At 44.4% G+C, this 144179-nt stretch overlaps 2 protein-coding genes across 4 annotated transcripts in view; one reads left to right on the top strand and one right to left on the bottom strand.

The window, feature by feature from the left end:
- Positions 1-45027: 45027 nt before the first annotated feature.
- On the top strand, positions 45028-110948 carry suclg2 (succinate-CoA ligase GDP-forming subunit beta). Its single transcript, XM_037489926.2, has 11 exons — positions 45028-45168; positions 59143-59284; positions 72242-72341; positions 73029-73119; positions 74448-74600; positions 75502-75591; positions 76944-77040; positions 80605-80766; positions 81830-81972; positions 104335-104455; positions 110234-110948. Exons 1-11 carry the CDS (start codon positions 45085-45087, stop codon positions 110344-110346), a joined length of 1296 nt encoding a protein of 431 aa, XP_037345823.1. The 5' UTR covers positions 45028-45084; the 3' UTR covers positions 110347-110948.
- A 28632-nt stretch (positions 110949-139580) lies between these two features.
- Positions 139581-144179, bottom strand: part of LOC119229814 (monocarboxylate transporter 2-like) — a 10004-nt gene continuing 5405 nt past the window's right edge. For 2 of the 3 annotated variants that reach the window (XM_037490550.2, XM_037490549.2), the window contains exons 4-5: positions 143461-144179; positions 139581-140701 (exon numbers count right to left, since the gene is read on the bottom strand). The exon at positions 143461-144179 is cut by the window's right edge and continues 100 nt beyond it. In XM_037490550.2, coding sequence (XP_037346447.1) covers positions 140505-140701; positions 143461-144179 — 916 coding nt within the window. In that variant the 3' untranslated portion in view covers positions 139581-140504. Of the gene's footprint in view, positions 140702-140837; positions 141553-143460 lie in introns of those variants that run through there. The other variant, XM_062564062.1, reaches the window with a different exon arrangement.

Here is a 144179-nt window from a genome sequence, read left to right as displayed (position 1 = left end):
CTGGGCGGAGTCTGCGTGGGTTCTATCCGGGCCCTCCGGCCCCAGGACATCCTCTGGGGAGTCGGTCAAATTGCCATTCTAAAATGCCTGTAAGTGTTTGGATGTGAGTGTGAATGGTTGTTTTTTCGTGTCGGCCCTGTGATTGACTGGCGCGCAATCCGGGGTGTCTCCCTGTCACTGGCTGGGATCGTCTTCAGCCCCCCCCCCCCCCCCCCCGCGACCCTTTTATGAAGGATAAGCGGCGTTGAAGATGACCGAGTCCCATGTCCACATTACACTAAATTTGACGCAGCAGTCCCCAGGAAATTCTGTGTGTGAAGCAAATTGATGAATGTTGATGAATGTTTGAAACACAAACATAATCCCATTGTATTTATTGATTTCGGGAAAATAATGCGTATTGTCCCCACATTCACATGGGCAAGCCATACTGCTTAACACCATGAAAGACGTAGACATATACACTGCATCAACAATTGCCAGGGGGGAAGACAAATTCACAAAGGACAAAGCATCAGAGGATTTTACCAAGCGGCTGCTGGATGTTCTACTAGCAGTGATTGATCTTGCACTTTTTAATTGTGCAATGGCCATCCCTTACATAGAACTCCCTGGATAGGGAGTAGTGAGTGAGGGAATTATTCTCTGTGTCTTACAATCGAAGAAGCAAAACAAGCAAAAGATGCAGGTTTGATCCCAAGACGACTTGTACAATGAGGCACGATCCCTTTCAGCACGACTTGCTCTTTACTCAAGTCGTCTTAAAAGACACGCACAGACGGATCCAATTTCCTGCACATGCGGTAATAGAATGTACGGCAGAATAGAGGCAAAAGTAGAGAGATAGAGAGAAGCTTGCGGCAGATAAGGTGAAACGGGGGGGGAAGCATTCACACTCAATCCCCATTCAAACATTCACATGTCTTCTCATGCCGCATTCATGCTGCAGAGCCAATTCCGCGCCGATAAGCCCGCCGTATGCTTCTCAAGGTGAGCGAGTGAATAGAGCCGTACAATCTTTAGCCGACGCTGAGGAGGGACAGCCGATGCGCGCTGACCTTCCTCACGCCAGCTTTACCTCAGTGGGAGGAGGAGTGTTTCATAAAGGGATTATTACGCTCACTCCCCTTTGACCTGTCTGGCGGTCTTCCATAACGGCTCAAGCTGCCCGTCCATCACTCAAAGAGAGGCAGAAAGAGAGGGTAGATAAGAGAGGAGATGGGTTCAACCTGTGGGAAGGGATTAAACCCTCTGTTGCTTTGCTGTGGAGAGATGGGGAGTTGTCAGCCGCTGTGCACCGGTGGCTCAGCAGGTCAGGGTAATATGGAGGAACTGAAGTGACTTTTCACGTCATTCATGAGACAGAGGGTGTCCAGCATTTTCTCTCCGCTGACAGTCATGATTTGTCAAATGTGGGGGTGAAGCCCTGAGGAAAAATTCAACCTCCGCCCGAATGCCAAACACTAAGAGTTCCACCCACCAAGGACTGTAGTTTCAATAGGATTTTGCGGAGTTGGAGAGGGACTTCATTGAGAGGTTATGAGGGATGACTCAGCCATACTTGAAGGGTATAGAGAGTACATCCGTTAGAGTAACTCCCCAAATCTCGATAATAACGACGGTGCTTGAATCCAGGAAAAGGACCACAAGAGCATACAAATCTGGTCTTTTTAGTCTCAAAAGGATATGAAAATCATGAATGAGACATCTCGGTAGCACTGTATGCAACAGATGAGTCATCACATGTTCAGTCACAAGTACACGAGTGCCGTGATAGAAGTGTGGTTTTTTGCCCTGAATGTTTTGAACTCTTAAGGGCCGAAGCTGGCGAGGGAGAGACAGCGGATGTTTTTGGATGACGAGGAGCCACTGAGCTGTAACAACTCACTCCAGGAAAAACAAAATCCCCCACAAGTCTCGAAGGAAAGCTCTGAGGAGGGAGGCATCCAATTCCACCTTCCTTTCAGCAATCGTCCGCCAGGCACGCAGGAGTGAAAGGGGCCCGATTCGAGAGGGCAAGAAAGCAAAGAACATTGAGACGTATGGAGAGGGGGGGGGGGGGGGGGGGTACAGGAAAAAATGAATGCATGAAGTAGCGTAAGTGGGAAGGCAGCGGGGAGGGAGCGAAGGGTGGCGCGGGTACAGGCAATTCTTTTTCTTTTTTTTGTGTCTTATTTTTCCCTCCACACTTGCACCCTTTCTCCCCTCTGGCAATGGAGCAGTTATTTACTGCGGCCTCTCTCCTCTCCCGGTGGAATGTGTGGGGGAAATGAGCTCTTAACTGGGTTTCCATACATCACCTCCTGACACTGATGCTGGTAGTTTTGGAATGCCTGATGTTTCTTTTTAAAATCAATTATTTACAGAGAATCTAAAGAGTCTCCCAATTCATCATAGCTAATTGCAGCGCATGCCCCGCCCCCCCCGGTCATCGATCTCTTTGTTGTTGAGGGGTGGGAGGAAAGGCAGTAAATGCTTCTGACAGTGGGGAGAAACCCCTGGATGGCACATGTTATCTTCCTTTGTCTTGTAACGTCTTTATTATGGCGCTGAAGGCCCTTTGAGGAGCTCTTTTGAGGAGTCTGTTTGCACCATTAGCCCACTGCATAAATTCAGTTAATTCAGCATTGAAACAAATTTCTCCTCTGAGAGAAAGACATCGACATTGGTTCGATTGATCCCTTTTTTGTCGTATTTTGCATGAAGCGTCGCTGTACGTTAAAGCCACATGTCAAACCCGCACTTGTGAATTGAGCACACATTTTTCTCCATCTCCAAACCATAGCGTCCCCGTATCGGTTCACATTTAGTGAAGCCAAGAACCGCACAAGCACACACTTGACAAACAAAGTGGATTACAAAAGCAACGATGAACAAGTGTACAAAATTGTTTCATTTGGTGAATAAACTTCCCCCTCAAGTGTACAAGTCTTGATCCTGAATCTCAAAGACTTCCAAATCCGCTCTACATTGGCCCCTACAAAAGGAGTGGAAAGTAAAAAGAACATAATACGCTTAGAGATCATGTCAACCTTTTCGCACCCAAGTTGAAGCACGTCCAATTAGCACGGACGCGTTTCACACCAGTTTTCGCTGCCTGGAGGGATTTTGCAGTATGTTAGCACCTCCCCGTCGTGCTTCATCAACTTTTACATGCATATGTGTCGTATCTGTTGTTTTGCCAAAACACACCTTTTCAGAGAGGAGGCCATGATCTCTCAGTAACCCTTATCCAAGTAGTGCGAACTACTCATAAAACCTCAGACATGGGGGCGACAGGTCGGAAATGCTTTTCGGTGCGGTGTGTCGACTTGTTTAGTAGCAAAGGTGCAGTCTTGTGGTGTTTGCATTTTTCACTGTGAATTCTTACACTGTGCGGCACGAATTAGCCTCGTGAAGAAGTCGCTCTGTGCACCTGCAGCCCCTCGGGGCAGATTACGCTTTCACCCAGTGTGGAACTACGCTCTTTCTGCCCCGTAGCAAGAGCTTTCACAGTCCAATTGCTTTTTTCATGAAGCTAATTAAATATTTCTGTATGATGAGGCAATCCCAAAAATGCATTAACCTTTCCAAATCGCCACATGCCATCTTCTAGGCAGTTTTCTCTAAATTGTTTGGATTTGGAAAAACAAAAATTATCTCCATCCATTCCGATTTAACGTCTGTTGTTCAATGAATCAGTTTACCTGCTGCTTCTGCTTTGCGAATGGAAATAATTGAGTAAATGTACAATGTAAAAAAATATTTTCATCTCACCATTATCCCGGAGGATGGTTCCTGGCGTTATTATCTAAAATGGCACAGACTTTCAGCACAATATTTAGAGCTCGTTTTACTGTGACTTGATGAATTTTGCACATACACAACTTTTTCTGCACTCCTTATTTTATTCAACCTGGATGAAATTCATGTCAATATCTCGGGAGTCTGGCAGGTAAAGCGGAAAATTGGGGCATATATATGAAAGGATATAAGGAGAGAGGAAAAGAGCAGTAAGAGCAAGGTAAATGATGGCGAGATGATCACAGGGAACGAGGTAAAGACAGCGGACGAAAGATGGGGCAGCATGCGGGGAGGGGGAGAGAAGTCTGATTGACAATTTGCATCCTCTTCAGAGGGTATCAGGGGACATGATTGAATCCAGTCAGGCTGAACCCATTAGGGGAGCGCTGCTGTCGGAGGCCGAGCAGAAAGCCATTCACCGGCACCCGGTCCCTGCTCTCCGCCCGTCTCCATTTATATTCATGCCAGGGCTGAGTTATTGAGGAAGAAGAGGCAGAGAGGGAGAGAAAGAGGCACTCGTCCAGCCATCCGTTTTCTATTTGTGAGCCGCGCGGAGTCCTCACCCGCTGCCAAGATCGCTCACTTAACGTAGGTGCGACTGATCCCATTTGCATGTGATTTTCATGGGTCAATATGTTTAAAAATTGGATTCAAATTGTAGACATGTAATGTCTCAAATCACTTAAAAGCACTGTGGGGAGTGGGGGGTGGGGTATTTAAAAGCTTTGGAGGGGGCGGGGGTGGGGGGGTGGGGGGGGGACTGCAAACGTCTTTTGCATGTTAATCGGCTCGCCGTGTCTCCTCTCATTAGCCAGCCTCGACAATGTCGCCGTAACCAAAACCTAACCGGAGCATTTTCTTGGGACGCCGCCATGTGAAAGATCTTGGTTTGGGCCGAGGCGATGTTTTTTTTTGCGGAAGGGTCTCCCTTTGTACTTCGCAGCAGATCCCTGGGCGAGATGAGAGCGGCGGAGAGATAACACTCTTGGGGGTGCGATAAGCCCGCGGTGGCCAAAAGGGCCGCCGGGGGGGGGGGGGGCGAAACGGTTCCTGACAGCCGCCCCACCCTCTTGTCTCCGTTCACCTCAGCCAGACAGCAGCGGATCCACAGAAGCCCCGGGAGTTTGACTAGGTGACAAAGGAGGTGGAGTGCTGTGAAGAGTCTTCCACATGTTGCCATTTATCTCAAAAACACAGCACGCGCGCCCAAAGCTACAGTACCGCAGCACGGTCTTGGTTTACAGCAGCCGACTGTCACGGCAAAGAAAGGCGGAAACCAAGCTGTCAGACTTTCTCTCCAGAGTAAAAAAAAAAAACAGGAGTTAGTAGCAAAGATCTGCTTCTTTTGTTTGCAAATGCCTGCGTTGGACCTTTTGTTATACTCTGCCTACTCTGTGCGTGACTCTGTATCTATGTAGCCAAAAAGGAACACCGTGGCCTTTGACGACAGTTAAATTAATATTTTAGTGCGTACCCGAAGGACTGCACTCGGTTGGACGCCAAATTGCCTATTAGGCTGTTTTCATAGAAGCTGCCATGGCGCCACTAATCCTTTTTTTTATACATTTGCTCCTTGCTTTGATGTAATTATCAAAGCACAAAATTTGATAAGCACATTCAGAGCATTTTTAAAATGCAGCTGAAGCTCTAATAATATTTAAACTCATAACTGTTCAAGGTCATTTGAAGGATAGGTAATTAGATGGCACTCTCCGGACTACTTTAGAGGAGACTGGCCACAGGGGCAACGTTACTTTTCGGGTTTTTTTCCCGTACACGTAACAATACATCAGTCCCTAAAATGTCTGTCTGTTTTTCCATCTCTTTTCTCTGTGTGCTTCTCTCTTTCTGTGTCTCGTCCCCCCCCCCCCTCTCTCTCTTGTCTCTCCTCCTGTTCCCTGAGGTTTGAAATAGTCACAGAGGGATCATGTTTGAGTAACGAATGTCCCAATTAGGCGGAGTTGGAGAGACAAGGTCTTGAAAGTGATAGTTAAGTGACTGGTGCAAAAACAGTGCCAGGCCATAGTTTTTATTTAGGCGGGCTTAATGCAGGCTATTGACTTCTCAGTGAGGATTAGGTCAAATATACTTCACTCACTAATGCATGCCTAATGGTTCTGCTATAGATTAGCCATAAAAGTGGATGATCATAAATACTGCTGGATTCTAAAACATTTATGAGTGAAATTCAATGCCTTGCTTACGAAATTGTGAGTCACTAAGCGGCGGCGCTAGATCCAGACGCATGCTTCATGCTGAGAAGAAGACATTCGGCAACTACATCAATTCCAGTTTCACTCTGGTATCTGTGTTGTTGTTTTGGTCGTCTTGAAGTTCAGTCCGTGGCTCATTCTCCAGCCGGCACACTGGGAGCGGTGTGATGGTGGAGGAGAAACGGTGCGTGTTTAGGCTTCCCGGAGCTGAAAATGTTCATGCTAGATGCCATGGTTACTTAGAAGGGCCTGCCTCACCTGGCACAAGCTCATCTGTCACCTTCAACCCCTGGCAGAAATATAAGCAAGGGGATTAATCTGTGAATTGACACTCACACACTGCCAATGCTGTATGAAGGGTGAAAGCTACACTACATGCCAGACATGCAGAGAGAATTTCCTACCTGCTGGGGTTTGACAAAGATCACTGGCTGGTGGTGGGATTTAAGGACAACCTTTTTCTAACCCCCCCCCCCCCCCCCACCGATGAAGGCTGAGGGTGCTCTCACGCCACCCGGACAGTCGGTATCTCTCCAAAGAGGGGTTTGTTTTTCATCGCGGCACACAGGAAAATCTGGTCTACCTTTGCTTAAATAGTGTAGTTAGTTCGTATTATTATTATTATTATTACACGACTTTGTGGAATCCAAACTGACCTTTGGAAGCACAAAAGTAACACATCGACACGAACAAACAAATTGATTGAGGTAGCAGCAAACCCCGATTGCAGAGTTGAAATTACAGAAATTACATTTTTTTTCAATGGGGACATGTGGCTTTGAAGGAAGCTTAGATGACTACAACGGCTAAAGTTCACCTTTGGAAGGGCTGTCTGAGGGAAAAGAAAAGCAGTGAAATTACCATTAATAAAGCACACGTCATTGTTGCATTTTTCTATATTGTATTGGGAGCGTGCCTTTTGGTTAGGTTGCTGGAACATGCTTTGCTCCATGGCAACACCTTGCTCCTGTACTTGTACCTCCTTCCTTCTTCTCCAAACTGAGCGTGTAGGTAACAGACTTCACAAAATCGGCATTATCCTGCAAGAATTTCCCCTCTTGCATCAGTGTTTGTCCTTTGTGAAACAAGTGAGACAACAACCACACAGTCACGTTACTTATGCAATATTACAGTATAAACTGCTTCTTCTTTTGTCGCTATTTATGAGATATACACGGCTCGTTGGAGCTCTTGACTAATAATGCGCATAAGCAGGCACTTTCCATAAAGCTTTGTGTAGAGAAGATCTTAGGTGCAGAAATGCACTTCATGACTTCTCTTTAAGTCCACAAAATTTGATCCCCGAGATTCCAATTTTTTTTGTCAAATCTTAGCGGCCCAATAATTCTACGTTTTTTTTTTCTTTCTGTGTGACCGTTGCATCTTTTGTAACAACTGGTAAAATAAAAGGCTACAGCTGTCCATGTGTCATTACACATGTCCAGCGCACACTTTGTCCTATTGTAGAACAACGATTAATCTGCTGACTTCCATTAAGCACATGCTCTGCTATCCGCACCAATCTTACCTCTTACTTTTCTGCTCCTGATTTCATCTTCCTGTTACCCATCCTGTTCATTATCCCTGCCACAGATAACGACATCTCTGCCTGTCTCCCTCTCTCTGTTTTACAGAGGAAAAAAAAAAGTTCTGCGAGATATGCCTTTGTTGGGGTGAGAAAGAGGTTGGCAGCAGATAGCGTGGATCCACTGGTCCACCTCTAATGAGTCAAATGACTGACTGGCCAATAAAAGAGAACAAGGATGCAATCGGCTCAAACCTCCCGACAAGAACGACTCGTCTGTTAAAGCGTGCCTGAGTGAAAATTGGACTTTGATGGGATGAATTTTGAGGGGCTCATGTTGGGGACTGAAATGTTGTTTGGCCTTTTCAGAGGACGCGGATAGTAACCGTAGGAGATATGTGGTGAGAAGATGCAGAGGCGTTGGACACTGTCTGACCGGATGACCTCCCCCTTCGCTGCATGGTGTCAGCAGTGGGGTTATCAGACGGAGCAGCGTGCGTTACATAGCTTTTAATTAATTACCTTCCCGTAGCCACTCAGTCAGTCCGCACCACTGCCCCCGAACTGTAAACCGGTAAATCCCTCCCGACAATCCGCTCCAGGCCGTCCTCTTCTGTTAACATTCATTTCCCTTCCCACATATCGCACGCAAGAAGTCCACCGGTGACGTCCTTAGGTCAGCCATGAATCCCCAAGTGTGATTTGGCTGGCCCTCCTCTGCACGTGAGGAGATCAGTGAGTTCACTGCAACTCCGCCGTGTTTTCACTGCTCAGTAGCAGCAGTTTACAAACCGGCCAAATGCCTTTTTACTCCCTATGTATTTATCCATTATCAAACTGCTGCACTGTATATTTAATGCAGTGCTCTGGGCAAGGCTGGACATCCTCTGCCGCTCTGACAATAATTTCTCAAATGAGAAGTCTGTGTAATTCAGAATAATTATCTCGATATGCATAATGTAACATGTGTTTAGCGGTGGCTTTCAGACCGTTTTCCCCCCACTTTCATCACCTCAAATACATTTGCAATATACAGTAACTGTTGTTTAGCTGTTTTGTGTGATCCATACCCAAGCTCTCTTCCTGCCGTTTTGTTTTGTCATCCAATTAATCCACAGAAAGTAGACGGGTGACAGCAAGGGAGAATGCAAGGGAAAATATTCAAAATTGTTCAAAACTTTTCATGACCGTGTCGTTGTGCCGCTCATTTCCCCCATCATGGAAAATCATAGAAACAATTGTGCAAGCATCAGCAAGCGGGAGCTCAAAAATCCAAACAAGGAATGTCTGGCACTCGGCTGTGTACCAGCTGCGACATTAGAAGTGAGTAAAACTTCCAAATAAAATATGTCTGCCCTGTTCCTCCGATATTTAACTGTGGCGGCGTTCTGTTCAGTGAGCATTGCTATAAAAGTGACTCCTTTTTAAAGCTGTGGATTGGACTCAGTAGGGGGGGAAAGAGAGGAAAGGCGCAGGCGGAGAGGCATCAGGCTCTGGGCTTCAGTCAATGTCCGCTGGCAACATGGAGCTGGATCCGGGGTGTTAGTTCGTTGTTGTTTTTTTTGGTTCAGCCTTGCTTTGTTTTTCGAATGATGCCCCCACAACAATGGAAGGTTGCTGCTGTGTTCTTGTCATTCGGTGACCTCTTTTAAAGATACAGTTTGCACGTATACAGTATATTCAGATTTAGTTTTTGGTACAAACAGCTTCTAATGCATCTTATTGAATATGTCAGGAGGCTGTGGACGTATGTATCATTATTGCAATAATCATAATTTAACAGTTCTTAAAACATCCCTCTATTTCTGAAACTGAGTTAATCATTCACGTTTAAATTGGTCAACAAAAGGGGGAAAGGAAAATGTATTTTAATTCTTAATTGGTTGTTTTTTTTGTATCTGTTACTTACTAAACTGAGGTCTGTTTTGATTGTAACGCGTGTGTATTTTGGGAGACATACAGTGGCAGAGATTAAATTCATGCTCCAACTCCAGTCTGTCCAAGCAGAAAAGTGGAGGCAAATATGGGAACGGAAAAAGAGAGCAGAAGAGCGGCGAAAACACAAAAGCAGACAGCGGGGAGACTGCACACAGAAATCTAATGAGAAAAAGCATGAGCAGAAATTGATGGACAAATATTTTGTATCTGTTTCATGTGTTATTTTGACTTAAAACAGAACAGATCAAAGTCTTTGATTTGACCAAATGCTTTAGTGCCAAAAAACTTACTGTGTACTTCTGTGTCAGCTCCGTTTGTACATCGTTTTGTACTAAAGGAAGACGTCAACTTTTTTTTTTTACACAAAAACACCTAGATTATATTCCTCTCAAAGCTATTTTGAAAGGCAACTTTGCTGAAAATACTTCAAAGCTCATTAGATAGAAGCTGATAATGATAAGATCACAAATTCTGTAATGGCCTCCGGAAAGATTCGACGGATTCATCTGTGTGTTTGTCCCCATCTTCAGCCTGCACAGGCCCGCTACACAACAAGCAAAGCCACACAGCAGAAACATCCACAACCTATTGAGCCTGTCTTTGTTGCACTTGTGTACCCCCCTGGATCCATCCATCTGTTACTCCGCATCCCTGGTGAGCTGTGCATCTCCGACCCAATAAAAACCTCCCGGAGCTCTGCTGACAGCTCTGTGCTGCGGAGGGCTCTGATCAGAAAAAGAGCTACAGCCATTCTAATAGCCACATCTCATTGCATTATATTTCACACAGTAAATATGGCATCAACCTGTCAAGGCCAAGCAAAATTTAGGACGTTGCGCTGGCAGCCCAATTTTAAACCCAGCCAAAGTGTTTCCATGTTAAAAAAAGAAAAAAAGAAAAAGGCCAGGGTGATAGATTCATGGTTGCAGACGCTCAGAATGACTCCTTAATGGCCTTCCCATGTAATCACGTTGAAGACACTCTTAGATGCCATAGTTTTAAAATCATTGTGTCCGACTAAATGCAGGATTTGGTTACAGTGCAATGAGGAGCATTTGTATCGTGTTCTGCTGCTGCCTTTGAGTAGTAAACACCAACCGTTTTGTTTTATTTCCAGAAGAGGGATTCAAACAAATTTGTCGGTACTCGGCCCGTAGCACCCACTCTTTAGCCTTCACTTAAGGGGCAGCCCAGATATCTGTATTTTTCTTGGGGTTTTTTTTTAAATCATTTTTGGGGCTGCACAGTCAGATATGAAGGACATAAGCAGATTATAATAACAATCCCACTTCAAGCTTCATCCGATGAGGAAGCACACAAAGGGTTCAATTGTCTTTGAGAGATTCGGCTCAGAAGGGGATCCAGCTGCTCCTCTGACAGCTCGGCTGACACAGCCTTCTGGTCTACGAGTTGGTGTTGCTGAGTTTGGTTTGATATGTACAGACAAAGACATCGCTCCCTTCAGAAACCTTAAGCCGGTCTAGCTTCAAGATGGTCGCCGTGGACGGCTCCCTCGGTGCGCATTGGTTTCTGTCGCTTTTTGCTTTTGTCTGTGTTATGGGGATTTTTCAGTGAAGGTTCCTCCTCTGTAAGCGGCAGTGAGGATCTGATGATTTCTAAGTAAAGCTGAAATTGGACTAAATATTCTCTTAATGGAAGCCATGAGGATCATCTTTCCCCATTAAGGTCTGGCTGGAAAGGGAAATGATGGAGAGCTCAGTCAGGTGTGCTGCACCCTCGGAGTGTGCTTTAAAGTACTTTAAATAGAAATCTTGTACCAAAATAAACAAGACAGTACAATATGAGACTTCGGCAGGAATGCCTCATTAATTAGATGATTGCTACATCTGCTATCTATTCATAGTCTGTTACATTGGGGGGGGGGGAAACAGTTGGATTCAAAAACAGCAACACAAATCTGAATTTTAGCTCCTTTGTCCTCATCATTTAGCTTTGTGCACATTATTTTAGTTTTTGTCTTTCCACTAAAGATGTAATATATAAGACAATGCCGTAGAGCCAACTGACTTGCATAGAGGATATGACCGGCCGAGGGAACGCCACTTTGGAATTCCCGCAGGTGCCCCGTGTTCTCCCGCCACGCACACCGATAGCTTAATGGAATCTGTGCACCTCTGGTTTTCTTATCAGTGGAGCTGAAATGTCAGCGGAGTAATATGGACATCCCCTCCTGACATGGAAGACTTAATTAGAGATCCTGGACACATCCCAGAGATTCCAGAGAGTCCCTGGGATGTGTCCCAGACAATAAGTTGAGGCGGTTGTTTAGCCTCTGGGATTGTGGCATGTTCTTCTGTCACATGGTGGTGGTAGTAGTAGATGGAGCATCATGCAGGAATAAAGAGCCAACATTGTGTCTCAACTTATGCTGGTCATCACCAAAAGATAGCACCCTCCTATCTGCAGAATAAACCATAAGCACCTGGTAGCAGTTGCCTTACCTGGTTTTGCATTAATTATCACGTTATTTCTGATGTTAAAATACCAAACTTTAAAGAAAATTTAAAGGACTACTGCTTGCTCAGTTTAAGTACTTTGTGAGAATTTCTGCAGGTTGCTGGGCAACAAGGTAAAGGCAGATTGTGTTATCCTCGGAAGGCTGTGTTTATGCTTTTAAGCTGATTCCAGACTTTTGTTTCACTTTTAGCTTTTAACAGTGTTCATATATGATGTTTGAATTCTCTCACCAAACTCACAGTAAGGATTTTTTTTTCTCCAAAATGACAAACCTTTCTTTGCAATGTGGCTTTCATTACATTATTCTCTGTGCTTTTCAGCACACAGAGAGACCTAAAAGTAGAAGACAACAATGTTTTCATGAACATAAACCTCAAAATGCACAAGCCGCCTCTCCATGCATTTGGTGCTCAACCTGGTCTTGGTTAACATTGTGGTCTGCAGCTCCAGATGATCATTTATACATTCAACCAATATCATACCATCCAATCCTTTTTTGTGTGTGTGTGTGTGTGTGTGTGTGTGTGTTTGGAAGATTAAATTGCTTCCTGATTTTTACGCTTTCCCCCTAATGCATGGATTTGAGATAATGTATTACTCAGCTAGCACCGAGTTGTTTAATATGATCTTTAAAGAGTAAATTAGCTAGCCTCTGGTATAAGAATGATGTCTCTGTCTCGGTCAGGCCTGGTGTTAAAGAACTGAATGGCTGACCAGGTCCTGCACTGCAGGAGTAGGCACCCCGAGGTTTGTGTACCAATAGTGCCAGTTAATGAATTTGCAGCTACAGCGTATACTGGAGCAGCTTTTAGCATATGGTGGGAGCCCAGGAATAGTTCTGACCTAGTTGGAACTTTTGTACTTCACCATCAAACTTCTATCTCCCAGGTACCGGAGCCAAAGATCTCCACTAATTTACCCTACAACTTTATGTATAGTTCTCCTCAATAAATATTCTTACTAGGTGTAGCTAAGCTCATGATATATTTGACCAATCAAAGCAGAACATTATAAGCAATTTCACTAGGAGCCATTTCTGCACAAAAAATTGTTTTTTTCTATACATCATTTTGACAGATTTTGACTACTTTTGAAAAAATAAAATGAAGTTAAACACGTTCTTTATTGCGAAACACAGATGTTACCATCATGCACTCCACAATAGAAATGTATAACATAAAGCCCATGCACTTAATACCGTTTTCCACTACTTTCTGATGTGGATCAAAAGATCCCCCATGCCGTTCTGACTATTGATTGACAAGCCGGGTGTTTTGAGAGCTTTGACAAACAGATATAAGTAGAAATAATCCATGCTGGCCTCACTGAGGGTAGTGTCCATTTATATATATGAAGGTCAGTCAATCAATAGTTTGGTGATGTTTTGTCAGATCAATGTGTGGGCAATCTATTGCTCTAACTCCACTCCAGGTTCTGACCTTTTCAGTTAAATTCTGGATCTCTGAGTGCCTTTTTTTTGTCCGTTTTATATTGTTAGCTAACATGAATTCAAATATTAAACTGAATGCATAAGATATTTGCAAAGCATATTTATCATGGCTAAACATTCACATTGAAACCCTTGGATAACAATACAGATCAACCTCCGTTACAACAAAGGTGATACATTATTCATGAACCTTCCATGTAGCTGAGGGAGGCAGTTTTATGAATATCATATAAACTAAAGTTCATCCTAGGTGTCGAAGATTGTGTCAGGGTTATCGTTTTAGCTGTCTATATTTTTGTTGCCAATGAGAGGGCCTGGGTGCATGATATTTCAGCACCACGCACGGCTCTGCGCCAGCTGCAATTGTATGTTGGAGTTCAGCACCCTGGACAGCTCTCGCTGCTCATACTGTCTTAACAGGACTGACAGTTCTCCCCATGGTCAAATACCATCACAAGATCTTTATATTCCTATCCTAGCTAGCCATTTGTATTATTAATGTAGTTATTAAACTGATTGTTATAACATAATAAGTATTGCTGTTATTGCTATTGTTTTCTAGTTGAATGAGACTGTTCCAAGGTAGGACTTGATGATAACATGAATAATGTCCTTGTATAAGCCTCCCCGCGTATTCAGAGCCGTTGTCCCTGCAGGTAATCTTTATTCCTAGGTAGGTCAGGCCTTCTTGACACACTTATTGTGATATACCAATGTGCGGGTCTTTCTCTACTTCTGCCACATAGAATTGCATCGAATACACATTCTTTTGTAAAGCATAAGCCTTGGCTCTCAATGGCTCTCAATCAAATGCTAATAGAGTTGTTTGGACGCCACGGCTGTAGTTGGGAGAAGCTTTGTGTTGTGGATACCTGACGTAAATAGCCAGTGAGTAACCTGGAAAGGGGAAACAAGACTTGGAGTTGACGTGAACCCCAGGTGTAATGCCTGCATTCTGGAGCGATAAGGCCCTGTTTGTTTTTCCCCTTGACTGCAGTAAGCTAAAAACTTGACAGGCACTATCTAAGCCTCTGGCGATTATCTGACGTGCCGGAGGGTTCATGCTGCAAAGACTAATTAGTTTCATTAACTTGCACTCAAGATAAAAAACAATTGCTTTCATGTAATTGAAATGCTGATTTTCCTTTCCCTCAGCTCTCCCCTCGCCGTCTCATTCTTCTCTGGATGCTATATCTGCTCTCCAGGCCCCCCTCCCCTCACTCTACCCTCCTTCTCCGCCTCTGTACTTTGGAGTGATTTCACCATCCCCTCTCTTGTTAGCTTTTTTGCTAATTCAATTTAAGATTTCATCGGCTTTATGAGCTCCTGGTGAAACCGCTCTGGTGTTTAACGGTTCGTTTTTGGGTGTCATATTCCTTTTGGGGATCATGCTCCATAAACAAGACTAGAAATGTGCAAATGAGCTAACTCTCATAGCCACAAATATGTGGATAAGCCAAGCACAGCGACAATCCCTTGGTCATGACCAGACTTGTATTAAATATAATATTTAATGTTACATTTTCGCATCACACCCTGGTGCTGGCAGCTAACACTAGCTACGGTGTTGATCTGTTATATTGTTTTTTAAAATCTTTTAATATTTTGAGAAAAATATGTAGGGTCAAATTTCGCTCTTATGCTGAAAGCTTGTCACTCCAACACGAGTTTGAGCAGAATCCGCTGTCGACTACTACTATTAATCAACAATAGCGCAGGGACCTCACCATTTCCTCCTACAAACATGTCACAGTTTGTCATTGACTTGTGCATGTTCAAATGTCATTATTTCCACCCATCACCTTGCTAGCTACCCACTCCATCACAAATCAGCCCCATTGTTCTCATCTCCATAATTAGCTGCAGCAATAAACTGCAACAGAACCCACCTGATAGCGTGTGTCAACAGCTGGCTGATCACTTTCCCTTCAAGAGGAAATCCCGATAATCTAGTCACACAGCTTTCCAAGCAGACAGCTCAAGTGTGTCTTGGACTTTAAATACACAGGGAACAAACAAATGTGAGAAAGTGCTTATCGACTGCTGTAAGTCAACGGAGTCGTGTTCAAGGTCGTTGAAATTGACACCATCTTCTCTTTTCATTCTGAAAAAGTAAGGCTGATTGTCACAAAGAACATCAATTTGACTCTCAGCTCTGCTCTTATACAGTTTCAGTACTCCGTGTTTTCTGACTCTTTCCATAATTCATCTTTTCATACGTGGCTCCAGCTCTAGTTTTTACCAAGTATGCATGGACATTGGGATTGAAATTACAACATCTAGTACAGACCCCCCCCTTTACTCTAAAGAATTTAAAGGATTGTTATGAAATTAGGTACATATATTCATGTTCCCCTCAGAATGAACTGTAATAACAATGATGATCCTGCAGCATCATCCGGTCTTTCTCAGTTGTATTGTGCATTTAGTGCTAATTAGCAATTGTTAGCATCTCATTAACATACCTCCTCTTTAACATCATTGTTGTTAGCAAAATCCTTTCGGGCATGTCAGCACCCCAAAGTTATCTTTCAGCGGTAAACACCACTGGGCCTCAGCACAGCCTCACAGAGCAGCTTTTATGGCTGTATGTGTTGTTTCACATTTGAATTACCCAAACTGCACACAGAAGATAGCACCAACCCACTCCCGCCTCCTCCCCTGACCTAACCTGCTGTCTTTCTCCGCTGCCTCTATTCAAACAGGAAGGGATATCGTCATTACACAGCCTGCTGAAACAAACGCCCCAAACTCCACTCACTCTGCATGCCATTTACCTCCAGGGATTCTGATCTTTTATAACTAAGTAGATGGGGGGACGACGTGACGCATGTCTGGCATTGTTTGGAGTACGCACGTCGGGCCTCGACAGAGGGGCGCAGCAGGGACCGGCTCAGCCGGGGTTTGCCCTATAAAGAGATATCGGCGTTTTGACCATAGGAGTCTGTGCCCATCATTAATGACCTTTTCAACCGCCCAGACGGAATACATTGTATTGTGGGTGCACTGTCAAACCCTTTGCTAGCCCGGGCGGCTTTATTCTCTGAAGTGTCAGAACTGCATAAATCAAAGATTTAAAGATTTTGATATCTTGCCTTTCAGCACTGAAATGACAGAAGTAAGCCTGAAGACATGAAGCTAAATATATAAACATATTTCTGTGAGTAGCTGGAAAGGAGATTAGAGAGACGCCCATTATTTATTAGGTGCTTCATTCAACCAACAATATATTTACAAGTTTATAGTCTCTAATAAATGACTTAATGGTATGCTGTAAACATGTTACAGGCTTTCTTTGAGGCCAACTCGAGGATGATTCAGGTCGCTATTTGGATCAAAAGAAAATTGTTCAGCCTGCTTTAGCTTTAGTCAAATTATAACCGTCCATTAAATGGGCAGCTAAGACGTCGTTCCTGTCAACAATTTCAATATTCTATGAGAGTTTGGGAAAGCTTGACAGGATGTAAAAATCTGCAAATAAAAAAATCTTTGCAAACGAAATCAAGTCTGGAGCTTACACAAAGATTTCAGAGGTGGAAAATACTGAAAGTGATTATGTGCCACGCGTGATTATGGATTAATGTGGACAGAAACTGACAGTAATAAAGCACCGCGGGATGAACAGACAGACTGACTGGCAGAGAGAGCAAGACACTTCCTCCCTCCTGAAACATTACTTCCCGAATTTCCATTTCAATCACCGGCAGCCCCCCCCCCCCCCCCCCCCAGTCACCCGCGGCCCCGGAGCCTGCATGGGTGGGAGGAGTCGAGCCCCCTCCATTGCCAACAGTGGTTAGCATTAAGCAGCGCAGCCTGACGACTCTGCCTCGTCCTCCTTCTGCTGTGGGAAAAACTATTTACAGTTCGCATGCTGCGAAACCCCCACACCGCCTTTCTCCATCTCCCAAATCTCTGCCCCTCTCTCTCAGCTGACACCTCCCTATCTTAAAGCAGCGCGATAGCACCAAACTTTCCTACTGCACTAGAAAAATAACTCTTGGCAGAAATAATTGAATGCCTCAGACTATAAGGACTTCTCGGAAGATTCTTGTCTGCCCCCCCTGGGGGGGAGGGGTGGGGAGGGGGGGGTGTTCTCGCCCAGCCTGGTCACGGGTCGTTTGAGTCGGTCGTTACACATTGGCGTCTTCTGGCCGCGGAAGCGGAGTCCCTGTATCGCGGTGTAATCTAGCCATGTAATCTGGGTTAAAAGGCGACAGCAGCTCCGTAAACAATGAGGCTTTCTCCCGTGACGCTCATTGCGTGGCCGGCCGTGCCGGGGAGTCAGAGCAGCTTTCTGTGTCTGTAAGTGGGATGCGCTGATGCTCACTGACATAAATAGGTCCTGCATATTTGGTTAACGCATTGCCTGGATATATTTGGAATGCGTCGCAATAAAACTTTCCATTTCCTCACTCGCTCCCTCTCTATCCCTCTCTCCGTTTTATATAAGACTGTAAAAATTTAAATGTTTTACCTCCGCACAAATGAATTGGAGTGCGTCAAACACAATGTGCTCCTGAAAACAGAAGTGATGGAGAAGACAGCGGGTAAAGAGATCGTGGACTAATGAAGGGGGAGTCAATGGTCCTCTGTCCCTTGTCTCATTCTCTCTCCTCCTGGTGATGTCTATGCTGTAAGTAAGATGAAAGGGCTGTTCAGGTGAAATACAATAAAGACTTTTCTGCCTCCTGCCCACTGTCTTCGGATCGATGGCCGCCAGGCATGTTTTCCAGTAACTAACATACGTGAATGACATTAGAAGATGGATCTGTAGTTAGTCAAGTTGATTATTCTCTCGTGATTTAATACCAGCCACGCACGAAGATAACGTTATTCTTGCTGTGTTGTGCTCCTTACGGTTACAGCTGGAGATGGAGGACTTCTGCTAAATGTTAGTCTAGTGTCTTAATGTTAGTTAAATGTCAGAGAAAAGATTCTTTACATAGACACACATTAAACTGGAGAATGAACACGCACAGATCAGCTCTATGAAAAAACATATTGATCTATCCATAACAGGCTAAATACAAGCTCATGGACTGGCAGTTATGCCCTCTGGCTAAATCCCTTCTCCAGGTATTTAAATAGTACTCTGGATATGACCTTTTATGTCTACTACAATATTTTAATGAATACATTTCCCTCCCCCGTTTTATAAATAACCACAGTGCTGACCGCATGCCACTATCAAGCATTAACTGGGATAAAGTAAACAAAAAGATTATAGAAAAAAACACCATGCTACAAAACAAGATTTCACACTTTGTCACTCTCTTCGGGAAAGGGCTGCTGTGCCAAATTTAGTTTTTCCTCAGAGTGAAATCAATACCCAGAGATGAAAGACACCTTGACCTATTAACGTTTAAAATTACTGTAAGATGAAAGAAAATGTGCATTCTTACAAAACATCGTTGTATTACAGAATGGTGTGTTTCACACCAGGTCATTGTTGTTGCTGTTTTTTTTTTGTTTTTTTGTTGCAATAGGCTTTTTCCCCTTGAGAAATAACTGTTAAACCAAAACAGTCCACTGAATTAGTTCATGTGTGAAAATCTCATAAATGAATGAAAAAATGTAGCAAAGCCAAAATGCTTTCATGCAAACTATAATTAAAAATGAAAGAATACATTTTACAAGAGGTTACATTTCCCTACCGGGTTTAAAGCATATTTTATACATGCTGAGAAATGAAGCGAATGAGGATTAGCCGAAAAACCTCCGTTCCTCAAATGGCCCCTTGAGGCGGATTTTGTATCCTGAAACCCAAACAGATCTCCACCGCTGGGGTTGTTGCATCAGTCAGTAGGCCGTATCCTCAGAGGGTCGCGTCGGGGGGGGGGGCCGTGGTCAATCCCAGGCAAAACACCAGAGGTGGGACAAAGTCATTGTTATGCAAGTCACAAGTAAGTCTCAAGTCGTTGCCCTCGAGTCCGGAGTCAAGTCGAGTCAAAGATGAGGCAAGTCCCAAGTCGAGTCAAAAGTCAAAGCCAACAAGTCTCAAGTCGAGTCCAAAGTCTTACCATTTTAGTTTTGAGTCATTTCAAGTCCTCTTATTATAGTGGGGACGGGGAACCCTGGGTGACGGTGCGCTGCCTCACAGACCTAGACTACGTAGGGAAGGGAAGGGTAATGGTGGATCGACTGTGACTGTGTTATAGTACTTTAAAACGGACGTTGACATAATGTTGGCGAGGATTTCCATCGGAGTCTGAATCCGGGTTCTAAAATCCCGATTTTTGTAACCATGAACGAGCTGTCTCGTTGATACGGTCAAATGGACTGCAGTGATTGGATGTCGTGCAGGCAGCGCGCGCTCTCTGCATACAGGTGGCGCACATTTTTTTGACAGATGCAGATAAACAGAGCGGCGCGGCCGTGTGAAAATGTTTTCCCCCAGTTTTAATGGGAAGCAGCAAGTCTTCTCGAGTCAAAAGGCTCGAGTCCAAGTGAAGTCACGAGTCATCGGTGTTAAAGTCCAAGTCGAGTTGCAAGTCTTTGTACGTTTCGTCGAGTCGAGTCTGAAGTCATCAAATTCATGACTCGAGTCCAAGTCGCATGACTCGAGCCCACACCTCTGCAAAACACACAGAGACACACAACCATTCGCACACCTACCGGCAACTTAGAGCGACACCAATTCATCGAACCCACAGAGAAAGCTTTTGGACTGTGGGAGGGAGACGGAGTAACCCGGGGAGAGAGATGCCGTCCCATGCGCGTCCACTTCAGAATACGCCGCTTGTCCGCCAATGACTCACATGCAGCGGAAGGTGAAATAAAAGGCTTTGCACAGTCACACGCAGATCTGCTAAAAAAGTTTCAAATACTGGCTTTTTTACCACATATTCAAGAAGAACAATAAACAAATGAGCCCTACGGAAAAGCTCTGTTGCCTGATTTATGTTTTTATCCTAAAACAGCTCCAGGCTATTGGCATCAGCGTCCATTCCAGCAGCAGTAGGTACATTTGAAGCTGAGATGGAATAACTTTGGCTTGATGTCCGTGTGAATATCTGGCATCAAAGCAAAATATTTGTTTGTCTTTTGTTGTTAAGTCTAACTCTTTGGGTTTGTGGTGCCCTCTTTATATGCATAATTCCCGAGCATAATCTTTTCCTGCTCTTGTGGATTCTCCATCGTCTCACTGATTTTTATGCTCGTTCTGTTTGCTCTCAAGACACATTTGCAGTTTTATTTACCTTACTGCTGGCGACAGAATACATCTCCAGATAGCGCATGGCTTTTAAATTAGCAGAGCATGTATTTGATGTGTAAATGTGTATTGCAATAGAACGCTATCAGATTCTCAGCCTGCGTCTGTCACAGTTGTTTCCTGTCACCTGTGTTCTTCCCTTTTCATCCATGCACACTTCTCTCTCATTTACTTTCTGCCTTAAAAAGGAAAAAAACTGGCAAGTGTGGCCTGAGGCAGAGCAAGTAAGCCTTTGTTCAAAAGGTTATACATCAGGGCTCATGCTGATAGAAAAGGTAGCGACGCAGCAGCTGTTTGAAATGGTTTCATCTGCAAAGTGATCACATAGGCGCCTCAACATAATAACGGGAAAAAAAAGACTAAAGTCCACAGTTCTCTCTTTTAATATCACTAAGGTCATCTAAATGGAAATGGTTTTAATGAAAATAAAGTGTATTCGTATATCTTTAGCCGATGCATATATTGTTGCAAGCATCTATGGCCATGAAACTGACATTCGACTGTATGTCAAATACACGGATTCACATCAAATGAGTTCAAACAGGACCTTAAAAGGAACTCTGTTCACATTTCACAGGTGGCTGTAAAAGGTTTTTTCCTCCTCATGGAGAATTGAAACTGGTCAGCTTGGATTCCTGACAGCTGCAACAAATGGCAATGTTTTCAGAGGGGAAAAAAGTACTGAAATTGCCAAAGCGGCCTCATTGCAATGCAGTTCTACTCCCCATCTGTGCATTTAATATGTGCCAAACAAAAAAAGGATACCACAGAGCAGCTCTCCTGACCAGTAAATGAATGAGATTGGCCAGAAATGCATAAACCAACAGACAATCTGCTTATCAGCTCCACATACTGGTGCGGCAGAGAGCGGGTGAATGGCGCTTAACGGGTAACACGAGAATTGTATGTAGATATTTTCCGCTTGTGTTGAAAATAATTAAATAATAAAAAATAAAAATTGAGATGTTCCAAAAGCATTTCTTTCTTTCACCACACTGAATCCAATACCTGAACCTGCAGATTGGCCGATGCAACGTGAATGATTTCCACTGCGGGTGTGCGTTTCCTAACAGAGACGAGATGGAGGTGTGATGGCTCACTCATTAACTGCTTTTATTGTCAACTTCGAACCCAGCTCAGCTCAGCTGTCTACTTTGAACCCAGCTTTGAACGCAGAACCCAGTTTTTTTTTTTTTTTGCTGGAGCTGATAGTGAATGGCAAAACAAGTGAGACTTTTTTACTCTGAGTGTTGCTATTGTCTTCTAATTATGGTTCCCGTACAATAGATTCATTATTCATAAATACTCACAGCTGTGCGAACGACTGCCGGAGTTACTTTAAGTCCAAGGAAATATTTAAAGAAGGAAAAAAAACATCTCATTTAATTCTTCATTTTGCCATCAGGCGGTCAGGATTATTTTAAAATATTTAAAATATTAAACACAAAAGGGTTTTTTGGCACACACACATGGTCAATGGACACTGCTGACATTTAAAAGAATAAGAGTGGAAGGACATTTTTTGTACAGTTAAGTTCCTATTATTTATTGGTATCTTTCTGCGCACACAACCTCAAAGCCGCCGGGCTGCAGTAAACTGGGGAAAGCTTAATGCATCCGCCATATATTTCCTCTGCATACCGATCGAATTTATCCTGAAAACTGAATGAATGCCCCTTTGATTCCCCCGTGACCCTGTGTGTACACTGCCTAAAGAACAGCATTAAAACATACATGTTATGTGCTCTTGTATTCCTGTCAACGCTATTAGTTATGAAACAGCCCTGGGAAACAGGCCCATGTGAGTGGAACCCGTTGGGCGATATGAAAACCACATTAAACCTCCCTCCAGAGTCACCACTGTGTGCTGATGTTGCTTACTTTATAGCGATAATGTTATAGATGATATTTATACAAAATACGTTTTTTTTTTTCATTTCATTCGTGGTGTGAGGAATCTGTTGGATAACTGCATCTCTTTTCCCGCTCTGGCTGCCATCTGATGGAATGGAAAAGTTGTTATTAACAAGGCAAATTCCAACTTGAAGGGAATTTACATGCCCACAGTGGATGGAAACTTGTCAGGACACACTAATCTGTAGCTGCTGTATATATGTGTGCAGTGATGTGTGTCCAAACTTGTGAAATGTACCATGCATTTTAACCAAGACATTAAAAACTGTATTAATGCAGCTTATAAATAGTTAGTAGATTGTCTGTGCGTTGGCATCTTAGGATGAATCCACTGAAGCTCATCATTTTCCAAAGCTCACTTAAACAGTCAAGAGCATTTTGTTTTCTAGACCACTTTTTTTTTTTTTTAATCTTCACAGACGGTTATTTTTAATAATTAAAATAAAACAAGCATATAAGTAGCTTCATGAGTAGAACAGAAACATTAAACGCCATTATGTACAGGATCACCAAAGTCATTATGATTCCTCCTCTGGGTACAATAGATGTTTGCCACATTCTGTCCATCCAATATTTGCACAGACATTTAATTAAAAAACACACATGTCAATGGCTGCATTGTTGACACCAGACAATAAAAAAAAAAAAAAGGTAATTACGATTCATCCTCTGGGGACCATGGGAGACTGGACTGAATTTCCAAAATGGCGAAAGAGAGAGAGAGAGAGAGATATTTCAGTGTTGATCACAGATTTCACACACCAGGCACCAAACTGTCATTTTAAAAGATGCCCCCTGCGGGAACAAAGCCTCTATCTTGTGCTAACAGAGACTAATATACGCTCAATCAATGTCTGACTTTTCTAATTGTCTGAAAAGCTTTTTCGCTTTCGCCGACTTGAGGGACGGGACCCCTGATTCTGACATCCACTCAAAGCAACGACATCCTCCTTTGTTCGTCATGTTGTTTTTTGGTGGCTTGCACGCGCCTCTCCTGAAAAGAAAAAGTTCCCAGGTCAATGGTCTAAGATCAAATGTTGAAGCATTAATAAAACAGTGGAGAGCAGGGAACTCTTACCACCTCCTTCTGCTGTGCCATCCATAATATATGAGCCGCTATCAAGGCCCATCACAGCTGAGAAAGACAGACTTTGTTCAGCTCGCCGGTCATTCCGGGTCGCAAATCCACTGATCTATATTTCAAGAGTCCCCTTGTTAAGGGTGAAGAACCTCTGTTGTTGATAAAGAGTTATAAAAGATTCCTTTTTTTGTTTTGCTCGATACTTTTTTAATCTTATTTTTAAGTGCCTCGTCAATCTTTCATGCAGCCGGCTACTTCCTGTCTTTCGTGTGATGGCTTTGATGTAAGCCTGCACTTCCCCCTTACCTGAGTCCCATGTATTTTTCAAGTCGCCTTGCATCCAGAATGCACTCCACATTTAGCTGTCAAAGGTATTAGTTTATGATAATGCGCCACTTCACAAAATACCTTGTGTTGTCTCCGAAGGTTCTTGTTGCGACTAAAGCGCCGATCGTACTGAGAATAAATGGGCAAATATTGCGGCTGTAAATTGTGTTCCATTAGTTCAGTTCAAGGATGGATGCGCGGAATCCACACAGTGCAACTCTCCGCTTGACGCTCAGGGCGCTCCGGCTGTTAGCTGCATGGCACAAAGTAGTGCACGGTCAGGTGGGGTGGGGGGGAGGGGGGTGTCGTTAATTAAAAGCATGTGCTCCACGGAAGCGTCTGCCTGCAATGCAATAAAACAAGTTTATGGTCCTCCGTTGCCCACATTCTTTTTTTTCTCCCTCTTTTCATCTCTTTTGACAAAATGCCCTCTCGCCGGTCACAGCATAACTCTCTGCTCCCTGACAGCTCCAGGATTACAACTCTGGGGATAGAGAGCGAGGTGAGGTACCTGCATGGCTCCTCAAAGTCATCCCGGCAGTATTCTCTCTCTCTCTCTCTCTCTCCCTCACTGTTCTTGGCAGGTGCACATGCATGCTGATCACTTTGTGGGAGAAGGACTAGGGACTAGGGATTGAGGAAGGACGGGATCGTATGGCCTGGGTCCTCCGAAGAACCGTCACCTGATCCCTCGGCGGCCGGTGTAGCCCAGGCGCCTCTCCCTCTGCCGCTCAATAGGTGGAGACGGGACGGCCTGGCGTGAGCGGAGGTATACGACTGGAGCCATAGGTGTCTTTTTCGGCTCTTTGTGTGTGGGTTCACACCTTGCTGTGAACATCGGGTCCCATCCTATCCGAGTTGTACAGTGTCAAAAGTCAATCAGCAGTTTGTGTCTGTAATATGTCTTTACTGAGGCTCCCCAAAGCCAAAAAAAAGCAACAAAATCCTCTTTTGCGTGTATCTTGACATCATTGCAAAGGTTTATATTTCAAAATAAAAGCCTTCTCGCATCGTTCTCTTGACGTCGACAGAATCACTTTGAAAACTGGAAATGTAGTTACCTGCACGGCTCTGTAAATCTATGAAGGCTTTTGATAGTGGAAAGTTATCCTTATTAACCTTACATTTGTTTCTACCTAATGTAAATACAAATGCTTTGTGTGTGGGGACACTACTATCGTGAGAGGAGCTGCAGGTCAGAGAGGCAGCTGTCACACCAGTGCGGCCCGTAGTGTAAGTAAGTCCTTGCTGAAGTGCAGTCACTACAAGGATTAGAGGACTTGTGTCTCAACCAGATTTGGAAAAACCTGTCCATGCATTTGTCTTCAGTAGAATCGCCTACTGTAACAGTGTTTTTTTACATGTCGATCAGAACGCTACAGCTGATCCAGAAGGCTGCAGCTCGAGGCCTCGCTAGTCCTCACCAGGAAAGTGGATCACGTCACTCCCGTTCTCAAGTCTTTACACTGGCTTCCTGTCAAACAAAGAATTTAGTTCCAAATCCTGCTGTTGTTTTGTAAAGCACTGAATGCTTTAGGGCCAAAGTAGATTTAAAAACCTTTAAAAACCCTTCGGTCATCTGGAACTGGTCTATTTTCTGTTCCCAGAGTTCAAACTAAAAGTAGCATTTAGGTTTTCTGCTCTACGTATCTGGAACAATGCCCCAGAAAGTAAGAGTGCCACAGCTCCTTTAAATCAAGATAAAAGACTTTCCTGTTCTCTGCTGCCTTTAAGTGACCACTTCAACATTTCAGAATTCTTAAAGACATTCCTAAATTACACTGCAAATTAAAAAACAAAAAAATCTTTATCCTTTAAATGACTTTTTCTTTTATGTTTCTTAACTGTTTGTAAATCGCCTGGGTTTGGATGTTTTTCATCGTTATATGTGAAGCGCTCTGAATTGCCTTGTTGTTGAAATGTGCTGTACACATAAAATTGCCCTGCCTTGTCACACGCAACACTTAGAGGATAAGTGTAGACTCGTGTAACGGCAGAGTCCAGAACAGGCATCAAGTCAGTTGACTAACCCAGTTATGTCACTTATGTTTCATGAAGTCAGAGACGTCCCATCTCAGTATAAATACTTGTAGGCCGTGTCCTGGGATAATGTTGCACTTGATGAACCTGTTTACGTTGTTTCATTTCTGATGAAGATGGCGAGCTGCTCATGATTGCACCAATCAGAACTCCACAGCGAGCATCCCTTGGGCCGGCCCCTCAAACCCGGTTTCAAAGTGGAACCCGTTCTGAATTTGTAAAAACACGGAGCATTTAATGTTATTGTAAACCTTATTATTTTAGTAGTCTAAGAAAGCTGACGAGTGGATTAGAAAATATGGCATTGGTGTAATTTATGATCACACACGGATCCTTCCTCTCTCTGGATCTCCTCTCTGGCCTGAGGGCGCGGGTGCTGAGCCTCCACCACTGGCTCGCACACAGACACACACACACACACACACACACACACACACACACAGCCTTACAAGGAGGCAGTGGCAGAGAGAATTGAAGGATAACATTTTGCACTTAAACAACTACTGTGAGTGCAGAAAAGCTTTCACGAATGCAAAGCAAATAAGCGTAATTTATCAAAACATCCGTAGCACGAGTAAAAAGGGATTTTTTTTTTTTAACCTCATTGGTCAGTGTATCTGCCCAGGCAGTAATCCCACCTCGAGATGTCGGTAAACAGGATGAATAATAAAGACTGATTGCTCTGATTACTTGACAGGTGTTTATGTGTCTCTCTGTCTGTCACCCAATGAAGACAATCTGTCACCACAATCCTTTGTTCTGAGACTCACACAAACAGTGTTCGATGTGCAAAACATATCAGCAGCTTCCGTCAAGCATGAAAATCATTCAGTCGCTAACTAACATTCATGCCAGGAATGGCATGAATTAGCTTTGGTAGTCTGTCCCCTCCGTCCAGTTTAAAATCGACCTGTGTTTAACGTCTCGTCACTGCGTCTCATGTTGGTTGCACATCTTTCCTAGCTGGCACTAGCTCTGTCGAGGAACTGCATGGACAGTAACATTATGTCACCTGTCAGGTGAATTATATACTTTTCTTTTCATCGTGACAGTCCTGTCCAGTTGCATGCCTGTCACATACATCACAGCCCAATTTTTCTGGGGTCCATAGGTTCTCACCACGGTAAAAAAAAAAAAAAATGGTACATGACATGTGGCTCTTTGCATCACATTGACATCAAATCTGTGCTACATTTGACATATGACCAAAATGATATAAATGTGCCACCATCTATCTGCTCCCTCTGTTGGCATGCCTCTTGCCTGTGCCTGTTATCATGTCCTCAATGTCTTTTTCTTCCTCGAATGGTCTCCTTCCCTGTCCCGTTCGAACCAATTCCCTCTCCTCCTGTGCCCTGTCCAACTCCTCTTCCCTACATCCCTCTCTCCTTCTCTCTTAACGCCATCATTTGTTCCCCTCAGAACCTGGCTCTCATCCCCGATGGATTAACATAAATTACACATTTCACAGCGGCTCTGTAATAAAACACTGTATTCGTTTCTGCGAGAGCGAAAAAAAACCAGGTTGTGCTTCTCCCCAAGGTCGGGACAGACCTGAATAGTCCACCTCGATTCGTTTCAGGGAGCTTTGGCGCGGCGGCCCAGGTGTTGCTTTTAGATTAGGCCGTGAGCGCACACGGGCAAGGAGAAGGTCTGTAATCAGGTTAGTAAATAAAGAGACACCACTTCTCTCCCTCTTCATGAAATTACAGCCATTTTGTCAACAACTCAAGACCATTTATCCCCCGAGGCTCTCTGACGAGCAACATGGAGCCGCGTCCGACTGTGAGAGTTTCAAGGTCGACATGACGGCGCCGCAGCCGGAGGTTGCACAGAGGTTGGGAGAGACGGGGGCCGCGGGGGCCGCCGCGTAGGTGAGAAAAAGCCAGCTGACTCACTATCACAACATGAGGAAAAAAAAAAAAACATACAATCAGACACTGTCTCACCCAGACCCCCTCTCCCACCCTTAGCCCCCCCCCCCTGTCTCGGAAAACAGTTGGCAGACAGCGGAGCATCTGCTATTAACTCAAAATTTAGTTAGGATTCCCTCGTTCCCCCTCCATCCCCGAATCATCTGTCTGCGTTATGCAAATCACCACAGACACACACACACACACACATTTAGTATATTACAAGTCATCGCGTTGCCTGTCTATCTATTAGGGACATCACTCAAACAAACTGGAGCAGTGCCATTTCACAACATGACCTCGCCACCCACGGCCTCATAATAATTGATAGTGTTGCGGGCGGACCGGGTGCACATCATTAACGCTCATCACCGGGTTTCTGACAATATCATGTGGAAACGTAAAAAAATCTCTCTCTCTCTCTCTCTCCCGGCCTTGGGAGAGTGGGGCATTTTAATTATTGATATTGGCACTTAGCTTGTGCTTACCATTAGAAAATGTGTCAAAGTTAAGTAACTAAATGTGTAATTTGAAAATAATTATTATAATAACAAACTAATGCATGCGGGCTATGATACCGGTAAGGGTGGAGCAAACATAAACCCTCTCACAGTCAAGCTTTAAAGTGCAATTTTTGCCAATTTCCGTCCTGTCTCGTTCGTCTTGTTCCTCGAGAGGCGATAGCGAGTCACTGTATTGGAATATGACGATTAGGAACTGCCCTGAAGGTTTCTTGGATTAAACTCTATTTGCTAGAATTTTGATCAAATAGATACACCTCCGAGGTTGCCCTGACTTACACGAAAATTAATAAATGACAACGCACAAAACATAATTTCAGAAATACTCTGTTCCATGATTTTTTGTGGATTACATTCATTCAAATGTCAATTGGTTTTCTGTCTCATTTCAACAGAGGTGAAATGGACATTATTAGTTTTTTCACTAAGACGGGACATTCTGTTAACTGTGATAAGAGTGAGACTGTGATTATTTTGGGTTTTTTTGGCACAAATCTCGTCAACACTTAATAACAAAATAAAAGTGCCACGCACACACACACACATCTTGGTGTTGTAAAGATGGGCTCCACAAGGCATCTTGTGTATGCGTCATCAAACACACACAAAGCACACAATCTTTAGGCAAACACCAAGCAGCTCAGTTTCCCCTCAAGTATTTATCCTCCCTGTGTCTTCAGTGACATAAAGTTATCAACTGACAACCAGACTGGATCAGGGATTTAAGATGAATAAGACAAAATCAGCTTATTCACAATAAACACAAAAGGGTCTGCCGAACACAGAGAGCCACTGTCAGCACTTTGAGAGGAAACCAGCTCCACTGACGTCATGCGCAGATCAGCTCATCAGCAGAATGGCACTGATGGATTTACATCGGGGGGTCAGAACGTTACCAGACAGACGTCGGGAGGATCAGTCGTTGAACATTCGAATTCTCCGTTCCACACAAGAAGCCGGGCCGTGAGGATCTTTCCCCCTTAGACTTCATTAAAGCAACAAGGTACGAGAGGCTGCACTTAATCGTCCAATCACGTGACGAGGCTGTAGTTGGGCCCGACGCGCAACATGCAATTTACCAGCGAAATTATATGAGTAAATAGCTGCCTTTCAGCGCAAGATAGTTGTAGACACCAAACGTTGTGTATCACATTTCGTCGGCCTAGAGGAAAAATTGTCCCCGTGCGTGCATGTAAACAGCATCGGGTCCCGCACCATCTCATTCATTCATGTACATTTTCGCACAATAATACACTCACCCGCATTGGTTGACTCGCTCTCAACCAATGAGAAGGCTGGAATTCATCTACCCGTGTTATAAAGCGTTATAACAGTGCCATATGTCCCCGTGTCTCCACAGGAGGCTTGTTGGTGACAATACTGCAACAGAGCCGGAAACATATCCGCAGATGAATCAAAGCAATGGTCTTCGTTCAGTGTTTCTGAAGTTTAACTTTTCTCCCTGTAATTATGTATAACAACAGATGTGCATTGCATTGTAAATATGTGCCCCGCAAAGTGGAAGGGGAACTTTGGAATGGTGAGTGGTGTGTGTGTGTGTGCGTGGTGCATGTGTGTGTGTGTGTGTGTGTGTGTGTGTGCGTGCGGCGAGGAGCGGATATCTGGCTCTAAGTCACAGAATACTTTCTCCTGCCCACACAAAGGTTTCTTACTTTTCCTCCCTGGCATGAATTACCTCTGCCTGCAGCCTTCTCTTTTGAAAGTCAAAAAGAGTCTTCATGTCACTTCCATAAACTCAAAAGTTCAAACTTCAAAAGAATTGCATTTCTCTTTTAAAATACAGTGTAAAGGCATTTGAGCTTTTGGCCTTTCATTGATTTTGTCGGGTATAGTTTCACACAGAGGATGTTGGCCGGTGATTAATGTTATTAATCTCCTTTAACTACTGTACTTCCACAACGTCACATTCAGGCACAGCTCAGTACTCAAACAACCACTGTCTTTAAATCAATTAGTTATTGATGACATCAAGTCACCTGTACCTGAGCCCAACATATAATATCATCCAATCGCCCAGAGTGAGTGAGTGTGTGTGTGTGTGTGTGTGTGTGTGTGTCCCGGTGTGCTTTGCCGCTGGCTGTGGTCCGGCTGCCACTCTGTAATTCTTTCCGGAGCAGCAGCAGCAGCCGCCTCCCGCTTTTCCGCTGAAAGCAAGTTAGTCCATACAAGGTCAAGTAAAGGTGAAGCACTAGTCTCTTCGGCCCGATGGGGAGTCTGCTCTACTACAGTGTGAGGAGTGTGTTCTGAGCTCTGCTCCCACTCCGCCGGACTAGAGCGAGTGTCACTCCCCCCCGAGAGGAGTAACGTCACGAGCAGGAAACGTGCGGCGAGAGAGGAAGGAGGCTCACTGCCGGCGGACGCACACGACTGAATGGGCGCAAAAAAACGCAATGCTTGTTAATTAAAAAGGTGTAGCTTCTTGCTTCAATAGATGCGATGCCATCACACATATGCACAAGATATCCTCCAAGACATTCAAACGTAGCTTGAAGGAGTGGCACGTTGCATGCAAGCATTGATGTGATGTTTGTCCCATCTGCTTGTTTCGCCTTTACTTTGTTGCTATGGTGTATGTTATGTGTGTTTTATGTGTGTTGGTTCTGACTGACGCGCGCATGCTGCAGCCTGCTGTGTCTGCTCTTCTCTAGCGTCTTATGTACACTTTGCTTCCGCTATGGGGGCATTGGTTTGGGGAGAGCATACTAGCAACTATATATATAAAATATATAATGTATAAAACTAGGCTCTTGGGCTAACTAGTTCACTTGCAGTTTGACTTGTTATCCACGTGCATGGCCCTTGCAAAATAAACTAATGAATAAATATTACGAGCTCGTTAAGCGGGTGCTGGAGCAATTTACTATTTTTGTCCACAAAGTTAGCTTCTTGCTTAGAAGAGGTTTTATGCCCCTATCCAGGATAAACCCCTGATAATATTACCACAGTTCTTTTTTGAAAGCAGTATTTTGATTAGTATTTCAGGATAAACAGTTATATGAGGGCAATGATAAGGACACAACACACTATGAACAAAAACCCACCGTGGAAATGCCGTTGCTTTGGTGAAGTCATAGCTGGTGGGGTCGAGAACAAAAATGGTCAACCTGTTATTTTACTCACTCAGATGTGCAGAAGTGAGAGGCAGGAAGAACTCAATGGACTGAGCATAGTGCTCCTTACAACACTGCCGGAGGGGTAGGAGGTTTTATAGCTGGTATTTTGACAAAGTAATAACTTCCACGCCTTTTAGAGGATTCAACCTCAACCATTTGTTTGGACAGTATGAGGCCAAGGTGAGGTTGTGCTTTTCCTCTCCCAAAGCTGAGAAGATCAAGATAAAGTGTGCTGACAGCTCTGGTGGTGCTGGGGGTTGCCTGAGCCATAAAACGTTCCCTCTTGAGCTTCTGAAAGATTCTATCACTAAACCACTACCCTGCTACTACTGATTGTTTAGACTGGCTTTGACCCCTGAGACCTTCTCCTGTTCTCCATGAACCCTGGAAGTGGGCGAGGTTGTGTCAGAATACTCTGCTCTCGGCCTTTTAAAAGAAAGTGGTCTAAGCTGAGCCAAAACCCATGGATGGGACAATGTTGTGGGACGAGACACCTGCGCGGTATGAGCAACGAGCTCTTCTCTTCCTGCGGACGGGGAGGACTTACCTGGCACACGAGCAGGCAGATAAGCACGTTTATGGGAGCGCCTTGTAGTCCAGACGGTCTATGAAATCCTTAGAGCCGGCGACTTAAAATCCCAGTCAGATGTACCGGACCGTCTGAAGTCTTCACCTCATCTTGTGACGATGCCGCAGCAAATCTCCTAAACTCTTCAAAAGGATTTGTATTTTTCCACTCACGTGCAATTTTTGGGCCTCATAAAGTGCCACCAACGTTCAGAAGTGTAATCTTCATATTAAAAGCCTCCACATATACACATTAATATATAAAGATATGTGCTTATGAATAGGTTTGCTAATTCACATATGTTTTTGCATGTGGATTGTCGTGTTCTACAATGCCGCTGTGCACTAAAAGCAGGAGAACGTGAGCTGGAGGCAGAGTTGTGGAGGCGAGGACGACGACGACAGCACGCTTGGCTTCTTCAGCCGGTGACCCCACTCATCACCTTCTCTTAAAAAAAAAAATACAATCTTTAACATCAGCCTCTCCGAGCAGTGGGCTGTTGATTGGCAGCTGCCCAAAAAAATGCAACTTTAGTAAAGTATCTGTACGTGGGAGACTTGGCGCCGAGCGGAAAAAGAAAAAGCACCGAGGCCTGGATTTAGCACCAGCATTGCCGTTTCTAGAGGTTTTATATTTCTGCGGGGGTTTGCACATGGTAAGGGATCTTTACAGTCATATTTGTGAGGATAATGTCACTCTTTTTTGAATAAGCTTCTACTCCCAACTGTGAGAACCAGGTGAACGGCAGACATGCAATATTTACATTTACATTTTAACTAGACTGAGGTTTGGAGGCGTTTTACACAGCAAAATTCTTAGATTTAATTTTCCAGTGTTGGGCAAAAGTGAAGTGCAGAGTTGAAATCTCAATGCAAACTCTTACAGAGTCATTGTACAAAAGAGCTGGAGTCATTCTCCAGTGTCAAGATCAGATTCATTTGCAACACTTAGTAGAGTTAAACTAACTTTTTCATAGGTTTGAAATGTAACTGTACAGTGTCACACTTCTTGGTGCAGGGCTTAACTCTATGTAATGTGGTGCATGGATAGGAGAGGGTGGAACCACAAGGTTGGTGGTTCAAACCCTGTCTTACCAATGTCCCCGTGCAATGTAATTCGCTAAATGACGTTGTATTTAACAATGAGCAGATTTTTTTTTACACTTATTCAGAGTTTAATTGTTAACAATTCGTTGAGTGTTGATTTAACACTGACAAGATTGAGACAATACAAACACCAGCTTAGAGCCAGCTTAACTCTCTGAAACTTGCTTTGTATTTTCCAGATATTTTAAGGTAACTCATTAGTTAAAGTCCATTCGAAAAGTGGCTTCTAAAAGCAAAATAGAAATAAATACAGGGAGATATGTTCTGATTTGATTCCCTGCAGGCCCTGCTTTTTGCCTTAAAAGGTTCTTCTACCAAAGCGTTTTTCCTCGGTTCCCGTAAATGCATTTAGAATAAAGTAAATGCAAGCAAGATACTTTTCTATAGCGACTTGGGACACATCCACTTGCCATTATAACAGATTGTTAGGTCATTATTATAAACTCACTGGCTTCACAGGACCTCACTGCTAAACTGCAAATCTGTCACAGAAATCCTTTTGATCCAACACAGTGGTAGAAATTGTATACAGCTGTCATACCCTGTGAACTGCAGGGCATTGTCTTGCAATAACACAGTCAACCGAAATGTCCCCCCTTCACCTGTGACAAAAGCTGACTTTGCCTGAATAGAGAAAACTGAATAATCGAGGCCGATGGAGGGAGGTGTGGAGCGTGAGTGGGAGGGTAAGGGGAGGGTGCGTTAAACAATGCAACATAAACAGGATGGAACCGGCCTCACCAGAGCAAGGCTACAAGAGATAGACGAGCACACCTGAATGATGAGATTCTGCAAGCGCACATCAGCATCCATCTCGCCCCGCCTCACGGATAAGATGCGTGCGCTTGGCTGTGAAAATCTCTCAGTGGTTGCAAATCTGACAGTTATTTAACACAAAGGTTCCATTGATATGAATCAGAGATTGGATTAGACTCTGTCAGAGAAATAGAACAGCAAAATTATACCTTTTTGGAGAACAAAAGCTGGTTGCTGGAGCAACCTTTTACGCAGCCTTTCATGCAAGTCGGTTTTGTAACCCTACCATGAGTACCTTCTAAAGTACAATTATGCATCACAAGGGACCAATATGTTCTTTTTTTACAGAACATGACACATTAGAGAATGCTGGATAATAAATGGCCCATGCTGACGTCTTATATGTTCATTTAGAACAATTCGTCGCCGCAGGATGTTGGAATCTGTTTTTCGCGAAGCTTACCTAAACTAGAGAAAATGTTTCCCAGACCATTTGTGCCATATGTTAACACTGTAGAAAGTGGGGATTAAAAAAGAATATTGGCATTGGACCTAGCCTTCTGCCGCCCCGATGGATTCCCTGATGTTCTATTTCACACATCTTCAAAAAAAAAACTGTTCTGAGCTGCTTGTTTGTGTTATGTAAACTGCAAATAAAACATACCCCGGCCTCAGTGGGCTCACTCACCAGCACACACAATTTTAATGACATTGATCCAAAAATGATAGACAGGCTGTTTTTTTTCCAGTATCATCCAGGGTTGATGCGCTTTTTCTTTGCATGTGCAGAGTGATGGAGCTTATACTGCTCTGCCTACCAGTCATGATCCCTCAATGATTTCGCACACCAACTGATTGTGTTTGATGGGGCAGACCTATAAGCACTGTGCGGCCTTGTTTTGACCCTCAGGTCTCAGTGGTGACGGATGAGTGCTTTCTTTGCCCCATCAAGGTGCTGTGATCAATTGCTATCTAATTGAATACAGTAAATCTACCTCTAGGTCGTTCTTTAGTGGAGCCAGATCTTTACTTAGAACACAGCCTTTTCTTTTTTTACAGTGGATAAAACAGAATATGTCGATGTCTGAAAAAGACCTATTACGTGTAGGTAATAGTGCATTTGTGACATAATGTACTTTCCAGGACAAAGATGTTCTCCCCTCTCTGCACTCTGTCCTTACCTCTATTCTCTGGATGTGAATCATCTTGTTTTTTACTTTAAGAGCTGTGTGTGTGTGTTAGTGTGTGTGTGTGTGTGCCCCATCATTATTCTTAGAGTTTATAAGTGAAAAAACATTGATGTAGCTTCTAACAATAAATCAAATTAATTAGACATATGCTTACTGCTTGAAATATTATTTACTGTGACTCCTTTTTTTTTTGCTGTCACAGGGTGATAGAATGTTGGATGAGTCCAGTTTCGGGGTGCTCTTTGACACTCCATCGGGCTGAACCAGAACTGGTTTTGTAACCGTGCTCCAACCTCAGGGATCACCTCTTGTTAATGTGCTTGTAAGTGTCTTTCAACCTTGCTGAAGTCGGATCGTATTTCATGTTTTTATTGAAAAGAGTGCACATTTGAGTTCATAATCACCTCTGCATTACACCAGGGGCCCATTGCTCTGTCCATTGCCTGATTTATGTTTCACTCAATCTCTGCTCGTGGGCTTGTACGGAGAATGAATGTAGCCAGTGGCTAACCTGGATATCTCAGAGCCTTATGAAGCATTACAGAATCTCTCCCGCTCTGAGAAATAGGGCGGAGGGGGTATTGCTGTGAGTATACTGCTGTTAATACGTCCTCTGCCCCTGAAGGCCACCTCCAGGGGCAGGTTAGACGCTGCATACAGTATCTATTAGCTCCAACTTCTTGTCAGTGAAAGCGCAAATCACACACTGTAAAAAACAGATTGGGCTGAATTGAGACGTATCTGTCTGCTGTTAGTTACATACCGATGGAGGAGGAAGTCCAAGAAATACTGTTGCCTTTTATGTTGTCCACTTTGGGCCCTTGTAGTCTAGTTTGGAAGTTGAGATTCTGTGGATTTATTGGGCCTCGAGCAGTGGTTGTTTTTCCTGAGTGTAGTTTGCACATCAGGGAGAGCATTCCAGCTGTGGAGAAAGAAAGGCAATTCAAAATTGAGTTGTAAATGTGGTCGCAAGAGGTTAACAGGCTATATGCTGTAATGTAATGAACCACAGCGTAATTACATTTGGGGAATATTGTAAGCCCCCCTTTGTGAAAGCGCTAGGGTTCTGTGATGCATTTAGAAGTTCCAGCTGTGCATATTAGGTAAATTTCATTTCACCCTAATGCAAGATGACCCGCTCTATGTTCAAGGTGAGCTGCTTATCAAGAATGTGAATCGGGCTTTCGTTTAGAAAAGAGACATTAACACTTAATTGGCCGTATCCAATTTCGCTATATCTCTGTCAGTGTCTAAGATGTAGATAATTGACGCGAGTCTCTCTTCTGATGTCACATTTGAGAGTGTGCGAGGGCCCAGGTTAGGTCACGCTTGCAAACTTCGTCGTAAAAAGTGAGAGATGAAAGAAAAAGTATGACAACAGATTGGAGAGAACGGGGTGGATGAAAGCAGAGGAGGGAGCGGGAGAAAGAGACGGCACAAGCATGCTAAGGATGCACGATTCCTTTGTTCTCATGCCACACGCAGGAAATGGCCACATCAGTGATGTCGGGTGTTTTCAGCAAACAGCATAAAAGAGAAACGGAGAGAGCTAGGCAAGAGGAGGGAGAAAGAGTAATCCATTTGAGATTCTGGAGAGGACTGAGTCCTCCCTGTCACTCGTCCAACCTTCCCAGAAAACACAAAGAGCATTATGCATGAAGCCCAGAAGGTCTCTGAGCATGCTCCCTGCTGTCGCCCGGCTCCAGCGTACAAAGTCATTCCGACACCATTTCTCTGGGATTTCACAATGCCGCACAACACAATAAAATACGGCCAAATCAATGAGGGGTTAAGAGGTGATAGTCCTTACACTTTCAGTGTGACTAACAGCCAGCCACCTTACCGATATGACATCTCTTTCCTCGTGGGTGGAGATTGAAGGAAAAAGGAACAGTTATAAAAGAGTTTCAAATGCATTTAGGATTTTTCAGATTTCTGTGGGTTTTCTCTTGGGTAGAAGTGCAAAACTTTCTCATTCTGTTGTAAAGTTTAGTGAAAGAACGCAAGCTAGGGATGTGGCCGACCACCCAGACGTTGTGCAGACGTTTTAAAGATAAAGTTGGGGTAAAACACACTGTAGGGAGGGGGAAATAAAGAAAAAGATAAAGGCTGGATCAGATCATGCACAGAACAAGCTATACTACGGCTTATCCTGATAAAGAGCGGGGGGGGGGGGGGGGGGGGGGGGGGGGGAGTTCACTTTTGTATGCATTTTTTATGACACTGCTGATGGCACAAATCCCAGCATGTCAAGCAATCTGATACATAGCCAGTCAAAGATCTTAACATCCTCCCGCTCGCAGACTTGAGTGTTTATGCCGACAGTTTGAAAATCTCAGAGGGAAATATTTCCCTTTCTGTCCCTGTATTCATCCGCATGACTGATTGTAATAGAAAGTGTTTTATTTTTCAATCATTTTCATGTCCAGGTCCAACAGTTTCATCCAAAAATGCGTCTACCGTTTCAAATAAGAAAAAAAAGATGTAGTTGGAGATGTAGTTGTTGCCTCGCTGAACTTTCTCAACTTGGGGGAAAGTGCTTCTTTCTATTTGAGGTGCGACAGTGATTTTAGACCCGCTGCTGATCAGTTATATTCCCTTTTCAGTGACACGGTGTTGTCTTTTATTTAATTGAATATTTCTTTTTTCTGTGGCTTAAATAGTTTACCGTTCAAGGATGTGAAACGTTGCTACGGCTTTAGTCGGTGTTTAGTTGAATACATGCAATCCACAAAGGAACAGAAGAGCATGTGGCTGCGGTTGGAACGTGAACCTTGACCCAGGGTTTGAGGGGACACTGACGACACACAAAGAACAATCAATTCAACGAGATGGTCCAGAAGGACCCCGCTAGAGAAAGACGCATTGATTCGTGTGGGTTGAAAACCTCGACGCTGTATGCTGCTTTGTGATGAGTCACGTCATCTCAAAGTATAACATTCCTGCATTTGATTCCCAGTTTACAGATGTTCAGGTGAACACCTTCTCGGCAACAGAAGAGGAAGATTGTGTGCGTGATGGTCAGAGGCTTACGCGTAGAATTCAACTGTGTCACACCCCCCCGGACCAAGCCAGTGCAGACAAATATTGGTTTTGTGTCAAAAAGCTACTTGAAAGTTGGATGTGTTAATCTCCGTGCTAATGGCCTGGCAAAGGCCTCCTTATTATTCCGGCCCCGGCCTCCCTCTACTGAGGGTGTCTCCACAAGGTTAATTAGTGGAAGGTCCCCTGAGGTTCCCCACGCGATGTGGGCTTAGCATAGTGGAGGTGCCTCTACACAAACAAGGTTAATGGAGCCTCAGATAACACCCTCCTTTTCTTTCCCTCATCCACATTCATCCACATGGAGAGTGTTACTGTGCCTCAGTTATTCATCAGCCTTTAAGGTGGAGGGGCTGGCTGCCTGGGGAGTTAGAACTGTAGGTATTAGCCATTGAGCTGACATTCACATCTACTTGCGGTCATTGCATTATTTAACCAATGCTTCAGCTTGCAATGGGAAATGGCACTATGGTAAACAAGCTACTGCTATTTCCTACTATATTATGGGAAGAAAACCACCAAGTTTAATCATCATGTGTCAGTGTGCCGAAACAGCAACAACAGAAAAACATTTTCGCTACTAAAAAATGCATTTGGATATCATTTTGCTCGGGAAAACTATTTGAGGTACTATCATCCATCAATGATCTTGCTGTGTAGCAGCTTTTCTGATGTAGGCAATAATGTCCTGTTGAGCTATTCTTGAGCCTATGGGTGCATCTGTCACCATTTCCCCAGAGAGAGAGACAGCAACGCAAGGCTCAAATCAAAGAAATAACTCACAGCGAGAGCGGGGGCCCTGCAAAGGTCACTGTGCCAAAAATGACTTTGCATCAAGAGTCATTCTCTGAATCGCACCTTTCAATACAGTGTGTCTTTGAGCTGTTCCCCCAAGGCACATGGTCGAAACACTCCGCACTGTGCCATGCACACCCTTTATTCCCACCTTGCTCCCGTTTTCCCCCTACCTCCCACCCTCGTGACCTCCGTCAGGAACGAGATGATTTATCACACCAGCCTCCCCTTCTGCACCATCCTGATTGCTTTGATTTCTTTATTGACATTTCCAGCGGACCCACCTGCATGCATTTTTCATGCTTGACCCGCGATGGCAAACACCTGCATCTGCGGATGATAGTCCTTGAAGACGACTTATCTCTCACGGCCTACCTGGAGACTCCGCCGCAGCGATGGCGTTTGCTCCATGTGCCCGCGCGAGTCCAAGGGGGCTGACCAACACAGCTCTGTCCGTCTCCGCATGGCCTCCTCTCCTTCGAGACGTCGCCTTCAAAACAAAAGCACGAGAAAAGGCATCCTGCTGCTTCTTTCGAGGTCACAGCCGAGGAGGGTGGGGGATGTATGCGGGAGGATTGCGAGGGGAACGAAAGGCAGGAGAGGAGCAGCTTAAAGTTTTAGTGCATTACCCGGTCCCCCCCATCGGTGACCAAGGTGGCACAGCGTGTGGCATGAAAGACTTGGCTCCTCTCACTCTTTCATGTGCACATCCAAGCACTTCACCAGCCTCCGCTGGCCCCGCTGCCGTGTGCAGTGGGATGCGCATGTTCCCGGGTGTTCGCTTTTATTTACGCTGTGAATTCAACGATCCCCCAACTGCAGTGAGTCATGCTCTGTGTATGACTGAAGCCTGGAATAAAACAGGGCCACCAACTGAAGCCAGCATCTCAGTTGTCACTTTGTAATGCCGTTGAAGTTTGTCAACATTAGTTTTCCGTTTTTAGGAAAACCAGAAAGAAACCTAAAGCAACTTGTGTCAGCGGTGCAGCTGGAGCCCACAATAAATATTAACTGCATGGCATTTCTATGTATTCTATGTTCTCAGAGGCTCAATGCATCCGCTTACATGCATACATGATGAACAGATCAGTCAACCTTCTCTCTCTCTCTCTCTCTCTCTCTCTCTCTCTCCCTTCTATACGTTATATCGCGATAATATGTCTCCCCTGCTTTGATCCAAGCTTGTTATTCCTATCCAGGGATATCTTCTGCAAAAAAAAAATACAGGAACGTCACACACTGGCAGACCCAACACTTCACAAGCCTTGTTTGAAGCATTTGTCTCCAAGCGTGGAGACCCACTGACTATGCTATTCCACGGCACATTAATGGAGGGCCTCCAGCTGAGAGTGGCTGACAGACATCCGGGGGGAGAGAGATAGATAGCGAAGATGTGGCAGCTCATGACGCCGTATTGATTCACTCTCCGGTGCTGACATTCAGAGCATCATTTTGTGTTAGAAAAGTGAAAAGTTATTGTGGCTAATGCTGAGGAATGGCATCTGCTCTCATTCTGGAGAGAAAACCCTTTCCTCGGTCATAATGTGTCCAAACTCTTCGGGAAGCCAATGCGAGGATGAAAGGAAGGGCTCAGTCTCATACATATGCATATGCTGTGACATTGTGAACTCCGAGGGTTAGCACAGAAGATGATGACTAATTATGTTTGCCGTCTGTCATATGAAAAGATGTGCTGAGCACAGGGTGGCAATGACCGTCCCCTCCTCTGCCCATCTCGTTCACTTTCCCTCTTTGGCAATCTCCGTCACTCTCAGGTCTCCTCAGCGTCTTTCTTGCCCTTTTGAATTTCCCTGTCCGGCAGTCTGCTTTCCGTCTGTGTCACTAAGCCGCTGGATGCTTTGCTTGTTGACTCAGCAGTTAAGTGCATTAATTCCCCATCCCTCTTATTCATTTGGTGTTGGGTTTTTCATAGAGAACAACACTGTTCTTGGGCTACCCAATGCCAAACATATCACAAAACAAAGTTTAAAAGCCCGGCTTTGAGTCCAGTCGGAGCACCGTCCCAAAGCTGGATGGCTACTTTCAGAACTTACACTAACTGACTGAGTGCATCATATACATACTCACAGGGGTCAGACCGAGTAAGTGGCCGAGGGTACGACCACACCCGCATTCAGTCAGAGAAGGGTCGAAGGGGCTGAACTCGCTTTCGGGGGCACCACATCTGGGAGCGGAGTGGTCACCGGGCCGGACAGTGAGAAGAAGAAGACGGCACGGGGAGAGGCAGAGGAGAGGGAGAGCGGAAAAAACCAAGGGACGCTTGGGCGAGGAGTAACACAGCGAGCGGCAGCACGCAGGGAGCGGGAGAGAGAAGAGGCAGAAAGGAAAAAGAGAAAGGAGGTGGCCAGATAAACAGTGATCGACATGCGGTCCAGGCTCTGGGCAGGCTTGTTAGCCAAGCACCACTGCACTCCATTTAAGTGGGACGGAGGGGTCCGGACTGACCACACGGCGTGGTGGGAGCTGTGACTTTCCGTCGCTGGTATTCTGACACCTCGCAGCTCATTGAGTGGAAACTCATGATAGATTATAGAGGGAAACCTCAAATTAGTTGCTCTGCCTGCACATTTTCTCACTTCCCTCGGGGCACGGGAGCAAAGGGAAGAAAGGATGGGACATGCAACATTAATATTACCCTCAACACCACTAAGAGTCTATAGAACCAGGCAAAAAGACAGAAAGTATGATGAAAGTGGAGGCTACACGTTGTAATTTACCACATCTGTTTGGTGACTTTTCACAGTTTCAGCAATAAGATATAGACACGCGTTTCAGCTAAATTATTTTTTGTTACACAATTATTACTCTGAAAGCATAATCATATCACAGCTGATTAATGAATATTTAAGATTAGTGTGTTAAATTGTATAAACCCTTAAAGCAGGGGCTAAATATATATAGCCTTTTTTTGCAGAATGCACCATCTTTTTCTTCATATTTTAGTTATTCTGAAGCATTTATCTGTGTAGTTGCAAGCTTCTGACTTTGTTTGATGAGATGGTATAAAGACATGGGAAATATAGCAATGCATTGAAATCCAAGTCTGTCTGTCTGTCAAACCAGAAATGCCTCCACTAGATTCTTTGTATTGTAGAAGAATAATTGCATGATTACTATCACTACAGGCAAAATACACCGTTTTTGTTTCAACATGAAAATGTCTCAAATAAGGAAAGTTTAATTGCATTAGTGAGGGCCGTTGATATTCTGATGGACCTGTCTGAATAATAATCCCCTTGAGAAGAGAAAATGTCCCCAGTGAGACATGAAAGAAAAAGGAAAATACACTGGAAATTGTTCAAGTAAATCATCCTTTAGTCATTCTGCTTGTCTTTTGAGTGAATATTTTAACTGGAGTTGAGCGCCACTCTTCACTGACACACAAGGACATGTATTTATGCAGGATTTGTTGACAAATGTTATGCCAGTGCAGCACTTTTTCCTTCATTTGTGCTCTTACCCGTCAAAGACTATCTCATGTGCGGAATATGGATCACTGACTATCAAAAGCTCTCACGCAAAAGAAAGGGTCGAGAGCAAAAGTATCAAATAAACATGAGCTGGATTCCCTTCCAGTTGACATTAAAGTGGTTTACATTTGCACATTTCAAAAGTTTCTCGTGGTTTTAGAACATAGATTTCATTTTTTGGACAATAGTAAAAGGGGATCTCTTGGTTGTAGCAGTTCATCATCATCTCCTCTGCCTTGTCCTCCGTAGCCCGCTGACACTGATGGTTTCTAAGTGAGTACCTCATTCCCCCCTCTCTCTCTCTCCTTCTGTCATAATCACTGCTCTTTATGATCGGTTTGCCCTCTCTGCCCTTTCAAGATGCGGCATGTAATGAGGGCTCTGGAGGGCCGTGTGAGAGGGCTATTTAGCTATTCAGACAAGATCTGCTCACACATCCCACACGCCCTCATTCAGCTGCCTACCACTACCTCTCAGCTGAGCAGAGTGATTGTTTGTCGCGCTCTCAAGGTCACACACTGGATGGAGAGGAAGTGGCGCAGGCATTCAAAATCTATGTTGGGCTTTCAGCGTGAACTAAGGTCATGGTAGTCACATGATTAAAAATCAGAAGAATTTAGACTTTTTAAATTTGTATCCCAATGAAAAATATTTGTTCTGGCTGTTTTCGCATTCAAATGAATGAACCAGTTATTGAAGTAATGAATTAATAACGTTTTTCACTGAATGTCATTTAGACATATTGATGGGCAAAACTCAAAATTGACTATAAACAGTGTTGGAAAAAGTCACATTTTATACTAAAGTACTAATATGATACCGTTTAGAAATGCTCGCTCACACGTTGAAGTCATGTCCTCAAATTTTACTTAAAGGTACAACAGTACTATTATGAAAATGTACTAGGTTGGTAAGTATTTATAATATAGAATGATATACTGAACATCATATCATTGTAATATAATTAGTGATGCGTAGATATTCCTCAATCTCGATTCATGTACCGCTAGTTAGGTGGTTAGCATCATTCCCGTTGGGGATCAATAATATCATATGCTAACTTAAAAGATAACATTGTCTCTTATATGTAATTTTTGAATAATCATTTTTCTAAATCTGGCAAATAATACAAAAAGATGTAGCAGAGTAGTAAAATCTTCCACTCTTGAAATGCAATTGAGTAAAAATAGATCAGTACAGTTCTAGCAATCAATGTAGTTACCTCCCATAGCACATATCATAACAGTATATTATTCCGGCTCATGAAGTCAATCCTTAATTTTATATTTCAACACATTCATCTGGAAGAGTGAACAGCAACCTTTATTAAATATACTTTCCCACAAATATGAATGATTTTAATATACATGCATAATGTACACAGAACTTGTCGTGGCTGATGCTATTCAGTTACTTTTACACATTATAAATGTTCAAATAAATATTTAAATATGCAAACAACCTATTTCTGTAAAATTCCAAATGATCTCTAACATTATTATTTTTTTAAATGCACTATTTATTGTAAACTAACTAATTCGTTTTCTTATCTGAAAGCTGCAAACCTTTATCTAAGATGCAGCTCAACACGATATATGGTATAGTGTCCCAATACCAGTTTCATAAACATTGTGTTTTGGTTAGGCCTATATTCAAACCATAAACATGGGAATAAGGCACATCGTGATTGACGTACATGATAAGCATCCGCATCCTCTATTATTATTATTATGCAGCAATTTTGGGGTTGATACCATTTGTTATACAAAAAGTATAAAAAATATAAAAATATATAAAACAAGTTCCACAAAAATACTGCATTATGACATCATGAGACTTTAAGGAACAGGATAGAAAAAAGTCACGATGAGACACTATCTTTTGACATTTGGAGAGATCTGGCGCTTAAATGGCAGGCAGTTCCCTTTTGGAAATAGCTCAGTAACTTCCTTTTTTATAATAGGTCAACCTTATATAATATGGATGCTGTAGGTCTGTAGTTTATGAAGTAATGTCTAGGTTGTTAAGTGTTATGACATAACATTTCGTCCCTTTTGTTTCTTGGACTAGTTAGAGCACAGTGATCTTTGAACTACACATCAGCCAAGTTACTTACACAAGATGGCAACAATATTGTAGTGACAAAATCTGTCCACAGAGAAACCGATAGATGCATAAACCTCTAGAAATTTTAGAAGATATACTATTCCTCATGTCCATAAGGCCCACGAATGACCGTGACATGACCTTGATGCCCTCAATGATAGCTCATGATTTGGATATATATATATATACATACATATACACACAAATATATGTGACAAAAAAAACATGTAACATAAAAAAAAAAAATAATAATAGCGTTCTAATATAAAAGCGTGATGTGGTATCATTTTAAGTTTTGAATTTCTCATCGGATTGTGTTGGCTAACCTTGTATTTAAAACTCTTTTCCTGCTGCATTGTTGTTAAATATCAACCTAAATCAACACATGGGCGTGCGCACCTCGTAAGCCCCGCCCCTTGCCTGCCAGATGACCTATGAACGGCTCTGCGTTAGCTCACACACGCTCCCGACGTCATCTCTTTCTGGTCTTCCGTGTCAACATGGCGGCTTCCATGGCATCCCAGGCTGCAGCAAGAGGGCTGAGAACAGCGACCTCAAAGCGCTTCCTCCTGGACAAACTCAAGGTACTGTCCCAGCTCACGTTGCGGTCGCGGCGGGGCTCACGTCGCTCGGGGGGGTTTCCGCCCTCTTGGGTCCGTTGTCAGCTTCTCGAGGAGTTGTTTGTGGAGCTACCTGGCTAGCAGGTTAGCATCTCTGAGCAGAAAGGACTGACCGAGGTCGAAGTTGAACAGCGTGACTGTCCGATGTAACGACACTCTGCTCCCCCCCCCCCCCCCTCGTCACGTCACGTACCGACTGCTGTCCTTCAAATGAACACGAGCTTTCCCGAGGAAAACATTTAAGTTTACTCCTCACGAATGTTACAAAATTAGAAGTACAGCATGTAACTGTCACCGTTGGAATTGTGTGTGTGTGTGTGTGTGTGTGTGTGTGTGTGTGTGTGTGTGTGTTCGACGTGTGTGCACACGTGTTTCTTCAGTCTTTCCATTTAAGTAAATTTGAGCCGTTGGTTCATTATTATTATTATTACATAACTGCACATTAATGTCCTCTTAGGGGTAAAGACAACTATGGCGACATAGCTGAACGCTGATACTAGGACAAAGTTCTCCTAAATGCAGATAAGCTCACAGTCAAAAGGTCGACTCTCGCCCTTTGATCCTCCAGTGTGTGTTTGCGAGATGGCAGCAGAATTCATCCCATGCACACACTGGCGAATGATTACAGCGGTCCGTTGCATTGTCATCATTTTTGCAAACAAAGCGTCAGGCCTAATTATTGATTAACAACATGAAACAAAACTCTGCATGAGTCAAAGAAATGAATCTGAATTCAAAGACCCCTTTGATCTATAAGTCTGCATCGTGGATCTGGTGTGATTGGATTTGGGTCTGTATAAATGTTTGTAACTTCAGTGCAGATGTCCAGACTTAGAGGGTGGATTAGAAGCAGGGACTTGTTTATGCTGTAAACATTTGTTCCAGTCGGCGCAGTCTGTTTGGCACAGTGTTAGAAGTACAGTACGATCTCTGCATTTCATTTTTTTCCCTTGTCTGTTTTGCTTTGACAATTGGAACATCTTTTAACATCGAATGGAATATGTGTCTTCTTCTTGACAGCCGGTGTGTGCATGGAGCACATCTGTTAACATAAATTTCAGGATTTTTCATGGTGAATACCAAAAGATTAAAATAATTCTCCCGGTCAGAATGGGACAGCCACAGTATAAATGGTCTGTTCAGGAAATAACACCATACTTATTTTATCCCCTGAAACGCTAACATCCATTAAAGCACATAGAGTGGCAACAAACTCCAACGCCAGAGACAATGGATCAATGAGTGAGACAATCGGAGAGAGTCCACCGCAACAAATGCAACACTGCACCTTCTTTTTACGCCGTTATCAGATCTCTCATGCTGTAAAACCCAGTTCAAATCCCTATTCAGATGACCGAGTGAAAGCTGCTCTTTAGACAAACCAGGTTAGGTTGACAAGTCATTTCAGGTATCAAATTAAGACTTTGTATCTTAAAAGGAATACATGCAGAAATTATTAGGTCAGTGTAAAAGTTAAGTTATGTTGAATTAATCCTACATTTTAAACGTCTTTATTCATGAAATACTCTTACATCATCACATTTTAATAAATGTTTATGATATGAGTCATTATTTAGGGAATTGGTGGTATCAATTCCATATACCCACATATATAACATTTCAAATCTATCTGCTATATTTACGAGAAATAGCCTAGCGACACTCCTGTTTGTCGTTTCTACATGACACATTTGCAAATGTACAAATCTCACATTTACTGGTTGCTGTACCTCCCTTCTATTACCTCCACCTCTCTCTCTAGGGCCAGGGGATAAGAGTTATGATCAGGGATTCTCTCTGGTTTATAGCACATTATCGGAGCCTGAGCTGATTGACAGCTGGGTATCTGCAACAGAATCAAATCAGCTTTGACAATATGTCAGCTAAGCCGAGGAATTCAATTTGCTATGATTTGTCAACAACAATGCAAAGGACATCCCAATATTTAGACGGCTCGGCTCCAGGATGCTCTTAATCTTAAATCTTGAAGTGGAAGTTCCCCCCCCCCTCCCACCCTCTCTCTCTCTCTCTCATGAATCCCATCTCCTGAATTCCTGTCTGCTCTGTGAGATAATCCTCTAGCTGTTTTTCACTGTCGCTGCACACTGGTGAATTTGTAAACGCTTGCTAAGTTTCTGCTTTTCGCCAAAGGTGCTCCTGCTTTGCAACAACCCGACAGTGTCGAGAGCCCAGCGTGGTTTGAAGGGAACACACTGGGACGAGAGGTGGCTCAATGGGACTCTGCTGAATATCTTACCGAAGGGAGGGGGGGGGGAGGGGCGGAGGCCCCCCTCCGCTTGCAACGGCTTCTTTTGCCGGAACATCAAACGACGGGCGGCTTCCCCATCTGTCTCAGCAAGAACACATTTACATTTCCTCCCCGCAAGGAATACTGGAGGACGAAGTTGGCTCTAACTGGATTTGAATAACGCTTCGCCAAGGTTAATAGCCATTTCGGTAGCCGGTGAGGTGCTTAGGCTTTTTCAATAATTTAGAAGGGCTGCAGTCATTAGGAGACGTTTGCAGCCCTACGAATAGGGGAACGCACTCCTATTAGCTTAACTTGCGCCGCTGTTGGAGTGCCGATAATGAGGGGAGAAGTGGGAGTGAAGCCGAAAATGAGTTGACAACATGCGTAAACAAACACCCGAGATCACCGACAACCGCAATTCATGCACTGCAGTATGTTGAAGATTACGTTCAGCTGCCAAAACGGCTCATCCATCATCTTTTAAAATGAGGCCTTCAAACTAATCATAAGTGTGATTTGGATTTCATAATTGAGTTTGCCTAGGGCCCTGTGAATGTATTGTAATTTTTAAGAAGTTGCCCTCACCAATGTGTGAGTAAATTCCCTGCAAACTGTCTGCAGTTGTAGTTCTCGACTGATGCTCGCCACGGAAATAAAAGTGCAAAAGTATGACATCTTAGACATCAATTGGCCAAGGCACGCGATGGAGCTCTTGTAGCGCCGACTGTTGCAAATGTCGTGTTGGCCATTTTTAGATGTAGCTGCAGGTTATATTCCTGCAGCCAAGGTCGCGCATGTGCACTTGATTGTAAATCATCACTGCGAACTTTGACGTAGTTGCATGGCCTTCTTCTCATGACTGCGTTATCTGCCCCTTTTGACTCCAGCACCCTTTTGAGTGTGACTGTGTACCCATCTCTTATTAGCTATGCTAATTACCGAAATCCCTCTCCGTGGAGACACAACAGTCAGGTTTTCCTTTCTTAAGCCTGTCTACAGCAGATTAGACCTGCCCTGCCTAAAGACCTGCCAATGATGCAAATCTGTCTCCCTGATCTAAATCCTGGAGCCACGCGCCGCTGCTCTCGCTCCCGTCTCTGCACCTCTGTTCCGTTACCGGCTCTCTAACAGGCACGTGTCATCTTTCTCTCCGTGCTCTAATTCAGAAGGGTTGGGGAAACACTGGCTTTGAAGAGGGAGACGACATGGATGTTGCACTATATATATATATATATATATATATAATGACTCACTCACAGTGCTGTTGGTGCCGGTTGTATCCAATAATTTGCTGGTCATCTGCAGCGTTTTGCAGCCTTCTGTGTTTCCTCCATAGTGTAAGCCAGCCACCGTGTTATGATGATCTCAACATATTTCTACGGCGGGGGGGGGGGGGGGCAGTGTACCGGCATTTGAACAGGCACAGGTGTTGTTTGACCTCTTTGACTTTTACTGAGATGAACACCAATATGTTTTGTTTTGAGACACAAACACACACATTTTAGCATTCGTACAGGGATGAGGGAGACACAATACTCTTTTCATTTCATAACTGCAAAACTGAGCCATGTGGTTATTGTGGAGAAATTAGGAAGCGCAACAAATGCCAAATCTCTCCATGAGGTCCACGCCTCTGCTGAGCGGCACTGGGCCAACAGCGTCGCCACTTTGTATGTTCAAGCTCTTCGTGGGGTCAAGATGTAAAGGTCACTTTTTTTTTTTTCAAAACCAAAGTGGATTTGCGGATGTTTTCCCCAGATATTCTTTTTTTTTGGGGGGGGGGGTCAGGTTGTTCACTGAGATGACTGAATGAAGCAATCAAGAGGTATAATCTTCCCAAACCATACTTCGGTCTTTGCATCCTTTTGATTCTCACTTGGAGAAAATAATTTCCCTTTACATTGTTAAGTGTGAAAAAGGTAGAATCATGTTGTGATTCATTGTCCCTTTTTAAACTTTTTAGCATCTTTAATATAATACTGTTGTGGAAAAAAGAAAATTGCCTCAAGTGCATAATATGAATGCATTTCATCTGAAAGCATTATTCTGCTGTCAAACCGAATGGCCAAGTGGCCTTAGGTTAACCAGTAATCCCTCCGCACGGTCTTTGCCAGCGATACCCATCCAAATCTACGGCGCCGAGGACCGAGAGAGTAACTAACTGCCATCAATACTAATTAAATGGAGAACAGGTTAGTTGGCCCTCCGAATTAGCCCCCTAATGCTTCATGAGGCGTGCTCTTGTTACGAGACCGGCTTTCAGTGGAAAATGTGCCTCTGATTCACATTGGCCTGCTTGTGCAGAAAAATCCACATCAACTGTGCTCCTTTGCGTCCTCCATTCCCATTTCTTCCCCCTATGCTACTGCTTGTCTAAACACGAGTTGCGGCCTGTACGAGTTGCGACAAAGTAGAAAACTGCCACATTATTAGCAAATCGATCCTCCCGCAATGAGTATGACGATGATTTTGATCGTCCTCTGAGCTCTTTCTTTTGTAGACCCTATAAAGTTCCCCTTTTCTATCCTTCCCGGATGGTAGGCTAAATGGATGTGGAAAAAGACACGGGTTCCTAACCTGAATGGGAACAAATCAATTACATGGAGTCGGTGAACTGGCCATCTGTTAATTTCCTAAACATTTGATAATGCCCCTTAAGGAGCATTCTGGTTAATTAACTCTGCAGTCATTTTTCGTCACTAATAATGCTTTGTCATTTCAAAGGGGTTAGGGTCTGGCCATGACAAGTAATGAGGATTTTAACCTCAGCAGACATCTGGGGATACTACTGTGTAATGTGTAATAGGAAATGGTCAAAGCTGCAGTGGTTCAGTGGCTGGTTCAGACCAAAATGCACTGCTTTGTGTCAGCTCTATCTGATCAAGTGCTTCCATTATAGTTCCTTTTCACACAAAAAGATCCCATTATTGTTTAAAAGGGTTTAATGTGTACTGGAAAAATATAATAAGATACTGCCACACCTCACTAAACAGTTTCCTTTTAAGAAAGAAAACAAACTAAAGACCCGGGTGTATAGAAAATGCATTAAAAAAAAACCCAACCATGCTGCTTCCTGGACCCTCTGCACATCAAGCATTTCTCTTGTTATGCCGCCAACTCTGAGGCTGCACTTCACAAACAATACTTTATACAATACATAACCTCCTGGAAACCTCAACCCATCACCTAGTTATAGTTATTATTATACCGTATTGTTCTACTCGTGGACTTTAAATCTTAATACAAGAAGATATTCATCATTGTTAATGGGATCTTGTTTGTATTTGGTTAGATACAAAGTTTAATTAACTTACAATTGATCCATGTATTTCTGCTTACTACATTTAATTAAAGACCAGATGACGATTATTATGGTTGAGCTGTATTACTTTACAACTACGAGCAAATTGTTCCTTATGTGTATTTAAAAACACGACATTGGTTAGCAAGGTCACGTAGCTTAAGCATTTTTATAAAGTAAGATGTTATATATTATTATAAGTAGGTATTTGAGTGAATTCTATTGCTTACATTTGTGAACTCCCGCTTCCCCGGCTGCTGCCCACCTGTCTCCATCCGGAATAAAAATCAAATATGCATCGGCCCGCAACGCATCATGGGATATGCTTGGCCGCAAATCGGCCACAAAAGCCCACGGAATGGGAGAGCCCAGTCGCGTCCGAAGTAATACACGCGGTGAGCGGATGCAGCCTCGGGAGACACCGCTCGTCTGTGTGCCGGTTCAACATTTCACTGAATGCCTTCCGCAGTCTATCCACAAGTTGTTAAGCCACTTCCCTTTGGAACAAAGTTGTGGGCTGAGTTGTCTTCTCTGATCTCCAATGTCTTTTGTGATGCTTGAGCCTCAGAAGCTAAAGAAGCGCTTCTAGGCATCGATCCTTGCCTGACGCATTGAGTGTCCCCTTTTGTCCAGCCAAAGGGACTGGTTAATGATGATGATGACGCTTAAGGTATACTCTGAATACCCATTGTTGTTTGCTTTCTTAATGAAGCTCTACATAAGGCTTTATCTTCACGCATAAATAACTCTTCACATAATCCATAAACTTGTATCATTTATAAACTCCATGGGGTCATTCTTTCTTTTATTGTTATCCCGAGGAGACGTGAGTGAGGGGGGGGGGCTCTGGTCCAGGTGTCCTATAAGGTATTGATTGGCCCATGCAGGAGAAATCACTTTGCATGCGTCTTTCACATCATCAATCTGAGCCGTCGTCCTAACCTCTCCGGTACGTAGTTTATTCAGCGGAGCGCAGCTCAAAGAAAACGGACCGGACTGTAACCGTTTGCATACGCGTCGTTAGAGCCGCACGTAATGGCTTTTTTTTATTTGTTATCTTCTAGCTCAAATAAATGTATTGATGTCTATATAAGGACGGTAAGTGGTGATACATGCACACAGTGATGTCTTTAAATGTCCTGTTTTGTCAAACTAAATGTAATCATTGCCGTTATCTTGTCATCTTATGTGTAACGATTAGACTTTCTTTTAATTGGCGTAATATGTGCATTTAATGGCATTAATAAAAGGCAGCGCGGGTCTGGATGGTTGGAACCACCGTTGGATAAATAGCCCGTTTTCAGAGATAATTTCCCGTCTGTGTTATCAACTGTCTCCCTCCCTGCCGTCCGGATCCGGCCAGGCTTCACTTCCAGAAACAAATGCGTCCTTTGACCCCTTTTTCATTTTTGAGTGGCGGATTAACGGGCAGCGCGGCATCGACTGGCTGCTGTTTATGGGCCTGATCAAAGGTGATTGCCCGCTTCCCCTGTAAATTAATTCTTATGGCCCTAATAAATTTCCGGGGGGGGCAGAACTAGCGTGTCAGACGTTGACTTTTTGACATTGTTCCTCTATCCTCCATAGTGATGACGACAAGGGCTTTCATCTAGCCCTGGGTTATTGACTCCTCGAGTTTAACAGAAGGGGCGAACGGCAGTGGAAGCGGCCCCGCATGTCTGGAAATGACTTTGGCAAGTGTCACGATCAGACGTCTTCCCCCCCCCCCCCCACACACACTCCGATGGCACTTCTCACGACAAGTTCGGCGTGACATTGTGCATGTGGTTCTCGACCAAACATGAGGCCGCGCACTCGTGTGCCTCTCAGGAGAAGTCCTGATGTTTCACGCCGCGTTGCCCCAATAGCACATGCACCAGCTGAAGAGGTGTTTGGGGAGGAGCGCCGACCACGCCGTGATTTTGTCCTTCAGTGGCTCTGCAATCTGATGCAGCTGCTGCCGTGTGTGTGTGTGTGTGTGTGTGTGTGTGTGTGTGTGTGTGTGTGTGTGTGTGTGTGTGTGTGTGTGTGTGTGTGTGTGTGTGTGTGTGTGTGTGTGTGCGCGTGCGTGTGCGTGCGTGTGCGCGTGAGGGCACAGCCCCTCTGTGGGCTCTGTAGAGCCCAGTGGTGACATACTTTATTCAATGCGGGGGAATGTTTCAAAAGGCTTTTATTTCTCTTTTTTTATTTTATTTTTTATAAATTGCGTTTAGTTTAGTGTTTTGCACTTTTTTTTTTTTCCCACCAGAGTTTGTGGTCAGATCTGCTTATGATGCAGGTTTTCTTATTTTACTTTTCTTAAGGGTTTCAATTGTTTCCTGAATCTTTTTGCGAAAAGAGATCGTCTCAAAAGAGTTATGGATCGTGGAAGACTTGCTACTGATTTAAAAAAAAAAAACAAAAACAAATGCGCACATTTTTTTTTGGTTGTAATTTTTTGACTGGTACTGTAGGTTGCTTTAATATAATATATATTTATTTGTGTGTGTGTGAGAGACCTAATCAAAGCCCAGTTAGGTTTTGACTGAGGGCAGGACTTTTGTTGTTAGGGAAATTTTGTTTAAAGCCCAAATGAGAAAAAAAAGCGTTGGTAACCGCTCCAGCCGAAGTGTATTAGCGTGACATTTTGTGATCACTCTGAATGTCAAGACTCCTGCTGCCTACTGAAGGAAAAGTGCTTTCACAGAATATGTTCTTCCTCATCATGACTCCTCTTTCTCCTCTGCCTCATTGGAATTTAGATGCAGAGCTTATTGCTTCTTGCTCCGAATGCTGATGCGGTTGCAAGGGTGTAAAACATAGTAGAGAATCTGACCGGGCTGTTACATTAATACTACACGTCTTCATGGGTTTAGTGATGTCATGTTTTTACCTGGTGGAGATTCATGTGCCCATAAAGGCTGCTTATGGATTCATTTCTAATGTGAACGCTTGCATTTGCAATTTGCACCTGGCAGTTTCTTTCTATTTGGGCAGTATGTCATTCATGTTACAGTAAAACCCTGTTGTTATTCATATACAGCGGCCGGCTCCTAAAACGGGCATGTTGGCTCGTTCCTCATCATCTCCATATATTAATAGAGAATATAGTTGTTCATCATTGTCACCGATCCGACTCCCTCTCTCTCTCGCCGCTGCGCCCCACTTCCCGTCACTCGCATGCACTCATGAGAAAAGTCTTGAGTGCTTTTGTGTGTAGAGGAGATCGCTGTGAATATTTATGCCATCCAGGGCCCATTTCAGAGCGCACAACTTTGTTTGTGCTGTATTGTGTCTTCACTGCACATCCCATGTTGTGTGTGTATTAAGAGCAAGTAGAGCAGTATTGATGTATAAAGGATGGTCTCCAGAGTGCTGATGATAATTACTGTAGAGGGGGGGGGGGGTCTCCGAGGACTGCAGGCCAGCTGTGCACCTGCCTTGCTGCGATACTGCCTTTTGCCACTTAGTGCACTGCTTTCTTGTAGACTGGAGCACAGATGAAGAACTTGCATTATTTCTTGTTAAATCCTCGGCTGTGTAATCCCCTCACTATCTGATCACATTGAGCACTACAAGGGTTGACTGATAGCACATGCTCATGATTAGTTGAAGGGGCGAAGGGGATTCAGGAGTGATCTTTTTATGATATCCAAAAGGCACATTGGTATAATCCATATTAAATTACTTTCATTAACTTTGTATCATGGAATCAGTGTTCCTTTTCAGCAAGTATCTTCTGGGCCTTCTTAATTTAACAGGAGTTGATCTGAATTAACATAAAGGGACATATGAAAATGTAAATATGTATTTCTTCAGACTTTTCTCATTCAGATAGAAACCAAGCGTTTACTATATCATCAAACGATGTGAAATCTGCTATGTGGCGACTGAAAAACTGGCCATTTAACCAGAGTAGAATCCAACATTGTTATAGCCATCTAGCGGTTATTAAACTGTTATAAACTGTTCGCTTTACTTGACGGTTGCTATGAGCTGCTTACTGAAATATTCCAAAATAAGAGAAAGCACATGTGATGGCAGAGTTCTCTGTACCTGCAGAGGGATGTCATTCTACCAAATTCCTATTTAATGAGATGTACATGTGATGGAAGACTGTGCTGCTGAATGCAGCTTAGGGTTCGACGTTCCCGCCCTTTACGACCACCCGCACCTTATCCTCGACAACGCTCCACAACCAGAGACTTTCTAACACCGTCGTTTGTCATTTTTATGACAATATTACTTCAACTGCCAGGGAGAGGTCTTTTTTTCTTTTTCATGGACGCCTGAAATATCTCCTCCCACTTTGCATCTTCACAGAACATCCGTACTTTCAATGATTTCTTCCTTGGAGGGTGACGTCCTCTAGAGAAGCGTCACGTTGGGTTGTTTCATGGGTTAAGTTCTATTTTTATAAATAATGAGCGTGTCTTATAGACCATGTTGTCAAGTAAAGCAAGAATGCCGCCAGCTTTCTTATTCAAGGCGTTTACATTTGGAAGTTGTCGTGCCAGATGTGCACCGCACGCAGGTTGTATATCGGGTTGCCATGACAGATGCTAGCAGCTGCAGTAATACCAAGCCTCACTTTTTAATTGTGATGAATCATTTTATTACTACTCAAGTTGTCAAGAATACGTGACCATGTCGTCAACAACCAAATTGTAAATCACCATAATCATCAGACCACAGTGAAGAATGCAATGTTGACAAAGGCGTGTAAATCCTATTTATGTGATGTTTGTCATTTTTCATCAGTCAGTGTCTCCATTGGAGTTTTCCCTAACATTAGTCAACAGTTTAAACATTTCCAATAGACAGTACATTATATTAACTTAATTAATTACATTTTTGCTTGAATATTATTAAAATCCATGTTTTTTTTTTGCTTTCCATCTCGAAATATGACCTCAACATTCAAAAAATAAAGTTAGCAATTTTATGCACTTTGAACATTGTAATTAAAGACGTGCCTCTATTATGCTGATTAAAAATGTTCAGACAGAGTTATCGTTCTAGTTATCATGGAATATTAAACATCATCAAGTCTAGTGTGGCAAATTTGCTTTGATTTGTTAGCTAGGGAGCTCAATTTTTCACGTGGAACATTAAGCTTTGATACTCACAATATTAATTAACAGCAAGGGCCTGGAAAATATGAATGTAACAACATTAAAACATGATGATATTACAACATTTAGGGGACAATTGCAAATTTAGAGGTGACAGTAAAATATATCTTAGTTACGCTGTACCTTTTTTATCCATTAATATTGCAGATTGCGAATATTTCTTTGGATTTGATATGCATCACACACTCCCCTGCTGACTGTCTTCATATCGCTGTAGTTATGTACTAACAGCATGGAGTTTGAAGTGGCAGATTGGAGATGAAGGCAACAAGCAAGAGTTGTGTTACCTGAAGGGAACACAACTGAAACGATGCATGCCTGAACAGCAGCTTAAATAATAAACCATGTTCAGAAATATTCTAAATGATGCCTCTGCAGCAAACTGTTTCTTTCTGATCCTTCCTTCTTTCTTTCTTTCTTTCTTTCTTTCTGTAAAGCACCTGGTGAATGTGATTGTTAAGTGTTAATTTGGTGAAGTTTATATAATGACCGTCACATTATCATGACAATGTAGAGCTATAGGCACCATAAGGAAGACCTCAGCAGACAATTAAATGAGAGTAAAGATGCACCATGGGGGGGAGAGACACTACTTCCATGTAAATGATGTGGCATGGTTGCTATAGTGACCTCTTAGTTACAGGCTGTCTCCGCTACCGACTCCCGCCGAAACGTTTCCTCTCCCTTCCTGGTTTGGTCTATTTTTCTGGTTTGGGAATTTCACATTTTTGTAATATTTGCATACTTTTCTCCAAAGGTGTGCCCTTGTTTAGTTCGGAGTTTGGATTATTTGAGCCTTGTCGTTTGTTTTCTTTTTTTTTTGGGGGGGGGTCAGAAACAAATCCCTATTGTTGTACAGCAGGCATGTCTCTCTGTGATCTTGGGCCCGTCCTGGCCCTGTGACGGGCTCTCATCTGCTATTTTCTAGTCAACGGTCGAACAGGAGATGGACTCGACTGATGGAGACATGCACCCGAGCAGCAGAACTGATCCTCCCAAAGGCCAACAGTTTAAATGGGAGGGGAAGTTGGGTGTTTCAGGTACCTGACAGAAATCCAATGAGTCCACAGAACAGTGAGAACTTGTCCTGCGAATCGCTGTGGACGTGCAGGCAGAACAATAAAGATTCACTTTTCACACAACAGATCAAGGATCAACCTCAAAGGATCTCTCTGACCGCCACGCACGCACACATGTGAACAGCGTAAACGCATGAGCGGTATGATGTTCCAGAGGTGACCTGCGGATGCCCCTCATTACTGAACGGAGTTATTTGAGAGAATAACTGGATCAACAATCTGAATCAACATGTTCAGTTCTTCTAGAAAACAACCCATTTGGCTCTAATGAAGTCTCCCAACAGGCCCTCAGGAGAGTGGAGAAATGGAGAAAGCATGCTAATACAGCGCGCTAGCTGGCACGGAGAGCCTTGGTTCTGGCATGTCGAGTGAATCAACACTCTTTTTTTTTTCATTGTTGTGCTTGGTTCCAGTTTAAAAGAAAGTCCTGTGCCCCCAATAAGTGGCCATGTCAATCTCTTTAGCCTTTAAATCACGTTCGTTATGGTTACGATTCCCTTCCTCCGTCACCTTTAATGGTGGAGAGAAAAATAAGCACTCCACCCAAACCACGTGCTATTTCCCCCCTCCTGGAGGACGGAGTGAAGGGCAACTTTAGAGGACTTTACTCTTCATTGTATGTCATCACTCCTTGTGTTCTGCCCCACATTTACATGTGTTGCATAAGAAAATAAAGTCTTATATTTATTTTATGCATGATGACAGAATTTAATTTTTTTTTTCAAGTCTGTTGTCTTATTCAAGGTTTGTAAATGTAAGTTTATCCGGTTTAGTGCAGTCAGAGTTAACCTAATGTTTCCTGAAACACCTACTGCTATCAAATTGTCCCACTTCGGACACTATGTCTGTTAAAGTTCCTGGGAATTGAGAGTATGTGTTATGTGTGTGTACCTTCTAATCCAGTTAAGAATAAAAATAACAATGAAGAGACATCACTTGTTACCCACTGTCACTCTGCTGGACACTCGGACTAGCAGCTCTGTGTGAAATGAAATGGGACACATCTGCACATTATGAAGCAGACGGTGATGGCGTAAGGTTATCTAAATATTTACAGCACCACCGTGTCCCTCCTTTTTTTAACTTTTGTACGCCTTTGCTCTTGTGGAATCAGATCACCAGAGAGCCGTTGTGTTTTTCAGTCCGTTTGCAAGGGCACAGATTTGATGTCGAGGCGTGGTGCTCTGCTTGAATGCCATTGCTATATTTTAAGTCGGGTTTGTCCTGACGGAGAGGCGTTTTTTGAGCACAAAACCCACCAGGCGCCGGTTCTCTTTAAAAGATGATTGTTGTGAAGAGTGGAATATCGACCGTGCAGACGTGAGCACAGTCGGTGGGATGGAGCATTGGATTTTCCCCTCTTGACGTGGCATTGACTACGTTCCTCAAGCAATATTTCAGTAGTAGTCAAACACACAAGATCATCATCATCATCGTCACGAGGTGCAAATGTGCCCCCTCCGTTCACGCAGAGCTCCTAAAGTAAACAAATGCCTTGTTAGTTTTTCCACAGCAGAGTTAGTGGATAAAACGTTAAGTCAGTTTACCTTGTAGTGCGCCCCTGATGTAATTATTGCGTTACCTTAATCTTCACTGGGCAAAGAAGTACACACGCCGTGGAACCGTTTACATGCCCAACCATTATTTCCCTCTCAATCCTTGTTTTCCCTTTTTTACTTTAATGGCCTTTCTCTCCTTAACGACTCCCTGAAGATTTCCCCCCCCCCCCGGTGCAAGAATTTGTGCGCCCATGCCTGCATGTGCACTTCTGCGCGTATCCAGGGCGAAGCGTGCTACCGAGGACACGTCGTAACTCTCACACAGCCTCTGTGTCTCCGTCACATTAAAAAGCCAATTTCCTTTTAATAGCAACAACAGCTGGAGCTGACACGGCCTCTGTCTGCTGATGGAGCAAAACGGCTGCAGAGCGGTCCTGCAGCGTAGGCCCGGGTGCCTGCCTCATTACAGGAGAAGGACAGCGGGGGGGGGGGGGAGGGGTGGGTGGATGACTGTAGCCTGTGAACTTTGAGGCAGGTTTTGAGGTTTCACGCTCGAGATTGGTACCCTTTTGTAGCATTGCTTTAGATATCTTTGCCTCACTAAGAGATACTCATACTCACAACTTGTTCTGATACTTGTTCTGCCCCCCCCCCTCTCTCCCTCCCACCCTCTTTTTTTCCCCTCCCCTTCCAGGGCACCTGCTTGAGTCCCAGAAGATGGCTGAATCTGCAAGAGTACCAGAGCAAGAAGCTGATGCAAGAGAGCGGCGTGGCTGTCCAACGTTTCTATGTGGCCGACACGGCTTCTGAAGCCCTGGAGGCTGCAAAGAGGCTGAGTAAGCGCACACACACACACACACACACACACACACACACACACACACACACACACACACACACACACACACAGGAAGGCACACTTACCCTCAGAAGGAGCAACATGCCTTTGGAGAATTTTGATTATTTTGTACAGTAGTCAATAAGAAATCTGAGTTAGGGTGAAAAGTTAAAAAAAAAAACATTTTTACATTGAGCTTCTGAAACAGCGGTGCTGATTGCGTTTATAAATTACAAGAAAATCAGCCGTACCCAAGTTTTGTAAAAGTGTCAGATATTTTCTTATTGAAATAATCAGTCTGTTTAACGAATTAAGAAACAATGCTGTCTTTGAGGACTTGACATTTTTACTACGGTGATTTGAGGATTTGTTTCGGTCAGTTTTAAGGTTTCATTCTCAACTATATTTTAACCAATGCTAATGAGATTAGATGAATGAATTCAGTCGCCATGCTAGTAATTGTTCCTGCTTTGGGCTAAATAGCACAGCTTCCGTTTCAATCTCTTTTAGAAATGTCAGGTTTGGCGATCTCAGCCCTCTGATTAAATGGTCATGTAGTTATTAAAAGTTCTCAATATTCTGTGATTTATTAGTTCCATGTTAATGTGTAGATCACATTTGATTACTTCAGTGTTAGTTATATGTTGTTGATTGCACTTGCATTGGGAATCCTTGCCCGTAAACGTAATTCCTGCCTCACGAATCCAGCATGAAGAAAGATGGTTTAACACACGTTTGTTTGCACCCACTCGGAGCTTTCATTTTGATTCTCCTGCCGTCCTCGTCGCGTACAATATATATATATATTTCTCCCTCCCTTTATATTTTATTCAGCGTCCTCTCCTACAGCAGTGGCCTTCTGATAGTGCGCCCAGGTTGGTTGTCATCCAGCGAGGCGCCACTCCTGCTGCATTTGTGCTCCATCGCCTGGTTATGATGCAGACAAAGATAAACTGAATAGAAGGAGGGGGACATATATTTCCATGACAGTACCTATATTGCATTGGAGAAATGGAGAGCCCGATAACTCTGCAGTTAAAAGGGGAAAAGACATCTTCACAAAACCCCAGGCTCGAGGGTTGATATGCTCGTATATACTGATAAACGCAGGGTTTGCTGTTTTTGGATAGTTATGGCGTCACTAAAGGGCTGTTTTACTTAAGTTTTGTCCTGGTGAAGGACAACATTGCACGTACAGCTTATTGTATGCGACACACTTGGACATTTTTATGTTGCACTGCAAAATAGGGCTTGTGCAGGGGGAACGGGAATTTATCCAAATGGTGGCTGCAGGTGATTCATCATCGCTTTGTCCACTGCAGTGGGGGGAAATGCACAGCTGCAGTTCAGAAATGTTTTTTATTGGTTTCTTCAACCAATATTTCAAGCTCCGTACACTTTTTTTTCTTTTGCACTCGTGTTTCATAGCCCAGCATCCACTCTTAATTATCAGCAGGGCATTGAAATGAACGTGACTCGGCCTGTGACCACTTGCATCGTGAGTGTTTGTTAATTCCCCGCAAAATTGGAAACATGCGCCAACGCAAATCTTCGTGGCAACGCGGTCCCATTTATTCCCGCAGCGTCTGTTTCATCTGTTTGTGCACTAAGCTTTGGTCAGTCTCCTGGTGCGTACGTGGGTGTTTCTCACACTTCCTGTGACATCCTGTGACAAAATGCTGGCTCACCATTAAAGCACGCAGCAGAGCATCTTCATACGTGTCATTGCTTCAGATAAACACTGCGTCTTTTCACGCTGCCACATGAATGTGTGCGGCTCGCTCCGGGGCCATGTCAGGTGATGGAGAACGAGAAGAAAAACAAGGGGAGATCCATCACCTCTTTAGTTAAGATCTTTTGGCCAGTATTGCTAACTGAGACTTGTCGAGCTCTGGCCGAGGGTGGATACGGTGCGGGGAGGGAACAGGGGGGCGGGGGCACGGGTCTGCAGACAGCCCGGGGTTTTCTTTGATGGTTTTACCACTGACGAGGACACGGGACACGACTCGGTGTGGGGAACACGGAGGTTTGGGCATATCTGAGTTGACCGGGAGCAACTGTGTGTGGTGCTGATGTCCTGCTGTGAGCTCGTGGTTTCCTGCATACACAACAGAATGAATCAGTCAGGCGTGGAGGCACAGACGCAGATGAATAACATGCGTATGGTGAGCTGCCCCATATGAAACACACACACACGCACACACACAGAATCCTCCTCTCCGCTATACTCACTTAACCATGAAGCGGTTAAGTTGACAGTTCAATTGCAGCTGTGTGTATAAAACCTCCCCTCGTTTTCAATAGAGTGGTCCAACTCTCCTAAAGTGGACACCAATTGATTTGTTCTTTTACCACTGAGGACAAATAGCTCAAAATCTCTCCCGTTCTCTAGCAAAACAAAAGAAATAAAAAAAAATAAAAACAATTCCGTCATGGACCACTGATTCCCTTTTAACTTGATTGACAACTGAGGAGAGAGTTTCCATTGTGGCAGATGGGCAACTCCCAACCAACCAATGGCTCATGGAAAGTAGGGGCCCATGCTGAGGCAGCCGTGCGGTCAGTCATCAGAAAGTCCAAAGTTGTTTTAATCTGTATTCCTCTGGGACACTGAAGGAATGGCACTGTAACTCTTTTTGCGTGTCCAAAACCAATGACCCAGATCCCCAAATCACATGTTCAAAGTGTGTATTTGTGTGTGTGTGTGTGTGTGTGCGCGCGCCCGTTCTAGAGAAAAAAAGCGAGACGGCCCACGCAGTAGTTTTGAACGTACACGTTTGAAGTTGCTTAACCTTTGATAAAATAATGGCTGTGATCAAAGATGTTAAATATTCATGTCCTTTTTTGTTAATGTGTAATACTTGTGGATATTATTCCACTCTTGACTCGTTTTTTTGTGCTTTGTTCCTCAGCAGTAAACAAGGCAAGTACGTGCAAATATCTCTGTGGCAGAATCAATAATTGATGTTATGTAATGCGATACAAGTGCAAAATATGGCTATATAAGATTTGGGGTCGGGAAATGGAGGATTCCAGCAAAATCCCTTGAAAGAGTGACACTTACTGCATGTATCTGTAAAAAAAAAACATACCTGGTGCATGCAGGTTTTTTTCCAAAAGAAAAAGCCCTAAAACCTAACCTAGCAATTTTGAGATGTCCAACCAGTCCAGTAATGAATATAGATCTCGTGTCTGCGCGGCCATGCACGCACACACGCGCATACCTGTGCGACCCACTGCAGCCAAAGAGGATGGGATTATGCAGTCCATTTTGTGTGTCGCCACCAGCTTGACAGATGCATCTGTTGAGCAAATCTTGATGGATTTTCAGTCTGAATTTTAAATCAAAACCACATTTTGCCTCCCCCTTCCCGTGATGCGGGGGCCCCCCCATGTCCGTCACGGCTCCCGCTTCTTCCGGCAATCATTCACTGACAAAGCAGCGATGGAGGAAAACATTGCTTCGCATTCTTATCTTGACTGCATGTGAGGCCGCGTGATGAATGGGAGCAACGTACACTCGTCTATGTGTACATCTCATATCAGATGAGTTTGGAATATGTTGTCCTTTATCTTAACCGCTGTCATCATTTCTGGTTATCCCGGGGAAAATTGGGTTTGCGATTCCATTTTCTGTGTCTTTCTGTTTCCTTCCTCTCTGTCGCGTGTTCAGTTTTTCTAGAGTTCCCTTCATTTTCTTTCACCTCAGTCTACCTCTGCCTCCCTGTTTTTTTTTTTTCCCCGCTTGTGTGCTCAGCGCAGCCTCACTGCCAGAATGGAGATTAACAGAGGTGGGAAGCATTTAAATTTATTTCACCCCACTATGAATATTCAGTGTAAACAGAGCAGTTTTTATGCGTGGCTGTCAGGTCTCATGTGTGCTTATTAGAGGGATAGTTAGTTTGATATGTTGGCCTCCTGAATAGGAGCGAGCTGCCTTGGCAGCATACGCCAACTCCTTGATGTAGCGTGCACACACACACACACACACACGCGCTTGTTTGCAGGTGTGCTCATCTGGTTATGCTTGGCTGTGCATGATGCTCCATGAGAGAAACGGGAAGAAAGAGCTATAGAATCGACGTATATGACATGTGTGTTTCCATCTGTTTTTAATCTGCCACGCATTGCTGTCTAAAGTCGGCCTGCTTGGAGGCTCTCCAGATGTAGTTGGCTCAGGTGCTAGACATTAGTTCCTGCTTTGGAGAAAAAAAAGCAAGAATTTGATCAGGCTTTGTACAGTACATTTATTTAGTGCTGGTGATCCTCAATATCTCATAAAAATTAAGTCAATGAGGCTTACAATGTGACGCGAATAATATATAAATAAGAGCAGCTCAAGGCCGGGGATGCTATTTGTTTTAAGGCGATTTTTTTGCTTCTTTAGTTTTGACTCTGGCCCGTGACTCTGGCCAAATTTAGACGGATGTTATTGTGCAACAGGAGCTAACATCTTTCCACAAAATGCTGGTGCTTCTCGGAGAGACCTAAGCATGTATTTTATGTGGTCCAAGCATCCAGCAGTACATGTTTTATAAAAAATAATTAAAAAAATAACTGAGGATCTTCGCGTGAGAAAAAAATGATCAGTATGGCCTCAGTAATGGTTCGCTTGCAAAATTCCCCACATGTGGTGAAAGAGCGAGCCAGTGGAGCAGAGGCATGCACCAACGCGTGTTTGCAGAGATCATTTGCGCTCATGGGTTTCCCCGTTGCGCACTGAGGTGCAGCAGAGAATCCCTCCCCACCTGCCTCTGCTGGATGGACTCCCAGACACATCGCCGCGTTTCCCCATCACTGACGGCGCGGAGCGACATGGGACGTACCACTCTGAGCAAAAGGCCATGTCCGGCCTGCTGTGACTGATGGAAACTGGGAGGAGACCCATAAAAATCCTGCAGAGGTTATTTGGGTGACTTTTCGTGCCATCGGGTATATCATCATGTGTGGGGGTATATGCGTGATAGTAATTTCCTTTTTTATTTTTCATATAATAACACATCATGGTAAATTTAAAAGGGCTGATTGGTTTTGTGTTTACCACCATTTTTACCACCTCAAGTTTTCATTTGTCAGCAGTGGTGGAACGCGTTTGGTGAGCGTTGTTAAGTAACAGAAGACCCAGAATAACACGCCATGCTCACACTTGGTGAGCCTCCATATTTATTTTGCTGGTGATATAAACAGTTCCGCTGTCTCTGGCAGGGTGAAGAGAGGCATTTACACCTCCGACTGGGCTCGGCGGTGGTTTATGAGATCATCTAGAGCGCGCCATATGCTTCTCCACAAACCCAACTCGCTGTCTCGCACGGACCATCTGTCATGGAAACGCTCCATCCCCAATGCGGGCATCGCCACCAGCCACGCGTGAGGACGTCCTAATCTGCGTGTGACGTTTGCATCTCCCCCGAGTCCTCACTCTCACTCGCTCTCACCCTCCGAGGTGCTGTGCACGGCTTTCTCTGTTGTCTTTGTCCCAGATGTTTTTTCGCCGTCAGTAAACCACGAAGCTGGTTTTGTTCTTTCATAACACGGGTAGATGAAATCCGGCGTTATCATTGGTTGAGAGCGAGTCACGGGGGGGGTGCGTTCATGTACAGTTTCTGTTCACATTGAGTGTTCCATTTTAGTACATTTTAGCTTTTAGCTCGGTGGCGATCGCCGGAAACCCCACAAATGATCGTTTTGAGGCAATGCGAGCACCCTCAAACTGTTATTGAACGATAAAGTACAGCCTCCCGTACCTTATTGCTTCAATGTAGGGGACAAACTAACATGAAGTTGTGTGCAGAATCATTGTTTGTAATTCTTTTACGTTGTCGTGTGTTCATACTCACTGACATCCAGTCAATCAGCATTTGTTTCTTGTTGCATTCTTTCTGTGAGCCATTTCCTCATATTCACTCCAGCTCTGTGCCAGTTTTTGGTCTCCTCGAATTGGTTTGTAACACAGTGCTGTATAATGCCGCTGTCATCAAAATCTATGATGTACCGGCTGTGGCTGTACTCTATGGATACCCGGGACCTGCTTTCTGGAGACAAATACATCTGACTGTCAAACACGGCACACCGTCAGGCCTACTTCTTACCACGCTTTCCCTCCTTCTCATTCCCCACTCGAGCCGCCTCGTGCACTCCAACACTTCAAGCGCCTTTTTAAGACCGCTTTCATCTTCCTCCTTCATAAAATGAGGCAGAGTCTCTGGTGAGAAGCGCTGACAGCGGCAGTTAGCGTAGAAAATAGTTGACTCAACCACGGCCCTTTTTTTGGTTGGGTCTTTGTCTGAAGTAGGAGGGGGGGGCCCTCTCAGAGTGGTGTGTGTGCATCTGCACTATGTCCTACTGGGTGGAGTCCACCTAGGCAGCTGCTCATTGATCTTACAGTAGGTTCTTGAACTTCAAAAGAATATGCAGTCTCAGTCTCGCGAAATGCCAAACTGGTACTACTGCCATCTCTAAGCACCTTGCCAATTAATTTCCACAAATCCCATTTGCATTTTGTTGAGTCCAAAGTAAACACGAGTTCCGGCTGTTTCAAATGGTTGAGCCCAGGAACCACTGGATGAGGAAGCAAACTGGAAACATTAGACTTGGATGGACTTTGTTTGTGTTCCAGAGTTCTACAACTACGCGGCACAAGAGAAGTCAACGGGCTCTTTTCATAATGAGGTTACCCACAGCAGTCAGGACGTCACCTGGTTGTCTTTGGTGGACTGCATTAGTGTATTAAGTTTAATACCTTTGTCTCAGGATACATCACTAGGTAGATGCTAGGAATCATCACATATGGCATGATATACAGTAGAGCTGCAACTAACGATTATTTTAATAATCGATTCATCTGTCGATTATTTGTTCGATTAATCGATGAATCGGATAAAAAAATAAAAAATGTAAAAACATTAATTTCCAACCCTTTATTGAAAAATAGAACTGACTGTGCACTTCCTAAATATCTTTTGCACTAACAGATTGCTCCTTGAACATCCCTAAGTAAACAAATAAAATGGACTAACACAAAAAACATACACACATTGCATGATGTATACTTTACAGCCGCCAAATTAAATATATTAGGCACAAAATCATGAATCATTGCCGTGGTGCTCCCGTGCCAGGCCATGTCGCTTTTGCATATCTTACAATCAGACATGTCAACCCTCCCGAATTTCAAAGCCCCTCCCGAAAATCTCCCGGACCGACCTTTCTCCTGATTTCCACCCGGACATCAATATTGCTGCACCACCCGTCACTGGGCGCGCCGTTTCAGACCGAACAATAATAAAGGTTACACCTTGAAGTCGAGCGCGGCGATTAGAACGTAAAACTACTGGCGCTGCAAAGAAAACCGCAGCACCCCCCCCCCCCCCCCCCCGTTGCCCGCACCCCCCATTTCAGTGTGAAATATTTAGGTCGCATTGGCTTCTCTTCCTCCGCATGTTTCAGAACAGTAGTATGGGTCTCTCCGATGTTCTGCTGCGCGAGCGCTCAACTTTTTTTTTCTCAGCTCTGCGCGGCGCGCGCAACTTTCTTTTAATACTCAAAGACAATAGTCGCGCGACACAACGAATCGATAATGAAATTCGTTGCCAACGCTTTTAATAATCGATTCTAATCGATTTCATCGATTCGTTGTTGCAGCCCTAATATACAGTATATACAGTCAAAAGAATTGTTGCCGTGTGGGTATGTTATTCAGCTAAGATCAATATTATCCAAATACTTTGACTTTCACAGAAGATGAAATCTCATTGACCAGAACAACCAAGGTAAAGAAGTCTGAATAAAAGTCATGAAAACGCGGATCAAGCCGTTATGCAAACGAGGCTTGTTAGGATTCTCATCTGTTTGTTAGTGTTTTGAGGCCTTGGGCTTACACTGAGATTTAACTAACTGGTGATGTTAAAACAACGAAATACTTTGGTTCAACTTTTACCCCAAAACGTTGACCCTTTTCCTCTTTTGCTTCAGTCCCTTTTCTTTCACATCATTTGGAGAAAAGGAAAAAGCGCACGTGGACTGTAGCAAAGCACTAACGCAGGCACGTATCTCGGGGCCTTTTCAGGGACCCAGTGTCTTGCTCCGAGGGTCTCCTGTAAGAAAAAGCCATGCATCTGAAATTGTCTTAACGGCTGTAAATAGGCTTTGCAGGGTAAGGCGCCCCGTCTCTCAAAGAGGTGATTTATGTAAGCAGCTTAGTGTTTGCACCTACTCATTACGTGCCCCAACCCATCCATGTTGTGCGTGAGACGGCAAATTACTTCTCACACATCCCCTGTATCCTATTCGGGTGATTGTGATAGTCCTGTTGGCGTTGGCTAAGTCAGGTGTGGAGAAAGAAACGCTACCAGTGGAGTGAAAAGTACAGAACATTATGCTGCGTCCTGAGGTCCTCCTTCATTACTCCTCGGTGGGAATGGCCTCGCTAGTCGTGCTCCGCAGCAGATGTTGTGGCTCTCAGGATGGTTTGATCCGCTATTGTTCATGCCGAACTGATGACAAATGTTTTGTCAGTAATGACGAAGGAGCAGCTCATGTTTGTGTCGAGTCTTGCTCACACATTTAAAATATTTATAATAATAATAATAATAATAATAAGATTGTCTGAAACACCCCGTGGCGTGCAACCCAGAGTTTTTCATTTTCTAGCTAACTGTCTCACGATGTGGCTTCATATCAATAAATGTCTTCGCGGAAGCGTTTGTTGTCGAAGATTCTCCCTACTGATAACCCCCAAGTTGCTGCAACCCCCCCCCCCCCCCACCCCCCCCTCTGGTTGAATGGCAGTAAAGGGCCATCGCAGGAAGTCAATAGAAGCGCTGTGTAATCTATGTCTGGGAGCCAGGTGGACTTGTCCTCATTAGAGGACCATGAGTAGTGGAGGTGTCACACAAAGGTGTCGGTCCGGACGCAGATATTCTGCTCCCCTGAGACGGCATCATTAGAGGGAGAGACTGGCACGGGGGGGAAACGGAGAAAACAGTGAGATGGTAATGAAATATATGAAATATGAAGTTGTAGTGAACCAGGAGGTCAAATTGTTATCTTTAACCTTTTCTTTTGGTGTCCAGGTCTTTGTTTGTCTCTTGTTACACAGGTTCCAACATTTGGTCCAAACAATGTTTGTTGACTTTTCAACCTTAACTGAACCGAGAAACATGTTGAGCTTGAAGAATTCCAAGGCCATTACGTGTCAATGTAGAGGTTTTATTCCTCATATCTCTCCTTTTGGTTCACCTACCTTTTGGAGCATGCATAGACAGCCGTTTTCTGCATGACATTTTCACGGTCTGGCAGAGTCAGAAACGGTAAAAGTTTATGAAAAGCTACGCTGGTCCAAGATGATGCCTGCAATAAGGTTAAAGGGAATATCCACAGGTGGAGACTTTAATATTGCATATCACATTCTGATAAATGGCCTTAACAATGAAAAAAAAAAGTTTGGGGTCTTTCCACAACAAAATAAACTGTTGGTTGAGTTACACTTTTAACGTTTTAATTGATTTGGTTGACATGTGTGAAAAGGAGTTTCTTCTCAGAGAATCGTACAAAAGCACCACTGAATACCCCAGATGTGCTTATTTTTTTCTGGGAAATTCATCAGTCATTCATCATCAAAAACCACAAATCAAATTAATTAAATGTTGTGCACTAAAACGATCAAATTAGTTAACCAATTGGTTAATAGTGACCAGCCCTAGTGTTTTTTTTAAAAATATATTGTGATTCAATGGCAATTAAACTGAGCATTGCTAGGCTATTTACATCAATCATTTAAGAGAAAACAGCGTGAACATATTAGGTTCTCTACTTTTGTAAAGCTAATTCCAAGGATTCTGTTTAAATTTAATCAATACCCCGCTGCATTGCCTTTGGTACTTTAACCAACTTCTATTAGATTATTAGATCATTGTTACCAATTTCAATGAGTCATGGTTGTGACACAGCATAAGAGCCTCTGGTAAAATGAAAAATAGGCTAAAGCCGCTCCAATGGGTTTTGTTAATTATTATGCATTACAAAGTTATTTTAAACTAGTTAATGCCACGTGTCACTAGATGGAAGCACAGATTCTAGTTATTTTATACTCAATATACAATATACCCAAAATACACCTAACAAACATAGTGATATACAACAATTATACCTTTTAAAGTAAGTCATTTTCTATATTGGGCATTTAAGACTTTTTTTCTTAACTGTTTGGCAGCAATTCTAACTCTTCTGCAACATAACCAGAAGAGATTTGTCATGAGCACAGATGCCAAATATTGAAAAGTCTTCTTTTTATATACAAGTTATTTTTCTTCATTTTGGTGCTAATTGGCAGCCGTCCATAAGAAGGCGCATGCTCCCTATGCTATTTGCTTGTGTTAGAGTTTGATAAGTCGTCTCCATTTAGCCGCCACATTACTTTCATTACAGCACACGTGCACGCCAGGCAGGGCTGTCCTGAGCCTTCCTTGCCTCCTTCTCACTCTCTCTCAGATAGATATGGGAGCCACATCTGACTCCCTCTGTGTTGGCGGACAGCCCACGTCTGTCCCATACCTGCCACCAATCGCCTTATGTCACAGCCCTCGAAGGCCTTGTCAAATTTCAGAACAAACCCAACTCGGCTGCCGGGCCACCCATTGACTTGGTGGAGACGGGCCGAGTGGGTGGAAGAGAGAAGCACAATTTCACAAAGGAAGAGGCAGATAGAGACACTGAGCGTTAGACGTTGCGTTCTCTGCGCCAGCTGCTGTCACTGGCAAGCGGACTGGGAGTTGATTTGCACTCATTACTGGGGGAATGAGTTCGGCCCCAGGATGATGACCGCATTACTCCGATCGCATGCGTGTGATTGGAGACGTTGTGCGATGTTAATCTCCTCCACTGTCCCCGAGATATAGAAAATAAATGGAGATGAAAATCTTCCTCTGCATCTTCACAGTGGGCCATGCATGATACAAATGGAAGCAGAGTACTGATTATGCAACCGTGCCCCCCCCCCCCCCCAGCCAATAAGATAATGGCAAAACCACTTTCCTGCAGGAGGTGTTTGTTAATCACTTATTATTGCAACAAGTAAGAATGAATGACTTGTATATCAGCCCCAGATGGACGCTGTGCGTAAACCACGCTAATGAAAACTTACAGGGAAGCGTCTTGACCAGAAGATCTCTGTGTGAGCCCCTTAAGCTCCGGCAGTGCCCCCCCCCCCCTCCCCCCCTCGTCATCCTGCTCTGCACTCATTAGGCACCAGCGTCTCTATTAGAATGTGTTGGAGGTCCTACTCACCTGTCTCTGACGCCAAGCACCATGTTCACTCTGCTCTTTGAGGACATGGTTATCCTCTCCGTGCGTTCCAGCTGAGCAGGGTCTCCATGTTAGCCATTCGCCGTTTTTTCCCCCTCTTTCTTTCTGTGAGAATTGTATACGTAAAGGCATCATCTTTGAGGTCCAGGGTAAATGCATTTAATGAAAAGCACATCTTGCTTTTCTTTTTCTTTTTCAAGAAATGTCTTATGAACAGTGTATTGCTTTTACAGCACCCATTCATAACTGCTGATACCGCTACAATATCCTGTTGTGTGCCACATACTATGCAGGTTTGCTATCAATTACCCCTACAGGACGAAAGAACACCTGCCTTGTTCTCACTCCATTACCTTTCCTTGAACATTACATGCCTTTTTGAAATATTTAACGTATCCTTCCCTTAAAACTGTACCTTTTTTTTTTTTTCCTTTTTTCTTTTTCAAACGGCCAACCTCAAAACAACATTACTCTTACCTTTCTCCAAACCTTAAACAATGCAATCTCCCTATTGGGCAAGATCTTTGTTCTCCCCCTTTTTTTTTTTCTTCTTAAAAGCAAAAGTCATTTCCTCTGTGGCGTCCCTCTCCGCTGCACATGCCCACAGGACACTATTTCATCTTGCTTTGAACTTCTTTTAATTTTGCACGGTAGCAGTTTTTTTATTAACATATTTATTCATTGATGACTCGTCTCGAAGCCCTTTGCACGTGAGCGCACCTTTATTCTCTCATTCCCCCTCTTGCTTCCGCCCCTCTCAGCCCTTGACTCTCCGCAGAGAAGGGGCCTGACTAATGCAGTGTTAGTTTAATCCCTGCCACCCTGTCAGAGGCTCTTTCTCCCTGGGTCCTTTCCTCACCCCAGCAGCAGTGAGCACGGGTGGATTTTTCAGGCTCTCTCAGATCACCAGCTCCTGTCTAGACATAGAGTTTTTTATTTCTCTTTCCTGCGCTGTCAAAAGAGGGGCCCGTCTCCAGCCCTGAAGGTCAAGGTGTCTCTCTGCACTGCACTGCACATCATTCCCGCCCACTTCCCACCCTGATGGCAGCCACTTGTCAGTGGCTGATCGTCCTCACCTCCGTAATAACAGAGACCTTCTTTCATTGAGTGTCCCAGCTCCATTTGAATAGAGGGAGATTTGGGGCAGGATGCTGAGTTGACAGCCCTGGGGCCCTCTACCTGACGCACAAGCTTTTTGCAAGGTGATACCGACCGCAAAGGGGAAGCCGGCTGGTTATAGAATTGGAGCAAGGTGACGTGAAAGATCCAAACAGTTGCCTATTCCCCTTCTCTGTGTGAGAGGTGTATGTGTGTGCACCATTTAAACCGGTCAGATGTAGACGGTTCCCCTTCCATGAAATTACACCGGCATGTCTGTGTATACTAATTGCAATACATTTTGTACTATTGTACTATTGCATAATGTATTTTATTTTGTATTTTAGAATGATCCATTGTTAGCTGTAATTAGCATGCTCACACTGTAAACTAAATCGTCAACCTTCCACCCGCCTAACATCACACTGCCAACTTCAGTCTGCTCATGTTATTTTCTAGCTCAAAGCACTGTTGTGTCCAAGTACAACCTCATTGAGTCAAGGTGCCGAGCCTACATCCTAAGTGCTCTCTCTATCTCTTTCTCTTTGTCTTTTAGATGCCAAGGAGATTGTGTTGAAAGCTCAGATTCTGGCCGGTGGCAGAGGCAAAGGTGTGTTTGACAGTGGCCTTAAAGGTGGAGTGCACTTGACTAAGGAGTGAGTATGCCCCCCCCCCATCTACATTCCACACTGTGTGTTACTGTAGGAGATGGATTCATGTCATTTCTCCTGCAACAGCGGCTTTTAGAGTGAGGGGGCTCAAAGAGCTCTCTGAAGATGCTCCCTTGGCACTTGTCAGGATTACTTGTGCTGCAAACAAACGTTTTTCTCTCTTCCAGTGTCTTGTTTTTCAAACAACTACCCTCAATTAAATCTTGAAAAATGGATTTTGAGGGTTTGACGGAAGCGTTTTGCACCCCTTACCAAGTTTTTTTTTCGTTTTTTTGGGTTGGTTGGGTTTAGCGCCGATGCATTTTTCTGTCTACGAATCACAGAGTGTGATGGGAGTATTCCTCCAAAGAAAGCTCACTCTGGAATCAGGGCTTCTTCAAAAGACTAAACAACAACTTGAAAGAGGTCTTTTTTTTGCTCTGATGCTGCGTTTCCCTCTGCCATACTAAAACAGCCCTGTCTTTTAGTGAAAATATGCTGAAGTTCAGTTCAATCTACGTTCATTCACAGCCAAGATACCAAAATGTATCCAAGAACTGTTTATTATCACATTAACACACATCTCTCTTCAGATGGAGAAATAAAAACATCCTCCTGCTTTTCTCCTTTCATTTTTTTTTTTAACTGGATGCATTTGTATTTTAATATGAATAAAGTCTGTCTTTCTTTCAGCCCTGCTGTGGTTGGGGAACTGGCCAATAAGATGCTGGGTTTCAACCTGACCACCAAGCAGACACCCAAAGACGGCGTGAAAGTGAAGACGGTGAGCCGCAGCACAAACTGGAGCCAGGAGAGATGCATTTTGATCCTCCTTCTTCTATTCTAAACCTCATTTTAAGGTCTTTCGAGTGCAGAAATGCACTTCTGTAAAACGAATGCCTGTCAAGGCGGTCAGGCTGAAGGGTTTTGTGTTACTTTTTGCCAATGGCTTTAAATAGCCACATCCACTGCTGTTTGAGCTGGCTGCTGTTATGGCTCATCGCATAAATTGAACCAAGCCCGGTGTGAATTTAAAGTGTTTTCCTAAACAACCGTTTCTCTGTGCCACTAACAAGCAGCAATATCATCTTCTCTACTCGCATGCAGCATGCAGAAACGGTCATTTTCAGGTGATGAAGTCTTCTTCCATGTTTACCCCCCCTCCCTCCACTCCCGTTCCACCCATCTTCTGCTTCTGCCACAAAGTTTAGGTGGAGACGTGGGACTGTCCCACATGTTATTTTTGTTCTAGAAAGCCCTGCAGACCAGGAAGCTTTGGCCTGAGGCGCTGAAACCAGAGCTGGAAGGCGCAGCCCTTGACAGCGAAACCGTACAGTCACAGCTTTCTCTGCCAGATGACAGACAGACAGACAGACAGAGCTGAGCTGTCAAACTGCTGATAGAGCCTGTGTCAACCCACAAACCCCACCTGAGAGCAGAGAACAAAGGAAGCGGACACTTGAGCATCTGCGTGGATTTGCTCACATGGCACTGATAGAAGGATCAGGAGAGCAGATAAAAGCAGAAGGGACAGGTGGTGTAAACAATTTGAGGTGAAAAAAAAAAAAAGAAGGGACAAATGGAAAATGTTAAGTCTGAGGGGAGAAACGGCCGACCGATGGAACGACAGGGAACTTAAGAGAACGTCGGAGTGACTGGGGAGGACAACATTTGGACAAGGAGATAGGGTCGCTGTCGGTGCACACGGAGAGGAGAGAAGGCTATCCATCCTCATTAGCTGTGCAGCAGGGTGGAAGCAGAACATAAGGTCTGCATGTTCAAACAGACAATTCATCCGTAAACCTGCAGCCCATTAACCACAACACATCTGATTTCATATTTTCTTCTTCCTCTGCTTTCGATGTGAGCCTCTCGCTTGCTTTCTCTCTCTTCATATATGTCCTTATGTCTCAGCGTTTAGCTCCCCATCTCTCATTTACAACATGGGACATTCACTTCTAGCTGTGCTTCGTAGGTTCTGCCTGTATGTGGACCCTATTTATTTGCCCGTGTCAGTGTTCTATGTATTCTAGGTGTTCAACCATGCATCGTAATGTGAAGGTTACCTTTTTATAAAGTGCATCCTCCTCTCTCATGCTGCCGCGTGTCCAGGTGATGGTCGCTGAAGCGCTGGACATCTGCAGGGAGACTTACTTTGCCATCCTGATGGACCGCGCCTGTAATGGTCCTGTCATGGTAGGCAGCCCTCAGGGAGGTGTGGATATCGAGGAGGTGGCCGCCAGCTCCCCAGAACTCATCTTCAAGGTATACGGTTTGCGGCCCTTATTTATCACTGCAATATCTAATGAGAGAAATAACAAAAAAGGAAGAAAAGAAGAAAAAAAACTAGACTCAAAAACGATGCACAACGTGAAAGCGACTGATCTTGGAGTCCTTAAGAAATAGCGAGCACCTCGACATGTTGCTCAAAGACGCTCTTTAGTCAGAAGTTGTATTTGGCTTGAAATCACGCCGGGGGTCGGTCGCTTAGTCGGCCTTACAGATGGAAGCTGTGCTCATTTTGTATTTTTAGCTAATTCAATTACATTTTCCCGCTTGCATGTATACAGCAATATACTAAAGCTTGACATGAAGAAATACTCGCTATTAATTAGATTTAAGTTACAGAACATAATCCAACGTAGTCACTTGGCTATTTGGCAACAGGTTTTTTTTTTTTTTTTTTAATTGTTAACAGATGTACCATTTAAAGCACGACAGATCTTCTATTGTTGTATTTCTTTTGCTTTTGTCCACAGATGTTAGAGCAGATTGCAAAGATCCAGCCAAGATTCATGTCCTTCATTATTTCCACCAAAGATTTCACATTATATATGCAATACGCAGCCGTGATGCTGCTTATCTCAGTCAAGTTATAACCCTGCACACATCTAATTAAGATCTATGTGCATGAAAACTTCCTTATTTTTCCGACGTCAAAATGATATTTGGAAGCTTCACATTATGGACGATTGGATTGTCTGATGATCTTAAACCCATCGATTCAACCCTTTCTGCGTGTCTGGTAGCTTATGATACGTGCAGTTTGATTTGAGCATCCGCTTTGTGTCAGATTACGGCGTTTGAGCCTCTCGCGCGCACTCACTCCCTTTCTCCATTTGTGTCCCACCCCTTTTCCTTTTCCCCCCCACTGCAAATCTCACAGGAAGTCATAGATATACTTGACGGGGTGCACGACGACCAGGCACTTCGCATGGCAGCTAATTTGGGTTTCAAAGGACCTCTGCAGAGACAGGTAACGGGCGCGCGCTGGCTGTACGCTGACACAATGCAAAGAGGAGGGCAGACAAATCTACAATGCCTGCGCGCGCGCGCACACACACGCACACACGGACTGATGGATGAATACTCATTGACTAATGCACCAAACTCTGGATATGATTAGTTTTGCGGGGGACAAGTTGCGACCTTGCCAGGTGGTCTGTTGTCTTCTGGATGTGACGCGCATTGCTGAGGCATCACCGGGGATGCCGTTATTTCAACAGGCCTCGCTTTGTTAGGGGTCAAAACTCTTTGCGACGGGCAGACCACGACTTTTGCGAAGGAGGAAAGAAGAACGTGTTTTCTTGTCGACCTCAAGGTTTTACAACGCTCGTTCAGGCAGCATTAGCTAAGAAAATGAGGTCAAGGAAGATCAGTACAGAACACTCTGAGTTCCTATTCAGAATGAGTAAAGAGTTCATTTAAATGCCATTTGTCTCTTGGTATCAGATAACTGATTTGTTTTCTGTTCCACAGGCACCGTGGCATGATAAATCAGATTAGCTCAGAATCGTAGCACATGTAATACATATAAAGCAGCCGTGAAGTGAAGCTGCTTCTAGCCGGGTCCAGGCTGTTTTGAGCTCTGCTTTGCATCATATTGTACGCAATGCTTTTTTCTTTTGCCGACTGCTGAATAGGAATTGATGTTAAACAGGCGAGGATGGAATAGGAAGTGAATGGTTAAGTTTCTGCATTTTCTGTCTGCTCTCCCATGGTTGCTGTGAGTCAGCCGCCACACTGTTTAATTCAGAGTTAATTATGGTACTTCTTCGGAAATACCTTTGCTGGTGTGTGTGTGTGTGTGCCTGTGCGCAGGGTGTCAGTCTTTTGCAAGGGCGGGTGGCTGTAATTAATGTAAGCGTACAAAAATCCAACTCAAAACACTCCTTTCTAAGGTGTGTGTGTGAGAAAGAAAAACGTAGGTTTAATTGGTAGTTTGTCTGGAACTGTGGATTTAGACATTTCCAGCTGTCTTTATTACTGAATATCATCTGCAGCAACATGGAGATCGTTTGAATTGGGGATTTTGACACTTGTCTAACTGTTGTGGGAAAACCAAGGTGGAATCTAGTAAAAGATGCATTATGTTCTGCATCCGCATTAACGCGTTCTGTAATTCATGTCGTTCCTGCCAGTTGTCACAGCGTTTTGAGGGACACACACACACACACATTCATGCAGTACAAACTGACAGCTCAACGTTGAAAGTGATTTGACATGTTTAATGTAGCCAGTTTAGGGGGGGGGGGTTAGGGGCCTTGGCGGGGACGGCTGCTCAGAGCTAAACTATGAGGTAATTACTGTCCTATGTGATCCTCACAGGCAGCCGATCAGATAAAGAGGCTGTATGATCTGTTCCTGAAAGTCGACGCCACTCAAGTCGAAGTTAATCCTCTCGGAGAGACTCCTGAAGGACAAGGTACCACGTAACGCTGTGTTAAACTTGATTGTTGTGTGTGTCCATTGTCTGCATCGGCTTTGTTCTCGCCCTCAATTGTTCCCTGAAACGTCTACAACATTTCAACGCTTTACCTTGATGGCGTTTCTGCACAGACGTGACGCTAGCTGCTAGTGGCTGACTGCGGGATGCAGGCAGACCATCTCCTCGGGCCTGAATGCATTTAACGTGCAACGTGAAATGTATTTGCAACACACTGACGTCAGTTTTTCTGTCGCCGGGACTTTGTCTGGATTAAGATCCAAATGGCTTCAGGGAGCAGAGACTTCCATATTCATATCATATCGATGCTTGGTAATGAGTCCTAGTTGCTGATGATTAACTAAGAGGCGTACGGTCCATCATCAGCTAGTAATGAGGAACTCCAATGAGGGATTGCAGCAGCAGCAGCAGCAGCAGCAGCAGCAACATTCCTCATCAAGAGTCACCAGTCAGGGAAACTAAAACAAAAAAGGAAATCTAATAAGCTGAATGCCTAAGTCAACTTTACATATTTTATGACAACCCTTAAACGTGCTTGAAATTACTTTGTTAAATTTGTTTTCATTTTCATAAAAAACTATTGCTGTCAAACGATTAAAATGTTTTATTATGATTAATCACATTTATTTCATAGTTAACTCAATTGCAAAAATAGTTGTTACTAATTGCACATTTTAATCTATTCTAAATGTCCCTTGCTTTATTTTTTCCATATTTTTTTTTCTTCATTTTAATGCTCTTATCAACATGGAAAGTGGACTGGCTTGCTTTATGCAAGTGTTTTATTTTACTGAAAAACATTGCCAAACAGTGCGGTATAAAATTATAAAGTGCCCATTTCAGGTAAAGGACTCAGCTTGTAGTGCAGTTAAACTGGCTTAATATTTTCTCTTTTTTCAAGTTTTCTGTGAACAAAGCAGTCAGGCCTCTTTATTTCAGAAACAATGAACTGTAACAGTTAGGTTTTCAATAAAAGGTAAGCTTCAAATGAACGCAGCTACCCTTTTGTGTCTCAGAATGGAATCTAAATCCTAGTGGTAGTTATATATATAATTTTGTTTGATTTACCACACCGTTCACTTCTTCTTTTGAGTCCTCAAGGAAACGTCTGAATTCACTAACCTGGAGATACTCAGACAGGTGGTATTGAATGGAAAAACATTTGAAATGTTAAGAAATTATCATCCTCAATTCAATGTCTCTCAAAGCAGCACAGCTTAGCCCATAGCACAGTACGTTTGTATTTCACAAAATCATTGATTTGCAATCGGCAATCAAGCTCCGTCTATGTTGTCAGTTGATTTAACGTGGTCAATTAGAAATGGTCACAGACCTTCAGCTCTTCATTATTATGCTTCACAGGCTTTCCAAAACATTGGTAGTGATTACAGACAAATGTGTGGCTCACTGCTTTTTAAATACCCAAATGGGTCAAATTTAATGGCTGTGTTTTAACATAAATTGTCAAATGTTTTATTACAACATTTTATTATCGTCTTTAAATATCTCTAATGAATGTGACTCCCGAGTACACATTTTATGGCAGGTTTTTCTATTCATTGTTTTGTAACAGCTGGAGGAGCTCACCCTAAACCGTGTGTTTGGTCTCTTGGGACCAACCTGTACCAGGCTTCTTTTGTGTCGTTTGCAAAAATATTTAGATCCATAGCCATGGTTCGAGCTTCAATATGTGGGGTCAAAACCTGCCTGGGTCCAACTTCTATCGTCGTTGCACGCGTTTCCCTCTCTTCCTGTCTGAATTGTTCCCTGAAAAAAAAAAAAAAAAACTCAAAAATCCAAAGAAAAACAGTGTTTAGATTTCAGTCCCTCGTTGTCCCTCAGATTGCAAAACATGCGCTATTTGAAGGTTAGCAGGTAAACATTTCAAGTGCTCGTCATTTAGATGAGAAGGACATTATAGATTGTCACAAAGCATTTTGCAGCTGTAGTGATGCGGCTTCCGCTGAACTCGTCCTGAACTTTGTTTTTCTCCCAGAGGAAAATAAAAAAACAGAGCGTCTCGTCTGTGGCGCTGAACGCTGACTGTGATGTGTCCTATTGAGACGCATTACAACACCCTGAAGACGCATCAATTCTTTGATCTGATTTGGTTTCAGCGAAAACAGATACTTGTTCAAAGTATGCTTAATCAAAGATTGACAAGATGAGTTTGTTGTTTCATGATTTCTTATGAATATTAATGAATACAATGATTGCTTTCAAGCGATGAATTTTCAGCGAGAGGTATGAGTTTTCGTTTCTAGCAGCGGCCTTTTGTAGGCAAGACTCACAATAAAATCAACTTGTTATTTTGGTTCAATTTGTTAATGTCACGAGTGAACGCTGCCTTTTTTCTGCCAGACAGTCAGCAGGCGTGTATGGAAAGGCAAATCTCTCAAGGGTGGACATTTCTTTTTGGGGGTAATATCCAGATTCGTTTTGACTAGACTGCAGTAATGGATGTGTCAAACTTAACAAAAGGAGTTTTGTAGTGGGAGGACACGGTGTGTCTACCCCCCCCCCCCCTCAGTCCCGGGAGAGTGTTTACTCCTTCTGAAATGTGCCGATGTACACAGTGTGTGTTTTTTTTTTGCGTATGGCAGTCAGTTCCAATATTTTTTTATATTGTCTTTCACTTACTCATTTTGATATGTGGGTGGTCTGTTTACCTGCAATGTGCTCATTAGAAAGGTTCATTCTAGAGGAGTTAGAGACATTATTAGCAGGAGAAATAAGACGTTATAGTGAATTTGTATTCTAAAACCAAAAGCTGAACGTCTAGTTGGATATAGAGATTGATTGCACTCTCATACCTGTTTTGATAAAATGGCCCCGCAGCACAAAGGCTGATGTTGGTGGAACATCCACGCGACCCAGTGGTTTCACGTGTAGGATTATTTTTGGATGAATTATACAAGATATGATCCAAATGAGTGAAAAATAGTTTGACTTATTAGTCTTTCATGTTTGGACGGGTCCAGGCCGTTTGCCCCTGTTTTCAGTCTTCATGCTATGCTAAGTTAAGCTAACCCGCTGGTTCCTAAAGCTACACATTTACCGCACAGGCGACAGATGGCAGTGGTCTCCTGCTTCTCCGGTCAACAAACTTTCCAAAATGTCAAAGGTGTCCTTCAGGTACCGGTTGCTATTTAAATGTGGTGTACACAAAAAACCTTTTGACTGCTTCATTAGTGGAATTCCATTATTATTTATTTATTTTTCAGGTAGCAGTGCGCGTGTACGGCCTCTTTGAAATGCTCTCTCTTTGAAGTGCAAAGGACATGTCCGTTTACTATAAGGGCCTATCTCTTAGAGGCAGTTTCAAAAACACCTCCCTTCGTGAGCCAACCACAGAGATAATTAAGACCAGTACGCCGAGGGGACGCCCCTCAGTTCATTAACTTCAGGTTTTGGAAATGATAATTGGCTTTCTTTTTATGTCTGAAGTCCTCTGTCTCTTTCCTTTTCCCCTGCCTGCCTTCTCCCTCGGCTTCCTCTGTTGCCTTTCTACATTCCTAACTCCGTCTTTGTCGTCTCCTCCAGTGGTCTGCTTTGATGCCAAGATCAACTTTGACGACAATGCAGAGTTTCGCCAGAAAGCGGTGTTTGCCATGGACGACATGACCGAAAGCGACCCCACAGAGACGGAGGCAGCCAAGTGGGACCTCAAGTATATCGGACTGGATGGAAACATTGCCTGCTTTGGTATGGAAACAGAACTCATTCCCGCACACACACACACACACACACACACCATTCTCCAATGATTGAACCTCTCTTGGCATCGGGATTTAATACTTTAATGCATTTCTCAAGTCGCAAAAGTGAAAAGCTCGGACTCTGTTAAAACTTCGTCAAAGTAAAGGCTTGGCTCGGGCTCTCCTCCAGTCCACATTACAGGGCGGCTTTGTGAGGACTCCAGGAGGAATGCTCCCGTAACCAATGTGTTCTAATTAGCTATAATCCGCCCGGAAAGTCTCCAGTGAGCCAGATTGTTAGCGGTCTCATTAAAGGCCCCCTCTCTTGTCATAAATCAAAGCTTTTACAGTGTACAGCAGCACTAACAGGTGCTCTCGCGTCTCACCCCGTAGTCTCATAAACACATTAGATTCCGTTAACACCCCCCCCAGCCCCATTCTGCATCCCCAGTACCCGACCTGTCTTACAGTAACAGCGGCTTCTTAGGCCCTGCAGCCTCCTTGAGACCTCCGCAAGCCACCAAAGTGGCAGCTGTTAAAGAAGATTTCCCTTTTATTGAGACATTGGTGGAGCTCAGGAAGACACAAGTTCAGCTTGGCTAGACCTAATGTGGGAAGACTTTTTTGTGCACTTGGCTCCAGTGCAACTCAGCAGGGACCCCGCGCTGGCAGTTGGCGAAACGATGACACGGGTTGCAAAAAATAAAAGCATAGCACAACTCCTTTTAATTAACGGCGTTTTCTCTGAAGTAGAAGATTTCCTAACTATTCCCTGTCTACATCTCTCTGACAGTCTTCTTCGGGGTGTCTGTAACGGTAGATATTCTCTTCAGAAAAGACAATTTTTTTTTAATTCATTGAAGGGTCAGCGATTTTTATATCTGGACTTAATGTTCAGATTAAACTTGATTACGCTAAACAAATGCATTAGATCATCAGGCTAAATTACCATTAACTCTTACTCAAAACATGAAGTCGTTACACCTTGAAAAGGCTGCTTTTTTGTTTACTTCTGTGTTTCAGTACAGATTTTTGCATCGCAAATGAACGACGGTACTTTTTCTCTCCAGTGAATGGAGCTGGTCTTGCCATGGCCACATGTGACATCATTGACCTGCATGGAGGAAAGCCAGCCAACTTCCTGGACCTGGGGGGAGGAGTCAAAGAGAGGCAGGTGTACGAGGCATTCAAGCTGCTGACTGCCGACCCTAAGGTAGAAAGTAACCTTTGTCTAGCACAGCAGCTAATTGTTACAATCAGGCATGTGACATAAATACTGTTATTTTAATGCACGTATCCAACAAAAAAAGCTATGTTACTGCATGGTAAGCTAGGGAGCTTGGCACATGTTTCATTGAGAAAGTCTGTCTTACTACGTGCCGTACTTTCCACTTGCAGAGGCACAAACTGCGGCATTGCTTTTACGGACTTCTCCCGACTTGTGCCTCCACACACATGTACACATGCACATTAACACAGAAACCAGGGCCTCGTATGGAACTCCACCAGGAATGCAAATGCAACTCGAAGAAGGCTTCTGAGAAACTCTCAGCTCAGGATGAGTGGCAGCTTGAGGGGTTTTCCAAGTGATTTTTCTCCATGTTTCAGGAAGCTTTTTAACTCCAATCTAAACAACGTGATCCTTGTAACAATACCACAGAGCGGTTTGTGTGTTGACAGTCATCCCTCCGCTAATTCCCCCGTGCTGCTGTCACTCCCACATCCCTGGACTGATCTCCGGTTGCCTTTGTGTTAGCGTCTCTAGCGAGGCGTGGTTGCAATGCTAAGCAGCGTTTGATACCAATTCAGTCTTCTGCCCCCATTTCAACCGTTATTTACACGTGTCTATTTCACTTGGCAGGGAATGCTTTTTCAAAGTCATATAATAAGAATCACCTGTAAATTGACACATTCAAACAACTGCAATCTGTAAATGAACTGGAGAGGTGGCAACTCACAGCTCCCACACTTTTCCCCTAACATTACGAGAATAACGCTGATTTGTTAATTTGAACATGAAGTGTTCACAGAGAGGGGGAATGGCTGTGAATAACAATGCAGCCTGCTCTTTTATACACAAAACTCAATTTTCCCATAACCCGATTTGACTCCGTGTTAGTTGCGGGGGTCTGGAAATGGAAGCTTTATAAAAAAAAAAAAAAAAGCTCTGCCTTGTATCTACATCACAGCATCAAACAGACCCGCGTTTCACACCTTTGTGGATGAATGCTAAAAAGCTACCAACCTTAACACAGCAGCAGGTGGTACACTGCCCCAATCCAATTTCCACTGTGTGTAGATACTGTTTGGTCTCACGTGAATACAACTCAATGGTCTGTGGAGGGGAAATAAAAATGCAATCAATAGGGAGGGAGAGAAACAAGAGTGGCTTGTCACTCTCGCGTGGTATGGGGCCATCATCCATTATTATTGTTGAACTCTCTTAAAAGGTGGAAGTCTGCAAGAGCAGAATCAGGTGGTAATGTCTGCATTCATTGAACCCCTCTATCAAAAACAAATAGTGATTAAAAAAAAAGCACTCCGGCACGGACAGGAGGATCCTCCTCCCCTCCCCTCCTCCTGTTCCTCCTCCTATTCTGTCTTGGGCTGATTCCCTGGATCCAGATGGGGGCGTAAGCCTGCTGTCTGTCCCTCCTGCTGCTGTATATGGAAATAGAGACAGGGAGCTCCTCCCTAACAGGGAAAAAGGTAAAATAGGACTGACATTAAGCTGGGTTGGAAACACCATTAGCATTTCAAGCAGAGGAGCTGAGATACCTGCTCTGATCTGTGAAGGGAATGCTAATCATTTCACAATAAGGGCGCGAGAGAGAGCTCCTCCTTTTTCTTTCCCTATTTCACGGAATTAAAAAAAAAAAAATTCCCAGGGCAACAGGAAAAAGGATTGATCGCGTGTGTCAATAAGTGATGGAGAGATAGTCATTCTGGCTATTTGCCTTAAATATCAAAGCAATCAGTACATGTCACCTTCGCCTGCGCGCCCCTTTGTCTGAGAGCTATTCACAGTTTGAAGTCCCAGACGGACGGACTCGCATGTACCTCACATCATTGTTGTTCAACCTTTTTTGTGTAGGCGTACGAGAAGGCTCATTTTCCACCGACGCCGCGTGAAAATGAGTTTGGTGCACATTAATATTCTGCTGCATACATACAAATATACTACGTTATGTACTGTGACCTCTGACTTGGACTCTTTGAATGCTGTGAAAACAGCGGCCGAGCAGGAGGGATAGTAGGAAATTTCCACAAAACCTGGTGATTTGGTGTCCGTCTTCTTCTTCTTAGTCCTTCCCTCTCAGATGCATTTACGCTTTTGTCTCCCTCCCGCCGTCACCCCCCCCCGCGCCCCCCCCCCCCCCCCCCCTCCTCAGTCTCCGCTTTGATGTCTCAGGCTCATGGTGCTGAGAGGAATAGAAGAGATGCGAGTGTACTCCTGGCAACGAATAGCCGAGACGGAGTCTGAGATGTCAAAGCCTCACTCTTATTGTTTGCTCATTTCTCCGGTGTCTTCTTCTTACAGCATTTATCAACTTAAACATTATTTTTTGCTTCGAAAGGGAAGAGGAAACCGATGAAATGGGAAGTGAGAACAACCTATGAAACAAAAATGTCTGGTGAAAAAACGGGTCATAAAGCAGTGTATAGCTCAGCGCGTTAATTAAATGTGAGATGTTATGTATTCCCTTTTGTTTAAAAATGTTGCGGGAGACGTATATTTTTTTGCATGTTGAAATGAATAGCTCTGCTTTCTTCATATCCACATAGAGAGCAGTCTGTTGACAGAATGGCTGAATTTATTAAGGTTTCCCCCTCACATCACCTGTGGGCACAAAGCAGGAGCAGGCAGCAAATATCAACAGCCAAAGAACCTCGTTATTGGTTTGTGCCGGAGCCGTAAAGAAAGTGGCAGATAGATGTTCTCTCCAACTCTACATCCTTTTGTTTTCTCCGGGCTTAAGGCAGTTTTCTGTCATTTTCAAAGGCTCAAGTAAATTAGGCAATTTTTCTAAAACACGCCCGTGTTTTTGCTGTATAAAGCTGACCAATATATCATGTTCATTTATAGAGATCTGGACTCGGGAGATACGAAATATATGAATTCATGTGTAAGCACTTCCACTGCTGTGTGTGTGTGTGTGTGTGTGTGAGAGAGCAGCGGGATTGTCAACCTAATTTAATATAAACTAAAGTCATAGTGCCGCAACTTACTTTGGCTGAGGCGGGATGACGGTGGAGATCAATGGTGTCTGCTGGCTATCAGAGTTGTATTTCTATTCACAATAAACAGAATCTCTGTCCTATTTTTTTTTTTTTAACAACAATCCCCAGTATTGCAACCCCGCAGAGAGCTGTTTGTGAGCGCAGATAAAGTATTTCCATCTCAGAATAACGTTTTGTTCTCCTGACGCTGCCGGCAGAGAGCCAGAGTCACAGTTCCGTCATTGTGAGAACGTTGTGCTCGGTGCGTCTGTGTTCCTGTGAATGCACAAAGAGTAAAAGGAGTTGGAGGAAGAACATAAACATGGCATTATAAAAAAAAAAAAAAAAAGAGAGGGGCGAAAAAATAGAGCAAGTTTTGGAAAGTCAAGTGGCAACTGTTATCCCTTTTCTGCTGATATATTCATAACTCCTAATTACAAACTGGGGCTTTGCGACATGTGTGAGTCTGTGTGTGTGTGTGTGTGTGTGTGTATGTGTTCATTATGACATGTGTGTGTGTTTGCGTTCTCGGTTGTTACCTGCAGGCGCCTTGCAGCTCTCAGGAGAAAGAGGCACATTAGCATTAGTTCAGCCGGGTGACGCACCTCCCAGCCAGATATGGAGGTGTGTTTATGAGCATGCGTTAATGATGTTACATAATTGCGCTGTTGATAATGACCCCGTCCTTTCAGCTCCCCCCTGGCATGTGTGTGATCTCACTTTGGGTTGCTGAAGCTCTCCTGTGCGTGTGTTTGTGCGTGGGTGCGTATAATCTTTAGTTTTTCTCCCTGAATGGCCGCTGCCTTTTTGGGATTATTTTGCATGTCCCCCCCCCCCGGTGCCCGAAGCCGTCGTGGCCTTCAAGCAAAACTACACACAATTTCCCTTCCTTCCAGCTCAGTGGCTCTGCTTTAACTCACCTTTTGGTCCCACTTAAACAGCTTTCCTTCTTGATGCAGTGACTCTCCTGAGGCCGGGCCAACTCTCAGTACCATCCCCCCCCCCCCCCCCCCCCCCGCCACAGGGAACGCACCACTCTTGATGCATTTCCAACCCGGGCTGTACGGAATAGTTAAATGCTTCTTTAGTTCACTGCGTCATTCAAAATAATCATTAATAACTTGACAATGGTTTATCCAACAGTTTGCTCTGCGGCTTGCTGCACACAAAGGGTGTCATGGTCTGAATTAACTAGGCAGCCTGATAGCAACACAATTGATCTTTGTACAATTAGAAGAACATAAAAACGATTGTTTAGTGTGATGACACCATAAAATGTTGGGCACTGACCTATTTCCAACACTATCTAAATGTATGAGCACTTATAGTGTTGCCCCAGTGCCGGTCTGCCTGTCTAACTGTCCTCTTTTGGTGTCTTCCTCTCCTCCATGCACGCCTTTGTCCCAGTCTCTCTTTGCTTCTACCCATTTCGGTTTCCTTCCCTTTCATCAAAACTAAATCCTGTTAAAGTCAATGTGAGCAGCCTTCCTCAGTTTCATGCCTTCTGGCTAAATCCCACAAGAGCCCATGGCAGTGACTTTGTCCCCATTTGGATGTCTCAGTCCATGTCTAACGTGCTTCAACATGTGGATGGAGTCACCAAAAGGCAGGGGCTCTGGTCCCCGCCAGGTGAGAGACCGAAATGTGTTCATGCTGCACGTGAAAGATGGAAAGGAGCCCCTATTTTACAGGGCTGTGCCCTTGGGGGGATGCTGCCTGTACAGCTCTTTCCACCATTGTGCAGAAATCCAAACAAGTGCTAATACATACTTGTGTTGTTGCACCCACATCACGCACCAGTGTTTCCCACAGGAATTGGTGAAACATTGTTGGGTGGACCTCAGATTCTCTGGGGTCTGCTGTGCTCAACCTGCACACACACACACACACGCTGCCCCTCGTGGGCCTCAACAACTTTTAATCACAAAAAGTCGCCTGTGATGTGAGAGGGCCCCGTGGTGTTCCATTTTGGAGGGGAAAGAAAAACAGCTTCCCGCAGGAAGCCAAAGGGCCCGTGGGAGATGCTGGTACCCGGTGTTATAAAGACAAGTAATGCAAATCAGTTGGGAAAAGAAGCGGCAGAAAACCCGAGTACCGCGGTAATGGAGTTCATTCCCCGTGCACACAATATTGCAGGAGCACTAAACGGGGGGGGGGGGGGGGGGGGGGGGGCGGCTGAGCACAGCTAGCCCACCCGGGGCTGCCATGTTGAGGTCAGTTCAGTGAAGGAGGGAACGTTGCTTGTTACCGGCGTTTGGGGTGGTGGGGGATGCTTTAAGAGAGAGGTGGCTTTCCGTGAAACTCATTATGCTTATTTTTCCGTTACATGCTGTGCGGGTCATTGTGAGGGGTTGCCATTATAAGAGAGAGGCTGTACCCCATATAGTGCTTTTCCTGCAGACTTAAGAATATATCTTGTGTGTGTGTTTTAGATTTCAAGGATGTACATTGAAAGTATTGAAAGTGCAGGACCCAAGTTGAAAAGCTCAGTGGCGCAGCCTTGGTGAAAGGCACATCTATCGACGGCTACCTCTCGCCTGGTTTAACGTCGATGAATCATTTCAGCTCCGTCAGTACTCATTGTGAATAACAGATGTGTGTTTAGAGGGCAGCAGTTTTAGATTTAAATGTATTTTAGTTTTCCCAAATGTCTTTATTCAAGGTGTATGAACAGGCCGATAGGGGCTTAGAAACGGAGGGGTTATACAGCCTGTGTGTCTCTAGTGAAAGAGCAGTGACTAGGAGAGCGCTTGAGAGTGTGGTCCCTAATGAAAAACTACTCGCGTGCTCTTTTTATACTAATAGGCATATAGATGGCAGCAGGCAATGGAAGATGTCCAGAAAATGTTTCACTCGTATCTTCCAGGGGTTTTTGGGGCATAAAAGCAAATAAAACACCAAGTCATTTAACGGCAATTGTTTGCATCCTCTAGGTTCTGTTTCTCATCATAGTATGGTGGATTTATACTGACATTGTTAACCAGATAAAAAGTATATACATATTTCCATCCCTGTGACCTTTCATTTAATTACTCTGCTCTTTTTACATTCCGCTTTATTGGTTGTCAGCACAGTTAGGTTGAATCAATTCAACAGTGAGTGCATATAAATCGCCAGATCAATACATTTCTCCTGACTTTCTCTTTTATTATGACATCCAGTATTTACGTGCAACTCTTGGAGACACATTTTCTGTTCTGAGTGTTCTGTGCCACGGCTTCACAATCAAAATGTTCATTGTCAATGCTTCATTTATGGTTGATAGAGATTAAGGTCTTCTTCGGGGACCACTTGGATTTTGGCAGTTTGAGAATTTCAGTTCTTCAGCAGGAGGCAAATATGGATCGCGTTGAAAAGCTCAATCCCATGTCATTTATATTTTATAAGGGGGAGAGAAAAGTTGAATTGGTCAATCTACGTGTGCATCTGTCTCTTAGCTGAGAACTAATATCCCTTATATTAGTACGAGGGATATATTATTGGTTCTCTTTAGAAAATGTTACCATGATACTTTTGGGATGTTAATGATTAACATTAAACTAGAAGTAAGATTAATTACTATAACTGTCAAAACTAAAAAAGCCCCCCAAAGTTCCCATTGGGTAGTTTTTACTGGTTTAAGAAACGGTGTTCGCTAGATGCTGATGCCTAATAATGGCCGTAATAAGTAACCGGAAACATCAACCTGAGGTCAATACCCCCCCGCAGTAAAATGAGGATTCTGATGCTCAGAAACAGCAGCGCTTTTGTCTACAGGGGAGCCGTGGGGGGGGGGGCTGACCCCCTTCTCTTTGATCAGCAGCTGGCAAGAAAGAAACGGGAACTGGTCCTGGGTCTAGATGAGTCGATTCATAACTTTGCTGTTAACTTCATAGTCGCTGTCACACAATGCTGTCTCTTAACCAGACACGTGCTCACTTTGATCTAAGCGTGCACTATTCACTGATCTAAACCCTGACGTGTGTGTGTCTGTGTGTCAGGTGCAGACTTACTGAGAGGGGGACATGTGGCAACTGGCCTAATGGCTTAGAGATGAGTTATTGTTGCTTTTTGGTTTGAACCAATCAGTTATTGGTCTCATTGGTGGTTGTTTCAGCCTTTCACATATTGGTTTTATATTTATACAATAATATGCTGATGTGAGGCTAACGGTTTTTTGATTCCTGCAAGCGGGTCAAGGCGGTCTCTCCTCTTGACCCGTGTGGGATGGACGGCTGCTGGGTTTTGTGAACAGGTGTTTTTAAAAAGGTACACAATAAGTCGTATGCGTTTTGAATTCATTCATACTTCCAATTTCCCAATCCCCCTTCGGGGGTTTCGGTGAGCTCCTTCGCTCTAGTGATCGCACTTGAAGGAACGGCACTCGCTCAGCGCCTTTCACGCTGACATACTGCACACACACACACACACACACACACACACACTCTTTACTCTTGAACCCAATCTTGTCAAATACGTTGTCCTCGCAAATAACAAATGCATGCGCATTTTACAAATTTGGGCAGAATGTACACTTTGCAGCTATGGAGATGAATGTGGTTGTGTGAATCTATACGTTCTCCCCCCCCCTCATTGTTCTTGTGAAAGTTAATTTGAAGAAGAGAAAAAAAAAAAAAAAAGTCCAGAGATGCACCTTGGAGCTGTTGACTTGTCAGATTGATGTGCCCTTCAACGAGCTGATGCCCTGTCCGTCTCCTTCTCCATTTCCTCCTGGTAAGGACAGCACGGCATGTTGTATTCCACACCCCCACCAGTGTACCACGCTGTGACCATTATGTATGCATAAAGACTATGGATTGCTAATGTATTCACTTCATTCCAAACCTTGTCTTGGCACCTATTTGTCCCCTGTTGGTACACACACACACACACACACACACACACACACACAGGCCGACAGGTCCCATGGGCATGTCTGATTGAGCTCTCTCCTGTCTGCCATTCCTCATCCGTTGGAAATCAATAGAGGATCCGGGATTGGAGCTCGAGCTAATTGAGCTTTGCTCTGTCTGTTCTCTTATTGCTGCCAGGAGCGATTTGTCATCGCAGCACCTGGTTCACACCGTGGGGCCAGCGGGAGCCAGCCTGCGATCAGATAGGGACTTTGGATGCCACAGGGAGGGGGAGCCGCGTGTGATAGAGCGACCTTGTGAAGTTGAGCACTCGGAGGAAGGGCATGGAAACGGAGCACTTAATTCGTCCTCATCAGCCTCTATAAGAGCTGCTTGATATTTCTTCGTTTTCACCCGATTTCACGCGACACAAATGTGACTTCTGTGGCACATTTTCGGGAAAGTCAGTTTTCCCTCTCTAGCAGACGTCGACAGCCGTGTGGCCTTGGAGTGCATCTTTGAAGCTTCGGTGCCGCTGCACCATTAGTGCCAAAGGGGCTTCGTGCCGCGTGACCCTGTTAAGCAAGTTCTTGCGCTAAGGGCAGAACCTCGGTTCTGGGTCAGTCCATTCTCCAGTGTGGCAGCAGAGTGAGATACACAATCAGAATGACTATTGAATGACGGACTAGATGTATATTGACCGCACGGACCGGATTGTCCTTCGTTGGCCATCCGTCAGGGGTTATTTGCTGAATTTGACCGAAAGCGGGTCCTTGGCCAAATACGGCATAATCGTCATGCCATCCATTCGCATCTATTTCCCATTCCAGCGCTGACCAAGTTGTTTCAGAAAATAAAAAGTTACACCATTGTTCTTGGCAGTATCACAAACCCACGATTCTCTCCAGCTCCGATGCCATCGTAGCGGTGGTTGTGATGTGTTCACACCTCACACATGCAGCACAGTCTAATGCCTCATACTACATGTCATATGCTTATGCTAGCCAATGTTTTCCTTTTTATTAACTGCTTTTTCGACTATTCTGTGTAACGGAGACTCCTTCCATACGAACCCTCTGCTGCCTTCACTTTTCCCGTGCCACCATTCGAGTTCTCAGTCGCTCCATCTGTCCATGCGCCGAGACTTTAGGGAGAATGTCAGAGACAGCCATGTCCAATGGCTACAAGAGAGATTGTGGCAGAAGTGTCATTTTATTACCCCCTCCCTCTCTCTCAGGTCATGCTCTCCTGGTGCTTACTGTCTGTGTGAACATCATGGGAGATTATGGGAGGCCACTCAAACACCCAGTTGAGAAGATAATTTGTGCTCCATGAGCCGTGTACTGACACCAAAAAACACTACCTCTCCAGTGCCATTAATGCGGGGGATATGTCATTTAAACTTGAGTTATCTGCAGTAATAGCTGGTTGAATGTTGCTGCAAATGAATCTGCAGAGACTAAAGGAAAGGCGGCAGTGGGGCAAAGCCTAGAGAATGTGTCTATGTACAGTACCAGTCAAATGTTTGGACATATCCCAGGGTCCCCATCACGTCAGTATGTAGAGATTAAAGTGAGCATCGATGCTCCTTTCCAAACAATTAGATGAGTCATTTTAGGATCAGGTTTAGTGTTTTTCTGCCACTGCCATGTGGGCATATTCAATGTGCATCCTTAGTATCTGTGTATGAATCCAGTTGTTTGCTTGTTCCTGGCTGCTTGTGCCCAGGCTCCTGAAGTTCGTGCCTGAAGGCTCCCTAAAAAACTCATATTAACCTTCTGACTGCTGAAATCCAAGAGCCCTTCTGCCCTTTCACTTGTTGTAGCCCCCCTGGCTTTTTGGGAAGGCTCATGGTTTCAGACAGCGGCTCCTCTGAAGCGGCTCTTCCATAACACCCCCCGTGCGACGCTGGCTAGGACAGCAGTAATGTTTCGCTTCATCGAACGCGTGTCCAATAATGGTCCGATAAAGAGTTCTGCATTTGCATTAACAGCATTTTCCTGAATGTTCCGTAGAAATCCAGCAGGAAAATGAACAAAAACGTTATCCCAAAGACGCTGTAATGGCATTTCCTTGCAGCAACTGTGCAGCCTGATGAGAACATATTTACAAGTGTTTCCATATCTTGAAATGTCCTATCTGCTCAGTAACCCCAGCAGCCTCAGAGAAACACAAGCTAACACTCGCCGTGTTTCAGGTGTTTGTTGCTCTGTACGACGAGACATGCCGGCAGCAGTACAGCGAGAGATTATTGTCAGTGTAATTGGCTTTTCCAGGCCTGATTTGATACGATCCTCTTGTCTGATCCGCGCACTTCTTTATTATCGAGCGTAATGGAAAGACTTTGTGGCTCACATGAAACGTTCACCTCATCACATCTCAAAAGAAATCGCCTCTCTTGTTTCCGCGCCCGGGGGGGTCGGCACTCAAAGCGCGCACAAATACAGAAGCGGACACGTATTGTTGTAGACACACGCCGCGGGCAAACGGCTTTGAATTTAGCCAATAAACGTATGTACAAGGCCTGCATTAACAACCCCGTACATTTCCACAGCCAAAGCTATACAAGAATTTTCTTTGTTCAGCCATTCTGTACCACCTCGCATCTTCATCCGTTTCCTATTGCTCGCTACATTCCTGCAGACTGACAGCCGAAGGGGGGGGGAAGTGTTCGTGATCCAGTTTAGTCCCTCGTACGCTGTCCAAGCCGCTGCGAGCGGTCCGCCTTGTTCACCGGGCAGCGGAGGCCCGTGTGTACGACACGGCTCCCGCTGCACCGTTCATCTCAGTGTCTGCTACTGCCATCTTGGGATGAAGATGGACAAGTTATTTGCAGTGGGAAAAGTGAGGAAGCACCATGAAGAGAAGGGGCCAGAGGATCGAAAGCCAGGACACGAAGGTCATAGGATCTTTAAAAAATATATATATTTTACACGTTCACAAAACAACAAGATGTTGACACTGCAAAATTAAAGGGTTGCATTTAATACTAGAACGTTGCAATTTCTAAATTTTTTCCAAAAAAAAAAATATATATCTTCTAGCTTTATTTCTAAATATGCAACTAAAAATGTCAAAAGCTCCCACCTTGCTTGAATGTCTTTTTTAGATTACATATGTCACAAATGAATGTTTTGAACTAAGAGTTCAAGAATTGTGTCATTGTTCAATGACTGTTGATTATTTAATCAACTGATTTGCAGCAATTAGAAAACCTAAATAATCAAACGTTTACATTATAGGTAATTCACTTACATCATTATCTGCCTCATGTAAATTGTTGCCATGAATGTGAAACCATAGAAACGTATTTAGTCTGAACGCTGCAGCAGCTTAATTTGAATTTTCTTCTCCCTCTGTCCATTTTTTCCCTTTTTTTTTCTTCATACTTGCATTTTGTAAGGTTTGTTTCCTTACTCCTGCAGACGGATTTAACATTTTTAACAGCCTTGGGACATTCATTGTTGTTGTTTTTTTGCAAGCATGAAAATGACTGAAATTGTGTGTAGAGAAAGGACGAGAAGGAGAGTACTGACAGAGAGAGGGAATGAGAGAGTTGTGTTGAAAACAGCGGCATGGGAACATGAGAGAGGGTGTAGAGGGTGGGGAGAGGGGGCACCCGACGGGTGTGGAGAGCAGTGCAATGGGCGGAGGAGTGGGGGTTGGAGGACTTCCAGCGGTGATTACATTGTCCATCAGGCCACAGGACGGCCTGCATCAGCCCACAGGATTGATGTTTGACAGAATAATTAGAAAACTGTCTCAGCCTGTAATCACTGGAGCTCATCTCGCCGAAAGAGGACTTCTATTCGCTTTCTGCCAAAGACGCACACACACACGCAGCCCACACAGGCAGGCTCGCCCGTGTGCTTTCTATGGCTGACCTGGTGTACGGGACAGTGGGTTGATGGAGTGGTAGGATGGGGGGGGGGGGGGGTGTTCCTACTTTTTTCTTATGGAACTGAGAGTTATCCGCAGAGGTCGGGTATGAAGGCAAGTGTGTGGCACCTCACTCACTGGTTCACTGACGGCCGGAGTGGGGGAACCCTCTGATGGTTTTAAAGGTGCTAGAGGAAAGGTTTATGGACTGGAAGAAAAAAAATGAATTAGGGTGGAGTTTTACTACAGTGGGTGGCCGAACAAATGAGATGTGGGACTGAAGACCCCCCCCAACCCTGCTTCTTCCAATGCTATAGTGTGTTTATATATATTAGAGCTACACTCTTCCCTGCAGCGATGAAATGCGGATGGATTATTTATCTGACTCTGACTAATGACCCGGTGCATATGTACCAGCTCAAACTTAAAGCTCTCTCTATCTATAGGTGTAAGGTTTTAATTAGGATAATAGCCTAAGCATGCACATGGAGTCCAAAGGTGTTACTATTTAGTTCCACCTTGTATGCCCTTCTTGGCATGGGGCAAGTCCCGAGATGAGACCTCCATCGATCTGGAATGTATTCGGCCGCTTCCTTTTTCTCCCGAGGCTTTTATTGGTTTCTCTGATCCCTCTAATACCCGAGCAAACCCTTAATGGCTAATTGATATGCTGCTCTGTTCTGCTGAGCTCCATCAAAAGTCCTCAGGGCCAAATGTCATCCTTGGAGCCGTTGGTCGCCCCCCCCTCCCCTCGAAGCGACTAAAAGTCCTTCACATTTGCATACGAGAGCAGACCACTTCTCCTTTTGATGATACTCGACGACGTGGGAATTTTTTTTACTCCGTTGGTCCCGCTGCATCAAGAAGGCAAGCACGTCGACATGTCTGATCAGCGTAGGAATCCATCTCTGCCATTTTTGGAAAATGATATACTACATACTGTTTTAGAAATACTCTCAGTCTGTACTGACACGTATCCCACAACCAGTAGCGTAGCCATGGCAAAAAGATTCTCTGGAGTCTGTTGCTGATTATTATTATTATTATTATTGCGGCTTCCTATTATGTTTTGTACATAAGCTCTTACTCTAGATTTCCCACATGCAGACTCAAACAGACAAATTGAGTGGAGGTAACATGTTTTTTTTTTTTTTTCAAATTTAGAGATACAATTTAAACACATCTCTCAATCCCCTTGTTTGTGTTGTTGGAGAGCAGCATATATACTCTTGTCCTTTTACAGTTTCTTAGTGAACTAAATGTTTATCCGCTGTGAAACAACTTCGCGCTCGCATATAATAATGCCTTAAATAGCAGTTATCTTGGATAAAGTAACACATTATATGGATAGAAATGGATGTATTCTTACTTCATTCCGCCAAGGGAAATCTTTTTTTTTTTTTTTGCTACGGCAGCATCTGTTCATACCCACGCAAAGAAGTAACAGGGTAGAAAATTCACCAGAAGGTGTAATGCTGTAAAGTAACTTATTACTTGTATATCAAAGTAACTACTACTGTCCACAACCATGAACCTTTCCTTACGTCTGTCTGCGCAGAGTGCCACAAACGGCAGAAATCTGTCTGGTAGGCTTCCACTTATCGTCTTTGTTGACACATCCTCCTCCTCCTCGGAGCAGTCCACAAGGCTTTGCTGATTCCAGCTGTTTGTCGCCCCGTGGAAACGGCTTGATCCTCCTCATCATCAACTTCTCACATCGGCATGATAAGAGATCCATGCTTGCCTGTAACACAACGCGCCCGATTTGGAACCCTCAAGTGCGTCTATGGTTCTTTTAATATCAATATTTACATTGTTCAGTCACTTTCGAAAAGATGAACCATCCATCCATCAAACTCTCATAGACGCCGGACTATAAATCAGTCAAGAGAAAAGTAAAAACCCCTTTTCTGTCTCATTCTTTTTTTTTCTTCCCATTTCTATAGCTGATGTTTCTCAGGCTTCCAACGTGGGAGCGACGAGACGATGTCGGTCTCACTTTGATAAAACCACAAGGAGTCCTTTAAAGGCCCTGGAAGGCTTTTGGTCACATTAAACCTTTTTAGGTGGCTTTTTCTTGGCACTTGGCCATGGCTACACCTTCTGTATTCAGGATATGGTTCCATGGCCTACCACACGAGTGAAATGCTAAGTTGTTTATTCATTAGAGGAACGCTCTTGACTAAAAGTGAGAGGCTAGCCGCTCACATTTAGATATGCAAATGGTTGGAAGATGACAAAAACAGTGCGGTGGAACTATGATTTGCCTTGCAAAGCACACTCATCTGCCCTTTCGAAGGCTCATTGGCTCCCAAGATCAGGTGCAATCTGAACTGAAATCATTTGGATAATTGACCCTCTGTGTGCATGCATTAGAATAAATTAATTTTGATTGGCCGTGAAGCATTAGGAACAAAGCGGGAAATGGTGGTTCTTTTATATTCAGCTGTTGGTTTCTTGTACTCGGTCTCTAAAGTGATTATGTATGCCATTCCCCAACTATTACGCATTTCCCCAGTTAAATAGAATAATTCCTCCTTTGAGCAGAGTAAATCTCAACACAACAAGACAGATCCAAAGTCAACTTTTTAGGTTCAAGCCTCAGTCTGAGAAAAAAGTATCCACTCAAACATATGTGAGGGTTTCTATGCATATTTCAGTTATGTGGTCGGGATTTTCTATATACACCTACAAATCGGTGCCCATGTTAACTTGCTGAAGCAGCGTGTCCAGGCCTGCCTCATGGACGCTTCTGGTCATCCCTTCCTTGTTTTTCCAATGGAAACTGTCCATACTGTGTGGCCACATGTGGGACTGCATGTCTCATTGCTGCCTGATGGACAGCTATTAACCCTTGGTGAAGAGGTGGAGGAATATTTATGTATTCCTGTCAGCAGTGTCACAACACCCTCTGGGGATGAATAATAAGCCTGCCCTACACTGGCTCCAATATTGAGTCCAATTCAAGATGTGATGTGTGTCTGTGCGTTGGTGAGAGTGTGAGTGTGTGAGTCGGCGTGTGTGTGTATGTTTGTTCAGGGGCATCGGACACCCCGAGGTGAACAGCAGGAGGCGAGTTCTACATCCCTCGCTGACATCTGACGAACCTCGTGGCCAACCGCAGAAGTGGGTGTGTCTCCTCCTCACTGCGTCATGCAAGAGATCCTACAACAGCGTTTGTGAATTTGTCATTGTGTCTTTGTGTTTTTTTTGTTTTTTTTTGTTGCCTAATTAGCCTACATCATTAGGCTTCCTCTGGGTCCTCCGCAGCCACAGAGTGATCCTCTACTCTGCCTTTGAGTGAGCACTGTGAGTGTGCTTTTTAATAGCAGTATTCTCTTTACCCAAAACTAAAGTCAAAGCTATTTGCCACTGCTGTAAACCCAGCATTGCTCCTCTAGCTGTGACTACAGTGTGAGAATGTTAGTTACTGATGGGCAGGTGCCACTGTGTACGGTAGTTCTACTAAAGCACTACCAAAAGTCCATTTACCATCTGCGTTTTCCCTACCATTATATTGGGGTAACACATTACCAAGCACATCTTCAGACTCACTCTCTCTGCCCTCAGGCAACAAACGGTTGGTCTTGAATCCAATCTATGTCGAGACAAACGTTTTTTTTTTTTTTTTCTTTTTCAAATGGGAATCTTGATAACGTCAGTGATGAGTATACAGTTTGCGCAGTATGTTTTGTTAATTTTGTTCATTGAGATGGCACCATTTGTGATGTATACGCTCTGTGAAGGCAAATGGAAATGGTTGAGAATATTGAATGCAAACTTAATGACAGTTTTGATTTCTAATCTCTAAGAACAAAGACAAAGCTACAAGTAAGTGCACATGAGGAGGACTGGAGAGAAGAAATGCCACTTGGGGTGTTGGCATGTTGATAGCAGGTTAAACCACATGGACAACGTTTTATTTGGAACCGCTTTGACTTGTTGCTTCCATACATACACGTACAACCATGAAAATAATGCTCCGAGTTATTAAAGCACACGTTGCTTCAACTCTAAAGCCGCGCGCCGTATTGTTTCCTTCAACTGTTGACATTTTCCCAAACGGATAGGAATAAACACGCCGTGCCCGAGCTGCTGCAATCAGAGCTTGTGCTCGCGGCGGGATTGCCACACACGGCATGATGCGAGTGTAAAAAAAGTGTTATTTACCTTGATGTGCAGGTTGTGTGATGCGTGCCACACATATGACTGGGTACAGTGCTTGAGAAACATTTCACGGTTATTTGCGCAGTCTGCTGTCAGAAAGAAGCCCATTTCAAACAATGAAACGAGCAATGCGGCAAAGCAGTGTTCACTGTGCAACACTCAAGGCTCCGTGTTGACCACACAACAAAGGTTTCATTTATTTGTTGTCACGGCGATGTGTCGTCTTTTGGTTTTTCCTGGGGTCGTCCATCGGTCCGTTTGTCTGGCCGTCCACTCCATTTTCGTGAGTGTGATATCTCTGGAGCGCCTGGAGGGGACAAATTATTTAGCTGTCATCCAGCTGAATTCAAGCATGAACTGAAACGATTGCAGTGGTCAAAGGTCATTGTGACCCAACATCCGAGCCATTCTCAAGAACGCTTGAAGCAATTTCCTCAAATAAGGGATAAACCTTCACTCACACTGAAGGATGAACATATTTTAATTTGGTGATCAAAGATCACCGTCACCTCACGTCCTTCCAGTTCTCATTAATTTTTTACACATTTTTTTTTTCAACATCCATTTGAATCTAGAGTACTCACAAAGTACTCATAAAGTACTCTAGATTGGACAGACTGTGATCTCACAAAAAAACAATCTGGGCCATAACTAAAGAATGAAAATGTTATTTTAGCCATCCAACACAGATGTCTGTTAGGATAAAATGAGACCGGGACGGCATTGTAGACACGAGACACGGGAGCAAACTGACTCATTACTTGGTAAAAGCAAACAATCGTGAGGCGGCGTTAGTAGATTTTAGGCTGCGGTTAGTGAACGAGACGTATCGATACATGGTTTTCTTCCCTTACAGAACAGGAAGACTCATTGGGTGGTCGGATTTTTAGTTGCTTTTAAAGAGAAGTACTCTGTTGCAGACGACCTGGCCCACAGCAGCTACAGTATTTCATAACAGGAGATCAGTCGAGCCGAGGAAATGTCAAACGGTACGTGAACTGGGACTAACATCCGGTAACGTAGGTGGTAGCAGGAGTTTAGTGGCGACCGCGCCGTGTTCCCCCGGATGAAACCTTGTGTGCACCAATCATCGATCGGGCAGCTTATTGAGCTGACTGTAGCTGTGAGTTTTTTTTTTTTTTTACTGTCAGGTGAAACTTCAGATGCCGCTGTCTGTCAGGAGGTGTCTCCTCCGGTGACATGGCCGATCTTTGGCGTAACGCTCAGTCTGTCTCTCCGCCGTCCCAAGGAGGGGCTGTCATGCTTCAGCAGGCCGGATAATTATTTCCCTCTTATCCTTCCTTGCCAGGGCCAATCTGAGCCTTCAATAGAAGTTAGGGACCGCACCACTTCCCATCACCTCTCTGCGTCTCTTTTCTTCTCCATCTCTCTTCTTCCATCTGTTTCACTTCGCCTCACTCTCTGACTTCAAGACCCTCTCTTCCCTTCAGACTCGTGTGTGTGTCATCCGCTGTCTTGTTCCGTATCCTTTCTAAGAATAGATATGCACAGGCAAAATAGTTCCTCGATTTGACAGAATTGACGCTCAAAGCAGCTAGTACCTCGCTTACAAGATGGCTACATGAGCACTTTTTTTTTTGCATGGGTGTCATAATATATATATATATATATATATATATATATATATAATATATGACTGAACACATGGAACCGTGATCATCCACAGAGCCTTCTCTTTGTGTTGTGACATGGAGCACAATGACACAGCGGATGAAATTTAAGGAATTCCAAGAAACCGTTTTAAGTGTGAGTGCTCTGTTGTGACAGCGCCTACCTTTTGTCTCTTGTGACAAGGCCGAGTATTGTTTATTTTTGTACCATCTTTATTCAAACAGGTATCCACAACACTCTGCAGTGATCATTTGATACCATCACGACGTTTGCTCTGCACGGGGGATAATGTTGTGGATTCAGTACTTGCATCCAATTGTCACGGGGCCTGATGTATCTAGTTCTCACGTCCCTCTTGGCTGCCCCCCCCCCATCCAATGTAAATGGTCGGTGGCTAAGCTCAGTACTTTCTGGTTTGGATGCAGCAAGACGGGTGGACCATCTGGCTTCCACTGTCCAAATAAAAGATGTGCAAAGAAATCCCAAACAACACAATTTACTCCCATCTTGCGTCAAACTAGGACAGAAACTAAATAATCGTTTTTCACAGAACAGCCGTACAGTCATTCCAAGAAGTGTGATTAGAGCCTGCAAGCCCGCCTTGATTTGGAAGCCGCGCATGTTAACCTGTGGCCCCAGGGCCGAGCGCGGGGCTCTCTGCCGATCGAAAAAACAAATAAACAAGGCCTGCCAGAACAGGCGGTGCCGGTGCAGGCTGTCTCCAGTAGATAAGACGGAACAATTGCCCTTAATAGGCCACAGAGAGACAAACACCCATCTTCAGCCCTGCCTTTTCTCACTCCTATCTGCTTGCTGCTAACAAAGGAAACAAGATGCCTTCCCTTTTTCCTTTCTTTCCTGCAGAGAGATTAGCGGCGCTTAAGAGGGGTACGGGCATGAAAATGTGTATTTGAGTGATAATTCAGCAACGCACGTGCACCTCGTGACAACGAGCTGCGCCGAATGAGAGGAAATACAATGCTGCTTTTCCCTTCTGGGTTGAAACTTGGAGGAGAGAAGTACAACATGTTTGTTTGCCGTTTATCGGTCTGTGGAAGGACTCTGAAGACTCACTGAGCATGTGCCATGCCTATGCGATGTTGAGTTCATGTTGCAGTCCATAACGTTTCCCATTGATGTGCGTTTTGTAAGCGGGGATGTTTTCATCCACAAGAACAACACTTGCATATTTAGTCAAACGTGCATCCAGGAAACATAGAAACAAAGGCGGGAGGAGTACCATGTAGGGCCATGTGAGCATGTCAAATTGTCAGGGTTACATTTCTTGCACTTACTGAGGCGTACAATAGCAGGCAGAAAAAGCTTGTTTCCCCCGTGAAGGCCTTCTTTTGACTTGGAGACAAAAAAGGAGCCTTGGCGGGGATTTGGAATGCCGACAGCGATGATCCTATTTTGTGAAATTCGAATCATCTGAGCGCACTCAGGTAGAAGGCACCGGCTCATGCCGTAACACTGCCTGAAAGAACCTACAAAGATCTCGCTAAAAAGAGCGAGCTGGCACATTATACCTGGTGCCTTATGCTGAGCTCTGATGAAAGAAATCCATCCCGCTGCTAAGTTAGCTCACCTGAAAGGAATGCCTTTAAGGAGCGAGGCAGAAACTCGGGGGGAAAAAAACGTTGTGTTGAAGATTTCAGACGGATTGCAGTGTGCAATGTTATTTCATACCTTTTAAGGCTGGTTTTCTGAGTGGAGCAGAGCTGTTGTTGGTCCCTTGATTGGAGAGAGGGCGTTCAGGTTGACCCTAAATTAGACTTCTGTGCTGTACAAGTTTATTCTTGTGGTATTTTAACCCCTTACGGACGAGCACCTTGCTAAAATGATTCGTAACTAATGAGGACTGTGCAGTCCACTGCAAAAGGACCAATTTGCTTCATCAACGGTAAATATGGCTATTAAGTGCTGAATTAACCGTCCTCACAGAGAACATGATTACAGAGATGAAAAAGATGCACACATTCTTTTCCCCTTTTAGCTCCAGTGTTTTAGCATATTTTCAATTATAGGCTGTTTTCCCTCTGGGCACACAGTAGTTACCACATTATCTCTTCAAATTACACTTGTGTGTGGTGTTGTAACTCTAGATCTGTAATTTAGTCACAGTAGGCAAACCTGGCACTACTTAAACATTCAATGTATGCTTGTTGCCGGTTTGTGGCAACAAGTAATGTTGCAGACCTAAAGAAGAGGAATTCTAATAAGGAAGATAGCGCAAAGTGCAGCGAAGTCCTCCTCACCACATCCATATTTCTATAAACAGCATTTATTCCTTTGCCAAGCCACATAAATCATGTCTTACGTGTCATTAATATACATGGGTGTCGATAGGAGACGCATGAATGGAAGAAAAATGGTTCTTCCCAATAGAGACCTAGTTGAAAAATGGGCTGAAAATAGAGCCTTCTCTGGTGGGGCTGCAGAAAGGCATCTAAATCTCTGCTGCCCCCCAGTGGGGGCCAGACAGTGCTGTGTGTCTGTGTGAGACCCGGAGTCGAACCCCGTGTTAAGGTGTGTGAGGTCTCTCCCGCCCCATGATAAGTACACTGATTTCATGAGATAAGTGTCCATATTGGAGTGACTCTGTCTAACACGGGCCATCCATCGTTGATTCACTGGGCCTGTCTGAGTATTACAGCCACAATCACTGGTACAATCCATTCACTTCATGTAAGTACGGCACGTTTACCTGATTTTAAAACCCACAGTAAAGAGTAAATGCTCAGACTCAAGCTTACAGAGCCGGCCGGTGATATTGAAGTATGTCTCTCTCTCTCTCTCCTTCGTGTCTCTCTAACTTGGCCGTCCGTTGGTAGTGACAGGGGCAATGTTGGACCTGTGCACCTGCTGTGGGCCACACCTGCACAAGGCCATGGGGCAACACACACACACACACACACTCCCACGTGTGCCTAGAGGCAGCAACAAAGACACACACACACACACACATGTGAACTGCAGATAACAGGCTGTCAGATGAACAGTTTAGTACACGGCCGAGGTTTGAGGATCAACAAGCCGTGAACATTTCACACCTCTTTCCTTCATGTCTTCTCTGCTCAACTGGCACGCTGTCCCCTCACTCGCCGCCCCTCTTGACACATGTAAATGACTGCCGAACATTGGGTACTAATGTAGTTTTCTTTCAGAAGTGTGTGTGAATGTAGCTTTTGGCTGCCTGATTTTCCTGTGTAGTAGAGCTGCGCAGTGCGTGCACCTTGGTACTGATCTGGCTCACCTTGACCTGTCTCATGCTAAAGACTGAAAGTATCTCGGCCTTTGAATTTGACCACCATTTTATGGATGTGTCGCTTTTTGTTTCACGCAACACTAAATTGCAGGAGGGGCCCATTACATATGACCCACAGTACACAAAATATCGTACTGGCTACCATATTATCAAATTCTTTAATGATTTTGTTTCAATGATATCGACCATTAAAGTACACTTAACATAGTGACAATATCAACTTTATTAACTTTAAAATGACAATATCAACTTTATTAACTTTAAAATGACACTAATATAAAAGACCATGCATGTATTATACTTAGTTTTTTATTCATAATGTCCTGTACAGTTTGGTACTAATGTTTCCCTCCCCTTTGCCACCCTGGTCACATGCCTGTGCGATGCACTTCTCCGCGCTCAATTATCTTTGCATGATTTCCGAGCCTTTTATGCTGCCGTTTTTTTTTTTTTTCTTCTTTTTTTTTTCAGCTCCTTCCTGGCCTTGTGTTGTTCCGGTCTTTTCATGAGGAGATGCTCATTTGGATCGCACGTAGAGGACACTGTCGCTCTGATAGCTATCCAAGTCCTTGATCCCTTCTCCCTCTAAACATCATTACCACATACTGGAAAAAATACACGTTCGCGACCGGCACACACAAACACCGCAGGCTGCTCATCCAAATCGCCGCGAACAGATTAGCAGTGATTATAAACAAACATGGAGGATTAATCCTGTGTGCTCTGAGTCTACTTTTTCACTGAGCTAGGCAGGGTAATTACCGAGTGCTAGATTGTTAGTGTAATTGTGCGCGCGCGCGCACACACACACACACACACACTAGCCGCCTTGCATCACTACTTACTGATATCAGCTTCAAGCTCATTTTGCAAATAAACTGCAAGACGGCAGAAGGGAGGCGACAGCGGGATGGTTTGGCAAAACTTGGCGCGGTCAAAACTCCAGTTTCTTCTCCAGTTTATTTGCTCTTAGCCGCCCAAGACCTTGTTGATTTCTGTTTCGTGTTGGGAGTCAACCTTTGGCCCCTGAGCCAATGTTATCGGCGACTTTTCATTCCCCAAAGAAAGACTCTGTAGACACGAGCTTGTGTCCAGACAGAACACTGTGTTTGAGGACGCTGCCAAGGGTGAGAATATGTCCACGCACCTTCATCTGAACACCCTTCAGCCTCCACTTCAAGCTGGCAGATCTGCATCAGAAAATGGGAACCCTGTTTATTGCAGGGTTGTGAATTCATGTTTTATATATTCCATAGAGGGGAGAGCAAAGCGTTGTATACTGCGCACGTCTATTATGATACATGGCGTTGCCTCGTGCCGGGTGTGGAGCTACCTTTGTTCCCCGTGTCAACGCCTCATATTGAAATATTGCTTTATTTGGACCAAATGTTGCGGGTTCTACTTTACAAAGGATTGGCCAATAGTTGTGTTTCTCTTTGGACAAACCTTGTTTAGCCATTGTAATGAAGGTTTGCCTTTCCTCATGTAAATCCTTTGCACAGTGCCGTTGTGATGCTGTTTACAGGGGGGGGGGCTGCCACTTGGCTTACTCATTTTGTGTCCCCTTCTTTCACAGGTCGAGGCCATCCTGGTCAACATCTTTGGTGGAATCGTCAACTGTGCCATCATCGCCAACGGCATCACCAAGGCGTGTCGAGAGCTGGAGCTGAAGGTGCCGCTGGTGGTCAGGCTTGAAGGTAGAAAAAATGCCCCCCCCTCCCCCCGTGACCCGCGTTCGGTGGGACTGGCCGGTATCTGGCCCGAACCTGAAACGAGTTTGACACCCCTGGTGTAGATCATCACTTTACAAAGCGCTGCAGGAGTCGAAGCGCATCTTTCCCATCTTGTTTGAAACTTTTTGAGCCATTGTGTTATTTCTAGTGTGCTCTGTGGAGCCGATCCATCTTCATTGTGGCCCAGTGGCCCAGTAAGAACAGCAGTGCATTTCTCATACGTGTCACATTGTGCCGCAACAGTCATTAGCGGCAGCCAGAATAACGGTAGAGATGCACTGATTGGTTCACCTTTCACCTGTATATGCTAATGAAACCAGCTCAGTTTGTGTGTGTGTGTGTGTGTGTGGGGGATGGCAGCGGTGACTCCCAGAGGCGCGGGGGGCCAGTTGGTGGTTAGCTTAATTGTCAAGATCCCGCTGAGTGGTGTGTGTGTGTGTGGAATTCATACTCTATGTCCTCACACACTGCTAATATGGTTTGTAGGTCAGGGTGCGTGAGCTGTTTCTGGAACCCAACTGTGCACAAAGGCACTATACAGTACGGTGTAGACACAGCTTTTCAGAGGATGAGGGGAATATGTGAGACATACATTAGGCAAAGCAGAAATCCCCCCCCCCCCCCTCCTCCCTTAAGAGTGTGTGACATGTCACTATTCTCCCCTTGAGCCAAAGCAAAACTGTGATTTAGGGACAACTTGTGTGGTACAATGAGTGTGTGTCCAATTTAATTTTTCCCCAATTTCAACAATCTTCTTGTTGCCGATGGACCATGTGTCTGGACACTGTCAGGCCCCCGAAGCGACTGGGCCGGCACGGTACCAAAACAAAACCCCTTAATTAGTGGCCACGTATTTCTCTCACTACACCGTGTAATGCAACCTGACTCACAAAAAGGGCTCAGTACAGAAGGTCGATGCTGGCGCTCGGGCCGACCACGTTTTCTCTGGCCCGGGCCTAATCCGAGCTTTAGCTGTGGGTCATTACATCCTGGGCCGCGGTCTTGTGGAGAAGATTGGTTCAGAATCAATCAGCTCGGCTTGCTGGGCTGACCGCCGGGCAGCGAGAGCGCGGCCCGGCACTCTTCAGCGGGATCAGAATGGATTAACTGGCACACTTTTAATTGGGGAGGCTCTTTTTTAAAAGGCCTGGGTTGATTACTTGGTGGAGAGTTATGTGTTCCCATACGTAGAGGAGCAGGGCCATGTTGTCTAGGTGCTGATAATGCTCAATTTGCATCTAGATCATAGTTCAGACTGATGAGTCAAACTAGAACAAACCTAATTTTGTGGCTATAGTATAAGCACTTATGTTTTCTGCATTGCGAATGAATGCAAAAGAATCTGCTCAGAATGTAAAGACACACCCACATTTAAAGCATTGAAAGGAAGCAATCCATCACAAAGAACTGTACTGCCCCCTTTGGTCACAGTGCACACATGGAAATACTGCTCTGTAAGGATGCTCAATGCCAGAAAAAAAAAAATCCCCTTGAAAAAAGAGGTGAGTGCATTGGCATAAGTGTGTTCCCTGCTCTATTGATTTACTCCGCCGACTGTCTCTCTGAGAAGGGTAGCTGCCTTCTCTTTCCTTAAAAGGTGATCTCGTCATATTCCTCCCACTTCATTCAAAAAAAGAGACGCAAGGTCCAATAGTATGGTTGAAATGTCCCTTTGAGTCCTCTTAGCTGAAATAGCCATCTGCTGCAGCTGATGCACACCAAGAAGCATTCGTGTACATTTGCATGCACACAGTGCACCGAATATAAAAGAGCAGACTCGGGCTCGTTTTGATCAAATCATTTTTTTTTTTTAAACTATGCATTTATTAAAAGTTTAGTTGTAAGTATTAAAGAATGAATGCACCAGATAGGAACTGGAAATCAATACTGTGCGGTTGCTTCAGATACCCCAAAAAGCTGTTTTTAACAGTGAGATTCAACATGAATGAAAACCCGACTCGATGCATTTATGCACAACATGAACTCTCAATGCCAGAGAGACGCCCTCTAAATCTAATACGGGTTTTTTTTTTTTGTCTCATCAGAAAAATGAAATCTTAATGGCTGCCAAGCACATCAAAGGAAACGCGTCTGCACCGTTCAGGATTCTCTCTGCGTTAAACGAGAAGCATTTGATGTTTGACACACAGGAGGAAGGCGGGAGGAGCAGGCTGTCCCAACTGTTTGGTCCTGGATATTATATGAATTAACAATCAAAGTTGGAACAGTGGGATAACATTGTGGGATTTTTCACTACTTATTCAAGGGAACTGAGGAGACAGCGAGGCGCTGCTGTTTCTTTAAAGCCCGGGGATAAGTGTCTGTTTTGTCCTGTTCATTGATATTCCTCCGTCCAGATAACGAGGAATAATGGCCCGACGAGGTGTCATGTGACAGGAATTAAAGGGTAACGTGGAGAAGTCCATCCGTTTCTAATAATGGACCCCTCTAAGTGCACTATGCTAGCCAGACTCAAAGCCAATAGCATTGCGTGCCATTGATGACCAGTAAGTGCAATATGACGGTGTGTTCTCGATGTTTTGAGGTCCACGTGAGAAGCCATCTGCACCGTAGCGTGCAGCAGCGCGTTGAATAGCAGACGGCGTGTGAGAATCGGCTCCCTCTCGTGTCAGCGAGTTCAGAGGTGCGATGTAACGTCCTTTTGCAGCTTGGGTGTTGCTTTCACAGGCTTCTTTTTTCCATTCGGTGTAGCCGCTTCGTTCATCTCAGGGAGACGCACGGCCCGAATGACTGAAACTAATTAGCAGGAGTAAGTGTTTGTCGACCTAAAATAATAAGCCAATTAAATGGTCTGTTATTGACATCTAACACCTTTTTGTGTTGTCACAAATGTGCAGGAACACCTGGCGTCATTTTGATTTCATGTTGATGAAAACACACCACGGTACGAAAGTAATTGTGTAAATAATTAGATTAATGATTCCTTGTCCGTCGTGGCTTACAAATGTAAAGCTTTTCCTGCTATGGTTAGTCCAAATGTCTTGGAAAAGAGTCCTAGAGTTAGCAAACTATCCCTATTTGTTCGTTAACAATTTCTATTACGGTCATATCTTTTTTTTTTTTTTTTTTAAACAAACTTTCTCAAGCTAATTTCACAACCACAGAAAGGGCTTTAGATGAATGACCATCATCGGTTGTTAAACACGATCCCACTCGTTGTTTTCCCTGTGGTCTACAAGGAGCAATGTTAAGCACAGAGTTACTGCAGGTTTAAGAATAAAGCAGCGTCTTCTCCTCTCATCAGATCTTCACTTAACTCGGCTCGTTATGGTAGAATTAGTCACAAATTCATGAACTACAGCATCATCAACGGCAGAAGCCTCTGGCACAGCCCCAAAGCCTGATTATCCTGTTGAAATATAGCCGCCTTTAATTGACTCACGCATGAAAGTGACATTTTCAACAATAGACAAAAGAGAGCTTGCACATTAGTGTGGATATCCAACAGAAATGTTTTGTAGGACAATTAAAGGGTCCGTATTTCTATTCAGAGAATGAGTGTAGCAGCAAACAACTACAACCCATGTAAAGATATGGTGGACTAATATCACGGGGCTGCAGGACGGCGTGCTGCACTGCTTGGGCCCCATGAAGACTTTGTCTTCAGAGACGTGATGGAAACCCTCCCCTTTTTAAAGCAGCCTGCTGTTCACTGTTTAGACCTGAGTAGTTTGTTAGTATGTGTTGTTTAGACTCGTTATTGCAGCCATTGTCTCCATGAGACTCACCACCAAACATCGTTTGTAGTTTAGTTTTTACCAATTCGCCAATGCATTATGCAAATGTGGTGTATCGTTTTATATATTTATGTGAGTGTGTATATTGCGCTAATTTAAAATGAAGAACGGAACAACTAAAACCCTGCAAACAATGGAGCAGTAAGAATCTTTTTCTTCTTTCTTTGGCTTTAAATGAATCCAAATGGTATTTCACTTTAAAATGAAAGTCTCCTTTGGTGGGATTTCCTTCCGTTACTCGATGTGTCTGGGTCCAGGCTGTGAGTAGGTCTCTTGCAGCACCTAGTGGCTGCAGGTGAACACACACACACACACACACACACACACACTCAGGCTGTTTCCGTCCTTTTCCCTCTGCTGCTGTGAGCCATCATTACTCCCTACTGTGCACAGTTGAACCGTCCTCTCTCGCTCTCTGTGTGTGTGTGTGTGTGTGTGCGTGCGTGTGTGTGTGTCAGTCAGTCACACACACAGGCAGAGGAATATCCACGTCAAAGCAAGATCCTGCTTTCTCACTCGCACAGATGTGTGATTACCCGCTCACACGTTACCTGCAGTGTCTGAACAGTGCTGCACTCACTGTTGGTTGAATATTTCATCAACATGTACCTCATGTAAATTTGCAGGTATTTACAAATATATGTTGTGGGCACATTTTTGCCAAAGCGAGGTCTCTTCATGCATGTATTCTAATTAATTACAGTTCAGAATTGATTGTTGACGGTGTGAACCCGCAAAGACAAAAGGTGTCTGGTGTATTATCTCGCTGGACCAAAGAGATGAAACGTTGGGCGTTAAGTGGCGCTGCTAATAGAATTCTCCATGAAAGGTATTGATCAGCGTGGCCGCGCCTCCAGAGAGTTCACGTATCGCGCAGCCCTAATTGCACGCCAGCCAGGAGAGCTAAGGTCCACCTGTAAGCACACAGACACACACACACTATTGTCCAGCAGGAATGTAGAGACTAAATATTTCACATAAAATCTTATGTAAGTTTTGTCAGTTACTCACACATACATTAGACTGAAGCTGAAACTAGTGACGTTTTGCTATTTGCGCTTCATAAAATGATCAAATTATCATCAAAATGGTTAATGAGGAGCAAACTAGATTACAGTTTGGAAAAAGGTGCATTTGGGATGGAAGGTAGTTTGAATGATACAATAAGCACAAATGAATCTCAATGCTGTTTGAGCATCATGTGATGATCAAACCACTATTTGTGTTCATTGATCCCCTGGAGGCATCTAGCTGTTGCGGATACAGACTGAATTACTTAGATAAACATTTTAAAGAGAAAAAAATAAAAAAAAATGGGATGTTTTGAAAAAATCAAAATAATTCCGAGTAGAGAACGCTGACCCCAGATCAGACGGTCATGTGTGAACTCGGTAAATGCCACATAAACAGCCCGCCTTTATTGTTTTTAGCAGCGTGGGCAATTCTGCCTCATTTGACCTTTTACTCTGATGTCCTCGCTCTCTCCATCTCGCCGTTGTCCCCCTCCCTCTGCGTGTCCCTCCGTCCACCGGCGCCCCCCCCCCCCTCCCCCCCTGTGTTGTGGCAGGCTCGTCAGGCTCCTGTTTTGCCTGCGCAGTGCTCAGCGCTGAGCCCCAGGGCTGCAGGGAGAGCGTCTCCACCCTTTTGTGTCGGGTTGTTTGGGGGTCCATTAGAGCACGGACGCCACCGCATCACCCGGCACCTGCTGCCCCTGACCTCGCTGCAGCAGGCGGCGCACACACACACACACACACACACACTGGCGGTGCTCACAGACGAAGCCACCACCCTTCACCCGTAGCTTCCTCCATCTGTCACACCGCGCATTGATTCCTCCAAAGGAACCCGTCGTCTTTCACACGCCGTGGTTTTCACACCGGTGCAGATGCCACGTTTGGGTTCCGCCTCGTTAAGGCGCTCTCTTTTGTTGTCTTTGTCGGTGTTTTTGTCGCCTGCTGTAACGGAGTCTCCCTGCGTCTTCCAGGGACCAACGTCCACGAGGCCAAGAGGATCCTGACCGAGAGCGGCCTGCCAATCACTTCAGCGGAGAACCTGGATGACGCCGCCAAGAAAGCAGTGGCCGCCATCAGGAAGTAGAAAAAAGTCGTGCACGCCGCGTCCTCTCATCACCGACGACCCTCAGCGTCCGCCTTTTCTTACACATGCAGACCTCCGGTTGCTCCAATAGGCGTTTTTGTTTCAACACCAGCTTCCCAACAATCCTTTCAGTGCCGACCCGGTGTCTTTACCGCAGGTTTGCGGATGCGGCGTCATCTCGATGCGCTGCAGAATTCAAATGTGAAACGATGCAGTGTTGATTTTGCAGATTTTAGCTTTTAATTATTTTGTTCTGTTGTTTAAGGTTTGTCCACATAATTTTTAATCATGCATCTTTGGTGAGGTCCTTCACACACACCGCAAACTATAATCCACCACTTGGTGCATTCCATTCCCCAAGGCGACGGACGCTTCTCTTCGCGTTGTGTGCACTGTATGACTGAGCTGATGTTAACTTTGGATCAGCCTGTGTGCAAACAAAATCTATCGATCCATCCAATGCCTTATCTGTGTATCAAATGAGGTCAATGAAGTACCCTCGCTGTGAAATGTGTACAGCGTGTCTTAATTGTGAAGCGCTCTCGGGCAAACACTGTGTCAACTCTTTAAATCTGTGCCTGTTTAATGGAGGTTTTTTTTTTAACTACCTTAACTCTTTAATAGCAGTACATACGGAGATGTGGAGAAAACAAAATCAAGAACACCGCTGTCTTTAGCTTTTCTATAATCTAGAATGTATACTGACAGGATACAATGAAGACGGTGTCAAAACTGCGTTTATAATTTGTGAGATTAAAAAACAATATTTTAAGCCTGGGGTCTGGTTTATTTGCCGTGAAGTAAGGAAGACGTCTTAATAAAACTTGACTCACTCTTGAGGGGGGAAAAAAAACATTCAATAAATATAACGTCAGTGGGAGAAAAAGCAGCCCCCCCCCCCGACGTTTTTCTTGCAAAATAATTCATTTCTTTGTTGTTTTCACGTGTTTGAGCAGGAGTCCAGTTTGCCAAGAATTCATACGGCATATTGTATACTTTACACCATTGTTTCACACACACACACCTTAATCCCTTTAATGAAACTCCACTGTAGGAGGTCCCAAGAGAGGTTTGAGAGGAGAGGCTGTCCTTTACGGGCCTGAACGGAAGCAGAGGGTTGACTGAGACGTATTCCTGTCAGACACACTGACTGTGTGATGGATTATCTGTCGGGCAATCTGAGAGGACGCCCAGACACGCAGGATGGACTGCCACCTCCACGAGACACACACCCTGCATTTTGTTTTTCCCTCCAGGAAGTTTTCTCTTGTCTAAAACCGTCACAGAGCGGACTTTTTAAAACACCAGTTTTCTTTTTTTAACTGCACAAAGTCGAGAGGACTCCCTTTGGTTGCACCCAACATTCCTGCTTTGCATACAGTGACCCGCTGCGTATCAACTGCCAACCCGGCCGCAAAGTGGAGTTAGGCACTGATATAAATGAAAGTTGACTTACCTCATTTTGTATTTACTCATTTTTAGAGTCCTTATCACCAAGAGTCATCTCAAGGAACAAATTGAAAGGTCTGCGTCTCTGTGCTGCACCGCGACGGCGAGCCCGAGCCGTAGAAATGGGCTGAAGGGCTCAATAATTGCCTTATTTCATGCTCCTCCCTGTGTGTGTCAGAAATATCCCTCCTGATGGATTGGACGGAGGAATTTAAGGCTTGTTAAAGCGGGCTCCTCGGGCCCTGATATTGTTTAATTCGGTGTCAAGCTGGAGGTCACAACGATATGTGCACACTGATTTACTCTGCAAAATTAGTGCCGCTCCTTCATATAAATATAGATGTGGGGGGGGGGGGGGAAGAAGCTTTGGAGGTCAACCTGAGGATATCTATCATGTAGCCCGCTGTCTTTAACTCTGCTAATACCTCTGGAGGTGAGAGTGGAGGGTGTTGTTTTAAACCACCCTTTGGGCGGTCTTTCCCTTAATTAAGCTGCATTAATATGCCCGGGGAGTTTTAAACACCCACCCCCCCCCACCCCCACCCCCGCCACCCCCTCTAGTGGCTCACTTGTCTCTGTAATTGTCTATTTTGCTTTCACAGAACGCGGCCGTTTTTTTTTTTTTCCTATGTGGTTCCGTATGGATGTCAAAACGGTAATTGCCACTTTATGAAGCCAGCCGTCGGTTTTTTAAGCGCGTTTTGCGCCCCCCCCCCCCGCGAAGCGCATTTTTTCAGGCTACGGGGTCAGGGCTGTCTCTCTCGGGAAGTATTGGATATTTATTGAGTCACCCGGGAAGCCACAACTGTGAACACATTAGCTCATAACGAAGCAATTGCAGCATGAATTGCCTCGGGCTATTGTACTTCATCTTTCAGGGACAATGGGTTGCTCAATATTTACAATTTTCCGCCTGTGCGTCGGTCGCCCTGACGGCCAGGAGATAAGGGGCGTGTGTGTGTGTGTGTGTGTGTCCTGTATGTCCGTTCATGTCATCACATATCGACGTTTCCCCCCCCCCCTGCGCAGTGTGACGACGTGTTGGCTCGTCGGTTCTGAACACGGCCGGATCACCCAAACACACAAAGGGCGGCTTCACTGTTTGGTTTTCTTCTCCTCGGGCCGCTGAAATACGGCCTGAGGAGAACGTGTCCGGCCTCGCCAAACCGCGGCTGTCATTGTCTTACTACCGGCTCTGAAATCATGAGAGATAGGTGCTGGCGGTTTTTATGGGGGGGCGGGGGGGGGGAAGCGGCGCAGTAAGTGAGTGAAGGAGGAGTCGGGCTGTCGGCTGCCCGTTGAGGTCCTCAGATTTGGCCTTGGCTCGCAGAGGAGCAGAAAAATCCATTTCCCTCCCTCCAAAACTGTTGTCAGTTTGTCTGTAATTGAAGGACTTGGAATCGATTTGAATTACCTCGGCTGTCTCCAGAAATTGAGCGAAGAGGGGGGAGGCAGATTTAAAAAGTTGCAATAAGCAACGTTCCCTCCGAAATCTTCCCTTTTTTCCGTGACGGCGTCTTGTTTTTCTCCGAATCGATACATCCGGAGGGTGTCTTTAGTTTCAAGTGCAAAGTTTTGAACATACAAGTCATTTTTTGGGGTGTTTTTCTAGTTCAGTTGTTCTTCTTTGATTTCCTTGTTTTAATGAGACCTTTCGTTAACGGCTGGAGACGATGAAATCACAATATTTTAATATCAATATTGTGACAATATAGCAGGGGTCAGAACCAATGTCTCAATGTCATTACTCAATATGTGTGATAATTAACTGACTGGTGGCTAAAGACAAGTAATGGAACACGCATCTTCCTTTTGTTCATCCATCATCCCCCCATGTTTCACTCCTTCCTTCCTTCCATCACGATTACAACTAGAGTAAACTTTTACAAATCTTCCCTAGGTTCCATCTGCATGCTGCACTTTCTTCCGTTGTCTTTGGCGAGCTGCCCCGTGATGCCTTCAGTGAGACAAGAAATCTTCTCCTGGAATGACAGTAGTTAAAAGCTCATTTGTTTTGACCTCTGAAAGCACGACGCCCCCTAATTAAAACAGTGGCAGAGGCAACGGAACGCCGTTTCCAATTTCTCCGTAATTGGGCTCCCGAGTTCTCCTGGTGGAGCGGCGCTCGGGCAGGTGTTCGGGCCGACACGCTCAGGAGCTCCGCTGTCCCACAATGCCGTCTGCTAGGGTAAAAATAAAGGTGAGACGCGTTACTGCGGGGCGGGTGGGGGGGGGGTGGGGGGGCGAATGTCAGCGCCGTTTGCGAGTCGCTTGTTCCTCCTGCATCATACTCACGTTCTATTGATTTCAACGGAACGTACCCTCACTCGATCATGACTCTGTCTATCGACCCCCCCCCCCCCCCCACCCCCCCAATGATCATGCTCCTCGCAGCAGATGTGTGCTCTGCGTGTTGGGCGAGGGCTGTGGCCTCGGGAGGTGAAGGTGACCTTGACTGTTAATGGCGACAACGGTAGCTTCCCCCCCCCGCGTCGTGTCACGCCCGGGCTGTATACATGAAACCTGCGCGTGTCGGGTGCCATCGGCGTCAAGCGGCCCCCGAGGCGAGGGTTTGCTGCCGAGCGCCCGGGTAAAAGTGGCCTGTCACCTGTGATTTTGGCAACAATTTTAAAGCGGAGCGGTGATGGCGAGATGAAGGTTGCCGGAGCGCTCGCCCCCGTCCAGCTGTAAGGAGTAAACAAGGGGGGGGGGGGTTTCAGGATGCCTTTTGATGCGGGAGCTGCATGGGGGTAATCAGAGGAGGTGTGTTTGTGTTTCTTTTTAGTTGTGCACATGTGTCAAAATCTACTTGAACCTCAAATCGTTGCGTGTGTGTGTGTGTGTGTGTGCGTGTGTGTGTGTGTGTTTATTCTTTGTGAAGTGATGTGATGAGCTGTTTATGTAGGGAAATACGCTTGAAGGTGTATTTGTTCTCGTCGATTGCTTTTCCCAAAAAGGTAAACTCGTGCTCGGCCCTTTGAATCATATGGAAGCCATTTGCATGAGCTGAATGCTTGAGACAGCACTCACGCCTGGTTGTGAACTTTGTTTTACTTTTTGTTTACATGCAGTCGTTGTGCTGAGCACACATTGATCATCCCTTAGAGCCCGGCCTTCCTCTTCTTATGTTGGGGGTTCAGCGCCTCGTTCAGGGGCTCCTGGTTGCTGCTAAGTGGCTGTGTTTTATTTGGGCTGGCTCAGAAGGTGCAGAAACACCTCACCATCGAGTGTTTATTGGTGGGAAGGTGCTGACGGATCGGGCGAATGCCGAAATATTCAGTGGTGAGATGAAGCCTTTAAGTGTTGAACAAACAGTGAGCACGAGACGTCATTTCAGCGTTAAAATGCGGTTGAAGTCGGGTTGAAATGAGGTCTGAACGTCTAAGGCCTCATTTCAACGTCTTTTCAACCGGCCAAAAAGTGCCAGAAGAAGCTCAATTGTATGAGCTGGATTCAACAAGTTGTGTTCTGTAAACAAGCCAAAACATTGTAAGTTACTGCGTGCTTTAAGCAACGTTGTAAAGTATGATACTGTGTAAAATACATGGGAATGTTACTCCAGAAATGCCAAAAGTTCAGGATTAATTGTTATCTTGTTTATAATGTAATACAAGTAAACAATCTATAAATAAGGTTTCTAACTCACCTGCTGCTGTTATTATTAGTCACTTTACTATTACCGTCATCATAAACCCAAATTACAAACTTACTACTCTGAATATTTGAATAATTTCTGGATACAGGAGTTGAACGTACTGTACATCTGTAAGTTGTTCTTTCTGTACACACCTAGTCCTCCGCTGTTCTCCCTCAGGTTTTGTCCAGTTGAAGGGAGCATTATAAGTGTTATATCTATAGTGTTATATTGATACTAATAAATACAAATGAATCAAATGTGTTGTCCTTGTTAAGGGCTGTTGACATGAAAACTGAAAAAAAGTATGTAACATTTTTGATATCGGTGGTAAACGTACAAATGTGGACGTTGTTTTTTCTTTCAAACTAATGCAATAGCACAAAGTAGAGGACGACATTTCACCGTATTTAAAAAAATCAAGTTGAAATGTGGTCTAAACATAGATTTTTTCAACATCTACGAATTTTTTCTTTTCAACGTCTTTCCACCCAAAAAATGCTCTCTGGGATGCTGAGCCCCGTCCTTAAGACTTAATGATACACATACATACATTTAAAGAAAAAAATGTGTGCTCAGGCTACTGAACTGTAAAGTTACACTTTAAAAAAATACATTATTATTATTATATTAAACGTTAACTGATGAAATGAGAGTATGTGTCCACATTACATTCTGCGGTCTCAGGTCACATGTGCACGGGCTCCACCACTGTGAGGCAGATAGCACACACATGAAAGCTGGCCACGCTCCCTGGATGAAGACATTACCTACATCCAAAAGATATCTCATACACTTCCACTTGTAAAATTCTCCATTACACGGGTCAATAGAGGGCAATGGGAGAAGAATAAATACCCACACCTCTCCCAAGGACTGCAGCCCTGGACACACACACACACACACACACACACACACACTCGCTGTCAGCCCTTCTGATTGCCTGTTAAGGGAGTCTCACCCACCACGACAAGTACCCATTTTGCCAGGAACCATTTCCCCCGCCATGTCAGATACGGGAATATTAATGAATGCACAATGACAGTACTTAGGGGGCCGAGCAGCTATCTTGCCTCTGCAAATTTACTCTCGGGTCACTTTTGTTTGACAGGAAAAAGGAAACTATGGACACAAACAGGAGCAGGTCAGAAACTCATCTCCTCTCCCGGATTAAAAACTCATCTTTCAAAGCAGCATGGCGTTATTGAGGCTGATTCTCGGGGCTCTCCATGCAAATGGAAGTGTGATTAGACGCAGTGGTGGGGGGGGGGGGGGGGGGGCGGGGGGTGGGGGAGACGTAGCTGCTGAAGGGGAGACTGGTGTGTTCCTTGGTCCGAGAGGAGAATTGTGTGAGAGAGAAAGAGAAGGTCAGTGGCTGCCTCTGTTGATTCATCTATTAAGTCATAGGGGTTTATTTACTTGACACGTTTGTTGGTTGCTTTGGAAAATTAGCAAAAATGCCTCAAACTCAGCATCATTTGCCAATGTGATAGCTTGCATTTAACCTGTATCAAAGCCTATTTAACCTCTAACATTTTTTCAAAGGTGATTAATAGCTTCCTGTATATTTAAGTATTGCCATCAACACATTAGTGGAAGCCCCTCTGTAACCACATTAGTGCATGCCAACATCAGAATACTGATTGGAGAGAGGTGCACGTATGCTTTACTGGTAATCTCTTTGAAAAGGAAATACGCTCTCACCTCTACGTTTGTGATGTTATATAAATGAGTTGAAACTTTGATGAATTCACAGGTCATCAAAGCACTGCTTCTGATGGCTTTTTAGTGAGAAACGCCCCAGTAGAGCTTGGCCTGCCGGGATAAAACGTGGCACATTTTACCGTTGTTTCCTCATTAAACCTTAAATTATACAAACCAGTACGGTTCACGTTCAAGTTTCTGGACTGCTCCGATTGCTCGTTCTTACTTTTATGTTGGCGGCAACAATCTGAGGGGTCGTGTCTGCTTTCATTGCTAACGATTCCACTGCTGCTTTCCTCTTTAATTATCTCTGGTAAGCCAAAAAGGTCCTATTGCACAGTAAGATAAAAGACGTGCCATTTTTTGCATCATACTGACTGCATGTGGAGAGGGGGGAGGGGCTTACGTTGTTTTGAATACCTGCCACCATTCATGAGCAAATGATGCTTTGCTAATAGTCCACTACTTCCTGTATCCAATGTATACAACAAGCGTCAAGGTGCATTATGTTGCTCTACATCAAGTGTAAACTAGAGGCTGCTTTTCAAACAATACTGAGTTCCTTTTACACAAGTTGTTGGATGGGAAGTCACTTGAAACACAGCTATGGCATTCCAACAAACTCCAAAGGACAAACCCCGAGGAAGAACATAGCTGCAGATAGAAGTGATGCACTGTCCTACAAATTCCTTACCTTCTTCTGACATTGCTGGAGGTTAAATCCTACAATCGGCTAATTCCCTCGAAATTAGCGCTGGGACTACATTTTAGAAAATGTATGGGTGGTCTCACTGTTCTCAGGTCAAATATTTGTGCAATTAAAATGCGATTAATTTCGATTAATTAATTACAAAGCCTCTAATTAATTAGATTAATATTTTTAATCGAGTCCTGGCCCTATTATCGATATTAACTAATAACGGCATCCAGACCACACAGTTAAATAACCCTTACCTATAAACATGTCTGCATCCCCCCCGCTGTAGGAGTCACTGAGGCACCGTCGATCAACAGATTAAGGAAAAACTAATTTCACGACGGCTCTGTCAAGCAGTGAACGGCTGTCAATTTTCCATCTTGGTGGAGCTACAAAGCGGCGGCGGCGAGCTGGGAGATCCCTCCTGTCTCCCTCCACCTGGATCCGTCGCCCTTGACGAACTATTTCAAGGACAGCCAAAAAAACTCCTTGGTAGAGTTCGGTCCCAGGCTCCGGTCCAGATGTTCCCTGTGCAGCAACCCTACGTCGCAGAAGTATGTATAAAAGAAACATTGGGAGAAAGAACAATTGAATTTATCTGAACGAGTAAATGGCACTTCATGAAGTTATCTAAAAAACAGCTTGAAGGCAATTCCTTAGCTGGGAATGAGAGGCTCCCAGGAGTCAAAAAAGGAACCCCAGAGCTAAGCCACCTGCTGCAAGAGTGTAAAATAAGATGACCATCTGAAGCAATTAATAGCACACCTGTCATATTAGATTATTGTCACTTTAGTGACAGTCACTGCCAACTGCTAGTTAGCCTATTTATTGTGACAAACATTAATATGTCCGAAGTACGCTGTATATATTCAGGCCATATGAAATTTCATTTCTGGCCTTAATTTAATCAAATAATCCCCACTTCTGAAATGAATCTGTGTAGAAGGAAAGCATCTTTCATGCAACTGGCAGTAGGATGATGAACTAACCACAGAGGCCCCCATGCATATGTGCATGTGTGTAAAAATGACCCTACTTCTCACTGGATGTGTTACCTCAGTGATCGCCCCCTTCTTCAATACAGAATTTACAGCCTTTACTAGGCTTTTTTTTGAAGGGATAGACATTTTTTCCTGAAAATGTGCAGCAGAAACTGTTTAAAATATTGAGTCAAACCAAAGAACTGACATCTGCCGCAAAAAACCTGCCCTTCAGCGGCTAGTTATTATATGTGTGTGTGTGTGTGTGATGAAGAAAATTGAGACTACACCACCCCTCTTCACACCCCCTTTAAGCACCTCAGAGCCACAGATGACATTTCATCAAATATTTATAAAAAAACAACCTCCGAACAGCGTAATTAGAGGCCGGGTTTAATGTTGGCTCCGATTTCCCCGCCGTCCTCGCAGTGTGGTTATGGGCCAGTGCCGCAGTGTCTGCTGCCAAACGGGGGGGGGGGGAGACGTGCACCCTGGCGAGTGATGTCATGTACGGCGCCCCCCCCCCGTCTGTGCCTCATCTTTGAATCAACATTTGACTTCATCCCCTCTCACCTTTCAACTGTCATTCCTATTTATCTCATTCCCAGATTTACATAAAGCAGCCGCACTGTAACACGCTGACAAGACACACACGCACGCACACACACACACACACGCACACACACACACGCACACACACACACGCACACACACACACACACACACACACACACGCACACACACACACACACACGCACACACACACACACACACACACACACACACACGCACACACACACACACACACACACATGCACACACACACACTTGGCATCAGCCACTGCTTTTCCCCTGAATGGTTTCCAGAGGAGGAGCTGCTGCTGCCGGGCACATTATTATATTTTCAGGTTATTAATTACTTTCCAATTACTTAAACAAATATGCTACATTGAGTGCCTAATTTCCCCGCTAAACTGCAGCAGATGGATGCTGCTTTGGCTCCAACCAGCTAGCGCTCCGTAACTCGGCATCAAAGGGAAGCACAGGGATGGGGGGGGGGGGATTATGCACCGGTAGCTACTGACTGCTGTCTTAGCTGTAGCACATTAGTTAGTAAGTGAACCGCAGCAGGACACAAGGACGGGTGTGTTTTCGGAGTGGCGTGGCAGAGAAGCAGCTGTTATTTATTATGTGTGCATAAAAAGTTGTGGCGATTTGGAATTTTGTGTACACTTTCCCAAAAACTGTATCTTTTAGGAGAAGGCGTGAATCTTCATGTAGTTTGTTTACACACACACACACACTCTCCCTCCAAGTAGGAGCCAAACTCTTAAGCCACATCTAAAAGCCTAATGGGAAATCTCTCCCCTAATTAAGATGCATGAATAATTCAAGTGGTGGCACGCTAATTAGTATTCCATCAGTCCTGTGTGGCGATGGCGGCCGGTCGAGGCGCATCGCGGCGAGTTTCCGCGAGGAGGAGGAGGAGGAGGAGGAGGAGGAGGAGGAGGAGATGGCTGAAGTGGAGGAACGTGGACACCTTGAGCGCTGCTTGACGGAGTATCCTGTCATTACACTAGAGAGGACGACAAGCTTCCTATTGTTTTGCGTCTGTTATCAACAACAACAGGACTCCTTTGCCGGGGGACAATTTATAGGCGGAGATGCAATTTGGGAGCAAACATTTTTTTTTCTCTTTTAAATCTAACTTCAACTAGACCAAAGCAATGTAACTTTTATTGGTTTGGGAGCTTATGCAGCTCCCACTCGCCCTGGGTGTAGTGAATCCCCAATATACACATTGTATGTCTTTAAATGCGTGACTGTGCAGTGTTATGGACCCGCAGTTATTGCTTCTCTCGGAGGGGCTGTTTAAATGCAAGTCATAGCAATAAAGAGGTATTAGGATGGAATTTAAGTATTGATAAATCACAGAGGTTAACAGTCTACCTTCCATGTAATTGGTTGCTTTATATACAACCAAATGATTAACCCTCTATCTCGTATAATCCTTCTGTGTGTTGTTTTCAATGTAAGAAATCCTGCCCAGCACCATGAATAATTTGATTACGGCTAGTTCTTGTAATGAAACACTCATCTTAACGCAAACAAAATGAAAGAATTAAGCAGTGGCCTCTGCGCAGGCCGCTAGCTGTGTCATGATGTTGGAGGATTTACTGTGTCACACACACACACACTGTGAAAGAAGAAAGGGCTCCTGTGGGCCCTTTTCCGTGTGAGTGTATGTAGCCCCGGGGAGGCAGGCCGAGGCTTTGTGGCGTCTTTGTGCTGGTTTTAACCTTGGCTCTGGGCTAAACACACAGGGAATGTTCTGAGAGGACCTTCAGCCATCAGCAGCGGCTTTTCATATACTGCTCCACTCCTGTGGGAGCACCGCCACATACATGACTATTGATCCACTGTCATACTCTCCCACACTTCTCCCCTCGGCCTTTCTCTCTACTCTACGCTGCCTGGGTAGTGTGTGTGTGTGTGTGTGTGTGTAGGTGTGTGTCAGACAGGCTAAAAAATGCTTTCCAAAGTGGTCACGGATCCCATGATGTGGTATTGGGGCTATTGATGGGTTATAGGCGTCCTGTATAACCTGTGGGCTTTGGCGCTTGCATTATGTTACTATTTATTTTTATGCGTTTGTTTGAATCAATTTATAGCCATTTGTACCATGTGAGCTCGTGATGTGAGCTTTGATCTTTTATGCAACATGGGACTTCAACTTCCTGGGAAAGGGTCAATCATTTAAGGTGATCTCATGCTGGAAAATGTAGTTAGTTCTTCCTTTCTGTCATTACTATGATTTACGATGTAGAATGATCCGACATGATGATCCTTTGTGTCACATTAACCCCCAACACAAAATACAAAATGCGTCACTTGAATGGGAGACATGTCTAGTTGAAAATAACCCCACTGCTACAGTTAATTGTAATACATTTAAGGTAAGAGTAATTTAACAGTGTTTTTGTAAATTATTCATAATTAGGAGATTACGGACCTGTGCTTATTCAAAGTTTTGAATAATTTGGAACATTTTTGACATTCCCTGTCATAAAAAACAGTTTCATGATCGAACAACAATTTAAAAAACATGATTTAACGGAAACAACTACGAAACTAATTGTATTGAAATCCGTGTGTCATATAACCACCTGACCACCTGGTGCTCCTCAAGACCACCAGACGTCAAGTCAACCTTTGCAACTACAATAATATTACCTGAGATATCAAATACAGGAGGAATTGTTAAAAAAAACATGGAACCGGAAACTCCTGACAGATTGTGAGGACTGAAGATAAATGCAGAATAATTAAATGCTGAGGAGGAGTGAAATAAAAATATATATATGGAGAGACAGAAGACTCCACAGGACTTGGACTCTGTATGCTGAATAAATAGCAGGCCATTTCCACATCATGAATATCATCCCCGCTTAATGCACTGCTCTCAGAGGTGCGCCCAGACTGTGCTGCATGCGCGGCGTTTGAGGCGGGGGCGAGTTCTGGCTGCAGAGGAGGATTCTTTACCTGCAGCCTCAGGAGAGAGGGCGAAGGGCAGCTTAATCCCTGAAGCGTGTACCATATCTGTCCTGGTCCCAGCGGGGCAGATGTGCTCCAGATGGCAGTATGAACCAAAAGGGGGCATTAATCATTTTCAGCCTGATGACTCTCCCCTTCATCTCCTCAACCCACAAGATGTGTTGGGGGGGGGGGGGGTTAGTGAGACACATGCACACTGACATGTACAGTACTCAGGCTCCTTCTTATAGATGTGCCAAGATGGCCAATCACAGGGGGAACCCAGTGCCAGCAAAGTACTGTAAGGACACACGTTTCCTGTCTCTCTTGAGGGGGAGACCTCTCATGCTTAGCGAGTCAGTGACCAGTGACATCGGGCTCCGATCCGTCCGGGCGTGGGACGGCGTCGAGCTCATCTTTCCGGCTGTCAGGCCTTGTCCCCCCCCCTCTGATGAATCCTGCGGCCCGAGGCCTGTGCGCAGTGACTCCCACGCCGGCTGCATCCAGGTGATTGATGACCGGAGGAGCACTCTGATCCCCCCCCCCCCCCCCACCCCCCGACCGGCCTCTCTGACAGGGCCACAGCCAACGAGCGGACATCTGAATCGGGCCTTCTGCCATTTAATGGCAGACGTCACAGCTTACAGTGCCTCTGAGAGGCCTTCTCAGTGAAGAATAATTGCGCCTTTGGTAGCCTGAGGTGTATTAAACCCACGCAGTCATGAAATATCAATAAGCTGGATGTTTTCCACATTCAAGTGCAGTTAAGATGGATTTTGTAGTATATCTTGGGTCCCATTTAGAATCGCTTCTCTCAGCATCCTTTCGAGCGATGAAAGAAGTGAGCCAACGACGCACTCCGCGAGCTCCTGTCTCAGCTATTTGGGTGAATTTTTTGCCGTGTTGCACGCAGAGGTGGTGCATCACCTCCTCAATTAGCACCTCGTCCATAGCCCCCCCATGTCCCATTCCCTCCCACAGCACGGCTGTGAAATTTGAGAAACCCCGCACCAGCGTGATTGCTCTTCTCATCGGGGCTCCGCGCTGCTGAGGCAGCATAATGACAATCACCATGGTGGCCCAGGATGGCAGAGGGGTGTTTACGAGTGGGAAGCACCGCGGAGCCCAACGCAGCGAGGAGAGAAGGCGAGACGTGGGACTTCCATTTCCATTCCTCGTGGCGTCCCACGGCAGCTCGCCACTCGGGCAAAAAAAGTTGTGCCCGACGATTGGCGCCTGCTCACCTGCGAGCGAGGGTAAACGTCTGGCTGGTTGGAGAAGGCTCTGATTGGCTGCGCCCGTCCCTGCTGATGGATGGGTTCCATGTCTCAGTGGAGGAGGTAGCAGATGACGGGGGGGCCGAGGGTTTGACGGATTTATTTAATAACAATCGGTGTCTTTAGTTCAGTCCTTGGATTGGTTTGGCTTTGACTCTGGAGGAAGAACATGGAAAACCATTCTAACTTTTAATACGGCAGGTGGTTGTTGTTAGTATGTCCGTATCGACATGACATCACAACAACAACAACAGGGCTCGGTGCATGTGGCCCTGACCACACGGATAATCTCGTCTTTTCTAGTCAACCTGATTCAGTGAATCCGCATTTATTCCCCCCCACTGACACTTCCACTTATACACCTTCAGATTCTCATAACCTGGCGACACATTTGTCATGTTGTTAGCATCTTTCTGACAGCCCACAGGAAGCACAGGGCTCCTGTTTCCCGGGACTCTGGGCCCCTGAGCTGCTGCGCCAAGTGGCAAAATATTATTTAATCACAACCTTCAGCTAGACTCAAATGAGAAAAAGGAGCAGGGTGAAGGGGGCGGAGGGAGGAAATGCACCCATCCAGCCAAGTCCATGCACATTACCGTGGCAGTCTTCCCAGTGTACTGCCCATCAGAGCCCAATCAAATATTCTATTACATTATTCTCCAATTTCTGCCCCCTATCAGCCTCGGGGGCCCGAGGGCCTCGCTAGCACCGCCGGCCGAGGAAATGTTTCGTCTGCGGCCATCTGTGGTGATGGGAGGACATATTGGAAATCAAAGCAGGAACAGGAGGATGGAGCAGAGGGCAGGTCCCACCGCTCTGGAGAGGCTGCTCTTTGGCTCAATGGATGGAAGGGGTGGGCAGAGGTGATCTTCTACCCGGCATACACAGATGGCTTATGGCACATATGTGTTGATGCATACTTTATAGGGAAACCTTATGCTTACTGGAGTAGAAATAAAAGCCAGTACATTTGTGTCCAATACAGAACAGTCAAATAGGATTTTCCACACCAGGCACAATAAACAGTGAGGTGGCGCCTCTCCGAGTTAGAGGAATCAAAAAGAGGTAAGGTCACATGAGAACAGAGCTGTGTCCTCAAGTGGGGTTCAGAAAAATAAATAATGCGAAAACGGAAGGAAGAAACTACTGATGCCAAGAAGTGAGAAGAAAAAGTGTAAAAGCCAGAAAGACTGGCGAGGACACCCAGCGAGGACTCTGGCCAATTAATCTGTCCTCTGCTCGGGGTCCTCCCGCTTCCTCCCTCCGAGCAGGGTTTAGTAAACCCGCTGTAATCTTCCCCCCCCCCCAAAAAAAATATCCCTTCAGGAGACACTTCCTATGGCCTCGCCATATCTCTGCAATACAGTTGGTCGGCGTTGCGGCTTAGAAGCAAAGCGGCCTCGATTTTGGCTGTGCGTGGACTACAATCATCGGTGCCTCTCCTACCAATAGAAAGAAAACTTGGAAATCTTAAAACAAAAAAAACAGAAAGGGCCGTCAACATGTATTTTAAGACGCCCCTGTTTAAATTGATCATCTGTTTAATTTATTGAAATCTATAATTAAATTCTGACGCTCGATGTTCAATTAAAAAATAAATATTGTGCTCTTAATCTGGGATTGTGATGTTTTTTGGTATCTGCTCGGGACCACAGCAACAGACAGATTTAGGGTAAGCAACAAACTACTAACCTATTCCATGTATATATGACCATGTCAGTATCGTTTTAAGGATATTTAAATGCAACGGAAGGCTTTGAACATAGCAGAAATAATAATCCCGTGCACCCATGAAGAGGCATAAGGTTTGAGACGGCACAAAAGTTGCTTGTAAGACTCAAAGGGGACACATTAAACACCGGAGGTTCGGGTTGCAAAGGGTCACACGGAGACCATCTCCCTGTGAGAAAAATAATGTGAGAGTGAGAACCCGATCGTCAGTTTTTGATTGGATAAGAAAGAAAAAAAAAGACATGTCGGGGATGCGGAGCACAGGAAGTGTCCCATCTGGACGCGAAAACACGACAGCTCTCCCTCTCTTTGCCTCGGGCTACACTGTGTCGGTCACTATAACTGCTGCCAAAGGGTAGCAGGTTATTACATGACCTGCCAATAGGATTTATGAATTATGCAGCCTGAACCAACATACACGCCACTGGGTCAGTTGAGGAGCAGACCATTTCAAGGAGAAGTGTAAAAATTGACAGATAGTGGACAATTTATCAGCTGGTTTTTCCACTATCGAGGTCCACAGATACGTGACGTAGCGTTTTCCTCCACCTCAACACGAACACACCCGCGTGCTCTGATCACCTCCTCCTGAGTGCTCAGCTGGAGACTCGGGGTGATCTCACGGCAGTATGACAGGACAGCAGAGACCCCGAGGTGGGGGGTCAAAGGGACAACAAAGGTTGGTGGATGGCGGGTAATGATGAAAGAGTGAGTGTGTGGGGTGGGGTGGGGGGGTAAGGTGGAGAGAGGGTGGTGTGGATTCACTGTCTCCATTAACAGTGGCCAGGCCTGAAGATCAAGCCAAGGGCATCCAGCCAGCCACTCCAGCCGCTGGTGTCTCTAGTGGATCACTGTGTGTGTGTGTGTGTGTGTGGTGGGGGGTGGGGGGGGGGGTGTTGGTCATTGTATCTGTGTGCATGTGTATACGCGTGTGACTCACCTGTGACCGGCTCTGCTAGCTCGGAGGCAGCTCTTTGTCTTTGTGCTGACAGGGTGAAGATGATTGAATGCTCTGCCCCTCCAGGTTTATGCTACAGAGACCAAGAGCTTTAGACCCACGCAATTCACATTTTTTTTTTATACATAATGGAGCCTTACTTTCTTTCTGCACATCAGCACTTATAATATATTGGTTATATAATATATCGACAGTAGACGATAGAAAGGAAGCCCTGGTTGATCTGTGTGAGTGACACACTGAGCCCGGGGGTTACCTCATATCACGCCATCAGACCCTAATCATCTGAAATCATCTCCTGGAACTCTCAAGAAGGCAGACGATGTCCTTTGGATGAGAAAAGCCTAAATGATAAAGAATTAGCTCTGTGGACATTACTGGGATTTTATTCTTGGACTATTTTCAAAAACCTTTGATTCAACATTGAGGAACAATTATTTTTGTTTGAACAAGCAAATACAGCTCATTCACACGGTGGTGTCTGATTAGATTAATAAATAAATAAATACAGCAGTTATGAGGCCTATTAAATGCAAGTTCTTAAAAATCGAATAAAAGCAAAAAGACATTTATTCAAATTGAAAAAATGCAAAACCTACAGGTTCAAAAGAATTAAACATGCTTCAACAAAAGCCTTTCAACATTTAAATATTTTTTGGGTTCTATTTCCTTGCATTAACAATGTGGTCAAAGCATCACAGAGTCATCTATTATAATGTTTTTTACATTACATGTCATTTAGCTGACTTACAAGTGCATTTCTACCATAAGGATACAAACCCAGAAGAACTAAAAAGTGCTATTATTATATTATTACGTATCTTTTATTATTAGCAAAAGATGCCAAACATGCTTTGAATAGTGACAGTAAACTTCAATGTGTCTTTAACAAAAAAAAGTCATTTGTAAAGACAAGCATCGGCATTATGGAGGCCTTAAATGGCTTTTTTCTTTACCTATTATAGACCTATTTTGCAGAAGCTCAGCGTGGTGGCGAGCAGCAGACCTCCTCTCCCGTGGCATTTCTAAGGCTGCTGATACCATTACGTTGACATGTGTGTGTTGAAAGATGGAGTTTGTCTTGTGTCCCCGGAGCCTGTGCTGTTGGAATGATTAGTAGACGAGTCCGTGTCACGTTGAGCCAGACAGACAGGGAACATATGCATGTGTGCTGGGCCTTGTAATCAACACATGGGCTTGCAAGCCTCCTGCTGCAGACAGGGAGTGAAGGCTCTGCTGTGTTTAAGGGAAATAAGGCGCAACACCACGCAAGTGCATCCAAATATCCAAATACAAAGGAAATCTGACTTACAGTCCGCCAATAGCTTACGTTGCATTTTTACTGCTCACGGGTTTACATGAACAGTCCCATGAAAACAATTCAAAAGAGTTGCCATTTGAAGTCTATGAGTGTAATTCCTTTCATTGACTAACAGCTTTTCTCTCCCCCTTGTCCTTCTTTCAAGTCTGGCGCTGTCAGTATTTGTCCGTGGTCGTCAGTGAACTGAGCGAGCGGGGTGACAGTGGCCCTCTGGGTGCCTCCTCACTGCCTGCCTCCACTCCCAGCCTGCCAAAGGCTGCCGCTAATTAAGAGCCTAACACAGGCGCAGTGTGTGTGTGTGTGTGTGTGTGTGTGTGTGTGTGTGTGTGTGTGAATGAGTATTATCTTTGGAGGTAATAATGCACGTCACAAACAGATTAAGCCAAAACAATGAAACGGAAGATCTAATATTTTCTAAAATATTTGAAATATTTTCTGCGTGAAGTGGCCATGTTTTATATGTATCTAACTGTAAGGATGACACCAATAAAACCAACTTTCCGTTTTCCATTGGGGTTATAAAATTAAAAAAATAGTTTCATATTTAAAGGCCAATGCAGTAAACATTTTTCTATTGTATTACTATAACAGGATGAAACCCGTAAATTACATACAGAGAAGTTACGGAGAAACTCACCTTCGTTGCATCATGTATGCCCTGGACATGTTCATCACATGTTAGCAGGAGTACATCTTCTATTCAAATTCTCCTTCCCTGTCTCCTAACCCTGCTTCCCTAATGCGGGTGTCAGATGAGGTGAGAGAGGGAAAATGATGGGCTTCACTTCCTGCAAAACACCCTCATCAGCGCGTTGCATCGATTGCATTAGCATCTCCTCCTCGGCGATCAATGGCTCTCTGTGCCGTCCTGAGCTCTGCTCAGCATGCAGAATTCCACCTCCCATCGCCACAGGCCAACTGCTGCTTTGTCTCCGCTGTCGATTACATCTCACTCTGAATAAAAATAACTTTCCGATGTTTATGCGATGACGTGAAATGTCATCAGTCATATTTATCGTTACCCTTTCTTTCCATTACATGTCCCTCATTGTTGAGAAAAGTAAGAGGAAAATGAGGAATTACTGAGTTTGGATCTCATCCGAGGGAAGAGTTGTCCATCTCCCATGTTTTCTCAACAGCTGTGACGGGGAAGCAGGTGTTGGTTGAAATAGAAAAGATGAGCTCAGTTAAAAGACCTATTAGAGGCCAGCAGCAGGGGCTCAAATGAACAGATAGAAACACTCTCTTCTTTCGGGTTTCCCATTTTCGACTGAATGCAATTCTATCAAAGGATAAACAGGAACATGCAAACCCACATAAAGGTACGGGATCCCTAAATGAAATGGATTTCTGTTGTTAGACTTGGTGCATTCTAACGTAACATTGTCATTGTGTGTGATCTTTTATTTAGGTTTTGGATCACTGACCAGAGGATCTTCCACCAATTGCTTTTACAGGTTCTGCAGCCAATACATTGTAGTTATTCTGTTACACTTGGCATCAATTTCTTTCTTATTTTTTTTAACCTGTAGAATCACTCCACCATAACAATCCCCACCTGCAGGTTACTCTAAACCATTTTATTCCTGACCTCTTTTTGCTCTAAATGTTTCGCACCACCAGTACTTACTGGGCCGTACTGGATAACATCCCCCCCCCCTCCTCCTCCTCTTTCATCTGTCAACTTACTGTCAGTGTCCCGCTCACCTTATGGCGCTGGCATGTGGGGGCTGAAATTCTCAGAGCAACTTCACCCTCCCTCTCTTTTCCTCCAAAATGTATTAATATGATTTACATAAAGTTAAAGTTGTCCTGGCAGCCAAGGAGGCCACTCTAAAATAAGCTGTGGTGATGACAGAACCAATGTGTTATACCTGTCCTATGCCCGGGGGGGCTCCAGGGGGCTGCTGGGGGGAGGGGGGGGGGGGGTGGGGGGGGAGCGTTGAGGAGGGTCCCTGGAGGGTGCTGGCCTGGAAATGACACCGAGTGAGGGAAGAGCCCCCCGTACCTCAAAATCAGTCATCTTATCTGTAGAGGAGAAAGGACAAAGGCGCATTGCCCCACCGCCGGGCACACACACACACACACACACACACACTCACACACTCACACACACACATGCACCATTGGAAGTGCATGCTTGCCCTCTCACACACGCAAACCCACATGCAGCCACACTGAACCGTAGCATAATATTTCACGTGGGATTTTTAAATGGCTTTAAAAAGTATTGTTCTGTGTTTTTATGAACATTTTAGGATATTATTGGATATTATGATCTCTACCCAACACATGAGTGTATGTATTCCTTCAGCAACAATATGTCTGGCCGTATGTGGCCATGCAGATTGCTTGAGGTGTAAAGGTCACGGTGATTCGAATTATCTTGAATTCGAGACAAATCTGGATGAAGATATTACAAAAGGCACTAAATAATTGGAGTACACAACTAAACAGTTAGAAATAGAAAAATATATTTCCCTATGCCTCTTCTATAATACTATGTGAGTTAATTGTATCCAGGTTTTGAGATTTTGTGATAACATCTGACAGCAAAAAGAACCCGTGTCCTAAAGAAATGTAATCTGAGTTCTGGAATCTGGATATTTTTGAGTTAAATGTTCAGGTCACCGCCACGCTCCGCCATCCTAACAGGACGATTGCAACACACTCAATCGTTAACATGACCCCGTTACCACCACATCTGCCCGCGATGTGCTGAAAATAGCAGCGTGCGGTGTAGCTTACCTACCACAAGGTCAATATCTGCCCCCCACCTGATGACAGCCGACTGATCTCAAACTACACCGACAGCTTTTTGATGGGATGATTTTTGAGGAAACCGCCTGCAGGTCCCCGGAGGTTTTGGCCCAATAGCACATGGGAAACACAATCCAGTGTGAGATGGGACAGAGGAGGTCTTTTCTTTCTTTATTTATTTTTTTGAAGGAGCCAAATCCTCCTCAGAGAACACACCGCTCAAAAGTGAGCAGAATCATGGTCCAATCACAAGGGCCGTGGAACACATTTTGTCACCGCCTTGCATTTTTTTGAAGGAAGAATAACAAATGCTACAAGTGACCTGGGCATGGCCTGTTTTACTCCGAGCCATTACCCCACACAGCAGGGACGTTACCGCAACGGGGCCTCTTCTGAGCTGCGTGGCAAAGAAAAGGACGATAAACGGCCAGCTTTCCCTGCAAAAAATTTCAGTCAACCCGTGACCAAAGGAGAGGTCCGCAGAGAGCGGAAAAGGAACACAAAGAGGACAGAGAATTAGCGGAAACACTCGTGTTACATTTTCCCAGACGCTTCATCTTAATTACCGCCGTGCAAGCCATGCAAATCCGATTTGCCGTTTATGCCAGGAAATTCATCACCACAGTGCGATATTAATTACTCCGGTAGGACTCGAGCTATATTTGATATGCACAAGGCATCGCGGCCATTACCAGCCTTGTGTTTCAGCATCAGCCCTGCGTGTCAGTGGTAATCAAATCTAAACGTTGACAACAACACATTCACTAATCAATATAGGATGGGAGGGACCCTTTGATGGCGGATTTTTAATCTCTTTTCTCTCATGCATGTGTTTTAGCGTGTGTGTCAATATCTTGTTAGCGCCGCTCACACACAGCTCCATTAACTCCTCCCCAGCATTGCTCATTTGAAGCGTTTATGTGCTATTGTTCAAGAAGCCACCAGATCAAGGGGGAAGTCAGACGCAATTACAACTCGTGGTTGCTGTTCAATGACGGCAGGCATGTGCTGTTTTAGTGGGAGGAATGGGAAGAGAAGACGGTCCACTGGTCCCAGAACTCCTAAAGCACGCCGCAGAGTATGAGGAATGGAAGGAGGGAGGAAATGGACTGAGAATGATGGACAGATGAGAGGTAAGTGGCCTTTAACTTCATCAATGGAGCAATACTGACCTCTGCTGGCAATCTCATCTTTCTCTCGTCAGGGTTTGTTACGCACTTGAACTCCCCCCACCAGTGGCTTTAAGATTGCTTCCTTAAATCATCTGGCAGTGTGAGCGAGAGGGAACATGGATCAAACACATGGAGGAGTGGAAATAATCATTTAAAAGAAAAATACAAAGCCCTGTGCCAATTACTGGCTCAGGTTCTACATTGCTCTTATAAAAATGTAATCAATCACCTGCCGCAGCGAGGGCCACCTACAATGAAGTCTGCAGTTTACCACCCCGCCGCCACAGCCACAGCAAAACGTCACCTGGGTAGAGGGAACGTACACTCTTGTTAATAACCCAACTTGGAAATGAGAGACAGCGGAGAGGAGAACACACAAAGACGACAGACAACGTTTTACTCTCATTCACATCCATAAAACCATTCATCTTTCCCTTCAGGACCCCCTGGCTCCACTCCATTCTGCTCCAAAGGCTTCATTTGATTTTTAGACGGGCAATGGGAGTGCCACCTCAAGCTGATGCCAGACATGCCCGTTAGTACGTGTGGCTATAGAGGGGCCCACAGACCACAAAGGAGGAGAAGAAGGTGGGGGGGAAACACATTGACATAAAGGCATGTGTAGTATGAGGCCACAGGTAACATTATTACTCACCAGTTATTCATCCAAGTGCTTAAATGAGTTACACACACATCATTTTACACAAACACGCACACGCACACTCACTTAAATTCACTATCCACGTACTGAATCTGTTTATTCAACATAAAAAACAGCTATCAGAGATCATCACACCCTCTGTGTGTGTTCCTGTCTCACAGTCATCCTGTAAACTCCACTAATGACGCGCTGGCTCGGCGTCGCAGATCTGGCGCCAGTCAGTGGCCCTGGCACCGCGTGCTAAAGTGATACATCCAACTGGCTCTGTGGCACAAACACAGTCCCCCCCCCGAACAGATGCCGCTCATATCTGCTGGCCAAAAGTGACCCAGCAATCAGCTGGCTGAACACCTAAACAATCTCAGCGGGCTGGCGACGGAGGGGGGGGGGAATCGTCCGCTTGGTGAGGTCGCAGCGTGGAGCCTCGCCGCAGCGGGCAGAACGCCTCTCGCCTACTTTCTGTTTGTCTTTTCTGTCTCGGCCCTTTCGCGGCGGATCCTTACCGAGCTGGTATTTCGCTGACCCTCAGTCATTGCTCTTGTCCCATTTTCACTCCCATCCCGGCGTTCGGTCTAATGTATAATTCGCTTTTTCTATCAAAACGCTCTATTTTGGGGACATTCCTGTCGGCCCTGGCGTCCTCTCGCAGGTCAGCGCTGATGTGTGTGTGTGTGTGTGTGTGTGTGTTTGTGTAGCTGCTAGCTGATGTACTCTATGACATATTGAGGTAATAAAAACCCCCTCTTCAGGGATGGCTGTGGCCCACTAATTAAACGCCTCCTAAGCGACCTTAATTGCGGGCGGCAGCTAACGGAGATCCTGAAAACGTCTTCTGGGCCCTCACTGGATCTCCCCTCTGAACCACAGGAGCAGAGAAAAGGGTAAAACAACAGAGGAATGAGCGGTTGCAAGGTCATTACTTATAATTAGTGTACATAATTATATACAATTATCATAGCTCATGCTTTTCATGCCAATAGGAAATTTGTGTTGTACACAAAATTCAAAATGAAAGTATTGCGAAAACATGTCGGCATTCAAGATGCCGACATGTTTTCGCAGTTGCAGCTGTCAAAACTTTGCTGATCGTCTACGTAAAAGAACTAATTTATGAGGATGTTTCGGCTCTTGTCTCACCTGCATTACTTGTATCTTGTTTACAGTAGTTTCTTTGACTATGTGCTTTAACATTGAGAACTAAATGTACCTTGAGGACAGTATGTTGAAACGTTTGGTTTCACAAGCCTCAACATACTTCAAACACCAAATTTGAAACATGGAGTCATTTCTTAAATTATGCATATTAACACAACGCCTAAGAACAAACAGAATGCACGTGCGGCAGGGACCCAACCATTGGTGCAGTTCAATAACTGCAAGCTTGACTGCAAGCAGATATGGAGTAGATGTAAAGGGGACACTGAGATAAACGTGTGTGTGTGTGTGTGTGGGTGTGTGTGTGTGTGTGAGGGTCAGGCCTGCTGAACGAAGGCGTCCGCTGGTTTGATCCTTCGGGGGGCCGGGGGTCAGCGCGACAGACGATTCAGCACCTGTCACTGGCCGAGTCCCACTCATCAGTCACCGCCTCCATATGCTTGGCCATTAAAATCAGACGTGTGGCTACATGGTTGGCAATGTCCACGCACCTCCTGACCCTCTCCACATCTGTTGACAAAGGCTTTAAACCCATGCAGCAAGGAGAAGGAGGAGAGGACGACCGACAAAGCAAAACATTGCATTTACATGATTCGACTAAAGTAAACTGGCATCTAATCCGCGTTACTCAGCCAATCCCATAATTCAACATTTGACTTTCCACATCTATAGAAACTCTCACTCATGAGATTATGTCAGGATTGGCATTGCTTTGCCTTACTCAGAAGTCATTCGCGCTGCTTTTCAAATGCAGGTTATGGAGTCGTTGCCAGTGATAAAAGAAGAACATTTTGGGCTTTTTGTAAAATCACACATTTTTAAATAATAATGCTAGTGGTCTCTGCAATTTTCATATTGAAATGACGATTTCCATCCACTAAAATCCACAGTGCACCAACTGCAGATTAATGTATCACTATTTATGACAGCAGAATGATGAATGCAGGATGTGAACATTTTTTTATTAGCGGAGGTCACTGACACACTTCACTTAGAAAATACTTGTTAATAACAGAAAAATATCCTCGTAGACTCATTAAATATGAACTGTGGTGTTAACGGCTCTGAATGTAATGTTTTATATGATATTACGGTTATATATTTTATATGATATGTAGCGGTCATGTTATTGATGTAATGATTCACAGACCTCAAATCCACAGTGACACTACTTTTCATACGCAGGTTGTGGAGTGTATTTTAAGACACTAATGTTAAACACAAAACACCTTCTCCACCAAATTGTAATCCCTTGGGGACCATTTTTAAGTGTATTTTATTATTGCGAATTCCTTGGCATTCATAAAAATGTCTGTTGCAGTACACTTAATAGGATGTGCATAGTATTTATTACCATTCATTTTCGTTATCCATGCTTTCACTTGTGTTTTGCATCTATGTGATCAATAGTTTCTGTCTTCGTGTCTAAAAAAGAAACAGCCCATTTTGTCACATGGCGACTAAAATATGTAAGCAGTTTAATATGAATTAGACATTTAGTGAAAGAAGAGGCCATTGAAACCTCAGAGAGAGAGAGAGAGAGAGATGAGAAAAGGCTGGAAGAGTGAAAGTGGAAAAGAAATTCTGTCTACCAATGACACTAATGATTGATTTAAGTCTGTGGTCATGCAATTATATTTTGATGCGATGGTAGGCCAACTGTGCCTGTGTATGTGTGAAAAATGCAAGAGAGCGTGTGCGCACACTTGAGGGGCTGTGTTAAAGAAATGCAGAGGGCACTCCCTTCAAAGGGAGTGTATTCAAAGAGCAGGGAGTATAAAAAGGAGACAGCACTGAGGGCAGTCGGGTTTGAACTGTGTTTGCACAAAGCAGTCTGCCTCTTAAAAAAAAAAAGAAAGGGATTCCTGCAGAGCTTTCGCCGCGTTTTTTAAGGAGAGAATATTTGGAGAAACAAAGAAAAATCCAGACACAGAGAGGGCCGAGGGATGGGAGGGAAGCAAGTGAGGAGGGCAAAAAGAGAGAGAATGAGCAGGACATTTGCCCGGAGCGCCGCCACGTGCTGCGTGCCCCCCCCCCCCCCCCCCCCTTTCTTCAGAAGAGCGCCGGAACGAGCGGTGCCCCACATCAATGCCCCCGACTGACCTCAGCGCTGCAGTAGCGATGGCTCGTGGGTCACCACGTCAGCGGCCTGACGCCACCCCCACACGCACACACCTCATGGTACTCCTCCCTGGTGCTGGCTGGTGGGTTACAGTGCATTGTGGGAGAGGCTCGGGGGGGGGGTGAAGGTGGCGTGCGGCCCATGGCTCGCCTGCGCATCGTCACTCGCTGGGGGGGGGGGCTGAGGCAGGGCTCGCAGACGGACCTCTTTGGCTCTGTTGTAAACGTCTGAAACGTTCTGGAAATGATTGGCTGCGATCTGTAACCGACGTGGACGTTCCAACATGACTGCGACTAATGTTTCACCTTAGTCAGTACTGCTTAGAGCAGGGGTTCTCAACTGGTGGGTCGCGGACCCACCAGTTGAGAACCACTGGCTTAGAGGACAGAGAGTCCGTGCTCTCTCACACAGAGTCACGCTGTGTTCTGGGTCATCTGATAATCAAGATGTTTGTGCGTCAATGTTTGCAATCTTATGATGACTGGTAATTGATTTTTGCCCAGAGACCCCCCCCCACCCCCACCCCCCTCATTTTTGTCTGTTTATCTTCCCACTATACATTATCGCTCCTAAGGAGAAAACCTTGCCTGGACGCATGACTTGTACGTGTGTCAATTCTTTCTCCTGCTTGCAAGTTTTATTTAATAAATTGAATTTTAGCATTTTTTATATGATATTGGCTGACCAGTATAATTGTGCTCACCTGTCCACAATCAACAATAACATATATAGTTGTGCAAAGCTTGTTGATCATTTTCCGCTGTATTCAGTCTCCTTTCTTTGTGCTTCACTGCTTTATTGAAGCATTAATAATAAAAAAAGTATCAGAAAAATGTATTGTTTTGGAGAATTGTTGGATTTAATTTATTTAGTCAAAATTGTTGGAGATGAATAGAACTAATTGTACATCAAAATGTTTGTCTTTTTTGGACAAAGAACGGAAATATTTACAGACGCGATTTGTCTGAGGTTATGAGAGAGTAAGAGCTCAGGGCCGGCAGAATATTGGTTGCAACGTTATTAATAATAATAATTTCTATGTTATGGATGAAGCTTTGACCAATTCAGTATATCTATATTAATAACCTGTGTAATAACATGTGTATGTGAGCTGCAACTGGGAAGACTGGTCTCCAGAGAAAGATCTCAGCAGCCTCCCCAACGAAGCAAGAAATACGGAGGATACTGGACGAAGTCATAGTAAGGAAACACCAGTAAAAACAGCAAAAGATGTCATATTGTATGCCATGAAAAATGTTATACTCATATACGTCATAGTCGTCATGAAGGGCAAAAAGAATACTGTGCCTAAGAAATGTCATGTCTCAAAAATAATCATAATCAGTCATAGCCATGATGTAGTATGTCATAAAAAGTCTTATTATAGTAAGCCATAAAAGTGTCACAAAAAAGCTAATTAAAAAAGTTATTATCTGATATGCCATTTAAAGGTCATTCAAAAATCGTAGTAAAGGTAAAAAAGCAATTTTTGCCAGTATTTTATGTTATAAAACATCACGATAGTATACAGTACACTATTCAATACAAATAATACATATAATAGTGTAATATTATGTGTCGTAAAAAAGACATAAGGCAAAGTATTTGTCATGTAACAGAAAAGTATTTCATAAAAAGTTGACCATACAACAGTATTTAATAAAAAGTAACTGTAAACTATGCCATGATACTATTGCTGTCAAGTAAGAGCGTAATAAGAAATTACATCATAAAAGAATCCCAGTAATTTCTTTAAAAAAAATGAAAAACAAATCGCAAAGTTCACCATTGAAAGGCCTGTTTTCTACATGCTAGATTATTTTTGAAGTGCTACAATCCGACTAACCCTATTACCCAAACCCTATTTATGACAATGTACAATGGCCGATATTCAAAGGTTTTGGAATAAATGATATATTCATATTTGAGTAAAACAAATTCTGCACAGGAGCACGTTGTGGCATTTCAGGTGGTGCTCAATGAAAACCACTATGTCAGCCCTTTGTGATGAACTTTTGAGCAGATGTTAAGAGAATGAGAATCATTCGACACCGGACCCGTTCGCGTCCTAATGAAGACGTGGAAATTGCTTATCTGGAGCGTTAACTAGCATCATCCCTCGGTGTATTCCCTGAGGTAATAAAAGAAGCATCACATCCATGCTATAAAAACCTTAAGGCCACTGCAGGTTTGTGGTACGTGGGGTCAGTGTGTGTCTGTGTGTTCTGTGTGTTCTGTAAGGTCAACCTCACTCGGGGGAGGGAAGCGTTCCATCGGTAGCCGGTGCTCGCTCAACACGCTGTGCGCACCTAATCTTTGCCTGTCTGAAATGTCCCATTTCAATTTCTTCTGTTGATAGATGCCAGTGCTCTTTGAGCCCTCTGGGAGCACACACACATCTTTCCTCCCCTACTACTGTTGGCTTGCGAGACCACTCGAGATTTATCAGGTCCACCCCCTATAGTAAACAAGTAGGATCATATTCTAAAGGTCAGAAGGGCTAATAATCAACATTGAGACACCAATCTCTTGACAGCACTCGATCCAGTCATGCAGCTTTAGTAGCTGCCGACGAACACAGAATGTTTGTGTTTAGGAAAATACAATCACCCCCGATGCCGTTCACCTGGTAAGCAAGAGAGCCGTCAGTGACACACACACACAGACGCAGAGCCTTTTCTCAAATAGTCTGCATATGCATTCAATGCAGCGAAGACTTGAAAAGGTACTTTGTAACGTTTGTATACGTATACTTGTTTGCTTGGCCAAGAATTCCCGCTGACAGCGTTGTTTGACGTGCGTTGCTGTTCGCTTCGCGTGACCGTGCGGCTTTCTGCCGGCCTGTTGCTTAGCCACTGAAGGGCTGCAGGGAAGTGGAAGTGGAGTTTGGTCATAATCTGAGAATATTCCCCTTACAGCAGAAAAAAGTGAACAGCAGTCAAAGAGCAGTGGCCTGTAAAAGCCCTGACGCTCCTCCCCCTGACGCTCTTCTGCCTGACGCTCCTCCCCCTGACACTCTTCTGCCTGACGCTCCGCCCCCTGACGCTCTTCAGTCTGACGCTCCGCCCCCTGACGCTCCTCCCCCTGACGCTCCGCCCCCTGACGCTCCACCGCTACGGACAAACGGTTCCTGGCTTTCTAGTGAGATGGTGAAACACGGTAATCCTTTAAAAAAAGAGGAGTCTGAAAACCATTGCATTACGTTGAGCATGCAGGACAACTGATGAAATTCATAGAGAACACACATTGTGGAGAAGGTGGGATGCAGAGCAGGGTCACCAGGTGAGAGGGGAACACGAGGCGAGAGGTAATATAATAATGATAAACAGATTGCCGGTCACAGCGGCCATTGCCTAGCCTCAGGGGTACTTCTCCACCTTGTCATGTCCAAAGACCTTGCCTAACAGTCAGCGGAGGGACGGAGGATAGTACCTGCGTGTGTGTGTATTTCTAATTTATTGGCCCACTGAATTGCTGATGTGTGTGGAGCTACATGCAGCTCAGAGCACCGGCCTGGAACATCCTGGCCTCGGTTCATTAGGTGCTCACGCCCTCCAGCTGCTGACATTTCTAAACTTGTTCGCCAGTCTTCTAATTATAAGAGAAAACTGTAACACAGCGACTGAGACAATACGCGGTGGATCTCGATTTGACGGCATTGGTCTCGTGTCCGTGTGTCACTTACTTCCTCATTTGACCAAGAGTACAACAATTTCATCAAATGTCTTTGCTTTCCGAAATATATGAATACAACACACTAAGAAATACAACAGGAATTTATTCTGGTTAACAACATGGTGTTACCATAGTGTACATGGTTTTCCATATGTGCGTAGTAGTCATAATACAACTTTTAAATTATCTGGTAAACAAGATCCAAAAAGCTGCCATTAGCTTGGAATATAAAAGATGGGACTTTTTAGATTCAGATTCAGGATTATTTTTAAACAAAGTCTCTCTTTGTAACGCACTCCAACAAATACATTCCCTCATGTGCACAAACTCACAGATCAATTAACAGTCCACACAACAAATGTAACGTCTAAATGTCAATTACAGTGTTTAACACATTTAATGTGTTGAAGCAAAGATGTTCAAATCAAATAACACCTTTGAACAGTTTATAAAAACGATTACCGTAAAAATGCAATTAGTAGCCCAGGCTTTAATTAACTCAACCGCTGTATATTTTGGACTGGGCTCCATTTATATCATATATAACTCTTTTTCAACAAGGTGGGAAATACCATAAAATTGTAATAGTATCTTTTTACTTTATTACTGTGTCGGGGACCATTATTTTCATCTTTGTTTACTATTAGCGCTTCACTGAATAGTTTGTAGACTTCACAAGAATGAAAATGACTTATTTCTTTAACTGTAGACAACCTAAACATGTGATTATACAGCACGCCTATATTGAATTACCTCACTTGGAATGATCATCCGGTGAGTAAATGGGGCTCGTCTTATGGTCTTGTTAGTTTGTGCGCCGGTAAACCATCTCGTAACACTTTAAATACTACCATGTCTTTGCTGGCAGATACAGTATTTCATGTGCAAAACCAATTGACAGTTGTATGACGTAAACACTTCAAAAGGAAAAAGATCTCATGAAAGTCTCCTGAGGTTATGTACATTACTTGGAGGACACTTGAATACCTATGAATAGAATTGTTATATTATAATATATAACATCATCATGCCCCCGTGAACATCTACCGTGAAGGCTGGGTCCTGCAAGGATGCAGCCCACTGAATTGAGACAGTAACAGTCTTTAAATAAATGAAGAAAAAAACAAATGCCTTATTTTCATCATATTTAAAAAAAAGGTTTTCCTTCGTTTGAGCTTTGACTAGCGCCCTTTTAGTCGGTTCATCTGGTTGCACCCTTCGCAGTGGCAATAATTAAATCCCTCCTCCTGACTGGCGGGTTAAGATTTGAGGTGCCGTCTTTTTCGCTTTCTTCCGCCTGTGGATTTCTCTGGGCTTTCGCGCTTTCCTTAGGATGAGATGTTCAACTGGTCCTGGTTCTCCATGGTGATTTGGTTCTGCTCTCTGACCTTTGCTGGCTTCTCCTTCTCCAGCATGTGGTAGTTGTAGATGTTCATGACGAAGAGAAACAGACCGCCAGTCACAATCACTGAGCCACACATGAAGAAAAGGTACTTGTAGTCATCGAAGATGTCCACCAGTAACCCTGTGTAGAAGGGCAGAAGGATGCAAAGGGTGCAGTTTGAAGGGGACGAACAAGACTGTTTGCAACAAACTGAACAAACTGTTTGCTTCCGTGTGGGTTCGAGAGATCGAGAGTGACGGAGGAGGGGGGGGGGGGGGGGGATTTGCAATTTGGAAGGCTGCTACCAAAACGAATCAGTGGGAGAAGCCCATTCTCAGAGCCATAAATATCGAGCCAAAGTCTGCAGAAAAGTGACAAATGTTGTTTAGATCAGATTTAAGCCTGCAGGTTTTTTCAGGTCTTAACGGGATCCCCAACCAACCAAACTCCAGGGCGTGTTTGACAACCCGGTACAGTGTAGAAGGCACCTTTATTGCATGGCAATATGCAGTATTTTTTTTTTTTAAAAGAAGGCATTTTTCGTGGACAGGTCTCCTAAGTCAAATAGTAATGTTTTGTGTGTGTTTTGTGTGCATCTGCGGTCGTGTACTAACCTAGGAAGGGTCTCTTTGTATTTTGATCTCAATGCAGTCTGTATCATCTGATTGATAGCACTCATTCGCTGTGTGTACGACAATGACCATCACCCTCATTAGGACGGACCTTGATTGGCTCAGCGGTAATTAAATCCATCTGCCATAGTCACCCCTTTCTTTTTTTTTTATGTATTCACAGCTTAATTATGGCCCAGGTACAGGATTTCAATGAGAGTTTGAACGAGCGTCATTAAACACCCAAAGCAAAGGGCTAATTACACGTACTTACCTCACTTCCTCCTAATTGGATTGACCCGGAGGTTTGGGGGGTGGTGGGGGGGGGGGGCGGTGCAGTAACAAGCGGAATTGTTGGGGGAGACATAAGGATTGTGCCCTCTGGAGGAGAATGTTAAGACGTGCACTTATTTACCCCATTTGATGAGCGCCACAGAACAGGGTCGCGCCACACAAACTGGGGCGGGGGGGGGGGGGGGGGGGGGGGGGGTTGGGGGGGATTCATTTTCAGCCAATTAGAACTCAGGCTGGAGGCAAAAGTAGAGTTTGTCAGTGGGCCAATATGCACCACACGTCCTCAGTGCGTCCATCTAGAGCATTACCGTTATGAATGTATTGATTGGTGCGCAAGCTAAATACCATTTTTAAGTGCATCACATGCAGCACTAATGGGAGTAAGTATTGTGACACAAAATTGGCTAAAACTTGCATGGCATACCATCTAGCTCATCATTCCCCACAAGGATCAACGATATTGAAGCGAATCTCTCTCATTTACTCTTTTGCGGCGCTAAAAATGAGAGGCCGTTTAACAGCATGTAGTGCAGAGTGTAGGCTTTATGAATTACTCGACATGGGCAGCAGCTGACAACACTTTCATTGTCGATACGAGTATGAAACTCTGAACCTGGGATTAAATAATCACCTCATTGTCATGGCTGACAAGTAAGCAATTTGTTCTACCAACCACACATCCATTCAATCCAAGTCCTATTGCTGTAGGATCACATTTAACTTTGACGTATATCTATGTACTCCGGTGGCTCATTTGATTGTTAACATACATTTTGGGGTGTGGTACTTTTGGTACACGGTTTCAACACAGTGAAAATGAGTCTTTAAGGAAGTAGCTGCCTCAGCAGAAAGTCCACTGATGACAACAGCAATACTGTTGAGTGCTTTTGTTCTGTCGATGACAATTTGTCACAGAAAACATTCCCTTCCTTTTTTTTATTAAAAACCATGCTGCTGTTTTTACTGAGTCAAGAGAAGACAGTTTCGTTGTGGGAGTTTTCAAAACTGGTCTAACCTCAAATTATGGCCAGGAGGCGGAGAGGGTAAACAATATCTTTCCGATCACGCGGCTATTTGGACCATGAAAGTAGGTGTCAAACACTTCAATCAAAAGGTTTCAGAGACTTTAGAGAAAGAAGAATGCTGGCGCTACACAGGAAGGGATCGGATGGAAAAGGGTCCGTTTCTTGTCTTTGTTTTGGCTGATGAAAAAGTAGTTAAGCAGCTTGTAAATTGATGAGCAGCGATTATAAAAAGATAGGGTGCCCGACTGATCACATATATAAAAGATACTCGCTTCCTTTTTTTAATAAATGCTGTGTTAACAATTGAAATCATCAAGTAAAGGAAAATATTTAACAAGATACCTAAACCCTAGTCTATAACATCCACTGTTCAGGGTGAAAATCATTGAACATTCTCATAAGGCTATTTATAAAAAGAAAAGAGGCGAAGGTCTGTCTCCGAGTCTTCACTTGAAAAATAGCTCAGAGTGGAAACATGACTTGGTCATGCAGCCAGAACACAGCTTCATTCATTAGATCCAATGACTGCACAGGCACTTAGAAAGTGTCACAGGCTCTGTTTGCTGTGTTCGTTCTTCCCAGATCCAATTTGAAAAAAAAAAAAAACAGTAAAATGTAAAGGGCGCAGAAAAACTCCTCAGCTTTGAGCCATAATTTGCACAGAGGCCATATCCTACAGTACACTTCATAAAAGCCTGAGCAATCAGGATTTTTGATTACCTCAGCCTTACTCATCCGTAGTACCGACTCAACGATGGTTTGAGTCGGTACTGCATTATTTAAAAAGGAGCTGTACCAAACTGGCTATTTATTTCTACAGTATCAATGCTGGAAGTATATATTTCGCTCTGGGGTTGGCTTATCAGATTCAACGAACTAGACAGACACGGGAAAAGTGTTTTCCCCCCCCCCCCCCCCCAAGTCAGACGTTCCGATCCCGTCGCGTGTGTGTAATGAACAGGTTAGTTACCTGCGGTGGGTGGTCCCAGTAGCATGGGGAAGCACTCGATGATGGTCACCAGTCCCACGGCACTGGGGAAGCGTTGATTTCCCATCAGGTCCATCAGACATTCAAATATCAGGGCAAAAACCATCCCGAAGCCCACGCCGAAAAACACCGCGTAGGTCACCAGGAAGGCGTAGCTCTTGACCAGCGGGCACAGCAAGTGGCACGTGCCGTTGAAAACCATGGCGAAGCTGAAGAAATACTGGATCCTGGGTCTGATCCACTTGCTGCTGGCTATCAGGCCGGTGGCGGGCCGAACAAACATGTCGACAAAGCCCGTGATGGAGAGCAGGTAGGCTGCCGAGTACTCCTCCACGCCTTGGTCAATGGCGTAGGCCGACAGGAACACGATGGGCGCGTAGGCGCCGAAGATGAACAGGACGTTCCCAATGAGGTAGATGACGAAGCCTCGGTCCTTGAAAAAGGTGAAATCCAAGAACTTCTTGCCGTTGTTCACACAGCCCATTTTTGGCCTCGTGTTGCAGGTTTTGGGCGGTTCCTTAGCTTCGTTCAGCGGTGGTGCGGACGTGGGGCGCTTTGGAGGCCGAGCGACGGGTCTCATCAAGGCCCCGGCGACGCAACAGTTTAACATCAGGCCCCCGAGGATGAGGAGACTTCCTCTCCAGCCAAACATCTGCAATAAAAATTGGTTGACGGGTGCCAGGATGCAGAGAAACACGGGA

Source organism: Pungitius pungitius, chromosome 8 (genome assembly GCF_949316345.1).
Source record: "Pungitius pungitius chromosome 8, fPunPun2.1, whole genome shotgun sequence".
In the NCBI taxonomy this organism is placed as follows: Eukaryota; Metazoa; Chordata; class Actinopteri; order Perciformes; family Gasterosteidae; genus Pungitius; species Pungitius pungitius.
This window is presented reverse-complemented; position numbering and strand designations above follow the sequence as displayed.

What these genes read in the sequence shown, in the direction of transcription:
- suclg2 (XM_037489926.2), top strand. Translation starts at nt 45,085, where the DNA reads ATGGCGGCTTCCATGGCATCCCAGGCTGCAGCAAGAGGGCTGAGAACA. An exon ending in TGGAAACATTGCCTGCTTTG is followed by an intron (nt 80,767 to 81,829) that starts GTATGGAAACAG and finishes TTTTCTCTCCAG; the next exon opens with TGAATGGAGCTGGTCTTGCC. An exon ending in GCTGGTGGTCAGGCTTGAAG is followed by an intron (nt 104,456 to 110,233) that starts GTAGAAAAAATG and finishes TGCGTCTTCCAG; the next exon opens with GGACCAACGTCCACGAGGCC.